Source organism: Macaca mulatta, chromosome 5 (assembly GCF_049350105.2).
Source record: "Macaca mulatta isolate MMU2019108-1 chromosome 5, T2T-MMU8v2.0, whole genome shotgun sequence".
NCBI classification, from domain to species: domain Eukaryota; kingdom Metazoa; phylum Chordata; class Mammalia; order Primates; family Cercopithecidae; genus Macaca; species Macaca mulatta.
This window is the reverse complement of record NC_133410.1, coordinates 1381010-1521322: the sequence shown is the minus strand read 5'-3', so window position 1 is coordinate 1521322 and position 140313 is coordinate 1381010. Positions and strand designations below refer to the sequence as shown.

The 140313-nt window shown below is 57.0% G+C and overlaps 4 protein-coding genes and 3 long non-coding RNA genes across 47 annotated transcripts; 4 read left to right on the top strand and 3 right to left on the bottom strand.

Annotated features, from left to right (window-relative positions):
- Positions 1-12503: 12503 nt before the first annotated feature.
- NKX1-1 (NK1 homeobox 1) lies at positions 12504-16205 on the top strand. Its single transcript, XM_001082431.5, has 2 exons — positions 12504-13135; positions 15129-16205. The coding sequence occupies exons 1-2, from the start codon at positions 12673-12675 to the stop codon at positions 16010-16012; spliced, it is 1347 nt and encodes a 448-aa protein (XP_001082431.5). The 5' UTR covers positions 12504-12672; the 3' UTR covers positions 16013-16205.
- Positions 16206-22711: 6506 nt separating this feature from the next.
- On the top strand, positions 22712-27240 carry LOC144341070 (uncharacterized). Its single transcript, XR_013417655.1, has 2 exons — positions 22712-23106; positions 23235-27240. It is a non-coding gene; the product is annotated as an uncharacterized LOC144341070 (long non-coding RNA).
- A 3497-nt stretch (positions 27241-30737) lies between these two features.
- UVSSA (UV stimulated scaffold protein A) lies at positions 30738-78502 on the bottom strand. 7 transcript variants are annotated; one of them, XR_013417652.1, is made up of 15 exons: positions 78304-78502; positions 77372-77471; positions 75842-76172; positions 74028-74148; positions 72441-72824; positions 71019-71131; positions 70609-70737; positions 59197-59308; positions 42497-42641; positions 41843-41977; positions 38787-39001; positions 38055-38163; positions 33468-35288; positions 32219-33196; positions 30738-31552 (listed from the first exon to the last, which is right to left on the bottom strand). XR_013417652.1 is itself a non-coding variant. In XM_015137813.3 (14 exons), exons 1-14 carry the CDS (start codon positions 78479-78481, stop codon positions 33103-33105), a joined length of 2310 nt encoding a protein of 769 aa, XP_014993299.3. In that variant the 5' UTR covers positions 78482-78502; the 3' UTR covers positions 30738-33102. The 7 variants fall into 7 exon arrangements, 4 of the variants coding, with proteins under 4 accessions (XP_014993299.3, XP_014993298.3, XP_028704046.2 ...); XR_003729499.2 differs by having other exon boundaries at positions 38787-38970; XM_015137813.3 differs by having other exon boundaries at positions 30738-33196; positions 35114-35288; positions 38787-38970.
- Positions 65641-68078, top strand: LOC144341067 (uncharacterized). Its single transcript, XM_078002868.1, has 2 exons — positions 65641-66607; positions 66839-68078. Exons 1-2 carry the CDS (start codon positions 65973-65975, stop codon positions 67047-67049), a joined length of 846 nt encoding a protein of 281 aa, XP_077858994.1. The 5' UTR covers positions 65641-65972; the 3' UTR covers positions 67050-68078.
- Positions 78503-86000: 7498 nt separating the features above from the next.
- On the bottom strand, positions 86001-137781 carry MAEA (macrophage erythroblast attacher, E3 ubiquitin ligase). 35 transcript variants are annotated; one of them, XR_013417174.1, is made up of 10 exons: positions 137690-137781; positions 113172-113354; positions 109098-109301; positions 103210-103332; positions 98505-98581; positions 94663-94771; positions 90643-90855; positions 89021-90573; positions 88111-88966; positions 86001-87067 (listed from the first exon to the last, which is right to left on the bottom strand). XR_013417174.1 is itself a non-coding variant. In XM_015137792.3 (10 exons), exons 3-10 carry the CDS (start codon positions 113277-113279, stop codon positions 86972-86974), a joined length of 1047 nt encoding a protein of 348 aa, XP_014993278.1. In that variant the 5' UTR covers positions 113280-113354; positions 129077-129237; positions 137690-137781; the 3' UTR covers positions 86001-86971.
- Positions 90042-92750, top strand: LOC144341069 (uncharacterized). Its single transcript, XR_013417654.1, has 3 exons — positions 90042-90609; positions 90655-91591; positions 91868-92750. It is a non-coding gene; the product is annotated as an uncharacterized LOC144341069 (long non-coding RNA).
- LOC144341071 (uncharacterized) lies at positions 125217-128754 on the bottom strand. The gene is made up of 3 exons (XR_013417656.1): positions 128506-128754; positions 128304-128411; positions 125217-125542 (listed from the first exon to the last, which is right to left on the bottom strand). It is a non-coding gene; the product is annotated as an uncharacterized LOC144341071 (long non-coding RNA).
- Positions 137782-140313: the final 2532 nt, after the last annotated feature.

The window sequence follows — 140313 nt, the reverse complement described above, 5'->3', positions numbered from 1 at the left end:
CCCGTCTCGGCCTCCCAAAGTGCTGGGATTACAGGCTTGAGCCACCGCGCCCGGCCATTTATGTTTTTAAAAAGCAGAAAACGAGATGAGAGGAATGCAGAAAACGGCAAGGTGTGAGCTGGGGCGTCGCTGCGCCGTGGTTATGGCAGATGCTGCTTTTCCTCTGTGCTTTTCACCAGCATATGTTACTTTGATCACTAGAAAAGACAACGGTTGTCTACGATCACTGTGAGAGCAGGATGTCCCTTGTCCCTGGTGGGGTTGGGCCAGGTCAGCAGGAAGCCCAGGCAGCATCCTCATTACAGCTGGAAAGAGATACGTCCCCACCAGCCCCCGGCTCCGGCTGGGATCACGGGGTGTGGTCCTGGGTGGTGTCTCTGCTCACATTCCCTCATCCATCCCCAGCCCTGAGCTGCCTTCCACATCTGCCATGTTGGGGAGGTTGGGGAGGGGACATGGTGCCTCACTCCACGGCCTCCTCTGTGTGATGACAAATGGGCACTTGGATAGGGGCTGGGAGAATGACGTAATGGGGCATCCTTTGGCAAGGCAGCCACCAGGACCTGTCTCTAGTATTTGACCCCAGGGCACATCAACAAAATTAAGTTCAGTAATTGGCTGGGTGAGGTGGAGGCTTCTGTAGTTCTAGTTACTGGGGAGACTGAAGTGGGAGGATCATTTAAGCCTAGGAGTTCCAGGCTGCAGTGAGCCGTGACTGCGCCACTGCACTCCAGCCTGGGTGACAGGGTGAGACCCCGTTTCAAAAAACAAACAAACAAAAGTTATCATTGGCCCAGCACTTTGGGAGGCTGAGGCAGGAGGATGGCTTGAGCCTGGGAGGTCAATGCTGCAGTGAGCCAAGATCTCTCCACTGCACTCCAGCCTGGGTGATAGAGTGCGCCTGTCTCTAAAAAGAAAAAAAAAGTCATGGCAGAAATTGTCATGAAGTGAAACAAGCAGCAGAAAGTGAATGCCAATGGTGAAAGTTTTACTGAATTTATATATTATTAGTAAAAAAAAAATTAACTACATATTATAACGCAAAATCGGAAAAAGGGAATGGGTCGATGCTTTTCAATTACATCAATGTGATAAATATTTCATTTTTGGAATCATTTTAGATTGACAGCAAAGCTATGAGGACGATGCAGAGAGCACCCACCACACCCCACGGCAGCCCCACATTCACCTCTTAAGTCACCCCTGGAGATTTGTCAAAACTAGGAGAGCAGCATCTTCATGCACTATGAAGCAAACTACACACCCTCTGGGATTTCACCACCTTTTTCCCCCTTGAGTGTCCCTTCTGTCTTCCAGGGTCCAGTCCACGACACCAAACTGTACTGGGCATGAATGTATTTTTAGCAGAAAAAGGCACAGGAAGACACGTGTCCGAGGGAGTGAGCGCCGCGAGGCGTGGGGGCAGCCTGTGCCTGGAAGGACAGGGTGGGAGGCACCAAGGTCCGCAGCTTGGTTTCTGCGGTCACTGTGCCATCTGTTTATTTCAAACCTACTGTTTACACAAAGGAACGTGTAGGACCTGGGGTGGGGTGGGAACAGGAGCTAAGGATGAAATTGAACCACACTCCCAAACCACAGGCCTCCTCTCAAAATGGATGCATGTGGCCACATCAGCGGGCCAGAAGCAACTGTGAACCGGGATTCTACAGACTCGCTTCCATGTAGGGTACACACCGAGCAAAGGACGTTTACATGCTCATATGCTCCCTGTCCACACGCACACACAGTAACCATAACCTGCAGTAACCACAGCCTCTACTTCAAGCTTAGACCCACGAAACGCATTCCTGGGCAGGAGTGTTGGTCACGGACATCGTTTAGAAGCACGTGGCCTGTGGTGGGAAGAAGCAGACAGCACGTTTGTTGCTTTCACTTTTTTTTTTTTTTTTTTTTGAGATGGAGTTTTGCTCTTGTTGCCCAGGCTGGAGTGGAGTGCAGTGGCACGACCTTGGCTCACCACAACCTCCGCCTCCAGGGTTCAAGCGATTATCCTGTCTCAGCCTCCCAAGTAGTTGAGATTACAGGCACCTGCCACCATGCCTGGCTAATTTTGTAATTTTAGTAGAGATGGGGTTTCTCCATGTTGGTCAGGTTGGTTTTGAACTCCCGACCTCAGGTGATCCACCCACTTCGGTCTCCCAAAGTGCTGGGATTACAGGCATGAGCCACTGCACCCGGCCTCACTATTGTTTTAAATTCCCTACAGACAGGGTGACCACCGCCCGGCCACCATGCCCAGAGACAGTGAGGAGGACCTGGGCCATCTGGGCAGGGGATCGACCTGACAGGGAAGGGGTGGTGTGGAGTTTCAAAAGGGTAGCCAGCCCCCTGGGGCCCTGCCAGGAGGCTCAAAAAACCTCAGGCTCCCAGAAGACAGGCACCTCTGAGGCCCACAGCCACTGGGCAGGGCAGACTCACTGGGCCGCGCCTCCAGGCCTCTCCCCCTAGGAAGCCCAGCAAAGGAAGGACTGCATTCACCAGAGCCACCTGCAGGCATCAGGCTCCCTGCAGCGCTGAGGACTAGGGGAAAAGGAGCCGTCAAGCCTCAGTGTCTGTGATGTCATCAGATTTCACCCCAGACCACCATGTGTGCCCTGATTTTGGGCATGGGACAGCGGCACTGGTGAAAAGCACATGACCCAGGGCAGCGGAGCCAGCGTGGGTCCTCTATTCCACCAGCAAGCCAATACATCCTGCATTGGGGGCAGTGCTGGCGGGCGTGGGGTTTGACCAGGGCAGTCAGGATGCAGCCTCTCTGAAGAGCTAATGTCAGAGCAGAGAAATTCACATCAAAGAGAAGATGAAGAGGAGGTGACTTCAGAACAAGGGGACAGCCAGTGCAAAGGCAGCTGGCCCGCTCACCCGGCAGGCAGCAGGGAGGCCACGCGGCGGGGGCGTGGGAGCCAGGAAAAGGAGAGGGAGGGTGGGCAGGGCAGTCCTGGCAGGCCCCGTGGACCCCGGCTAACGGCATGGGTTTCAATCTCCGAGTGTGGGGTGGTGTTGGAGGAGCTCGAGGTGAGGACTGGGCTCCAGGCATGCAGGGAATGGTCCGGCCAGGTCCTCACTTCAGAGAAAGACAGGAAAGCCAGTGGGGCACGGGGCGCTCCAGGCCCCAAAAGAGAACCCGGAATGTGGGCACCTGCCTCCCTGCCAGGCCTGCAGCCCTGGGCCAGCAGCACAGGCAGGCGGGCCTTCCACTCCAGCCTCAGTCCCGTTGGCCAGCTGAGGGCCCCACCTCAAGCAACCCTGCCCAGTGTGCCCACTGGCTGTGTACGAGGGAACTGGGCCATGCTGGGCCTGCTGGTGGGGACGAGGCCAGCGAGGCGGGCGGCAGTATCCCAGGCCTTCTCGGCACCTGTCCCCAGATTAGATTTCCCCTTTCTCATTACCACCGTAATGGGTCCTTCAGACCTCATTCCAGCCCTAGATATTATCTGACCCGTATAATTAATTAATTATAGCCCAAATATTATAGATTATTAAAAATAGCATAACTAATAGTGTAATATCTCAAGCTGTCGACTTTAATAGTCAACATTGTCTTGGCGGAGCTTATCAGCCCGGGACACCCGGTGAGAATATTGATTCCGGGTAATTTTAGCCGTCATCTGCCATCCTGACGGGGAATTGTCAGGTCCTCACCCGAGCCGGCCTCATTTGAAATCGTTAAACCGCCGCGCAGCACACAGTGGATCTTAATGTTTCCTTTTTCTCCCCTTCAATATGTTTCGGCAACAGAGAGGAAAATAAATAGAGAAGTGAAGTCGGGGGGGAGACAGAGAGAGAGGAGGATCCGTTCAAGAAGAGGGGGTGACTGACTTGTCTCTTGCTTTGGGGACCTTGGACTCTGCATCTCCCGTCTTTTCTGGGGGGCTCCTTCCGGCCAAGCCCACGAGGCTGTGAGGAGGAGGGGCCAAAGGACAAGGCCAAGGGACTGGGAGTTACACACAGACACCCCACGTGGCACTGCAGCCCGGCCGGAGACCAGGGGGCCGAGTCCAGGGGCCCCTCAGGGTGCGGTCTGCCTGCTGCACCCAGCAACCCCCCCCACAGGCCCACGACAAAGGCCCCCAACACGCTCAAGCCAGGAGCAGAAACACACGCACCCAGGCGCACAGACCCACGGACGCCCGGACGCTCAGTCGGCACGCACCGCGCGGTCACACGCGGACATGGACACGCGTGGACGCCCCGCAATGCACACGATCGTAGGGACACGTGGATGCGGACACTCGGACACGCCGCGCGGTCACAGGCTCACGCACCCACTCGGAGACCACAGGTTGGACGCGCGGGACGGACACCTGCGCGCCACTCACGGGGGCCTGCGGGTGCCGGGAGGGGCCGAGGTTTAGCAGGGGACGGCGGGGGGCGGGGGGCGGGATCCGCCAAGGTCGCAGAGAATCAGAAAATGCAGGGGCCGCGCGGGGGCGAGGGCGGGGCCGGCTCCCAACCGCCGAGAGGAGGGCGCTGCTGTGGGGGGAGGGCAGCTGCCGGGCTAGTGCGGGGCCCGAACGGAACGGCCCGTGGGGGAGGGGCTTGGCGGTGCGGGGGCGCGAGGAGGGGTGTCGCTGCGGGGTGGGCGGGGCCGTCTGAGACCCCAGCCTTGGGCGCAGCCGGGGGCGCGCCACGTGAGCGCGCAGTAGCCCGTGCTCACACGCCTATCCCCACCCACCTCCCACGGACACGCGCCCACCCTTACCCCCTCCCGCGGACACATGCCCATCCCCACCCACCCCCCATGGACACGCGCCCACCCCCACCCACCTCCCGCGGACATGTTCCCACCCTTAATCCCTCCCGCGGACACGCGCCCACCCCACTCCCTCCCGCGGACACGCGCCTACCTTTACCCCCTCCCGCGAAAACGCGCCCACCCCGACTCCCTCCCCGCGGGAGGCCCCAAGCACTTGGTGGCGCCAGAATCACTCTCCAAGGCTTCCCCAGGAGCGTCCCTCAAACTTCTAATTATGATTCATGGGCGCGATGATGATAATTTAATAATCACGGAGCTGCGGGAGGCACTAACCTCAATTAAGCTCATTGCGCGGCCTGACCCGCCCTCCCCACTCGCCCTCCGAACCCAGAGCGGCCCTGCAGGGCGGGGTGACGGTGCCGAACTCGTTTATTGAGCACCTTCTGTGTACCTGGCCTCTCAACCCCCTACTCCTCCTTCCTCCTCGCACCCACCCAGGTTCCCTGGAAGCTGCTTGCTCCCCTGGCAGGCAAGGGCCGCCTTCTCACGCCCGGAGCCCTCCCAGACCACATCTGCCGCCTTCCTCCTCCCTGAAAGGCTGCGGTGACCGCGGGGTCTCCCTGAGCGCGCTCATCCCTGCCTCTTACAGCCCCCACAGTGCCCACCCTGTCAAAGGAGCCAGGAGGAGCCCCTTGAGTGATAACGAGGGAGTGGGCTCCTCGTGAGGCACGGAGTGCTGGAGGAAACGCTGGCACCTGCATCTGGGTAAGGGTGGGGAGGATAGAGGTGAACACATGGAACCCTGTCACAGAGGGAGAAACTGAGGCAGAGTAGCCAGGTGAGATGGGAGCCAGGTAAGAGGGTGGGCTCTAGGCAGATGCACGGTGGTGCTGCTGAAGCCACATTTTCTCAACCCCAAGACTCAGTGGCCTGCAGTGGCCAGCGGCACGGCTTCTTCCAGGCCGGTGGTCTCTGCTTGCCTCTGGGTAACAACCCCGAAGACAGGGTCGAGGCGGCACGGTCTCCTGCTCTGGGCTGCAGTGGGCTCAGTGTGGATGCCCTTGGTGGGCTCATTAGCATGAAGGCTTTGCATTGGATCCAGTTGGCTCCAAGCCTTCATTCCAAGTCCCAGGCTGAGGGAGTAATCCCTGCCTGCAGCACGTTCTCATGGAGGGGGTCTCCAACTGGCAGGGGGCCCTTATGGACTGAGCTCAGAACCCACACCTCACTCTCTGCCCACTGCGGGTCATGGGCCAAGACCAACTTCAGCGTGGCTGGAAGTGTTCGCTTCCCGAGGAAGGCACGGATCTTGGAGAGGGCAAAGGGAGGAGAACTGTGGGTAAATTCTCCCATGGGTCACATTGCTGATTCAATTAGGGCTTCCCCAGTTGGATGTGGCTGCGATGAGGGAGGACGGGCCCTACCGTGAATGCACACCACACATCCTGGCTCCTGACCTGAGCTGGAGCCAAGCTCCACAGCATGGCATGGATGACCACTCCCCCTGTGCAGGGGACTCCCCAGGTTTCTGTTTCCACCCTCTTCCTGCACGGCCTCTGGGGAGGCCAAAGCAGAGCCAGAGGCAGGGATTCAGATGCATTCAGATGCCCGGGATTTACCAAAGGCAGGGATATCAAGAGGGAGTCCAGGAAAGACAGAACCAGAACTGAACAAAAATACCTCTTTGTAAAGTCCCCCATGGCCTGATCCGAGGGCAGTTCTGGGTTGTAAATCCCACCAGCTGCTCAGCCATGGAGGAGGGAGTAGTGTGCTCCCAGGTGTCTCTGGGGGCCTAGAGAAGTTCCCCCAAGTTAAGCCACGGCACTCACAGCAGCCCAGAGCAGGGGTCCACCAGCCCACACAGAGAAAATGGATCAGTTCCAGGCCACACTGTTCGTGGAGGACAGAGTCAAGGTGGCCAGAGCCATTTCCCTGCCCAGGGGCTAGACAGATAGACCAGGACGTCAGACTACTAGAAGGGTGGAGGTGGGGTGCACAGGCTGAAACACTGCCCCACCTGCCAGCATTGGGCCCTTCACTCTTCCCTGTCCCAGAATGCTTTTGCCTTTTGCATCCTGGCTCTACCTTGATGAAGGACAGAGCTAGGTGAGACACACACCATGTCCCAGAGCCCACAGTCTCGGGGGCAGATGGTGATCCACGAGTGAACAGATAAAGGTCATGTGATGTGTTAAGGCAGAACTGTGGAAGCTTGGGTTGGAGGGCGCACAGGATGGTACCTGCCTCACTTGAGGAAATCAGAGTGGCTTCCAGGTGGTGCTGCCACCAAGAGGAGCAGGGATGATGCGTGTGCACTAGTGAGTGGCTAAGTGCACCACCAGCAGAGAGGACATGGCAGCTCGGCCATCCAGGCACAGGGAGGGGCTTGGAGTAACCACCAGCAGAGAGGACATGGCAGCTCGGCCATCCAGGCACAGGGAGGGGCTTGGAGTAGCCACCAGCAGAGAGGACGTGGCAGCTCGGCCATCCAGGCACAGGGAGGGGCTCGGAGTACCGGGTACAGGCTTAGGGAGCTTACAGGATAGCTGGAAGGATCCAGCCAGGAATGGCCCCTGATACCAGGCTGCAGAGCCCAGACATGGTCCCCGGCGTTTCTGCAAGGGGAGGGTACTATTCAATTTACATTTTAGAATGATGGAAAGCAGACCAGAGGCAGCCAGGCTGGGGCAGGGGCAGGCAGAGACCAGGTAGCCAAGACACCCCCAGACCCCCACTCAGAAGGGGTCTCCTGACCATGTGTCTCCAGGCAACATGACCCTGGTGTTTCCTACAGAGCCCCCCAGATGACTGTGGCAGTCATAGACAGGAGAATGCCAATGCTTCGAGCCCTGAGTACCGGCAGGAGCTTGGGGACAAGGGAGGGAAGGTGGCCATCCCAGGCAGGCTCCAACCTTGGCACCCTGCTGCCCCATGCAGTGTAAGCCAGTGGCAGGCAGAGGCCAGAGAGGGCAGGGGCAGTAAGACAGAGTCTGGAGGGACAGAGCCTGAGGAGCAAGGACCCCTCTGGGCTCAGATGCTCTCTCTCAGAGACCAGTCACATGATTACCTATGACTTTGCACATGAAACATGCTGTGTCAAAGGAAATCAGCTTTCACATGAAAACCCCACCACTTACCGGCTGGGGGACACTGAGCACAGCATGGGTCCTCACTGGCCTCAGGTTATGCATCCGTAAGGTGGTAATCCCCGCCCCGGCCTGACCCTGTGGTCAGTAAAGCCTCAGGAGCCAGGTTGCTCCCCAAGTTCAACCAGCAGTACCCGGGAGAGGGAGCCAGCAGCGGTCTCCTCTGCAGCCCTGATGGGAAGCCAGGCGTCCTGCCCTCCAGATAGCACCCATGTCCCCAGTTGTTCCGATTGTTTGTATCTTTTTATTTTTAAGTGTAAAGTGTTTCAACCTCACCTTTGCATCTCTGGTGGGCTCCTCGCCAGAAGCTAGGCCCTGTGCCACGTGCTTTCCATCCTTAACTCACTCAGCTTGCAGGTAGGAGAATGAAAGCCCACGCGGTGAACGGCCTGGTAAACTTCTGGCCCTTTGGTGGGTGCTGGCTTGGTCGAGGTGAACGGGCTGGCTTCTGATCCGGCTGTGTAATGTACGCCGTGCCAAGACTCCACACACAGCCTGTGGCCCTCTTCCTCCCCTGGGGCATCCCAAAGTTTGAGAAGGAGTCGAGGGCGGGTCAGGGAAGTCAGAGACGGCGGGCTGGAGACCGGGAGACACACGGAGTTGCGGGCTCTGTCCGCGGTGCTGAACACGGCCGGAGCTGGTGGCCTCCGGGGCGTGGCTGGAGCGCGCTGTCCGCGGTGTTGGCGCTGTCCGCAGTGCTGAAGCCGTCCTGTGCGGAGGCGCCCGAGGCTGGGGCCGCTGTTCTCCAGAGCTGACGTGCTCTTAAGGTCCGACCCTGTGTCCCCTCTCGCTTCTGGTGTTCCGAGTGTGGTGCACTCTTTCTTGAGGAGTCACAGGCCCCTAAGTGGACATATCTTAGAGAAGGAACCCAGGCCTGAAAGCAGAGGGCTCCCCTCTGACTTCCCAAACTGCGGTGATCAACAGGGGTCGCGGTGGTGTGGAGTGTGTGTAAGGGCGAGAGGAGGGGACACAGGACCCTTCTTCCTCGTCCTCCGCCCGCTCCCCTGCCCCCATCCGGCAGATGCAAGGAGGTGCACAGCGAGGCTGTGGGGCCACGGGTGGGGTGGTGTGCACTTCGCACGGGGCAAACACTATACAAAGTGGAGGTGAGTATGCCTCTGCCCAACCCTAGAGCCCCCGGGACACTGCTGCCCTTCCAGTCTATCCAGCTAAAGCTTCCAGGCAAAGAGAGAAGGGACTCCCCTCCATGCACCAAGTAAAAGGCTGTGACCTTGTCGTCATCATTCGCACCACGAGTGGAAGGTATCAGGACCTGGAAGCTCGCATGGGACTCAGTCCCTGCAATTGACAGATGAAAAAAATGAGGCAGGGGGTGGTTCATAAACCCACGCTGAGTTCGTGGCAGTGGTGGCTGGCTCCGCCTCTTCCTCTTGTCCCTCAAACTTTAAAAACCTCTAATGCTGGGGAGGAAATCCTTGAAGTCTCAGCTCCCACCCACTCCTTTCCTCATGCTCCCTTCTAAGACCTTTTACCATCCCCCAGACTTCTGCCCCTGTCCCAAGCCTGTTCCTGCACACACCCACACCCAAGCCCATGGTTACCCCACCTGGACCTGCAGCGGGGGAGGGGGGAGCTCTGCAATGGAGGGAATGTTTCCTGTGCACTGGGCAGGCAGAGGCAGCGCACCCCCAGCACTGATTTCACCTGTCAGTGCCCACCTGGGGCCCTGCAAGTGAAACTGGTGTCTTGCAGATAACCCGAGATGGCAGATGGGCAGAGATTGCACAAATGGGGGTCTAATTGACAATCAATTGTGATTAGGAGTGAAAGGACGTCTTTATAGCCCCAGACATGCTAGGTTGAGATCGGGGAGGGGAGGGATGTTCCTGGGGATCTGAGAGAGGACGAGGAGGAGGGGTGCCCTGCATCTCTGTGGCATGTGTTTTCCTCAAAGATGGGGGAAGGGTGGGGCAGGGGAGCATGCAGCAGTGCCCTCTCCGAGCCTTTCCCAGGGGAGGCGATGGGAGGTGCCCTGTGTAGCTCTGGGGGACCCCTCAGGCTCCACCACCTGGCCCCTGCTCCTCTGAGCCTGACTGAGAACTTGAAAGTTCATCACCCTGCCCACTGCGGCTCACATGAGGATGGTGTGGGGCAGAGAGAGGAGGGGAGGGAAGGCTCAAGGAGAACCTTGGGGCCCGCAAACTTCAGATAGCCACGTGCTTTCCTCAAAGTGTCACTCAACCATGACCAGGCCCCGCCCCCATCAGGAAGAACATTCTGCAGTGCTAGGTGTGCACGTGTTTGCTGGGAAACGCATCGTCGTTGTATAACACAATTCCGTTATGCTATTCCCTATCGTATTTAATGTGTTATATTTACCATGTTTTAGTGACAATCATCATACACACTGCATCTATGTTGTATAAAACATCTTTTACATGTGATTGCATTCGTTTTGAAAGTTATACCAAGAGGGCTGAGTGCCCATTACCCATCCCTTCCTCACGCGCAGGTGTTCCAACTCTCTGGGACCTGGCAGGGTTGAGTGTTGTGGCTACTGGTGGGAGATGCTTGGCTGAGGTCAGGCCGTGGCAGGGACGGACGCTTTGAGTGGGTTGTGCTGCAGGGAGACCGGCAGCCAGGTCAGGGGTCTGCCCTTGAGACCTGCCCTGCCTTCCCCCACCCAGGCCTCGCTGGCCACCCAGCAGCTGTGCCTCCTGGGGAGGGGTACAGGGACTGGGAAAGGGTCCTGTGTGCCTCTCCTCCGGAGAGAGTTAAAGACAAAGCCAAGACCAGCGTGGAGCTGGCGCTGGAGCTGGCGCTGGCGGGGGAGAGGGAAATGCAGGGATGCCAGTGCATTTGTGAGGGCTCTGCCGGGCTTGTGTGCCTGGGTGCTCACGAACGGATCTGTGCTTGTATGTGCTACGCACTTGTGAACGAGTGTGTGTGTGAGTGGCGTGTGCACATCTATATCCAAATTTAGCTGGGGGAGAGGGAGAGAGTGAAGACCAAGGTGGGGCGGAAAGGAGATAATTGCCTCCCTGCGATGGGAGATTACCCACCCTCCTTCCCCAGAGGTGATTTATAATTTAAAGATAAAGAATAATCAAGTCCTGGCAAGGAAGGACACAGTGTTGTGGATCTGATTAGAATCTCGGGATGGACCAGCAGCGGGGAGGGCAGGGGAGGGGAAGCGGGAGGAGAAGAGGGACGGGAAGGCCTGCGGCCCCCCCCACCTCACCCTAGTTCCAGCCTCCCCGAGGCTCGGCGTGTCCGAGCTTGGCCCAAATTACAGCCGATCGGTCCACCATTATTTCTCTCAACTTTTAATTTCTGCTTCCAAAGGATCATTGCCCGCGGTAATTGCAAAGGACCGCCCTGCGCGCGGAGCAGGCTCCGGGGACCGCGGCGTAAGGCGGCGCGCACAGCCGCCGGTGCACGCGCCCGCGCGCTCACACCCTGAAGAAGCGTGCGCGCTCCCACTGCTGGCGCCCACCATGGTCCACCTGCATCTGGCTGCTCGCTGCATGGGCAGGAGGAGGAGAGAGACTAGCGACCCGCCGGGGAGCTACCGCGATCCCGCACTGGGACTCCGGACGCCAGGCCCAACCCTCGAGGACCGAGGGCCGCAGGGTCTTGTCCTGCAAACATCGCGGCTGTAGATAAAACGTACCCAAATAAAGACTCAGGCCGTGGGGCTTCTTATTTATCCGGATGTGGCGAAGGGAGCATTTGTCGTATTATTTTTGGAAGAAACACACATTTTTCCCTTACTTGAAGAGGATCGATTTTATGTAGGCCGCCTGCTGTGTGTGCAATTTGTCGGTCCCCCTTTTGGGGGTGGGTTAAGAGGGACAAGCAGCCTTCTCATTTTCGATTCCACTTCTAATGAGCGGCTCGGGCGCAGCCGGCCCCGCCCCTCTGCTGGGACTCCAGATCGGGCCCTAATTTGACGACGTGAAAGGGGCGGGCGTGGGAAGGGATGGAGGGGCACAGACCCTGAGAAAGAGAGACCCCGAGACGCAAGAGGAGACCCCAAGCGGGAGCAAGCGAGAGAGGCGGGACCAAGACCCACGGAACACGCGGGAGGGGGCTGCAGACCCGGCGGAGACTCGGAGAATCGCGCGTGAGAACGGCTCTCCCCATCCCCAACCCAACTGCCGAGGGGCGCCAGAGCTGTGGGAACCTTTGGAGCTCCGGGCCCCGCCCGCCGGGGGCCCGGAGGAAAGGCCGGGCCAGTCACCGCAGCCTGCGCCGAGATGTCCCAGCCAACTCTTGGCGCTCGCTGGCCCGCGCGCCCTGGGGTCTCTGCGGCCCCGCCGCAGATTGATCCCGCAATTATTTAAAAGCCAGGGCTGTCTCCTCCCCCTTCGCCAAGGAGGCTGGTGCGCCGTTTCCGGACGAGCGGAGGCGCAGCGACGCGCCGCTGACCACTACAGCCGCCTGCGGACCGCGCTGGGCTCCGGGCTGCGTGTCTGTTCGTCCGGCCCGGCGGCTCAGTCCGTGTGTCCGGTGCGGGGCCCGCCTCTTCGGCCCTGGACCGTTCGCAGCCAATTAGGCGCGCGCGCTAACGAGGGCGGCGGAGCCCCGCGGCCGCCTGCGGGCGCACGTGTGTTCGGCGTGTGGGCGCGTGGGCGCCGCCGGCGGGGCTGCCATAAATGCGCGGACCGGGCGCCGCGGGCGCCTAAGGCGGCGGCGAAGGCAGCACCGGCCGAGCGCAGGGCGCGGCGCCGAGAGCCAGCCGAGCAGCGGCCGCCTGCGCGGGGTCGTGTGGCGGTGCCAGGGCCGCCAGGTATGGGAGCCCAGTAGGCGGCAGGGCCCGAGTGGCCGGAGCGGCGGAAGGCCGGCATGAGCGCTAGCGGCCCCGCGGCTCCTGGGGACGTTCCCGCGCTGCCGCCACCTCCTCCGCCAGGTTCGGGGCCCGCACCGCCAGCTCCCGCCGCCGCTGCCCGGGACGCTATGGACGGGCGCGCCGAGCTGCCTGCCTTTCCCCGCGCTGGAGCTCCACCGCTCGCGGCCAGCGACACTGTGCCTGCGGCGCCCGAGGGGGCTGGAGCGGCCCGGCCCGCAGCGCCCCCGCGCCCCACCTCCTTCTCGGTATTGGACATCCTGGACCCCAACAAGTTCAACAGCAGGAGGCGTCGCTGCGTGCTGCTGGGCCCAGTGGCGCCCGCCGCGTGCGCCCCGTGCGCTTCGGCCCCATGCGCCCCTGCACCCTCCGCCTCAGGACGCTCGCCGCGCACAGAGGAGCTGGAGCGCCGCGCCCTCGCCGGCGCCGGAGGAGTCGGAGCCGCCGGAGCTGAGCCGCCGAGTGAGTAGGATGCGCCCGGCGCCAGGTCGCGGGGACAGGGGGACCGGCCACTTCTACGCGTTTACAACCCTGGGACACCGTGGCGAGTTGGGTCTGGTCCACGCCGAGGCTCCGTGGAAAGTTCGCAGAGCGCGGGGTCCGCACCAGCCCACCCGTGGCCTCCGTCCGACCCGGACTGCAGGGCCCGCATCGCCAGGCTCCTCTGGAGAAGTTCAGCCGGGTCAGGCCCAGGGGCTGCAGGGCTGTGAGGCAGGTCCAGGGTTCGCCTCCGCGCGTCTCCGGCCTGGAGGGGTAGTTGGTGCAGGAGGCGAGGGGCCGCGCGCGGTGGCTGGCCCGTGACCTCCCCACCCCCACTGTGCCCGCCCGAGGCCTCCTTCCCTCCCTCCTCTCTCTCTCTCTCTCTCTTTTTTTTTTTTTTTTTTTTGGACAAATCAGACTAATTGTGACAAAACGCTGGTTATCTCTGGAAAAACAATTAAATCCCTTCGATTACGGTTAAGGGGAAATGTGCTTAGCGGCGGAAAGCGGCCGGTAATGGGGCGGCCCGCGCCCCCGGTCGGGTCGATATCCCATTACGGCGCGTGCATATCTCTTTCAAGCACCTTGCAAACTCCCCCCGAACATCTAAATTATAGGGTCAAAATTCGGATAATTACTCGATTAAAACCTATTACACTTATTAGGGGCCGCTATTGATCGCGAATTGCATTCGACCCGCTCCTGATTGCTTTTTGTGTCCCCTCCCCCGCCTCCTCCCTCCAACTTCCCGGCCCCGCCGAGGCACAGGGAGGACAGCGCGGGCAAGATGGGGCTTGGCCGCGGCCACCGGCTCAGCGCCTGGAGGCTGCGGGCCGCACCTGCCCGGGGCCTCTTCAGGTCGGCGGAGATGGAGGGCGAACAAATCCGGCTGAGTGAAGGGGACCTTACGGACTCTGCGGCGGCGGCGGCGCTCAGAGCCTCCACCTCCGGGGAGCCTACGGGGCGGAAGGACGGGATCCCGCTGAAGCCGGGAAGGCGCGTGCATAGCACAGCCGGGGAGGGAGCAGGACCAGGCACCCGGGGCAGGGCTGGGACGGCGCTCGCGGTCGTCTAGGGGCGGATCCTGCTCCTGCTGAGGGAAGCGGGGACCCACAGTCGCCCTGGAGGAATCTGACAGGAGCGATTGATCATTTCTTACCGGAGATTTCGGTTCCGACCTGGCCGGAGAGCAGGCCGTGGCCGCCAATGGGCAGCTCTGTGGAGGGCATCTGCCCCAACTGCTCCTGACTTAGGCCCCCAGTGCCAGGGCATAGAAGACCCTGTCTGGGAGAGATGCTTTCTTCCAAATTTCAGAGACTCAAAATGCAGTCACTGCAGGGCCTCTGCTTGGAGGATGCGGGGCTGCTGTTCAGACTCGGGGCCTGAGGTAGGGTCGGGGCCAGGGCATAGGATTTGGGTCCCCCAAGCCCCGTTCTCTCGGTAGGCTCCGGCCCCACCCCTAGACCTGTTATTAAATGCCCGGTAATTGGCTGGTCCTGCGCCGGCGGTAATTGGAGGGTAATATACGCCGAAATAAATTAAATGACCTTAACTAGTTTGTACATTACACAAAATGAGTTTAATTAAGTTTGTATCTGCCCCGCGGATCGATCGGAGCTTCCACTCCGCTGTAATCTCCGCAGCCCGGCCCGGCCCGCAGCACCCGTCCAGCCCCGCTCCGGCAAAAACGTCGGGCGCCGCGAGAACCGGTAGCTCAGGGCGAGGAGGACTCTCTCCATAGAAAGAAACGAACAAGGGACTGGGAGGAGACGCGGGCGGCGGGAAGGAAGGACAGGCCGAGGGGAAGGAAACGACGGAGCGAAGGAGAGAGAGAGGACGCGGGTGAAGAAGCAGGAGGAGCTGAGCAGGAGGCGGGAGGGAACCCTGGGGGAGGAAGCGGGGCGCGCGTAGGGCGGGATCCAGGAACGGGCCTTCCCTAACTGCCCTGTCCTGTCCTTGTTCCTCCCGCCCGCAGATGCCGGCGACCCCTACAAGGCAGGGGAGGCCGAGACCAACGACACCAACGGCTACAGCAGCGGCGGCGGCGGCCACAGCCCGAGCGCGGACAGCGGGGACGAGGTTCCCGACGACGAGGACGACGACGAGAACGAAGCGCCCGAGACGGAGGCGGCGCGAGGCGCGGAGGAGGCGCGGGGAGGTAGCGGCTGCCTCGGGGCCCGCGGGTCGGGCTGCCCGGATGCGGCTGAGGCGGACGCGTCCCCCGGCGCCACCGTCGATGAGGCCTCGGCCCTCGGACCCCGCGGGAACTCGCCCGGAGCCCCGGGCCCGCCGGGAGCTGCAGCGGCGCCGGGGGGCGCGGGGACCACTCCGCAGGGCGCGGCAACCGCGGCGAAGCCCAAACGGAAGCGCACGGGGTCCGACTCCAAATCTGGGAAGCCGCGACGAGCGCGCACCGCCTTCACCTACGAGCAGCTCGTGGCGCTGGAGAACAAGTTCAAGGCCACGCGCTACCTGTCGGTGTGCGAGCGCCTCAACCTGGCGCTGTCGCTCAGCCTCACCGAGACGCAGGTGAAGATCTGGTTCCAGAACCGCCGAACCAAGTGGAAGAAGCAGAACCCGGGCGCCGACACCAGCGCGCCGACCGGCGGCGGCGGAGGACCGGGGCCGGGGGCCGGGCCTGGCACTGGGCTGCCCGGCGGCCTCAGCCCACTCAGCCCCTCGCCGCCCATGGGCGCCCCTCTCGGCATGCACGGCCCGGCTGGGTACCCCGCGCACGGCCCCGGAGGCCTGGTGTGCGCCGCGCAGCTGCCGTTCCTGTCGAGCCCGGCGGTGCTCTCGCCCTTCGTGCTGGGCTCGCAGACCTACGGGGCGCCCGCCTTCTACGCGCCGCACCTCTGAGCCCCGTGCCGCTCCGCCCCCGAGGCCGCCGCCGGGCCCGGCTGTTTTCTAGCATTCTAGTCGTTGACTCTGTGTACATAAGCGGTTGCTACGGAAGAGTTTTAAATTTATAAATGACCATGCGCGTCGGGGCCGGGCAGGCGGCTCCCGCGGGCTCGACCCGCTGCGAAGCACTTTGCAGAACTTCACTCAATCAATAAACCGCAGGCGGCCGCGCCCCAGTCTCCCAGACTCCCGCGCCGCCCTCCGCCCGGCCCGGCCCAGCCCACCCATGAATCCTCTCCCGTGGGGACCAAGGCGTCTAGGGTGTTCGGCCTCGCGCGGGACTCCAGCCGGTTTTCCCACCGGCCTGGCGTCCTCCGGCCAGAATTCAGGCCTCTCTGCTGGTGCCTGCCCGTCGTCCTGGGCTTGGGGCTGGGCGCAGGGGCTCACCCGCCAGGCTGGCTGAGACTCAGGTCTCAGTGTCCCCTCCCTGACCGCCCCCCCAGCCCCAAGAAAGATTACAGGTCCCGGAAAGTGACCATCTGCTTGCTCCCTCTTCGCCTCTCCGCTTAGCCACCGAGCTGGTGGGACCGCGGCTGGGGGTGCAGCATTTTCTGCCTCCTGTTCTCTGCCTCCTGCTCCCCACCCCTGCAGCCTGCTCCGGTCCCACTCCCCTGGCCCACATCCCCGCAAGGGAGCACCGGGCTGGGCGTGTCAGCCTGGGGACGGTGTCAGTTTCGGCTACTGCCTGGAGGAAGGAGCGCCTGCCTGCTTTCCCTGGGGAGGAAAAGGGGCTAACCCGGCGCGAAAAGGGGCTGGCCGGGGGCGCAGCTACCTGCCCAAGAGCGTTCCAGCCCATTCAGAGCTGGGCCCCCAAGAGTCGGGTCGAGTGCTCCCTCTTGGTGCGGCCACCTCTCCTCCAGCGACGCTGGAAACGGCCCCTACATTCCCTGCACAGGCTCTCGGAGCCCCGTGGGTTTGGTGTTCGCCCTGAGCTGGGCTCAGGGAGGCCAGAGGCAGAGGCGCCAGGGCTAGGTGGCAGTGTGGATGCAAAAGCTGGTGCTTACAAGCGGGGAAGGGCGACATGGGGAGGGTTCAGAGCCCCAGAACGGGTGGGGAGGCGGCACGGGACACTGGCGACAGCTGGGCAGGTGCCCACCCCTCTTCTGCTGCTGGCGGGTGTCCTGAGCCCTGCCTCACAGAGGGAGCCTGGCTCTGCCTGGCGGCTGTGCCCTGACTGGGCCCGGTCTCCTGGTGTCCCGTCCATTTTCCGTGAGTGGGCTGAGCTCATCTCTGGGCTGTCAACCTGGCACCAGCCACTGGGGGAGGGCTGGGAGCAGGTGGTGGCAGTGGAGTACCTAGTACCACAGGCAAGATGGGAGACAGAGCTGCCCACTGACCTGGCCAGCACCTGTGGACAGAGAGCAGGCCCAGAGCAGCACCAGCCATCAGGCAGGTTGGTGGGGGTGGGGCAGGGGTGGCTGGGACCACCCTGTGCATTTGCTGCCCCCACATCCCGGGCCCCAGGCAGGCCTTGGCTCCTCCAGCTGAGGGCCAGCCTGACTCCAAGTTGCTCTCTGCTCCCTTTCTGGGTCTGCATAGGTGAAGTCACCTGCCTGCAGCAAGCGTCCTGAGGCTCACCAGTCCAGGGGCAGGGCAGCCTCTCCCTCCTCCCTCTGCTGGCAGAGCTCGGGCTTGCTGGGTGGGGGTCGGTGAGGGAAGGTGAGCCCCACCTGCAGGTGGCCAAGTGTAGCCAGAGGGTTGACTCAGCTGAAGCCAGTGCAGCAGGCTTGGCCTGAGCTGGGCACTGGGGCTGCCGAGCGGGAAAGCAGCTGCCGCATGGCTGGGAGGGACCCAGGTCTGTGCTGCAAGGGCCTGACCCTTTGCTGAGCTTGCTGGAACATTCCAGGAGCTCACAGACCCTACAGGGAGATGACAGAAGGCTGTGACAGTGCAGGCCAGATTCAGACCCACTCAGAGCTGGCCAGACCGCGGCGTGCAGCCCTCCCATGGAGCTTAGATCCTGGCTCCCCATCCCTCCAGCTTCCATATGCCCCCACCCTGGCCTTCTCTGTCTCCTCCCCTCAAGGCTCAGCCAGAAACACAGAGCCACACCGGAGGGCCCTTTAGCAGTGCCCCTGGGCTGCTGGATGGGATGGAGGGTATGGGCTGGGGGCTGTGAGGTCTGGGAAGCAATACCCACTCCATGCACCAGCGTCGCCCACCCCTTCTCTAAGCTCCCTGGACAGCCCAAAGCCTCATGCCGCAGGCGTGGGGGACATTTCCTTGGGTCGCTCCAGTCTCTGGTTCACAGTTGCTGCGCAGCGGACCCTCGTCAGAGGAGGACTGCGTGCAAAGCCACCCGAGCCTCCCACTGCACTTTGCTGAGAGTCAAATGTGGGAAACTGAGGCCCGGAGGTCACAGGGCTTGCTGAGGGCAGTGCCAGCTGTGGTGCCAGTGGGTGCCCTGCTCCCTCCTGGAGGAGCCCCCACTTTTTAGCCCATACTCCTACTGGGTCCCCAGGCCCCCAGTCTCCCTGGGGAGGCTGGGATGCTGTTCCCTTGGCTGCCTCCCAGGGAACACTCGGGCTGCCCCACCACCCCCATTTCCACCAGGTTTGGGCCTCCCCTGCCAGCCATTTCCAGTCTAGGTCGCCTGTGCCTGACTTGGTTTCAGCTCCCTGGGCCTGTGCTGCAGGCAGAGGTGAGCAGGAGCCTTGTTAGGGGCCTTGACATGTCCCCCACTTTGGTGTCAGGGCCGTGAGGTCTTGACCCCAGGATCTGAGGACGCTCTTCCATGGACCCTCCTAGGGCTTAGGACTCATCCTGCCCTGGACCACACCTGCCCTGAGTTCCCAGAACTGCACGCATGTCGTTGATGCAAAGCCAGGCACAGAAGGGGCCTCCTGTCAAGTGAGCATGAGCCCAGACAAGGGCGGCATTTGCTCTCATGCCCTGGGCTCCTGTCTCCTGCCCAGGGACCACTGAGCCCAGATGGTGAGAGGCCTCCCAATGAGGCCACCTCCCCACCCCCACCAGCCCGTGGTGCTGTGGTCCGTTGCTGTGGGGGTCAGGATTGGGTTTGGCTGCGTGTAAGAAAAAACCTGAATGAAGAGAGTTGAAAGGAGACTGTTTATTTTCTCTTTGTGAGGGAATTCTGACCGGTGGCAGCCCTGGGCAGTTGTGAGACCTTCACTGAGTCCTTGGAGACCCAGCTCCTGGCTCTCTGTGCTGCATCAGGCCTGGGCAGGCCTCAGCCTCACAGACCCCAATGGAAGCTGAGGCTCCAGCCACCACATCCTCACCCCCGGCTGCAAACAGGAAAAAAGGGAGCAGCTGGAAACACCCGTCTTTTTTAAGGAGCTTTCCCGGAAGCCCACACAACACAGCTGCTCATGTCCCATTGGCCAGAGCTGGGTCATGGGTGCTCTCCTAGCCAAGGGAGGCTAGGAGATGCAGTCTCCCCCCCACCCCCAGGCATCTCACTCCTAGTGAAAGGGGAGGATGGATTGGGGCCACCGGCTGCCGCTGCCGAGCCTCCCTGTGCTCCCCACTCCCATGCCCACGTGCCCACATCCCCAGCCCCAGGCAGCTGGGCTTGCTGAAGAAAGTCTCCCTCAGCCCGCCTGGTCTTTTCCAAAGTCCAGGGCCTCAACCTTGGTGGGCACCCAGCTCCTACACCCTAAGGTGTCTGGTGTACCCTCTCCATAACCCCACCCTGGGGTGGCCACAGGTCCAAGCCCATCTTTCAGCCACAGGATCTTGTCACCTGCCTGTGTCTGCCAGGGAAGACGGCCCCTGCTGGGCTTTAGATGCGTCCAGTGTCTCCCAGCTTAGGCATAACCCTCCCTGGACCCTGTGTGGCCTCCAGCTCTCCCCCTTTCCTCCCAGCCTCGAGCCAAAGTATCAAAAGAGCCATCTACACCTGCTGTCTACACTTCCTCCTCCTCACTTCTCCACCCCCAAGCAGGCTCTCACCATCACTCGGGCCCTTGGCTGCCCCATCCTGGCATTGCCTCCCCAGCGCCCTGCTCACTTGGTGGCTGGTTCCTCCTGTTCAGAGTCCTGGGGCAGCCTGGGCTTGGGGAGCCCTCATCCCCCACCTGCCTTCCTGACATGGCAATGGTGTGCCTGGCCCTGTGCTTGCCCCATGATGTCCTGGCAATGGTGTGCCTGGCCCTGTCCTTGCCCCGTGATGTCCTTCCTGGGGCCAGGGGCCCTACAGGCACCACAAAGCCAGACCAAGCTCCTCCCAGACCAAGCCAGCCCCACAGCCTCAGAGCAAACCCCTGGCACCAAGCACCCTCCCCACATCCAACCTAATCTATCCACATCCAGATGCCCAAAAATACCCCACATCCTACGTGCCCCCACATTGTCCCCCCCTCCCTAGGGGCCTCCCTGCAGTGCTCAGACCTCCCCACACCCAGTGTCCTGCCTGTGATGGCCGCCACCTGGGTCCCCCGTTTCTTCCCTGGTGACTGAGTGCCCCCTCACTCCTGGTCTCTTCTGGTCGGCTGTGCACAGCGTCAGCTGGGAGGGGAGGCTTCCTATAGAGAAGCCATTTACCATGGGGGGAGGTGAGGCTGGACAAATAGGCCAGCAGCAGAGGGAGGTGAGCTCGGGGAGGAAGGGGCAGGGGTGGGTGGCCAGGCAGGGTTGCAGGACTGCACCTGAGGGAGGAGGCGGGGCTGAGCCCCATCCTTGCCCCCATGACCACTGCGGTCCCCACCTGCCTCTGGCACTGCTGCCCCTCCCCCATCCCAAGATCACCTTCTAGTCCACAGAGGCACATGGGGTGGGGGCATCTCATCCACTATTGGGCGGGGGGGCTTGCTCATGGGTGACAACCTGGGGATGTCCACATCCCACCTCCTCCTGACTGCCCTGCAGGGTAGACAGCTCTGCTGGTGGGGATGCCTTCTCTCTTTTCTTGGGAGGCTGTGGCTGAGCACTCATCTCCCAGGTTGAGGGCCACATGTCCTGCCTCTGGGGCAACAGGCAGCTGGGTGCAGCCGGTGACTAGGTTCTGGCCAAGTTGACATGAGTAGTGTATGGGGGTGGGGGGACTGAGAAGGCTCCTTATAGGAATCAGCTCAGAGGGGAGGCAAAGCCCTTCTCCTCCCTTCTGCAGACCTGGTGATGGCTGGAGCCCCAGCAGCCACCTTGGGCCATGAGGTAGCCTTGGGGCTGGAGGCCACGTGCTCTGATACTGAGCCAGGAACTGGAAAAAAACAAGGTCCTGGTGGAACTGAGCCCCCTCATAAGTGCTTGGGGGCACCTACCCTTGGGCTCTGGATCAACAGGACACAAACCTTTATGTCTATGAGCCACTCTTGGAGTTTCTGGTTCTGTGTAGCTAACCCTGACACCACTTCCCATGGTGGCCCGTCCACCCCAGCACTGGGGCTGTGACCCATGCCCACCAGTGCTCCTTGGTCACTCCTCGCACCCACCCTCTGCTGCTCTCCATGCTGACCTCAGCCAGTCTGCCTTGGATGAGGACAGCAGCACGCTGGACCAGCCGGCATGGGCTCCCTCCCACTGTGAGCCCCACCAGTAGCCCCCGTATCCCTGGGTGGGAACCCTGAACCCTTGGCCTGGCACTGAGGACCTGCTCCTGCCAGCCCTGCCCACCACACCCAGGCTACCTGCTGTGATGGGCACCCTGCCTCCAGAATCTCTCTGCTTGCTGTTTCTGCCCTTCTTAAGAGCCACGCCCAGCAGATCCAATCACCGATGCAGCTGTGCCTGTGTCTGGCGGCCATGCTCTGTCTGCAACACTGTTTCCAGATCCCAGCTCCTCTGTCCCCACCACCCAGGGTCACCGTCTGTTTAGCTGTGCACCCTGGGGCCTCTCCGCAGCCTCCACTGCCTCTGCCCTTCCTTGCAGATGCCAGACCGATGGAGCTCCCTTCCCATCCTCACTGGGACTGACAGTGTGCACCTGCCAAGGCCCCCACAGCTGCAGTGACCCTGCGTGCAATGTGAGGCTGCTATAGTGCCTGCCCTGTCCCCTCTGGGCCTGAAGCCTCTGGGGATGGTCCTGTTTTTAAAGCCCAGTTGCCTGGGCTACCGGCCTGTGTCAGTGCAGAGACACAGGGGAAGGACGGGCAAGCTGCTGACCCCTGGCTTCTGTGCTGCTTCTTGGTTTCCCAGGCTCAGTCAACCCCAGGTGTACAGGGCTGGGGGCAGGGGTGTTGCAGGGAGCTCCTGGGAGGCCCCAGGAACTGCTGGGGGTCGCTCCAGCAGGCAGGGGAGGCGAAAGGAGTCTGCACGTACTTCCTGAGCCGTGGGACCACTCTCAGGGTCCTCAGGAACCCCACCCCTTCCTGGGCTGCCCAGGCCCAGCTTTCTTCCCCGCCTGAATCCTCGCTGGTCCCTTCCCTCCCTAGGGAGGGGGCAACCTGCTCCCACGGTGGTTCCTGCAGGAACTGGACACAGCCCCGTCCTCTGGCTCTAAATGCATCTGCAGGCCAGGCTGCCCCAGGCTCCTCTGCCCTCTCCATCTGCCTGGCTCATGGGTACCCAAACCACTTTGTGGCAAGTATGGGTGGAAGGGGTTTGCTGAGGGGATCTGAGAAAAGGATGGGCCCACCCCCAGCACCCCCTTAGTGCCAAGTCAGCTGCTCCCAGGGGCACAGTCCCCACCCCCTCACCCCACCAACCAGAAGGGCCAGCCCAGCACCCCCACCGCACGGGCCCCGCACTTGGTCGCAGAGTCACAGGCTTGTCTTTCAATCAGCATTCAAGAAAATTCATTAAAAGTCTGATACAAAAAGCACCAGGCTAACAAATCGGTCCTGAATTCAGTTTTACAAAAACACCCTCTCCTCTTCCATCTCATCCCTAATATTCCCACTTTATCTCAAGGTGGAAAGAAATATAAAAGGGGTCTTCGACATAAAAATGTATTAAAAAGCCACCATAAGTACAATGCACGGTAACAGCGTCTGACTCAGCCAGCAGGACAGGAAACCCACAGAGCCACCATGCCAGGGCTTTGTGTGAGCAGGCGGGCACTCCACATCGGCACGCGTGAGCAGGCGGGCGCTCCACATCGGCACGCGCGTGAGCAGGCGGGCGCTCCACATCGGCACGCGCGTGAGCAGGCGGGCGCTCCACATCGGCACGCGCGTGAGCAGGCGGGCGCTCCACATCGGCACGCGTGAGCAGGCGGGCGCTCCACATCGGCACGTGTGAGCAGGCGGGCGCTCCACATCGGCACGCGCGTGAGCAGGCGGGCACTCCAAATCGGCACAAAGCAAGGGCTCATTGATAAGAGGTGCAGGGACACCCGGACAGCTATGTGAAATTTAAAAACTGGGTTTCCTGGCTCACATCTTGTATCAAAAACTAGAAGTAGATCAATTATTTCAATATGAAAATGAAATCCATAAAACTACTAGAAGAAAACATGGAAAACATTTCAAATATAATCTTTGAGAGGGGAAGAGCATTATAACTAGAATACAAAACTTAGAAGCCAAGAAAGACTGATAATTCAACTACATAACTCATGAAAGGAGGGTCTGAGGAACGAGATGCCCACGGTGGCCGCTGAGAAGCTCTGCCACACTCCTGGAGGCGTGGAAGGCCGTGCCCACACAGGCACAGAGCCGTGTGCATGCCCAAAAGGAACCTGAGTCGTTCAGCCCTCACCTCCGGCTGGCTTTGTGGCCGTGTGCAAGCAAGAAGTGAAGGCAAAGGCACGGTTGGCAGCTGCCTGCTGGAGCGCTAAAGGCACACACACCACGCATCAACTGCGTGTCGGCAGAACTGTGAGCGTTATTGGTGCAAAGCACTTAAAGGGGTCCTCAGTCCAGTCACTGGCTGAACATGAAACTGACGAGGTGGACACTTCAAATTAGTCCAGAACCTAAACAAATGGTAACAGCAACAAAACAAAAATAAACTCGTGGAGAGCACATCTGATTTCCAGAGTTGCTCAGCACGTAATTAAAGTGTCCAGTCTTCAAAAACAATAGATATACATGAGACCACAAAGAAAGAGTACATTATTTCCTTGGTTCAGACATAGGAAAAAAGGCCATCAATAGGAACTTCCCCTGAATAGGCCCTGATGTTCACGAACTTACTAGATAAGTCCTATCTATCTAATATCTATCTATCTATCTATCTATCTATCTATCTATCTATCTACCTACCTACCTACCTACCTACCTACCTACCTACCTATCTACCTTAGTTTTGAGACAGAGTCTTGCTCTGTGGTCCAGGCTGGAGTGCAATGGCTTGATCTCAGCTCACTGCAATCTCTGCCTCCCGGGTTCAAGTGATTCTCCTGCCTCTGCCTCCCAAGTAGCTGGGATTACAGGTGCGCAGCACGACGTCTGGCCTAGACAAGTACTTTAAATCAGCTTCTATAAATATGTTCATACAACTAAAGGAAACTGTGTCTACAGAATTAAAGTATGAGCCTATTTCACTAAATAAAGAATATGAGTAAAGATATAGAAATTATAAAAGAGAGCCAAATGGAAGTTTGGAGTAGAAAAGTACAATAACTGAAATGAAAAATTCACTATAGCAGCTTGACATCAGGTTTTGTTTGGCAAAAGCATCTGTGACCTTGAAGATAGGTCAATTGAGATGATTCTTTCCGAGAAGAAGAAAAAATTCCGGAACAAGGGAAAGTCAACGAGGCCTCCGAGGCTGTGCCCAGCTCCACAGAAACACACGTAACTGGAGTCCAACGAGGGGACAGAGAGCAGGGACACAAAATATTTCAAGTAATGACAACCAAAAATTTCCCAAATTTGCTGAAAAATATTAACCTCTTTATCCAAGAAGCTCAAAGAACTTCAGGTAGGACACACTGAAAGATCCACAATTAGATACACCACAGTCAAACAGTCAGAAGCTAAAAAGAGACTGAGACGTGGTGCCGTGCTCCTGCCATGGAAACCACGGGGGCCAGAGGCAGTGGAGCGACATCTATAGAGGGCTGAAAGAAAAAGAGGGCCATATCCAGCACAATGATTCTTCCCAAGAGAAGGAGAAATTACAACATTCCCAGATAAACAAAAACAAAGAGAATTCATTGCTAGAAGATCTGCCCTACAAGAAATACTTGAGGCTGAAGTCCAAGACACCACACTCAAATCCACACAAACAGCACCAAAAAAGACAACCGCAAAGCCAGCAACAGAGGCAGCAGAGACTCATTTCTGTTCGTACATCTTTTCTTCTTCTACATGATTTAAAAGACAACTGCAGAAAGCAATAGTTACAAGACTGCTGATGGACTTACAATCTAAAAGGTAGCATTTATAGGACAAATAGAGCACCAAGAGGCTGAGAGGAAACAAAGCTACTCAAAGCAAAGGGTTTTGTACATTATTAAGTTCATCTGAACACTTGATTGGTTTTACATTGTTACTGTAATACTCAGAGCAGCCACTAAGAAAATTACTTCTAAAAAACCCAGTAAAACAGACAAGGAAATTACAATGTTACAGAGAATTAAATGTCCATTTAACACAAAAAAGTAATGGAGAAATAAAGGAAGAAAGATAAAAAAGACAATATAGAAAACAAATTTAGAAATGGCAGATACAAATCCAACCTTATCAGTAATCACACTGAATGTAAATGGATTAAACATCCCTCTCAAACAGCAGAGACCAGCAGGACAGATAAAAAATACGATCCCACTATATGCTGTCTACAAGAAACACACTTCTGATTCACAGCAGAGACCAGCAGGACAGATGAGAAACACGATCCCACTATAAAATGTCTACAAGAAACACACTTTCAATTCACAGCAGAGACCAGCAGGACAGATGAGAAACACAATCCCACTATATGCTGTCTACAAGAAACACACTTTAGATTTAGAGATACAACGAAAGTAAAAGGATGAAAAAAGATAATATGCAAACAATCAAAAAAGAGCTGAGTGGCTATACTAACATCAGACAAAAGGGACTTAAAGACAACATTTTTTTTTTCACTAGAGACAAAGAAGGACATGTCATAATCATAAAAGGGTCTGTTCATCAGAAAGAAATAGAAACACAGATGCACTTAACAGAGTTTCAAATTTATGAAACAAAAGCTGACAAAACTGAAGGATTCAATACCCCACATTCAATATCAATATAACTAGGCAGAAGATGAATAAGGGAAGAGAAGATGTAAATAATCAGACTACAAACCAAACCAATCAGACCTAACAGGCTTCTCTACAACTCTACAAACCAATCAGATGCAACAGGCTTCCATACAACACTACAAACCAATCAGACCCAATTAGACCTAACAGGCACCTATACAACACTACAAACCAATCAGACCCAACAGGCTTACATACAACACTACAGACCAATCAGACCCAATCAGACCCAACAGGCATCTATACAACACTACAAACCAATCAGACCCAACAGGCACCTATACAACACCACAAACCAATCAGACCCAACAGGCTTCCATACAACTCTACAAACCAATCAGACCCAACAGGCACCTATACAATACCACAAACCAATCACACCCAACAGGCCTCCACACAACTCTACAAACCAATCAGACCCAACAGGCATCTATATAACACTACAAACCAATCACACTCAACAGGCATCCAAACAACTCTACAAACCAATCAGACCCAAAAGGCATCTATACAACACTACAAACCAGTCAGACCCAACAGGCTTTCATACAACACTACAAACCAATGAGACCCAACGGGCATCCATACAACACTACAAACCAATCAGACTCAACAGGCTTCCATACAACTCTACAAACCAATCAGACCCAACAGGCATCTATACAACTCTACAAACCAATCACACCCAACAGGCATCTACACAACTCTACAAACCAATCAGACCCAACAGGCATCTATACAACACTACAAACCAATCAGACCCAACAGGCTTCCATAAAACTCTACAATCAGACCCAACAGGCATCTATACAACACTACAAACCAATCATACCCAACAGTCATCCATACAACACTACAAACCACTCAGACCCAATCAGACCTAACAGGCATCTATGCAACACTACAAACCAATCAGACCCAACAGGCATCTATACAACACTACAAACCAATCACACCCAACGGGCATCCATACAACACTACAAACCACTCAGACACAATCAGACCTAACAGGCATCCATACAACACTACAAACCAATCAGACCCAACAGGCATCCATACAACACTACAAACCAATCATACCCAACAGGCATCTATGCAACTCTAAAAATCAATCAGACCCAACAGGCATCCATACAACACTACAAACCAATCAGACCCAACAGGCATCCATACAACACTACAAACCAATCACACCTAACAGGCATCTATACAACACTACAAACCAATCAGACCCAACAGGCATCTATACAACACTACAAACCAATCAGACCCAACGGGCATCCATACAACACTACAAACCAATCAGACCCAACGGGCATCCATACAACACTACAAACCACTCAGACCCAACAGGCATCCATACAACACTACAAACCAATCACACCCAACAGGCATCCATACAACACTACAAACCAATCACACCTAACAGGCATCCATACAACACTACAAACCACTCAGACCCAATCAGACCTAACAGGCATCTATACAACACTACAAACCAATCAGACCTAACAGGCACCTATACAACACTACAAACCAATCAGACCTAACAGGCATCTATACAACACTACAAACCAATCAGACCCAACAGGCATCTATACAACACTACAAACCAATCAGACCCAACAGGCATCTATACAACACTACAAACCAATCATACCCAACAGGCATCTATACAACACTACAAACCAATCAGACCCAACAGGCATCCACACAACACTACAAACCAATCAGACCCAACGGGCTTCCATACAACACTACAAACCAATCAGACCCAACAGGCATCCATACAACACTACAAACCAATCACACCCAACAGGCATCCATACAACACTACAAACCAATCACACCCAACAGGCATCTATACAACACTACAAACCAATCACACCCAACAGGCATCTATACAACACTCCACCCAACAAGAACAGGATAGAAATTCTTCAACACTCTGGGACAGAAAATATGGTACGCCAATAAAATAACTCTCAATAAAGACAGGAAATCATACAGTTATGTTCTTCAGCCATAATGGAGTGAAATAAGAAATCAGTAACAGGTCAGGCACGGTAGCCCACGTTTGTAATCCCAGCACTTTGGGAGGCTAAAGTGGCAGGATCATTTGAGCCCAGGAGTTCCAACACAGCCTGGGCAACACAGTCAGACCCTGTCTCTACAACAAAATTTTAAAAAATTTAGCTGTGTTTGGTGACTCATGCCTGTAGTCTCAGCTACTTGGGAGGCTGAGGTGGGAGGTTGAGGATGCAGTGAGCTGTGATCACGGCACTGCACTCCAGCCTGGGAGACAAAGTGAGATCCTGTTTCTCTAAAACAAAAAAGGAAAAGAAGTCAATAACAGAAGGAAACTTGAGAAATTCACATATATGTGGAAATTAAACAACAAACTCTTAAATAACCAAGAGGTAAAAGAAGAAATCACCAGAGAAATCAGAATATACTTTGAGATTAAAAAAAGGCAAAACACAATATACCAAAACTTAAGGGATGAAGTAAATCAGTGCTGAGATTAAAAATTTACAGCTACAAACATCTATATTAAAAAGAAAGATTTCAAATCAATAAGCTAATTTTCCATCTCAAGAAACAAGAAAAAGAAAACAAAACCAAAAGCAACCCAAAGGAAATAATAAAGGTTACAGTGGAAATTAACAAAATAAAGAATGGAAAATCATAGGGAATAATAAACAAAACCAGAAGTCGTTTCTTAAATAGATCAACAAAATTGATAAATCTTTAGCTAGACTGACTAAGGGGAGTAAAAGAGAGAAGAATCAAATTACTAAAACCAGAAAATACTATGAATAGGCTGGGAGCAACAGCTAACATCCACAATCCCAGCACTTTGGGAGGTCACGGTGGGAGGGTCGCTTGAGGCCAGGAGTTTGACAAAGATCAGCCTGGGCAACACAGCGAGATCTTGTCTCTACAAAAAAATTTTAAAGAAAATTAGGGCTGGGTGCAGTGGCTCATGCCTGTAATCCCAGCACTCTGCTAGGCTAAGACGGGAAAATTTTTTGAGGCCAGGAGTTTGAGACCAGCCTGGGCAACATAGTGAGACCCAATCTCTACCAAAAATAAGCTTTTAAAAAATTAGCCAGTCATAGTGCCATGCCCCTGAAGTCTTAGCTACTCAGGAAGCTGAGATAGGAAGATTGCTTGAGTCTGGGAGGTCAAAGCTGTAGTGAGCCATGATTGTGCTACTGCACTCCAGCCTGGGTGACAGAGCCAGACTCTGTCCCAAACAAAACCAAACCAAACAAAGTCAGAAAATTAGCTGGATGTGGTGGTACATGCCTGTGGTCCTTCCTACTGGGGAGGCTGAGGTGGGAGGATTACTTGGGCCCATGAGTCTGAGGTTGGAGTGAGCTATGATTGCACCACTGCACTCCAGCCTGGGCAACAGAGTGAGACCTTGTCAGTTAAAAACACTTTTTTTTAATGCTATAAAAACAGATTGCAACAAAGAACCTAGAAAGGGACAAACTCCTGGAAAGATGCAAACTACCGGAACTAAACAGATCTATAATAAGTGAAGATACTGAATTAGGGAAAAAAAAATCCCACAAAGAAAAGTCCAGCCTTCACTGGTAAATTCTACCAAATGTTTAAATAATTAACAACAATCTTTCACAAACTCTTCCAAAAAATAGGAGTGGAGGGAACACTTCCCACCTCAATCTATGAGGTCAGTAGTGACGTGACTGAAGTCAGACAAAGACATCACAAAAAGACTACAGACCAATATCCCTCATGAATACAGATGCAAAATCCTAGCAAACTAAATCCAGCAGCATAAAAAAAGGATTATATACCACGAACAAGTAGAATTTACCCCATGAATGCAAGGTCGGTTCAACATATGAGAAACAATGTAATATGCCGTATCACTAGAGTAAAGGACAAGAATTCTACTGTCATCTCAACACACGGAGAAAAAGCATCTGACAAAATTCAACACTTTATGACAAAAAAACTCAACAAACTAGGAGGAGAAGGTAACTTCTTCAACCTGGTAGACAGCATCTACACAAAACAGCATGGTTAGCATCACGCTCAATGGTGAGAGACTGAAAGCTTCCTGCTAAGGTCAAGAGTCAGACAAGGATGTCTGTTCTCACCACATCTATTCAACATTGTCCTGGAGGTACCAGCCAGAGCAATTAGGTAAGAGAAATAAAAGAAACCCAGATTAGAAAGACAGCTGTTTGCAGATGACATGCAGATGATTTTGTGTATGGAAAATCTTAAGGAACACACAACTAATTAGAATGAATAAACAAGTTCAGCAAGGAATGCAGGATACGAGATCAATACACAAAAGTCAATTGTACTTCCACATATTAGCAATGATCAGCCCTAAAATGAAATTCAGAAAACAATTACATTTATAATTGCTTTTATAAATGCAATTTATAATCTTTTAATAATTTATAATTGCATTTATAATCCTTTGGTTATAAATAAAAAAGAATAAAATATGAGTAAATTTAACAAAATAAGTGAAAGACTTATATACTGAAAACTACAAAATACTGTTGAAATAAATTTAAAAAGACCCAAATAAATGGAAAGATAATCAGAAGCTCATGACTCAGAAGATTTAATATTAAGATGGTAATACATCCCAAAGCAATCTCTAGATTTAATGTAATTCCTATCAAAATCCCAGCTGCTTTTTTTTTTTGAAGAAACTGATGAGCAGATCCTAAAATTCATTTGGAAATGCAAGGAATGCAGAATAGTCAAAACAGCCTTGAAATAGAACAAAGTAAACTTATCACAACAAAGCAACATTGATCAAGGCACTGTGGTACCGGCATAAGGTTAAGGTCAATGGAATAGAGTCAAGTGCCCAGAAATAAACCTGTACATTTTTGGTCAATTGATTATAAATAAGGGTGCCAAGATAATTCAATGGGGAAAAATAATGTTTTCAACAAATGGTGCAGAGACAACTGGATATCCACAGGCAAAAGAATGCGGGCTCTTATACCACACACAAAACTTAACTCACAACAGATCAAAGATCTACACATAAGAGCTGAAATTATAAAATGCTTATCAGAAACCAGGTGTAAATCTCTGTGATCTTGGATGAGGCGATGGCTTCTGAGATGTGACAGCAAAAGCATAAGTAACAAAAGGAAAACCCAGATAAATTGCTGGACTTCATCAAAATTAACTTTTGTGCTTCAGAGGACACTATCCAGAAAGTGAAAGGACAGGATGGAAGAGTTTTTGCAAATCGGCCGGCATGGCGGCTCACACCTGTAATCCCAGCACTTTGGAGGCCGAGGTGGGCGGATCACGAGGTCAGGAGATCAAGACCAGCCTGATCAACGTAGTGAAACCCGTGTCTACTAAAAATCCAAAAATTAGCTGGGCGTGGTGGTGCGCGCCTGTAGTCCCAGCCACTCGGGAGGCTGAGGCAGGAGAATGGCGTGAACCCGGGAGGCGGAGCTTGCAGTGAGTCAAGATTGGGTCACTGCACTCCAGCCTGGCGACAGAGCTAGACTCTGTCTCAAAAAAAATAAAAAGGAAAAAGAGGCCGGGCGCGGCAGCTCAAGCCTGTAATCCCAGCACTTTGGGAGGCCGAGACGGGCGGATCACGAGGTCAGGAGATCGAGACCATCCTGGCTAACACGGTGAAACCCCGTCTCTACTAAAAAATACAAAAAACTAGCCGGGTGAGGTGGCGGGCGCCTGTAGTCCTGGCTACTCGGGAGGCTGAGGCAGGAGAATGGCATAAACCCGGGAGGCGGAGCTTGCAGTGAGCTGAGATCCGGCCACTGTACTCCAGCCTGGGCGACAGAGCAAGACTCTGTCTCAAAAAAAAAAAAAAAGAAAAAAGAAAGTTTTTGCAAATCACATGAGGATCCAGTATTCACAATATACATATAAACTCCTGGCTAGGAGTGGTGGCTCATGCCTGTAATCCCAACACTTTGGGAGACCGAAGCATGAGGATTGCTTGAGGCTAGGAGTTCGAGACCACCATGGGCAACACAGTGAGAGCTCGTCTCTACAAAAAATTTTAAAAATTAGCCAAGCGTTGTGGCGTGTGCCTGTGGTCCCAGCTACCTGGGAGGCTGACGTGGGAGGAGGCTTGAGCCCAGGAGTTTGAGGCTGCAATGAGCTATGATCGTGCCACTGCACTCAGCCTGGGTAAGAGCAAAAGCCCATCTCTAAAAGAGAGAGAAAAAAACGGTTACAACTCAAGACAAATATTCAATTAAAAATAGGCAAGAGATTTGAACAGACTCCTCTCCAAAGAAGGTACACAAACGGCCCGTGAGCACAGGAGATGTTCAGTACCCTCGACGCTGCTGTGGACATGTGTGCACGAGCTTCCACATGGACAGGTTTTCACCTCCTTTGTTTTATACGTCGGAGGGGAACTCCATGGATGGACCCTGAAAACAGAATGCCAAGTGCAAGAAGCCAGGCACAAGAGGCCACATGTCGTATGAAAAGCCAGAAACAGAAAGCAGATGAGTGAACGGTTCACTGGCCTTTGTGTTTGTGTTAAAAACAACATTTGCATAAAAGTGGGTTTCCCAGAGTTCCTCTGAGTGGTCGCCTCCCAGCTGGGGAATGCAAGCTCTGAAAACTGAGCTGCACGCACACGCTGTCAGTGCTGAACCCCACACCACCACATGCACTGGCCTCACGAGGACTCGCAGATGCCCTCTGGAGCAGGGCTGCTGCCTGTGTTCACATCTCCGGGCCCGAGGGCCTCTTCTACGAGGACAGACCCGTCACCAGATGACGACGAACCCTGTCGCAGCAGCACGGCCAGACCTTCAGGGCATTTCAATGTGCCATTTCTTTACATCAAACACAGTAATAGCCAAAGCACGGTTACTGCCCAGACCCACGCCCACTCTGCTGCCCTGAGACACTGGCAGAGGGAGAAGGTGCTAATGGCCAGTGCACTGGGCCCAGCTCTCTAGTTCAGTGCATAGTTAAACTGGTTTGAAAACTTCTCGTGCTTCTTCTGGTCCATCTGGTTCATGGCTGTCACGACCCTCCGCACAGCTGCTCTGTGGGGAAACAAGGCAAGATGTGACCTGGGAGGCTTCCGCCAGGGGCCTGGGCTCCCAGTGGTGGCATCACCAGGGTTACGCACTGGTCCTGGGGCAGCTGCTGCCCTTGGATGCTAACTGCCTGTGGGTGCCACCCTCAGAGAAAGATGGGCGACGGGACCCTTGGCCCTGTTCCAAGACAGAGGCAGGCTTGGAAAGGGCCACCCAGGTCCCAGAGCTGGGGTCTGTGGCGGGTGGTTCTGCATGGTGAAGGTGGCCCCAGCCCCACCTTGGCACTTCTCCTGTGGCCTCCCACACTCCACGATGAGGGCACAGCTTCCCTCTTGGTCTCCTGGGGAGTGGCCTTGCAGGAGATGCAGCCAGGAGGCATCAGGACGGCCCTGCCCACGGCTGCACACACAGCTCTACAGCCAGGGATGGAAATGTGGAGGGCCGTAGCAGGGAGGGCGTGGGCAGGGCAGGCACTCCGGGGAGCGGGATGAGGTGTGCTGTGCTGACCAGTTCAGGTGCCACGACACACGAGGGTGTGGAGCCAGCAGGGCCTGAGGCCACAAGGTGGTGAAACCTCCGCTCAGCTGTGGCCCTGTGGGGCTGCCAGGCACTGCTATGGGGGCCCCTCAAGGCAGGGTTTCGCCTGTGGTCACCCCAGGTCCTTTCTGTGGGGAGGGCTCTGGGCCACACAGCTGCTGTGAAGAGCCAGCTCCTGCCATGGGCTTCACTGTCCCCATGAGACACAGGGAGGAGGCCTGGCACGGGGCCACTGGCCGTGCCTGCTGCTGGGCATCAGCACCCAGGCTGGCCTCTGCCCCTGGCTGGTCCACAGGAAAACAGCCTCATCGTGAGCTACCAGGGGCCGAGGCGCCTTGTGTGGTTGGCTGACGTGATGGGTCCAGCTCTGTGCCAGGGGCCCCAGGCAGCCTCTCCGCAGCCCCCACCAGCACCCCTGCCCCACCCAAGCAAAGCTGTGGATGCACCACCCACAAGCCCAGGGGATGCGTGGTCTGAGCGCTGCGAAGGCGCCTCCCGCCCGAGCACACTCAGGCCGGTGCAAGGTCATGCTGGCCAGGAGGGGCCGCCTCTGCCCGGCGCACTCAGCACCTTCCAGGGGTGTCCAAGGGAGGGTCTCTGGGACAGCGATGGGTGGGGCCACCTCACTGGCGCTACCAGATAAACCTGCACCAGCAGGGACTTGGCACAGATGTGGGAGGGAGTCAGCAGCCTCAGGTGGCTTCTAAGCAAGCATTCTGGATTTTCTTGGGCGAGAAAAAGGCAATGTGAAGACAGAAACACAAGGCCGTGTGGGCGGCTGATGCCCCAGCGGACAGACCGCATGCAGGGATGTCGGGCTGGTGGGCTTTGCACTCTGGCCCTGCCGAGGCCTCACCAGTCACACAGGCCCACGCTGGGCTGCAGAGACACCAGGTCAGCCTCCCAGAGCCAGTGCTCAGAGCAGCCACGCTGGGACTGGGCTCTGCTGGGGCTGATGCGTGGACCTCTGTTGTGGCCACCTTTGCAGTCACCACCCTCCCTGAAGTCACCGCTGCAGAAATACGCAGGCACTGACCTGGGGGCACAGCCAGGCAAGGGAGAGACGAGGGGGCTCACTCTGTACCAGCCGAGGCCTGTGTCATGACACGGCTCCCCCAGGAAGCGAGGATGACGGTGCCTGGCAGTCGAGCCCCTCTTATCCTGGGGAATGCTCAGGGGCGTTCCTGACCAGACCCTGCCTGCTGCCCCTGCTGGCTGGCACTGCCCCTCCCAGGGGAAGGGGTGGGTGGTCCCCCAGGGGAACTCAAAGCAGGGGAGCCCCTGGAGGCCCCAGGTCCCTGGAATATCTTGGAGCTCAGATGGCCCCCCCCGAAAACCCTCACGTTGGGGCCACGCGGTGGGAGGTGGCCCAGCAGCCACTCTTACTTGGCGAAGACTTTTCTCCCGATGCGAGCGCGGGCCGTGTCGGCCTGAGCCTTCAGGTTGGTGAGGCTGGGGTACCTCCTCTTCTTCCCCCTGCCTTTCCCGCTGTACCTGGACGAGCCAAGATCCTGCCCTGTGGCTGCCTCCACATCTCTCATCAACTCAGGGTCCTGCCATTCTGCAAACAAAACTCACGCACTTCAGGAAACAGCTGGCACTGACCACAGCCCGTCTTGCCCGAGGCCCCCAGGAGGGGCTCCTGGTCTCGTCCTGACAGCGGGGCCGGGGGGGCTTGCCTACAGCCGTACCCTGGCACCAGCAAGCCCGAGAGGAAGCTCGGCGGGCAGGGTTCCCTGAGCAACAGGCTGGGGAGGGTGGGCACGCTGGCCCCCGTGGGGCGAAGGCGACACAGAGCTCGTCCCCACCGCCCCACACCCCCACAGGCCCCTGCCGCCCAGAGATGGGGAGCCGGGGCTGGGCCCAGAGGCCACTGCTAGGGCACCCATGGACCTCCCAGGCTGGAAGGTGGCCAAGGCCAGCGGTTGGCGGTTGGTGCCATCCGCAAGCTACTTCCTTGCCTACGGGCTGGACCGTGCCCCACTAGGCCAACTGTGCCCTGCTGGACCCGCCTGCTGGTGGGGAGGTATGTGCGGCAGGGCTGGGCCAAGCATGATGCTCAGCAAAGGGCTTTTCTTTTTCGTTGATCTAAAGATGACCTGGCCTCAGGCCTCAGAAATGCAGGGTGGCGCTCTCCTAGACAGAACTGCCCTTCCCAAGCAAGCCAGGCGTTGTCTGCTTGAGGCCCTGTGGCCGTGAGGGGACACAAACGTCACCAGCCTCACTAAGCAGCCTCCCAGGCTGACAGCACCCACTGTGCAGATGGGCACCGAGGCCCTCAGGCCCAGGCTTCCCGTGGGGTTCCCCACACAAGACTGAGGAAGGCCTCCACCAGGCGTGGTACTGGTCGGGCTCAGAGAGGCCACCCAACGGGACAGTGATGGCCGAGGGATTCACAGACAACCCCGGCTCGCAGAAGGGGGCTGGGCACTGATGCTCCAGAGGCACCTGCTCCTGCAGACAGGACCCCATGAGCTGAGTCAGTGGGACCAGGCCACGGGGGCGACCAGGCCACGGAGGCACATCCCTGAAGGGATGCCTACGCCTTGGACTGATGGCCAGGCCTCCCAAGCGGATTCTTTGAAGTGAAGGAATACGGGGCCCACAATTCAGATACAGAACGATTAATCCAAGATTAAGGAAAACTGTCCAAACAGTTTATCTCCCAGTAATAAGAAGGCGTCACAGTTTAGGAACCCAGTGAATGGAGCAATTGTTTAAACACAACGAAAAGGCGCCGGCACCCAGTAGAGATGGAGCGAGCGTCTCAGTGAAATGAAGGAGCAATTTAAAAGCCTTTGAGGAAAATCAATAGATGCTGGGAAGCGCCTTCCTGGGCGCTGACGGGCCCTGCAGCACACGCACATTGTCACTGAGGTTAGCGCCAGGGAAAGGAAAATTGCGCCGTGCGCGAGGGAGGCGGGGATCAATACTGTAGTTAGTAAAGAGATGCTATTTCACATCTGACTGGCCAGCGCTGGCCGCAGCCCGCGGCCTGATACCTGTTTGTTAACAAGTCACCAAGGGCTGGAAAACCAGATACTCTTCAGGGTTGACACAAAAAATAGGCACTTAATTTGCTCCTGAGTGTGAGCCCCCAGGGAAGGCCTCACCCAGAGACGAGCAGGTCAGGGCCCTCCCACCGCCCAGGGCCGAGCTGCTGCCTCTGGGCTTCAGGCTGCACTCAACATCCGCCTCTCATGACCGGAGTGCAAGATGCCCAGGAGCCACGACAGAGACGGCTTGGAAGGGCCCCCGGGCCCCCAGCACTGCTCTTCAAGACAAGGTATGACCCCCGCTTCAGGCCAGGGCCAAGCTGCAGGCGTGGCCACTCTCCAGAAGGGATTGAGGCTGGGCAGGGCTCACGCCTGTCATCCCAGCGCTGTGGGAGGTGAGGCAGGAGAATCGCTTGAGTCCAGGAGTTCACGACCAGCCTGGGCAATACAGTGCCACTCCACCTCCACCAAAAATAAAAATGCAAAACTTGGTCGGGCACGGTGGCATGGTAATTCCAGCTACTCGGGAGGCTGAGGCAGGAGGACGGCTTGAATCTGGGAGGCCATGATTGCGCCACTGCACTCCAGCCTGGGTGACAGAGAACGACCCTGCTTCAAAAAAAAGCCAAATCAGATTTAAAAAGGAGAGAGAGAGTCTGAGGCTGGCCAGGGCCTCTAAAAACAAAGTCTTCCTTGGAAAACAGAAACGCACCCCCACCCGGGGATGAGCCTTCGGGAGGCATGGGGGGCAGATGAGCCCGGGGGGAGGCAGGGCAGACAGATGGGCCCTGCTGATGTGGCAGTGCTGCCCCACAGTGGCCTTGCCGTCCAGAGCCTCCGGGCACCCGCACTCCTGCTGCCATAGCAGTGGCCACACGCCTCCTGGACAGAGCTTTGACCACTTGCACACTGAGGCAGGTGCGGGGCATGGCTGAGGAGGCCAGAGGGGTTCCTGGAAGTCACTCCGGGCTCAGCCCAATCAATTCTCTCGCCTCAAGGCCTTCACCTGCCTGAAAACACGAGGAAGCAGGACCCAGCCACACAGATGGCACCTGTGGCTTCGGGGCCCTGGGTGCCCACCTCCCGGTCGGGGTCTCATGAACACGTAACTCCCCCTGAAGCCGGAGACTCCTCTGGAGCTCCCAAATCCAAGACCCTCGGGGCAGCATCCCCTCCTGATTCCACCAGTTACGACCGAGGGGCGTGTAGCTCTGTGGACTGAGCTGGCAGAGTGGGTGCTCTATGACTGCAGACGTGCCCCAGGCAGCCAGTGGCAGAGTCCTAGGCTGTGCCTCCCACGGCGCCCGCCCCACCTGCCTGCCCAGACCTACCCGGGCGCTCCTGCTTCTGCAGCTGCCGCTGCTGCTCGCGAGCCCTGTCCTCCGGGTCGAGTGGCCTCCCTTCGTCATCCCTTGGAATGATCTTCCCGTGGAAAGGGCACTGCACAGCGAGGACATGGTGGCTGACAGCGGGGAGGGGTCCACCCGCCTCGACCACCTGCCCCCACCGCGATTCAGGCACAAACAGCGACCAGGGAGGGCAGCATCGCAGAGCCAAAGTGTACACAACCCTGGAATCCTCAGGGGAGGGCGTCCTGAGAGTCGTGTGGGTGGCTCTGTCCTCCCCCTGGAGCCGGGAGCTCTTGGGCAGCTGTGGAGAGTTTAGGCCTCTCTCACGCCAGCACGGCCACAGCAACCCCCCTGCACCATGCCCAGCTGCCAGGCTGGGAGCTGCCCTGGCCCCCCGGCCTCTCCTCACTTTTGAGGAGCCTAGGCCCAGCACAGACCCGGGCTGCAACCATGGAGGACACTGTGTGTCTCGGCCCCTGGACAGTCCCCAGGCCATGTACCCAAGTGTCAGACTTCAGGGCCCTGGGCAGGAGCCCCAGACACCATTCTGATGGCCAACAGCTAAGAAATTTCTGCCCACCATGGACAAGCCCCTTCCATGGGCTTCTCAGTGCTTCCCCACCCAGGGCAGGGGCAGGTGGGGCTCAGCACCCCTCCGGCTGCCCCACCCTGGTCCAGCCCACGCCCACCCCTGCCCTCAGGCCACGGCCTCACCTTCAGCCGATCTTGGCGCTCACAGAGCCGGCCGTCTGGCCTCGGGGCGCGACACCAGTGCTGCACAGGCTCAAACCTCCCTGCAAAAGTGATGTGGCGGCTCCGGAGCATCTCGGAAACGTCGGCATTGACCACTTCCTCCTCCACCTCGCTGGGCTTCCAGAAGCGGTGCTCGGAGTCAGATCTGCAGACAGAGCCAGAGGCCCTCAGAGCATCTGCAGGGATCCCAGAGGAGTGTGGCCAAGGTGGTGCAGGCACAGGAGAAGGCCAAACCACCGCAGCCCAGCCACCCCACCCTGCAGACAGCACTCAAGCAGGAGAACACGGTCACTCCTGCCTGGGTCTGAATTCTGACGCCACATGAACCAGCTGCGAGACCATGGGCACAACTGCCACCTGCAGGATGGGCTCTCCCTACAGGGCAAGGGCGATAGCTGCTGGGTCCCTGAGGCATGACCTTGAAGGTTTACGGGACATGCACACGAAGGTCGTCTTTCCACTGCAGGAGCGTAAGGACAGGGCGGTAGCGCACTCAGGAAAAGGAGTGGAGGCTGTTCAGCCCTCGGCAGCACAGAGGGACCAGGGGCTGGAGACCAGACTCCGCGGCCCTGGGTTTCCCAGGCGTCCCAGGTCTCCCAGGCGGGTCCGGTCCCATGTTCTGCTGCTGTCACCAGCCTGATTAGAGATGCTTTCCTGTGGATGCCACAGGATGGGGGAGATGGGTGTGCTGGCCTCAGAGGAGGCTGGCCTCAGAGAACTATGCCCCCTGCCCACCTGGATGCCCAGGCAGAGGAGAAGTGTCTGAGGGGAACTCACACAGACCCGACTGTCCCTGTGCTGCCACCAGGCCTCCTTCTAGGGCATACAGCCACACTCGGGGCCAGCAGGAACTGGGGAGGACAGATGGACAGTGCCAAGGGCTCCCAGTGATGAGAGACACCACTCACCGCCTGCTGACTGGGGAACGGCTGGCTCTGCCCAAGGCTCCCGGGCTGCCACACCCTGTGCCCGAGGGTGCTGGAGGAGCAGAGCCCAGCAGCTCTGCCCTCGCCCCGGGTCCACAGACAGGAGCACGGCCCCAGGCACGGCCCACACTAGGGAGAAGGACTAGCAGGAGGCCCTGCCCTGGGGCTGCCTGGACCTCATTTCTGCACCCACCTTGGTCTGGGATGAGGCTGGGTTGGGACAAGGCAGTGGGTGGGAACGCAGGCAGAAGGTGCTGCCTGGGGCCTTGGCCCCACTACAGGGAGAGGCATCTGGGGCAAAGCCCTGGTGGGCTGAAGAAGAACACCTGGCCGTGTGCCCTGCGGTCAGGAGGAGTACATGCGGCTCCCCCGAGGGTGCCTGACCGCCTGGCCAAACGCCTCCTGCCACACCAGGAGAGGCCCCGTGTGAGAAGCAGCGACGCCTTCTGCCACCCAGAACTCGGACCAGAGACGCCCCGTGGACCGCACTGACCCGGCGCACAGCAGCCACACCACGGGCTGCACCGCTTCCTCCCCATCCAGGCGCAGGGATACTCCCCTCGGCTGCCCTCGGCCCAGGACCACTGGCTTTCTTTTTTTTTTTTTTTCCAGAGAGTCTTGCTCCGTCGCCCAGGCTGGAGTGCAGTGGCACGATCTCAGCTCACCGCAGCCTCCACCTCCCAGGTTCAAGTGATTCTCCTGCCTCAGCCCCCTGAGTAGCTGGGATTACAGGCACCCACCACACCCGGCTAATTTTTGTATTTTTAGTAGTGACAGGGTTTCACCATGTTGGCCAGGCTGGTCTCGAACTCCTGGCCTCAAGTGATCTACCTGCCTTGGCCTCCACAAAGTGCTGGGATTACAGGCATGAGCCACTGTACCCAGCCGGGGCCCGCCAGCCCTCTGTGTACCAGCATGGCTTCATTCTAGTGGTTGCCTGTGGCCACGAGGCCCTCACAGGCAGGGGTCTTTCCAGAGGCTGTGGAGAACAAGCTGTTTCCAGGGCCCAGGGGCGCCAGCCCCATCAGCCCTGTCTCCCACCACGGCCTGGCCAGGCCCTGGCCTCCTGGACTCTCATCGTCTTGACTTCCTGGCTGAAAGGGGTGAGCCCAGGCTCTCCAGATCCCTAAATGTGGCAGAGAGCCAGAGGGCAGGACCCCTCCACTTGGCAAGGGAATGTGGGGTGAGCAGCCTCTGCCATCCTGGCTAGGGGCCAGACAGCAGGAGTGTGGCCCTCAACTGCCTATGGGGCATACATGGCACCCAGGTGCCATCTCCTGCACCAGCCCACACACCTCCACCCACGTGGCTGACACGGGGCCCTTCCCCAGCCCAGGCCACTGCCATGTTCAGGCTGCAACTCCATCAAGCCGGCCACTGCAGCAGTTTGCAGGCAGTTGGGGGAAACATCAAACCATGAGCTTGAGGCACCAGGTGCGTGGTGCTGACGGGCCAGGCAGGTGGAGCGTGAAGCCAGGCCTGCCCAGCAGGGCCCTGGTGCCATCCAGGACTAACCGGGTCCTCACCAGGAGCTGTTCAGGCCTCTCTCTCAGCCCAACTGCCCAGGGGGTCAGGGCAAAGCCTGTGGTCCTGGGGACAGGCCAGGCAGGCGGGAAGAGAGCCAGGCATCCGCTTCTAGGTGGGAGCTTTGATGGGTGTCACCTGCCAGGCTCCAAAACCAAGCGCTGGCCTTGGGGCACCCCTGGTGGCAATGTGTGGCAGGGATGGCTGTTTCTTCCCAACCTCAGCCAACTGCAGTTTGAAGCAGAACAAACTCAGTGGGCCCCAGGGCCGCCTTTAGGGAAGCGGTTTCTCGTCCAGCTGTTCCCAAAGGATTGATAACACTTACGTTCCACGGACGGCCCCCGACGCAGCAGCAGAAAGGCTCACAAAAGCCCTGCTGGGCTCCACGAGCTGACTCAGCAGGGGAGGCCCATCCCTGTGCCCCTCCAGGTGCCCGGAAGGTGGGGCAGAGCTGGGAGGTGGGGCCAGCTTCCTCAGACCCAGGGAGGCCTGGCAAGCCAGCAGCCCCTCCTCAGGCTGGGACCCTGGCTGTGTGCCCTGGTCGACTTCAGACACATGGGGACTCACTTGAGGATCTTCCCAGCTGTGGGGAGCTCCTGGCCCCAGTAGTGCAGGTCCACGCCGTAGGGCACCACGGGCGCCCGGGCCCGCTCTGCTGCCAGCTTCTGGGCCTCCTGTGGCTCTGGCAACACTCTGGGGGGGCTACAGAAACAGAGCAGGACATCCTGACTGTGTGCTGCTGGTGCTAGCCACAGCCACCCGCCTCTCCCTCTCCACCCTCACAGCACGGCCGGGGCCTCAGGTCGGCTCAGGTGGGCAATGGATTCCGCCACACGACACCCGGGCCTCAGAGCCACCACTGAGGTCCTGTGAGAAGCTCTGGGCCCTGGCTGGCCTCTGGTCTGCAGTTCTTCGCCCTGGCCCAGGGGTGACCTGACACCTGCCTCTCAAACCCTAGCCCTGGGGGCTCCTCTCAGAGGCACGAGCAGTGTCTGGAAGGGTATTTGTTGGCCCAGCCCCACACAGGCTCCAGCTGATGCTGGCACTGACAAGCCCAAACATGGCACCAACAGTGCTCACCCGGCCGGGGGTGCAGATCCCAGGCTTCCGCCAAGATATCCAGAGAAGGCACTGAGCAGCCTGTCGAGGCCAGCCAGTGCTCTGGGCAGAGGTTGTGGCAGTGCCAGGCAGGGGCTCAGCACAAAGGACACTGGGAGTCACCTGGCAGACGACGGTGGGGGCAAGTGTTTCCGGAGCCACCGCAGCTGAGCAGCCGCAGACGTGGGGTCCGACGCCTCCTCGTCTTTCCTCATCCTTGTCCGCAAGCCCCGCACAGCTGTGTCTTTCTCTAGTGTTGCCTCCAGCCCTGAAACAGACACGTGTCCACTCCCTGCCACCACTCCCACAACCCGCCAGGCACATCCGCGAGACTGGGCAGTTAGGATGCGTCTACGCGTTAGCATGTTCCATCTTCCGACAGTCCTGAGGTGGGTGCCTGCTATCTGAACCTCACGGGCGAGGGTGAGGCCCGGAGCAGCAGCTCAGGCCACGCTCTGCCAAACATGGCGTGCGTTGGGGGCTCCGGCCGTCTTGCCTTGTGGCCACACAGTTCACGCACTGTGCTACCTGGCTTTGCAGAAGGGCCAGCCTGAGCAGATGGATTTGCCAGGCTGTAAAGAAGCTGGGCAGCAGCAAGAGCCCAGACTGCCCAGCACTCTGTGCCCGTGAGATGTAGGCAGCCTGCAGCCCTCCCCAGCCCCCAGGCCTGAGGCGGCAGCCACTTGGAAAGGCCACCCACGGGGTGTCCACATGGTCCTCAAGGAGAAGAGAACGCACACTTCCACACAGGGTTTCAACCCACGTGTCACGCCGAGGTAAAACCGCGATGTTAGTGGGGATTCCAGCCCCTGCGTCCCCACAGAAACACCTGGGGCTGTACCACAGCTTCAGCAGGCGCCTCTGAGAGCCACGGCCCTGGCCCTGGCAACTCCCTCTCTCTGTCTGCCAGGCAGAGGCTGAGTTCCAATGAGCAAGATGCCGTCCCGGAGTGCCTGTCGCAGAGGGCCCAGCCCGCCGCCAGCAAGACAAGGCCATGGCGCTGTATCTCACCAACGTCCCACAGAGACAGACAGGGACGAGGCCACCAGCCCCTGGCCTCCGCAGCCCAGCGTGCACCCAGGGTCCCCGGAGCAGGACAAGGAGATTCTCCAACACTGCTGGGCCCTGACCTGCCTCTCCCCTCCTCCTGTACCACGTCCTGGGCTTGGCTCTCAGGCTGCCCTGCGGGGCTCACCCTGACCCTGATGGCGCCTCTTGGTCAGGGCAGGGGCCTATACTCCCTAGTGGCTGTCTGAGCTGGTGTCCTGGGACATCAGGATGGCAGGGGGCACAGGAGGTGCCAGCAGGCTATGGGTTAGGACAAAGGGCACCACCCACCTCCCCAAACCTGCTGTAGGAGCAACTAAGGCCTGCACTTGAGCCTGTCCACCCCTGTGGGCTGCCGGTCAGCAGGGCTCAAGACCCCAGAGGAACCTGGACTGCAGGGAAGCCAGACTTTGGAGAGCTGGCATGGAAGAAAGAAAACGGAGCGAGCAAGGCGTCCTGGCTGGGGCAGAATCCACAGAAAGAAAATGGACCCAGCAAGGCGTCCTGGCTGGGGCAGAATCCACAGAAAGAAAACGGACTGAGTAAGGCGTCCTGGCCACGGCAGAATCCACAGAAAGAAAACGGACCTAGTAAGGCATCCTGGCCGCGGCGGAACCCACAGAAAGAAAACGGACCGGCAGCCCGGGCGAGGAGGTGCACAGCCCATGTCATGCTCCCCAGAAGCTACGAAGACAGAGCAAGAGGCCAGGAAGGGAGGGGGGAGGGGGGATCCTGAAGACGCCTCCACTAAAGACGAAGGGCAAGGAAAACTGTCAGGTGCAGAGGACTTGCTGGATGGCTGAGGGGACCGGCCACAGCAAGAGTGAGACACAGGTGACCGCAGACGGCGAGGGAGGAAGCACGGAGGACCCTCTTAAGAGCTCCAAGGGGTGAGGGGGACGCGCAGGTGTCAGCATCCTCGTCTCTCTTAAAACCCCGGAGGAGACAGAAATAATTGGAGCGCAGAAAATAGTTGAAGAAACAATGAGCCACGTTTTCCCGGAATTGGAAGGCTCACTGAGAGTCAACGGAGACAGAGGAAAAACCATGGCTAGAGTCGCTACAGGAAAACCAAAGAACACCAGGGCCTGAGACAGTTAACACCGAGCACTGAGGTCAACCCGACTGCCTGAAGGATACAAAGAATTGATCCTGGGTGTGTCTGTGAGGGTGTTGCCAAAGGAGATTAACATGAGTCAGTGTGCTGAGGAAGGCAGACCCACCCTTCATCTGGTGGGCACCATCTAATCAGCTGCCAGCGAATATAAAGCGGGCAGAAAACCGTGAAAAGCAGAGACGGGCCTCGCCTCCCCGCCTACATCTTTCTCCCGTGCTGGATGCTCCCTACCCTCCAACATCGGACTCCAGGTTCTTCAGTTTTGAGACTCGGACTGGATCTCCTTGCTCCTCAGCCTGCCGATGGCCTATTGGGGGACCTTGTGGTCATGTAAGTTAGCTGATACTTTCAAAGAAATAAAAATTCTATTGACACAAGATTTTCAACAGCAACTGTGAATGCAAGATCTTAGAAGGTCACTTTGAAAGTGCGGAAGGAGAAGTTCAAGCTCAGAGTTTTAGAGCCAGCTAAACGATCGCTTCTTGTGTAGACAGAGGACGATGACCTCATGGAGACAAGTCCTTTTGAGGTTTGCCATGGTGAGGTCCGCTTTGAAAACACCTTCACAGCCAGTAGTCACAAAGAAAAGCCGGGGGGGTGGAGCAAGACATGGGCAGTGCCCTGAGACATGAGCACTGAGTGTGTAGAGACACGGGAGGTGAGTGCAGAGACGCGGGAGGTGAGTGCAGAGACGCGGGAGGTGAGTGCAGAGACGCGGGAGGTGAGTGCAGAGACGCGGGAGGTGAGTGCCCTGAGACGCGGGAGGTGAGTGCCCTGAGACACGGGAGGTGAGTGCAGAGACGCGGGAGGTGAGTGCAGAGACGGGGGAGGTGAGTGCAGAGACGCGGGAGGTGAGTGCCCTGAGACACGGGAGGTGAGTGCCCTGAGACACGGGAGGTGAGTGCCCTGAGACACGGGAGGTGAGTGCAGAGACGCGGGAGGTGAGTGCCCTGAGACGCGGGAGGTGAGTGCAGAGACGCGGGAGGTGAGTGCAGAGACGCGGGAGGTGAGTGCCCTGAGACACGGGAGGTGAGTGCCCTGAGACACGGGAGGTGAGTGCAGAGACGCGGGAGGTGAGTGCCCTGAGACGCGGGAGGTGAGTGCAGAGACACGGGAGGTGAGTGCAGAGACGCGGGAGGTGAGTGCCCTGAGACGCGGGAGGTGAGTGCAGAGACGCGGGAGGTGAGTGCAGAGACGCGGGAGGTGAGTGCCCTGAGACACGGGAGGTGAGTGCAGAGACACGGGAGGTGAGTGCAGAGACACGGGAGGTGAGTGCAGAGACACGGGAGGTGAGTGCCCTGAGACACGGGAGGTGAGTGCCCTGAGACACGGGAGGTGAGTGCAGAGACGCGGGAGGTGAGTGCCCTGAGACACGGGAGGTGAGTGCAGAGACGCGGGAGGTGAGTGCCCTGAGACACGGGAGGTGAGTGCAGAGACACGGGAGGTGAGTGCAGAGACACGGGAGGTGAGTGCCCTGAGACACGGGAGGTGAGTGCCCTGAGACACGGGAGGTGAGTGCAGAGACGCGGGAGGTGAGTGCCCTGAGACACGGGAGGTGAGTGCAGAGACATGGGAGGTGAGTGCAGAGACGCGGGAGGTGAGTGCCCTGAGACACGGGAGGTGAGTGCCCTGAGACACGGGAGGTGAGTGCAGAGACGCGGGATGTGAGTGCCCTGAGACACGGGAGGTGAGTGCAGAGACGCGGGAGGTGAGTGCCCTGAGACGCGGGAGGTGAGTGCAGAGACGCGGGAGGTGAGTGCAGAGACGCGGGAGGTGAGTGCCCTGAGACACGGGAGGTGAGTGCCCTGAGACACGGGAGGTGAGTGCAGAGACGCGGGAGGTGAGTGCAGAGACGCGGGAGGTGAGTGCCCTGAGACACGGGAGGTGAGTGCAGAGACGCGGGAGGTGAGTGCAGAGACGCGGGAGGTGAGTGCCCTGAGACACGGGAGGTGAGTGCCCTGAGACACGGGAGGTGAGTGCAGAGACGCGGGAGGTGAGTGCAGAGACGCGGGAGGTGAGTGCCCTGAGACACGGGAGGTGAGTGCAGAGACGCGGGAGGTGAGTGCAGAGACGCGGGAGGTGAGTGCAGAGACGCGGGAGGTGAGTGCCCTGAGACACGGGAGGTGAGTGCCCTGAGACACGGGAGGTGAGTGCAGAGACGCGGGAGGTGAGTGCCCTGAGACACGGGAGGTGAGTGCAGAGACACGGGAGGTGAGTGCAGAGACACGGGAGGTGAGTGCCCTGAGACACGGGAGGTGAGTGCCCTGAGACACGGGAGGTGAGTGCAGAGACACGGGAGGTGAGTGCCCTGAGACACGGGAGGTGAGTACCCTGAGACACGGGAGGTGAGTGCAGAGACGCGGGAGGTGAGTGCCCTGAGACACGGGAGGTGAGTGCAGAGACGCGGGAGGTGAGTGCCCTGAGACACGGGAGGTGAGTGCAGAGACGCGGGAGGTGAGTGCAGAGACGCGGGAGGTGAGTGCAGAGACGCGGGAGGTGAGTGCCCTGAGACACGGGAGGTGAGTGCCCTGAGACGCGGGAGGTGAGTGCCCTGAGACGCGGGAGGTGAGTGCAGAGACGCGGGAGGTGAGTGCAGAGACGCGGGAGGTGAGTGCCCTGAGACGCGGGAGGTGAGTGCCCTGAGACACGGGAGGTGAGTGCAGAGACGCGGGAGGTGAGTGCCCTGAGACACGGGAGGTGAGTGCAGAGACACGGGAGGTGAATGCCCTGAGACGCGGGAGGTGAGTGCAGAGACGCGGGAGGTGAGTGCAGAGACGCGGGAGGTGAGTGCAGAGACGCGGGAGGTGAGTGCCCTGAGACACGGGAGGTGAGTGCAGAGACGCGGGAGGTGAGTGCCCTGAGACACGGGAGGTGAGTGCAGAGACACGGGAGGTGAGTGCAGAGACACGGGAGGTGAGTGCCCTGAGACACGGGAGGTGAGTGCAGAGACGCGGGAGGTGAGTGCCCTGAGACACGGGAGGTGAGTGCAGAGACACGGGAGGTGAGTGCAGAGACGCGGGAGGTGAGTGCCCTGAGACACGGGAGGTGAGTGCCCTGAGACACGGGAGGTGAGTGCAGAGACGCGGGATGTGAGTGCCCTGAGACACGGGAGGTGAGTGCCGAGACGCGGGAGGTGAGTGCCCTGAGACACGGGAGGTGAGTGCAGAGACGCGGGAGGTGAGTGCAGAGACACGGGAGGTGAGTGCCCTGAGACACGGGAGGTGAGTGCCCTGAGACACGGGAGGTGAGTGCAGAGACGCGGGAGGTGAGTGCAGAGACGCGGGAGGTGAGTGCCCTGAGACACGGGAGGTGAGTGCAGAGACGCGGGAGGTGAGTGCAGAGACGCGGGAGGTGAGTGCCCTGAGACACGGGAGGTGAGTGCCCTGAGACACGGGAGGTGAGTGCAGAGACGCGGGAGGTGAGTGCAGAGACGCGGGAGGTGAGTGCCCTGAGACACGGGAGGTGAGTGCAGAGACGCGGGAGGTGAGTGCAGAGACACGGGAGGTGAGTGCCCTGAGACGCGGGAGGTGAGTGCAGAGACACGGGAGGTGAGTGCAGAGACGCGGGAGGTGAGTGCCCTGAGACGCGGGAGGTGAGTGCAGAGACGCGGGAGGTGAGTGCAGAGACGCGGGAGGTGAGTGCCCTGAGACACGGGAGGTGAGTGCAGAGACACGGGAGGTGAGTGCAGAGACACGGGAGGTGAGTGCCCTGAGACACGGGAGGTGAGTGCCCTGAGACACGGGAGGTGAGTGCAGAGACGCGGGAGGTGAGTGCCCTGAGACACGGGAGGTGAGTGCAGAGACGCGGGAGGTGAGTGCCCTGAGACACGGGAGGTGAGTGCAGAGACACGGGAGGTGAGTGCCCTGAGACACGGGAGGTGAGTGCCCTGAGACACGGGAGGTGAGTGCAGAGACGCGGGAGGTGAGTGCCCTGAGACACGGGAGGTGAGTGCAGAGACACGGGAGGTGAGTGCAGAGACGCGGGAGGTGAGTGCCCTGAGACACGGGAGGTGAGTGCCCTGAGACACGGGAGGTGAGTGCAGAGACGCGGGATGTGAGTGCCCTGAGACACGGGAGGTGAGTGCAGAGACGCGGGAGGTGAGTGCCCTGAGACACGGGAGGTGAGTGCAGAGACGCGGGAGGTGAGTGCAGAGACACGGGAGGTGAGTGCCCTGAGACACGGGAGGTGAGTGCCCTGAGACACGGGAGGTGAGTGCAGAGACGCGGGAGGTGAGTGCAGAGACGCGGGAGGTGAGTGCCCTGAGACACGGGAGGTGAGTGCAGAGACGCGGGAGGTGAGTGCAGAGACGCGGGAGGTGAGTGCCCTGAGACACAGGAGGTGAGTGCCCTGAGACACGGGAGGTGAGTGCAGAGACGCGGGAGGTGAGTGCAGAGACGCGGGAGGTGAGTGCCCTGAGACACGGGAGGTGAGTGCAGAGACGCGGGAGGTGAGTGCAGAGACGCGGGAGGTGAGTGCAGAGACACGGGAGGTGAGTGCCCTGAGACACGGGAGGTGAGTGCCCTGAGACACGGGAGGTGAGTGCAGAGACGCGGGAGGTGAGTGCCCTGAGACACGGGAGGTGAGTGCAGAGACACGGGAGGTGAGTGCAGAGACACGGGAGGTGAGTGCCCTGAGACACGGGAGGTGAGTGCCCTGAGACACGGGAGGTGAGTGCAGAGACACGGGAGGTGAGTGCCCTGAGACACGGGAGGTGAGTACCCTGAGACACGGGAGGTGAGTGCAGAGACGCGGGAGGTGAGTGCCCTGAGACACGGGAGGTGAGTGCAGAGACGCGGGAGGTGAGTGCCCTGAGACACGGGAGGTGAGTGCAGAGACGCGGGAGGTGAGTGCAGAGACGCGGGAGGTGAGTGCAGAGACGCGGGAGGTGAGTGCCCTGAGACACGGGAGGTGAGTGCCCTGAGACGCGGGAGGTGAGTGCCCTGAGACGCGGGAGGTGAGTGCAGAGACGCGGGAGGTGAGTGCAGAGACGCGGGAGGTGAGTGCCCTGAGACGCGGGAGGTGAGTGCCCTGAGACACGGGAGGTGAGTGCAGAGACGCGGGAGGTGAGTGCCCTGAGACACGGGAGGTGAGTGCAGAGACACGGGAGGTGAATGCCCTGAGACGCGGGAGGTGAGTGCAGAGACGCGGGAGGTGAGTGCAGAGACGCGGGAGGTGAGTGCCCTGAGACACGGGAGGTGAGTGCAGAGACGCGGGAGGTGAGTGCCCTGAGACACGGGAGGTGAGTGCAGAGACACGGGAGGTGAGTGCAGAGACACGGGAGGTGAGTGCCCTGAGACACGGGAGGTGAGTGCCGAGACACGGGAGGTGAGTGCAGAGACGCGGGAGGTGAGTGCCCTGAGACACGGGAGGTGAGTGCAGAGACACGGGAGGTGAGTGCAGAGACGCGGGAGGTGAGTGCCCTGAGACACGGGAGGTGAGTGCCCTGAGACACGGGAGGTGAGTGCAGAGACGCGGGATGTGAGTGCCCTGAGACACGGGAGGTGAGTGCCGAGACGCGGGAGGTGAGTGCCCTGAGACACGGGAGGTGAGTGCAGAGACGCGGGAGGTGAGTGCAGAGACACGGGAGGTGAGTGCCCTGAGACACGGGAGGTGAGTGCCCTGAGACACGGGAGGTGAGTGCAGAGACGCGGGAGGTGAGTGCAGAGACGCGGGAGGTGAGTGCCCTGAGACACGGGAGGTGAGTGCAGAGACGCGGGAGGTGAGTGCAGAGACGCGGGAGGTGAGTGCCCTGAGACACGGGAGGTGAGTGCCCTGAGACACGGGAGGTGAGTGCAGAGACGCGGGAGGTGAGTGCAGAGACGCGGGAGGTGAGTGCCCTGAGACACGGGAGGTGAGTGCAGAGACGCGGGAGGTGAGTGCAGAGACACGGGAGGTGAGTGCCCTGAGACACGGGAGGTGAGTGCAGAGACGCGGGAGGTGAGTGCCCTGAGACACGGGAGGTGAGTGCAGAGACGCGGGAGGTGAGTGCCCTGAGACACGGGAGGTGAGTGCAGAGACACGGGAGGTGAGTGCAGAGACACGGGAGGTGAGTGCCCTGAGACACGGGAGGTGAGTGCCCTGAGACACGGGAGGTGAGTGCCCTGAGACACGGGAGGTGAGTGCAGAGACGCGGGAGGTGAGTGCCCTGAGACACGGGAGGTGAGTGCAGAGACGCGGGAGGTGAGTGCCCTGAGACACGGGAGGTGAGTGCAGAGACGCGGGAGGTGAGTGCAGAGACGCGGGAGGTGAGTGCAGAGACGCGGGAGGTGAGTGCCCTGAGACACGGGAGGTGAATGCCCTGAGACGCGGGAGGTGAGTGCCCTGAGACGCGGGAGGTGAGTGCAGAGACGCGGGAGGTGAGTGCAGAGACGCGGGAGGTGAGTGCAGAGACGCGGGAGGTGAGTGCCCTGAGACACGGGAGGTGAGTGCAGAGACGCGGGAGGTGAGTGCCCTGAGACACGGGAGGTGAGTGCAGAGACGCGGGAGGTGAGTGCAGAGACGCGGGAGGTGAGTGCCCTGAGACGCGGGAGGTGAGTGCCCTGAGACACGGGAGGTGAGTGCAGAGACGCGGGAGGTGAGTGCCCTGAGACACGGGAGGTGAGTGCAGAGACACGGGAGGTGAATGCCCTGAGACGCGGGAGGTGAGTGCAGAGACGCGGGAGGTGAGTGCAGAGACGCGGGAGGTGAGTGCCCTGAGACGCGGGAGGTGAGTGCAGAGACGCGGGAGGTGAGTGCCCTGAGACACGGGAGGTGAGTGCCCTGAGACACGGGAGGTGAGTGCAGAGACACGGGAGGTGAGTGCCCTGAGACACGGGAGGTGAGTGCCCTGAGACACGGGAGGTGAGTGCAAAGACGCGGGAGGTGAGTGCCCTGAGACACGGGAGGTGAGTGCAGAGACGCGGGAGGTGAGTGCCCTGAGACACGGGAGGTGAGTGCAGAGACGCGGGAGGTGAGTGCAGAGACGCGGGAGGTGAGTGCAGAGACGCGGGAGGTGAGTGCCCTGAGACACGGGAGGTGAGTGCAGAGACACGGGAGGTGAGTGCAGAGACACAGGAGGTGAGTGCAGAGACGCGGGAGGTGAGTGCAGAGACGCGGGAGGTGAGTGCAGACATGCGGGAGGTGAGTGCAGAGACGTAGGAGGTGAGTGCAGACATGCGGGAGGTGAGTGCAGAGACGCAGGAGGTGAGTGCAGAGACTCGGAAGGAACACTGAGCACATGACTTTGTAAAGCTGACTCCCGCCTGTCCCTACCGAAACCCAAGTGTTCATATCAACCAGAGTGAAGTTGGTTCTGGACGACTCAATGTGACGGGGTGGAAGGAGGCCACACGTGGGGAAAGGGTGCTGGGTGATTTGTCTTATGCAGGAAATAGTACAGTAATGGAGAAACTCTAGAAACAAACAGTGAATGGTACGTATGTGTGTAAATCCTTTCCACAACAAGGAGTGACCATCCGAAGAATAAAAACCAGCGGAACAACGGGGCACATAAACGGTGGGAGAAAGGAGGAAACGAGGCAAGGACGGTGGCTGAAGTCGGAGAGGAAGTGCGACGGGTGGACGCACGACAGGCCGCCAGATGCGTCTTCTGAAGACTTTGTAACAACCATTAATTAAACAGATTCAGATTAATGAAAAGACAGACTCCGGAGTGGACGTCTTTAGCAATATGCCATCTAAAGAAGACCCACTTAGGGCCGGGCGCGGTGGCTCAAGCCTGTAATCCCAGCACTTTGGGAGGCCGAGACGGGCGGATCACGAGGTCAGGAGATCGAGACCATCCTGGCTAACACCGTGAAACCCCGTCTCTACTAAAAAATACAAAAAACTAGCTGGGTGCGGTGGCGGGCGCCTGTAGTCCCAGCTACTCGGGAGGCTGAGGCAGGAGAATGGCGTGAACCCGGGAGGCGGAGCTTGCAGTGAGCTGAGATCCGGCCACTGCACTCCAGCCTGGGCGACAGAGCGAGACTCCGTCTCAAAAAAAAAAAAAAAAACAAGACCCACTTAATACAATGGTTAGTGAAAAGTTGAAAATAAAGGGATGAAAAAAGATTTACTATGAAAACAGTGACCAAAAGACAGAAGAGGTCCTATGTGAGTACTAGAAAAACTAGATTTTAGGTAAAAACTAAGAGAGTAAAAGAAGGAATGTTTGAAGATGTAATGAACATGAACAGACACGTAACTTACAAATGCAGAGTCTCGAAACGTAAAAAGCAATCCTGAGGGGCTACAGGTGCAGAGACACCCCTGACTGTGGGGGCTTCGGCGAACCCTCTTGGGAAGTGGCCGTTAGGCAGAGAATGAGCCGTACCATGGAGGTCTGTACAGTACAGTCAAAACCACCAAACTAAGAGACACCGTGAGACCTCCTATCTGACACAGTCTGGCTCTGTGTCCCCACCCAAATCTCATCCCGTAGCTCCCATAATTCCCACACGTGGTGGGAGGGAGCTGGTGCCTCCTCCCCGTGGTGTTCTCGTGAGAGTGAATGCGTCTCACGAGATCCGACGGTTTTAAAAGCGGGAGTTCCTGTGCACAAGCCCTCTCCCTGCCTGCCGCCATCCACGTAAGATGTGACTTGCTCCTTCTTGCCTTCCACCATGATTGTGAAGCCTCCCCCATCATGTGGAGCGTTAAGTCCAATAAACCTCTTTCTTTTGTAAATTGCCCAGTCTCGGGTATGTCTTTATCAGCAGCGTGAACATGGACTAATACAATATCCAAGTCCTTCTCCAACACACATGCAGAACCGACGAGAGAAAACCAAGTACTAAGTCAACAGGGGCCTCAGTCACCTCCCAAGAATCAGCACCGCCCAGACTGTGTTCTGAGACCACAGAACAGAGCGTCAAAAACAGAGGCCGCCAGAGAGCTCAGACGCCCAGAAACTCATGTACACGTGATCGATCACACACACACACACACACACACACAGGTCCACGCACAGACACGCTCTCACTGAACATGAGTGAGCTGCAGAGCATGCAGGCTTTCTGTCTGTGCAGGCTGACTGAGTATATACACACACATCCATGTCCACACACGCACGTCCTGACAGGCATGCTGTCACTGAACACACGTGTGCTCACGGCAGGCTTTCCAAGGACACCCACGGTGCCTCCACTTACCTATCTGCATAGCCAGGAATGCTCTGTTTGGAGAAGAGCTGGGAGGGGAATGAGGAGGCGTGAGAAGTGGGGGTACTGCAAGGCTGCCTGTGCAGGGGCTCCCTGGGAGGGAAGTGGGTAAGGACAAAGGGCCTTGCTGAGGCCCTTGACAAGCATCCTGGAAACCAAGGAGGGAAAAACTGCTTCTCTGAAAGGGCTCACAGAACTTGGGCAGTCTGGAGCCACCTCTGACTTGGCTACCAGCTCTCTGGGCAGAGGTCAGTCTGGCACATGCAGAAACGCCACACCCTGTGCTCAGGGCTCGCCAGCCTGTGGCTGTGGGCCAAGTCCAGCCCACTGCCTACTTTCGTGAATAGGGTGTTACTGGCACACAGTCGCACCCATCATCTACATGCAGAGACAAGGCCTCGTGTGGCCCCTGAAGCCGAAGAGACTGAGCTCTGGCCCTTCACAGAAGGTGCCTGTCCCACTCAGGAGCTCTTTTGAGCCGTGCACAGCTGCACAACTGCTCACGGCTGCATGCCTGCTCACGGCTCCACACCTGCTCACGGCTGCATGCCTGCTCACGGCTCCACACCTGCTCACGGCTCCACACCTGCTCACGGCTGCATGCCTGCTCACGGCTCCACACCTGCTCACGGCTGCATGCCTGCTCACGGCTCCACACCTGCTCACGGCTGCATGCCTGCTCACGGCTCCACACCTGCTCACGGCTGCATGCCTGTGGGGCTGCTCCCATTTCCTGGGTTCCCAGGGGCTGAGAGCAGAGGACGTGAGACAGAGGCACCACAGAGCAGGTGACAGGGCCGGACCTCCAGCCCCGAGGCGTGCATCCAGGAGACACTGGGCAGCCCCTGCTCAGCCCTGGCACTCAATGCCGTGTCCTGGGTTTTACTCACAGACCTGCCAAGTGCCCCTCAGTATTCTGGAAATACACATGACACAGATACGGGCTGTCAGCACATGCGTGCACATACAGGCACGCACACGTACACACATGCACGCACACACACACGCGCACGCACACACGCACGCACACACACGCACACGCACACGCACACACACACGTGCATGCTCACAGTGAGGCAGGCAAGACTGATAAGTGAACAATGTGACATTTAGATACAATCACAGCCAAAAGATCAATATGAGAATTCCTAAGAGTTACAAGAATGAAATATATTTTTCATCGATTTGTTGTTTTAAACCATTAAAAAGATGGGTAAGCGTGTTACAGCAGGGTAAATACTTAGGGCACTAAAAACACTCCCACTTGCGCATCGCGTGGAAAATCAATCTCACTGACATACTTTCAAAGCAAAACCCCAAAAAGCAGACAGCATTCCTCAGGCACCGAGAGCACGCATTTTCAGGAAGAATAATGACTCCTGGAAAACAAGAGGCCACACGTCACAGCCGAACCCGGCCTGCCCCGCCCGCACGGCGTCTCACTGAGTCCAGCATCTTGGCTCAAATTCACTCCCACAGTTGTTTTTAGAAAGAATCATAAAAATGTCCAAATCCCCTTTTTTGTTTAAATTGGCCAAGTGGCACCTATTTGCCTGAAGCACCAAAGCAGACAGTGCGGGAGGGAATCGATGGCAGGAAACGGAGAGGCGGGGGCCTCTGCGCCCAGGCGGGCTGCCCAGCGCTGACATTATTGATTTTACCTAGTTCAGCTGGCCTTGTAATTAAAATGTAAATTTGAGAAAGAGATTATGTCCTGACAGAAATGGTAGGATTAAGGGGAAGATAAAGGCCCCTCAGTGAAAATTCAGAGAAAGAAATGAGCAAGCAAAAGAGCACGGGTTTCCTCCATGGTGTGGATTTAGACTAAATCTAACTACTTCAGATTCGCCCACGTTTAATTGAAAAAACAGCGACAGAATATAAACTCGTGTTATGGACTGAGCTGGCCCCGCGTCTGCCCCCATGGTTCCCGTCTGGTTCCTGTCTCCGGCACTCTTAGGGCCCCTGGGGTGTGAAGCTGAGTGGGGCCGGGGGGTCCCCTCTGCACACCCCAGAGGGCAGCTCTGTCACCAGGGCCTGCCCCTCCTTTGGGCCCTCCAGCCCTCGCCTGGGGCTGGTACAGCTGGTGCCGCACACTTGCACCCAGGCGACTCCCAGCAGTGCCGCCGAGGACACCCAGGCCAGGCCTACAGGGGCCGTCGGCACCTTCAAGGCTGAAGGCAGAAGGTGGTCAGCCTTCCCACTTCAAGAAGTCAATCAGTGGCAATAAAACTACCAGGGCCTCTGCCTGCCCCAGGCGAGGCTGTGATGGAGCCCCCAGCTTCTAAGGCACCCTCCCCTCCGCCGGGCATGCGTGGGCCCTGAGAGCAAAGGGGCAGATGCCATGCAGTGGAGGAGGCTCGGAGCCAGCAGAGGAGGGCGCTGTGGGGACCTGCAGCTGCAATGACAAGAACCGGCGGCCAGTGCCCCAGCTGTGCACACTTCCCTGGACCGGGACTGACCCAGCAGGGACAGCTCATCTCTGCTCTGCTGAGCCTGGGGCCTGAGCTGGAGACACACATCTGGAGGTGCCTTCACAACCAGGGTCAGGCTGGGACAGCCCACCGGTGGGGCTTAGTCAGGACTGCCACGCCCAGTGCCTACGTGTGACCCTGTGAGGCTAGGTGTACCTGCAGCAGGGCTGTGTCAGAGCAGGTGTCCCGGCACACCCAGCAGAGGCTGCGAGGCCTGTGCAGCTCGGTCCCTTTGGCTGGACGCTGTTGTGGATGGACTCAGGACCCCTGGGCTCCAGTGGGGAGGGGACGGCCAGGCCTAGTGACGAGTGAGCGCCGCCACCATTGTGTTTGGCCACAGGCCGGAGGGAGCCTCACCTCTTCTGATGAAAGGAGACCGCTCTGTTCTTTGGGGAGAGTCACCTCGTTTGAGTTTCGCTTCTGGCCTTGCTTTGGATAATTTAGAGCCACAAGTCAGGTTTTAGGGGAAGTGGGGATTTCTGCCTTTGAGACGCCACACATCACCCCGTCTGTCTAAGACATGTAACTTCCGCTCAAAGGGCTCAGAAGCCATCGTAACAGGTCCGTGCAGAGACCCAGGGCCAGGAAATGTCAGTGACACTATAGGCCAAGAGTCAGTGCCAGCTCCCAGACTCTGAAGACGCCCAGAAGGGATCCAGGAGATGAGGCAGCCCAGCAGGCCGGGTCAGGGTGGGCCTATGCAGACAAGATGGCTGCCTAGGCCCCGGCTGCAGAATCTCCAGGAGACACCTCTGTGCTTCGACTGGTGCTCATGGGGCTGGACCCACAGCCTGGTCCACCTGAGGGCAGCCAAGAGCCAGGAAAGAGATTGCAGCGGCCAACAGCGTGCTCAGGCACCCCTAGGGCCCTCATGTCAGGCATGGGGACTCCTGCCCAAGGTGGGGAATCAGCAGAAAGGCCATTTCAGGTGGACGCTGGAGTTGGAAGAACAGAGTGTGTGAGGTGGGGACGGGGGAAGCCCAATGAGGGCACAGCTGGGGCTGGGGCCGGCAGGGGACGGGGCCTGACACAGTGAGGTGGGTGCGGGGAGGGCACAGCTGGGGCTGGGGCCCAGCGGGGGACGGGGTCTGACACAGTGAGGTGGGTGCGGGGAGGGCACAGCTGGGGCTGGGGCCCGGCGGGGGACGGGGTCTGACACAGTGAGGTGGGTGCGGGGAGGGCACAGCTGGGGCTGGGGCCCGGCGGGGGACGGGGTCTGACACAGTGAGGTGGGTGCGGGGAGGGCACAGCTGGGGCTGGGGCCCGGCGGGGGACGGGGTCTGACACAGTGAGGTGGGTGCGGGGAGGGCACAGCTGGGGCTGGGGCCCGGCGGGGGACGGGGTCTGACACAGTGAGGTGGGTGCGGGGAGGGCACAGATGGGGCTGGGGCCCGGCGGGGGACGGGGTCTGACACAGTGAGGTGGGTGCGGGGAGGGCACAGATGGGGCTGGGGCCCGGCGGGGGACGGGGTCTGACGCGGTGAGGTGGGTGCGGGGAGGGCACAGCTGGGGCTGGGGCCCGGCGGGGGACGGGGTCTGACACAGTGAGGTGGGTGCGGGGAGGGCACAGATGGGGCTGGGGCCCGGCGGGGGACGGGGTCTGACACAGTGAGGTGGGTGCGGGGAGGGCACAGATGGGGCTGGGGCCCGGTGGGGGACGGGGTCTGACACAGTGAGGTGGGTGCGGGGAGGGCACAGCTGGGGCTGGGGCCCGGTGGGGAACGGGGTCTGACGCGGTGAGGTCGGTAGTGGGGAGAGGCGTGTAGGTCCCTCGGCTTCTGCCTGCCTGGCCAGAACCCCTGGAGAAGCAGCACGGGACCCTGGTCCGGAATGGGCCAGGCCACAATGGTGCCCAGAGAGAGGTCCCAGATGGCCCCAGGCATCTGAGGCTTTCTTCCAGACCCTCAAGCTCACACTGACCCCAGGAGCTCAGCCTTCACAGCCTGGGCCCTCACTGGGTGGCCCCGGGTCAGAACACAGCAGGACCCCAGTAAACAGGACCATACAAATGGAAGATCGTTAGAAGCCTGGTTGTGCTAATCTGGCATGACACCCTTAATGGGTCATAACTTCACACATGAGTTGTCTAATCATCTAAATTCTCTTAACAAATTTACATCTCTTCTTATACTCTGATTCAAACCAACTTGCCCATTTCACACAAAAGCTGAGGGTCTTGTTTTCATTTGCTTCCCCTCCATGCAAACACCACTGTGGGCACTCTGGGGAACTTGAAGAGTAGACCCACCTGGGCCCACGCCCCTCCTTGAGGGCCAAAATCCTGGGTGTGGCATGGGAACGTGGCTTTGGGAGGTATTTTTGAAAAACCTAAGCCCTCGATGGCACAGCACAGGCTGTGGCAGCACTCAGCACCTCCCGAGTGCTCCCTGAGAATGACAGGAGCTCCCTGCTGTGGAGGGCACAGCAGCCCTGGGCCCAGACCCGAGTCTGTGGCATCACCAGTGGTGAGGAGGGATGCCTGTGACTAAGCAGGGAGGGGAGCCTGGAGGGTGTGGGGTGGCGGCCCCTCCCACCTGCCAGCAGCGGCTCCTGTAGCTGCGGGAATCACACACACAACCCTCAAGTTCAAGGAGCCCACCAGAGCCCACCCTCGTGCGTGAGGCCTTTCTGTCCCTGAGCAGGGTTGCTGATGGCAGAGGGAGGTCAGGACCTGCCCCGCTGCATCCTTACAGCAGGCCAGTGTGCTGGGGCCTCCACACACAAGAACCAAGAGTAGGATGGCCCCTGCCCCAGACTTGGGCACCTGAGGGCCTGCCTGGCAGAGGAGGACCAGCAGGACCACCGGAGAAGGAGCACACCTCGGGGCAGGCTGCAGGGAGGACCCTAGGCACGAGACCCCGAGATGGAGCCAGAGCACAGAGGAAAAGCATGCACACGACTTCTCAGCCTCATGGCTACGATCACGGGCAGGAAAAGCAGCATTTTAAACCAAAGCAGCAGTTACCACAAGACGGATCCCAAGGGGCCACATCCTGAGTGGGGGACCCTCCACCCAGGCACCCTCCGACAGGGCCCGCTACTCACCATACTCAGAGCGCAGGTGGTCGGGGATGTGGGGCTCATACCCCTCCTTCTCAGGGACCTCCACAAAGTCCTCATCATCCTCATCTTCCTCCGCATCCCCCAGGGCTTCCGTCTGTGGAAAGACGCCCCAGCACAGATCAACCCCCAGACCCTGTGTATGAACACAGCTCTCAGTGGGCAGAGCCCTGGAAATGCCTTTTTGTTGTGGAACTTTTTCTCCCGCTCAGGGCTCCAGCACCAGCCACAGCTGGACTGCAGTTAGGGTTGTCTCCAAGGCTGCTCTCCTTCCCCAACATCACACCACCTCCGCACTGCCCCTGCGCTGGGGGCTGTTTAGAGTCTACGTCAAAACCACGAACTACAACCCTGGCTGACTCCCCAGGACCCTGTGGGAGGTGAGGTCCTCATGTGCAATGGCGTCGCACTGGTGCGAGGGCGGCCGCGCCCCCGTGGCTTAGGGGAGTCATCTTCCCACCAGGTGGAGCAGGTGCATCTGCTCTTAGGCAACGGCCAGGGCTAGCTCCCCGTACAGGGTTCTCCCGTGGCGCTGGTGTGACAACAACATGTCAGATGACCGAAAGGGACAAGTACTTCTGGAACATTCTGTCCTTGAGAGCTTGCATGAAAACCACCTCAATTTCCTTTTGACAAGGTCACTTCTCTGCCAGGGTAGGTGTAGGGGATCCCTCACTGAGTCTGGAGAGCCCTCAGGCCACCCCCGCCTCCCTCCTCCCATGAGAAAAAGGCTGCCTGCCCTGAAAAAGCCTTTCTCTTCCCAAAAGCTGCTGCTGTAGTACTGGCTTCTGTGTGCACTCGGTAGCAAGCCCACTGCTTAGTAACATGGCCACACGGTGGGCACCGCCTGCTCCATCCATGTGCTCAGATGCGGCCATGGGCAAACTGTTCTCCGCCTCACCTTCCCACTGGCCTGCATCCTTCCAACAGCCCCACCACGGCCCAGGACAGGGTGTGGGAGCTCACACATAGCCCCCAGGGCACACCATCCTTCCCTGAGAGCCCCGCCTCTGCAGCTCACCCACCACAAACCTGGTGTGGGCTCAGCACAGCAGGGTGGTCATTCCTCACCTTCACCTTCAGCTCCCTCAGGCCAGGAGAGGGGCTGGCAGGGCTGCTAGGGCAGCTGAAGGTCATGCCCCCAGGGTGGCCAGGATGGAGGTGCCCTGGGGTGGCTAGGGTAGAGATGCCCCAGGGTGGAGGTGCCCGGGGTGGAGGTGCCCCGGGGTGGAGGTGCCCGGGGTGGAGGCGCCTGCGTGGAGGTGCCCGGGGTGGAGGTGCCCGGGGTGGGGGTGCCCGGGGTGGAGGTGCCCCGGGGTGGAGGTGCCCGGGGTGGGGGTGCCCGGGGTGGAGGCACCTGCGTGGAGGTGCCCGGGGTGGAGGTGCCCAGGGTGGGGGTGCCCGGGGTGGAGGTGCCCGGGGTGGAGGTGCCCGGGGTGGAGGCGCCTGCGTGGAGGTGCCCGGGGTGGGGGTGCCCAGGGTGGAGGTGCCCCGGGGTGGAGGTGCCCGGGGTGGGGGTTCCCGGGGTGGAGGTGCCCCGGGGTGGAGGTGCCCGGGGTGGAGGCGCCTGCATGGAGGTGCCCGGGGTGGGGGTGCCCGGGGTGGAGGTGCCCCGGGGTGGAGGTGCCCGGGGTGGAGGTGCCCGGGGTGGGGGTGCCCCGGGGTGGAGGTGCCCGGGGTGGAGGCGCCTGCGTTCCTGTTCCCACAGCACTACAGCGGAGGGAAACTTCCCGGAAGGGAGATTCCTATCAGAGGAATGCCAAGCAAGGGGACCGTTAACTGGTTTATAAGAGAAAAACCGAAAACCAGAATCACTCCGACACACACCTTCATCTCTAAAAAGCATTCCCAGCATCAACACCTCAAAGGCGCCTGCAATCGCAGCTTTGTTTCCTGAAGGGAGGAAGGACAACTGAAGAGGGGCCTGACCCCTGACCCCCAGGGCAGGAGTCCACATGTTCACCAGAGACGAAGCCTGGGTGAGCAGGAGACCGTGGCTCCACATCCAGCCCCCATAGAGCCAGGCCACACAAGGCCGCGGGGCCCGGGCACCAGCACCCTGCCAGGAGGTGGCTCCCACAGAGCCAGGCGACACAAGGCCGCAGGGCCCGGGCACCAGCACCCTGCCGGGAGGTGGCTCCCACAGAGCCGGGCCACACAAGGCCGCGGGGCCCGGGCACCAGCACCCTGCCGGCAGGTGGCCCCGGCACCCGATCGTCAGACCAAGTGCACTTTGTTTGGGAGCAGCCACTGCCAGGCATCTGGGAAGCAGCAGACATTAATCACTGGAAACTGTAATTTTTGTTATCAGTCTAACACTGATCAAAAGGGAAGCCTGTCTCCACCGCTGACCTGTGAAACGTCCCAATTATACTCTTTGGAAATGACGGGGGCACTTAACTCCCGCGCTGAGCAAATGATGGCGATCCATCACGTCTGAATAACAACAAGCCACGGACCTGAAAATTATTTCTGTACAGAATCTGCCAGGAATTTATGAAAGGTGGAGAGCAGCCCAAGGTTTCAGGGCATTACGGTTCTCAGCCAGTGCAGCGCGGATCACACACTAAACAGAATTTATGTGTTTTAATTTTCTAAAAGGTAGATGTGGACCGGGTGCTACAATGCATAACATATAGTGCCAGATTTTAAATATGGGGGTCATTTTCAAAAAATATTATGCTTATTGCTCGCACCCTTGAATTTCATCGGGGACTTTTATCAAATTTTCATTTCCTAAAAAATATTCAACCGCTAAGCTAACTATTAGGAATTATACCTTCTTTCTCCCCAAATAATGGTTCATTTCTGTGATTAAATTAGAAGCCCTGGGTTCCCCTTTGTTCTTAAATTAGCGCTGATGAGGCCACCCTGGTCCTGGTAAGCGGCTCCCTCTAACACCAGCCAGGCCCGTGGGTGGATTTCCCTTCACCTCCAAGGAAGCCCCAGGGCTTTCTCCCAGGCAAGAGCCCACCACAGCCACCATCTCCATATTTCAGCTTGAAACTATTTAGAGGCTGTGGTAGCCCCTCAAACCACAGCAACTCAGGATTTAGGGACTTTACTGTTAATACTAAACAGAAGGCTGAAAGCTGCTGTTTTCAGGTTTCAATTCACACGGGATAAATTCTCGTGTCTGAAACCCACAGACGCACAGTGCGGTCACCTCGGACACCCGGTGCTGGGCACACTGAAAGTCAGGGACAGGCGGGGGTGCTGACGGTGGGCAAGCTGGGAGCCCAGGACGCTGTGTGGCTGTTCAGGGGCCTGTTCGGAGGACAGGAACAGCGTGGTCACTGGGGACTGAGCTCCCCGAAGCCTCAAAGCGCACGGAGCCCAAAGGGAGGGTGAGACCCCACATGAAGCACCCCTTCCACGTGGTCCCACATGCCTCCAGTTCACCTCTAAGAAGTCAAATCATCAAGTGGTGACAGGCAAGAGCCACCCGCCCTCAAGGTCAGCGACAGACGAGCCGGGGGCCAGCACCATGTGTCTGCAGGCCCTGCCGAGGGGCTGGGCACTGGCGCTGGGGGGCTCTGGACGAGCAAGAATCCTGGAAAGGAGATCACACACCCTATGGCGGCGCTGGGACCGGAAATGTCTACAAAATGAGGTTAGGTTTGGAAAAGGTTCTCAGAGCAATCTGCTTTGACCCTGACCTGGAAGCTGAGCCTCCTGTGATAAAGCAGGGGTGTGGGAGGCACAGGTCACCCACAGGCTGCCCCTCCCAAGGGGACTGTGACCTGTGCCCACACCTTCCCTAACAGGCCAAGTCCCCTGCGAGGCACTGGAAGCCTCCCGAGGCTGGTCCGCAGTGCTGCAGTGCAGCAGCTATGGGAGCTACAGACCCTCGACACGGAGAGCCAAGACCGCCCACGCACAGGCTGCCTCCAAAGGAGCCCCGGCCACCACGGGGAGGCGGGCAGGAGCACTTGGGGCCTCTGCTGGCTTCATACAAATGGATTCTCACCCACACTTAAAAGGATTTAGAAAAATGAGCCTCCACGATCATAATTAAACAAGCAATAAAACGGCTAAAATATACAATGCAATCAGTTCACAGGAGTAGGGTGGCGAGGTTACTAATTATTTGAGAAGGAAAGGAAGAGGAGAGGCCCGGGTGAAGGGGCAGGTCCGTCCACCACACGCAGGCTGGGAGATACAGCTGGGGCCATTAAATAAATTTTGTACGATCTAATTAACTTGGTATGCGGTCTCAATTACTTTTCACCCAAGAAATTACTTTTGTTCAGTTTTATGTGTGTGTGTTTCCCTTTTTAAAAAAAAAAAAAATGATGTAAGGCCTCGTCAGACAAGTGAGTTCCAAACTACATTTGTCTTTCAGCGCCTTGATGGCTATGCGTTTAAAAACCCATTCTATCTTATAAACTAAAAATTAAACGTGCTCAGCTGTGATGGTCCTCATCGCATCTGCTATTTATATGCTAATGCCCTCCCTGGAAGGCCGTGCAAATTGCCCGGCCAGGCCAATATCTCATGTGCATCTCCGGCTGCCAGGGACGCACCTTGAGAGGACGGAGGGCGGCGCGGAGCAGGGCTGACCACAGTGAGCGTGCGGGAAGGACACCTGGCGGGCAGCACTGTCGGGGCCGAGCGGAACCTGCTGGACACAGACACAGCACCATGGGCACGTCCTCACCTCTGAAACGAGAGCCTGGAGGTTCTGCTGAGGCAAATCGTTGCTTTCTAGAACGACTGGCTCTTTACTATAAAATCTACACTCATCAATATGCTCTTACAAGAATATCACAAAACACAGTGCTGTGGGCCTCTTCCCATTCTCGTCTAACCCAGATCATTCCCAGGGATGAGGCTCAGACAGACCTGCCCTTGGGAGCTGCTAACCAGTACGGTGGGCCTCGGGCCGCTTCCTGGAGTCCCAGTTGCAGGGCCAGGGCCACAGCACCACAGGCCTGGGGGCCTTCTTGGGCGTGAGAGGAGGAGGCCTCAGGTTCACAGGATGCCTGGAGGTCGATTCCAGAGCCAGGCTGGGGGCAAAATTTCTGCCAGGTCCCCAGGGTCGCCTGCCAGATGGAGACATACATCTGCCATACAGATGCGGGCCGGGGGTCCTGGGTGTCTGTTGCCCTCCAGATGGATGGAGCTGGGCCAGGGCGGCCTCTTCTCCTGGGGCAGCCAAACTGGCATTTGTCCCTGGGTCCCACACAGGACGCTCTGAGCAGAGGCTGTGGGCCTGGTTCTTGCTGAGCAGGAGCGCTGTGTGCGGTGCTGGGGAAGCAGCTCGAGGCACCAGGGGTCACAAACGCCCCTTCAGTGGAGAGCGGAATGACTTCTTACGTCTGGTACCTCCAGATCTAGTAGCTCCTGCCCCCGAGCTCTGCAGGGAAAGCTTACTCTGGGCTCGGGAAAATGAGGGCTGCCTGCGTCCTCGCTTCTGGATTCCAGTGAGACACACACACACACACACACACACACACACACACACACACACGGGGGCGGGAAAGGACCCCGCTTCAGCCTGACCTTTTCAGGGAAGGAGAGGGCAGCCAAGGCCCACAGGGGCCAGAATGCCAGCCTCCGGGAAGCGGGCGGAAGTTCAGCTGTGCGGCCACAGTGCCAGGTCGTCAGGCAGCCCTCAGGCGCACTCACATTCATCAGGCGGCCAGGCCTGGACAAGGAGGCTGGGCCCACACAGCTTCTCCAGGGCTCAGCCTCCTGGTCTGTAAAATGGGGTGGAAAACCAATCGACCCCACAGGGCTGCTTTCCAAACGAACGGGGTAACAGCCTGGGGAGGTGTTTCAAGCAGCGCTGGGCTTGTCTGGGAAGTGCCCTCTGTTTTGCAGACAGGTACTGAGGGATGGTGAAGGCCCAAGAGACAGGCCTGAGCCACCTGTGTGAGAGGGAGGGCTGGCATGCGCCCCGGCTGGGCCTCAGATGTTCTCCCCGTGTTCCCCGTGCTGACTCCGGAGAGCCCGTGTATCTGCGCCCCCCGGCGGGCGGCCCTCGGACACGGCGGCGGACGTGGCGGCTTGGCCTTCGGCGTGATGGAGGGGCCTCATCACCCAGGAAGGTTCTTTCCCGGCCCTATGGCGGTCCAAGGTTTCCCGACAGCGCTGATTTAGGTCCCTCCTCCCCTGCCTGTGCCTGGTGGGTCCACATTTCATCCCTGGGTTTTCAGTTTCTGTCCTTTTCACCTCTCGGAAGTCAGACACTCCCACGGCTCCAGAGCATCACAGAAAACTTCCCCTCACGCACAGCAGGGAAAGGAGGTGGGGCCTCCATCCCAGGGGCTGACAGGGTCCCCAGGACGCTGTCGGCTGCATCCCGGAGCCCACTGAACATCAGAGGGCAAGAGAATGCTTCTGGCATCTAACTCCAAAGATCAGAGCTCTGGTGGTAAGGCCGGTGGAGAAGGCAGACAGGCAGCCCACAGAGAAAGAAAACCACAGAGTTGGGGGGACGACTCCAGTTCTGTGAGCAATGGAGGACGCACCCACAGCTGAACCCACGTGGCTGCCCCAACAGCCTCAACACCGGTGAGAACAAAAACAAATGCATCTTTCAGCCACGGAAACAAGTAACCCAGTAACTAGCAGAAGGAAAGAGCCACGCTGACAGTACTAAAGAGAACGATGCTTAAGATGGTTTTCTGACTCACTGCCTGATAGGAAATTAATATTTTGTTAATTATACAATACAAAGTAATTGGTGATCTGAGCTATGTAATTTGGCAGCAGGCAATGTGAAAGTTTCCAGAGGATTTTTATCAGCTCAGTGAATGACGCAGCCACGGATGATCACACCTGCCCTGGAGTGCGGCAAGGCTGGACACTCAATCTACCAAATGACGCTGCACATCGATCTAGGAGATTCACCCTCAGCCTGCTCCCAGACGGGAGCCACAGAGGCACTCCAAACGCACGGCACACGGATGGAAGCCACAGAGGCCACTCCAAACGCACAGCACACGACGGAAGCCACAGAGGCACTCCAAACGCACGGCACACGGACGGAAGCCACAGAGGCGCTCCAAACGCACGGCACACGGACGGAAGCCACAGAGGCGCTCCAAACGCACGGCACACGGACGGAAGCCACAGAGGCGCTCCAAACGCACGGCACACGGACGGAAGCCACAGAGGCGCTCCAAACGCACGGCACACGGACGGAAGCCACAGAGGCGCTCCAAACGCACGGCACACGGACGGAAGCCACAGAGGCGCTCCAAACGCACGGCACACGACGGAAGCCACAGAGGCGCTCCAAACGCACGGCACACGGACGGAAGCCACAGAGGCGCTCCAAATGCACGGCACACGGACGGAAGCCACAGAGGCGCTCCAAATGCACGGCACACGGACGGAAGCCACAGAGGCGCTCCAAATGCACGGCACGTGTACGGGAGCCACGGAGGTGCTCCAAACGCACGGCACACGGGCGGGAGCCACAGAGGCACTCCAAACGCACGGCACACGGACGGAAGCCACGGAGGCGCTCCAAACGCACGGCACACGGACGGGAGCCACAGAGGCACTCCAAACGCACGGCACACGGACGGGAGCCACAGAGGCACTCCAAACGCACGGCACATGGACGGGAGCCACAGAGGCACTCCAAATGCACGGCACACGACGGAAGCCACAGAGGCACTCCAAATGCACGGCACACGGACGGAAGCCACAGAGGCGCTCCAAACGCACGGCACACGGACGGGAGCCAGAGAGGCGCTCCAAACGCACGGCACGTGTACGGGAGCCACGGAGGCGCTCCAAACGCACAGCACACGTATTCAAACCAGCGTGAGCATTTTCTGAAGACAGAACATCTGTGTCAAAAGGAAAACAATACTACGTAGAAACCAAGCGGAAATGATAAAAAGGAAAGACACGGTGTCTGCTCCCGGGTGACTGCCTGAGAGCCTCGGCACCAGCACCGGCCGGAGCCGCCACAGGATGGGCTGGGCCTTCCAGCACTGGGCTCCGGGCTCCTGCCTGCTGCTAGCAGCGCTGCGTGTTCCCATCTCCTACACAATTGTTGGAAGTTCTAAAAATATTTAAATCAGGCATGATTGAATTAGCGTGCTCTGTTCTACACACGGAGTTAACGACGCCAATCCCGTGCTAAATGGGGAGACACTGAGGGAAGTGATTTAAACCCTCTGTAAATTTTATTCGAAAATTAACGAGGAGCACCTCATTCATAATTTCTAATTAAAACGGCTCTAATTAACATCCACGTTCGTCAGCCAGCCACCTGCCGCATACGCGCCACTCGGACACGGTGGCCGCGCGGAGCCAGGAGGGAGATGGGCAGATACTGCAGTGGCGCCGCGGCATTTATTCTGGGAAGCACCACTCACCTGAGCCAGGCGAGCCCGCCAATCACTTCATCTCCAGGCAGCTCCTCGCACTCCAGCTGCCGCGAGCAAAATCTCCAAGGACTTCAGAGCAGTGCTTTAAAAAACATCAGTTTGTGGAGAAGAGTCTAGAAAGTGTCCATTCAACTGACAAAGGAGCAGCGTGGCGCCTCCCTTCCTGCCAGAGCTGTGACATCCTCAATCCAGCCTCACAGGCCCTGCTGCCCTTGCACACTCACCAGCTCTGAAGCACAGCTGCGGTGCGTCTGCTGGCCAGACCGTGTGGTCGAAGGGGGCGAGGGGCCCTCCAAGCACCATCAGTCCTGGCCGCAGACACCCCCCACCCAGTGCCACCACTCAGATCTCAAGAGGACGCACACAGATGGGTCAGGAGTGGGCCCTCGGCCAGCAGGAGTGAGGAAGGACAGTGGAAGGGCAGCAGGTCCCAGGTGCTGGGTCAGGGTGGCTGCCTGTGTGCCAAGGGCCAGGGTCATGCGCCACGGAGGGGCGGTGCTGGTAGCTCCACCACGTGGGGTGTGAGACGCTCACGTCAGTCACTCAGAAGCTCAGAGACAGCTAACAGCATTGGCAGGGTCCCCGGGACCTGGTGGGTGGGAGCAGCAGCAGCTGGGGTCCTTCAGGCGGCCATGCCCTGCCCAGCATTCTCCTGCATGGCCTGGCCCACACCCATCTTGCGGGCCCTGGCCCCCACAGACCAGGCCCTGAATATAGCACCCCTGAGCAGCCCTGTGGCAGGAGGGGCTGGCGCTGCAGCCAGGAGGGCACAGCCAGCATGGGCCCGCAGCCGGCAGAGGTCCGGGAGGCCAGCTCTCCTAAGCCCACACGGGGCAGGGGCCAGGCTGAGCTAAACACTCACGGGAGAGCATGCAGGGCCCCTGGCACAAGGGAGTTTGCATCCACTAGGGTGAGGTGGAGCTGTGGGTGCAAGTCAGCCATGGCCGGGAGCCTGCAGGCCTTGCCGGTACCGCGGCTGTGCTGAATTAGAGTCCCGACTCGGGGAGCGGCAGCTCCTCATCCTCACCCAAGTAGGCCAAGCTGCCAGCAGCCCCGGAGGCTGCCCAGACGCACTTCCACCAGCCAGCCCCAGCTGGGGGCCGTCCCAGATGGTGTGGAGCTATGAGATGCAGGCAGGGGGAGCACCCAACATTCCAGAAGGTTCCACTGCCAGAACCTCAGGCCAAGGAGAGCCACCTGGCTGCCCCAGCTCCAGCACTGCTGCTGGTACTAAAAGGACTGTGCCAACTGGAAGGGCCCAGGCCTGATGAGACTAGACCATGCCACCCATCAACCCCCTCTGCTCTGTGGACCCTCACCAATAAGCCAGCTGCCCCAGGGGTTTCCACTGCCAGGCAAAGGCCCACCAGCCACCTTCAGACAAAACTGTCTGCAGACTGCAGGAGCCGCACCAGGTGGGTCCAGGGTGGCAGCTGCACAGGGGCAGCGCCTGGTACAGGGTCTCAGCGTGAGGCTCCAGCAAGCCTCGCCCATGCCGTGGAGACTGGGCAGTGACCTTCAAAGGGCCCCAGTGTGAGCCACAGGGAAGCGCCCTGACACAGCTGGCAGCCCCCACGCGGCCCACTCGGCAGCGGTGACAGGGGCTGCCATCGGGGCCTGATCCTGCAGCTGCCATCCTGTGGGCCTGAGTGCGCTGGGCGTGAGCAGTGGGCTCACCCTGATCCTGACGTGCTGACAGCACTCACCATCTTCCTCCTCAGCCTAGACCAGCATGCTTTCTCATTGCAAAAAGTATATTTTTGTCACAACTCACAAAAGCATTTCCTCGTGGAGCGAGGTGTTGACCAGCACCCACAAACACCGCCACACACGAGCGGCGAGCGGCGCGGCCACCGGGCTCCCACACGACTATAAATTCTCCGGGAATCAGTTTCGGACTTAAAGGAGAAAAGCAAGCTCGCCCTCTGCTGGCCCCGGGGCGTCTGCACACCCCCGCCATGCTGGGGACGCGGGCCACTGACCCGGGGAAAACCACAGGCTCCGCATTTCATCCAGAGGAGCTTCCCGGCCCCCCACTTCCATGGCCCCGTACATCTGCCGCTGTGGAACCCGACCTCTTCCTCAGCCAGGAGCACGATGTCACTTCCACCGCAAAGCTTTCCTTAACGTGGGGAGAGCCAAAAGGCCAGCATCTCCCAGGCCAGGGCTGGGTTTGGGGTCCGAGTTCAGGGGTGTTGGGGTTCAGGGCTTGGGTTCCCTGAGGGAGAGGCGCCTGACAGACAGCACTGCTGTGCGAGCCCAGGGTGGCCGCGGTGTGCCTCCAGTCCCAAGGCCTGACTGCTGGGTGCCGCCGAGGACATCTGCAGAGGACCCCAGCTCTCAGGCCCTTCCAGGCACTGAGGCCCGGATTTCCATTCTGTGCTCAGGCAGTTCAAGGCCCTGGCACAGCAGCGTGCCGGGCACCGCCACCCTTGACCGGCTCCAACACGCCCAATGCGACGGTCTCTGCTCCCAGCTTCACCCCGCCAGAGGCACCCCATACCTCCCTCCAGCCTCCAGCCCCTCATGGTGGCCCTGCCCCTTCTAACCCTACGCTCCTTGCTCAGGGAAGTGCAGTGCCCCCTATGACCCTCCCAAGCCCCTCGCAAAGCCCAGCAGACAGTAACCCAAGTCTCCACCCCTAAGTTCACTGGAGACCGCGGTGACCCTCTTGGCCGTCTGAGGGCTTGCCGGGGGTCTCTCCTCTGGTGGACACAGTGCCCGCCAGGACAGGTGCCGCACTGCGGATGACTCCCTAGAAGGAGTTGTGGGGGCACAGCCTGACTGGAGGCTTCCTGGAGGCACGAGCAGCACTCAGCACCTCTGCTAAGCTACCATACATGGCAGCCGGGCAGCACCCAACAGCTGCACCATCCCCTCTGCCACGGCGATGACCCTGGGCTCACAGGAAGCCCTTGCTGGGGCTGAGTGGGCTTGGGGTGTGGTTGGGTTCTGCCAGGCCCACAGGCCCAGGGTGCAGCCCGCCACAGCTTCTCCTCCCCCACTGAGGCCTTCTGGGACGCCTTCCCGCTTGCCCACTCACCCTGTGCCTCTGCCCTCCCTTGGGCTCGATGTCCAGCTCCTTGTATTTTCTCAGCGCAAGCTCCAATTCCGCCTTCAGGTCAATGGCGCGCTTTAAACATCCACCGTGGGTCCCAACGCGGGTGAAGCGCTGCAAAACGGGGGTGCGAATAGCTCAGGGGCCTGGCCGGCAGGCCCCAGGAAGCCGTCCCGCCGGGAGGCACATGCCAGGTCCACCGGACCAGGGGGTCTCTGGTACACCTGGAGTGCAGAGGACGAAGCTGCAGGTGAGGGACAGAGCCCTTGCGGGTCAGGGACCTTTCAAGTCACCAGACCACGCCCCCGGGCCACAGCGCCCCCAAGAAAGGGACCCCCCATGCCTGGCGCTCTGCACACGGCCCTCCACCCACAGGTCCCAGGTTTGAGGCTCACCTGGATCCACGAGCACACGGCCGGCAGGAACTTGTTCCGGATGAGCTTGAGTGTGTCGCGGGCGGCATGGACGACAGCGAGGTTGTCCTCATTTTCCTGCACCTTCAGGCCCTCTGGGGAGAGGCACACAGAGGTCACCCGAGGGCGCCGGCTGGCATCTCCCACAGGCCCCGGAGAGGCGGACCACGCAGTGAAGGCTGCTCTAGCCTGAGGGGAACCTGCCAGATGCCCATGCCTGCCCCCAGGAATCCCAAACCTGATGCTGTGAGAAGGAAGTGTTTTATGATCTTAGAAAAGAACACTGTGGCTTCACACCGAAGCCTCCCCTCACACACGGCTCCACTGCCTGTGTCTCAATCTCCTGGGCTGCAGCCATCCCATCTGGAGGGGCAAGACCACCCATGGCCTCTTCTACTCACTGCCCCCACCCGCCGGGCACAGAACCTTCCCCTCCACAGACTACCCCACAGGACGGGGCCTGCCCAGTCCAGCCTCACCGGCCCCCACCCACCCCGGCCTCTCCTCCGCCGGACACCCCAGCTCCAGCTCTGCTCTGCCGTGGCTTCCCCCACTGTGGCACGCTCAGCGTCCGGCACAGGGCTGTGCTCTGTGCAGGCAAGGACAGCCCTGGGCTGGCAGCAGCGGTGTGCACCCCGCACAGGCCTGCAGCCTCACTGCTGAGGCACCTCCGGGCAGCTGAGCCCTGAGGATCAGTTCTCCCAGCAGCTTCCCAGCCCGGCTGCCTCCTGGCCCTGGTGAAGGGACACCAGCTGTGCCTGCTTCCAAAGAAGCAGGTTCCTCAAAGAGAGCGATTTGAAGCCATGCACAGACCCAAAGGGCCCCAAGGGGAGCATCAGTGGGGTTGGGAGGAAGCTGGGGCTGGGGGAGCGGAGGGCGGCTGTGTCTCAGCAACCCTCACCCACCCAGGCTGCAGTGCCGAGGCTGCAAGTGGCCATTTCTGGATCACATTTTCCTCCCAGCAAGGGCCGGTGCTACCTGACCCCTCACGGCAACACGGGACCGTGACAGGCCTGTGAGCTGGCGGGACGCCCACACAGCCTGCCCAGGGCTCCTGGTCACTTGGCGGTCAGGCCTGTGCTCCCTCATCCTTCGAGGACCACACCAGCCTCGAGACCCCACCTCACCCCAATTCTGTGGGTCCTTGCTCTGTCCACAGCCTTGCTGAGGTGGGGGCTGCCATGAGCTCTTAGAAGTGTCCCCGTGGCCACAGAGGCCTGGCATGGGTGGGGGGATCCCAGTGCAGAGGCCACACAGAAGGAAAAACCTGGTGGTGACCCCTGATCTAGCCCCCCAGGGGAGGCCCCTGCAGTCCAAAGCTCCGGGACCGGGTGCCAGTGAGGGAGGGGCCTACCTGGGAGCTGGGGCAGGGCGACGCCGCAAAGATCCCGGGAAGGCAGTTACCTGAGCAGAGCTCCACGTCCAGGGTGTACTTGTGTGAGCCAAGCCCGTGGCTCCGCACAAATTCCTCGAGGTCACTGTCCTCATCCTCATCTGAGGGGTCACCTGTGGCTGTTTGGGGTGGTTGTGCCCTGCCACCCGCTCTAGGGTGGCCTGCAGAGGCAGGCAGGTCTCTACTGCAGCAGGGCTGCTCCCCGTCCCAGGGGTCAGGGGTGCCAGACCAGCAAGGGCCCACCTGGCCCGCGCAGGAGGAGTGAAGGGCATCGGACATGCCGGAAGCCACGCCAAGCGATTCTGTCTCCGGGTTCGGGTGAAAGTCAAAAGGCACCAGTAGCCTAAAGCAGCTCTCTACCTCCGTCAGGCAGGATTCAATTTCTCCAGACATTTCTGCCAGAAGATCAAGACACCCGTTTGCATCACCATGTGGAGCAAAAGCACCAGCCCACCCAAAACCACACCCAGAGGCCCACTCCCCCCAGGGCGTCACTTTTCAGGTGGAATGTAGTGGTACAATCACAGCTTACCCCAGCCTCAACCTTCCAGGCTCAGGTAGTCCTCCTGCCTCAGCCTCCTGATTAGCTGGGACTACAGGCACGTGATACCATCAACTAATTTTTTTGTAGAGACAGGGTCTCGCTATGTTGCCCAGGCTGGCTTCGAACTGCTGGACTCAAGTGATCCGCCCGCCCTGGCCTCCCAAAGTGCTGGGATAACAGGTGTGAGTCACTGCGCCCGGCCGTGCAGTGCACTTTTCAACTGCTTCCTAAAGCACCCAGCTCAGCAGCTGGGCTTGCAGGCAACCTCTCTGCACCCCTGGGTAGCAAGCACGAGTGTGCAGGGAGGTCAGCCTGCCTGCACTTCCCAGGACACGGCTGCACCTCCTTCCTGGGGCAACAAAACAGCTTTGTTCATGCCACAACTCTCGGGCTGGAGCAGCTTTCCTCCTGGAGGCCTCCTCATCGTCTGGGCGCCTGGCTGCCTGCCTTGTGGGTTCCCCTGAGGCCTGTGTTTCCCAGAAGTGGCCTGCGGCAGGGCCCGCGTCTGCAACCACAGTCTGTCAGGGGAAGGATCTGGGGCACATGTAGTCTGAAGACACGGCTGTGCCTCCACCCATGCCAGGAGGTATCTCAGGAGGGCCGTGGCACCCCCTCCTCACACCATCGTGATGACACTCACGAGAAAGGCTGACTGCCGGGAAGCAAACGGTGAAGTTTTGGGGAAGGGGCTGGCAAGGCAGTCACAAAATAAACAAGTGGCAGGGCCTTCAGCCAGGCTGGGGCTCAGACCACTGCCCACAGGCCCACCTGTGCCCGGTATCTCTGTCCAGGGGTCTGCGCAGCAAACGGGCGTGGGTGAATGTGACCACCAGAGGGCGTGGGAGAGGCATGGATGGCCCAGGAGGCCCCTGCAGGGTGCTGGGCGGGGTCCTATGGCTGAGAATGCCTTCCAGCCCTATGTGAATCATCTCTACCTAGCCTGTCTCAAAACCTGGGTCCCTTGCGGCCAGGGCCCTGGGACCAGGAGAATGAACTGCCAGACCACGGGCAACCCCCAGAGGTGTGGGCCCCTCCCTCTGTCCTGGGCACTTGCCTTGCATCTCCCTCTCCGCCTGGCTGGCTCTTTCTTGGTAAATTTTATCCAAGTGCTTCTGCTTCTCCTCTTCTCTCTTTCTTTCTGCCAGAGTCCGAGCATTTGTGTCTTGAAAATCCACCTGAGCAATTGAAAATAAAGACTAGGGTCGGCCGGGCGTGGTGGCTCACGCCTGTCATCCCAGCACTTTGGGAGGCCAAGGCGGGCAGATCATGAGGTCACGAGTTCGAGACCAGCCTGACTAATACGGTGAAACCCCATCTCTACTAAAAATACAAAAATTAGGCTGGGCGCGGTGGCTCATGCCTGCAATCCCAGCACTTCGGGAGGCCGAGGCAGGTGGATCACAAGGTCAGCAGATCGAGACTATCCTGGCTAACACGGTGAAACCCCGTCTCTACTAAAAATACAAAAAATTACCCAGGTGTGGTGGTGGGCGCCTGTAATCCCAGCTACTCAGGAGGCTGAGGCAGGAAAATGGCGTGAACAAGGGAGGCGGAGCTTGCAGTTAGCTGAGATCGTGCCACTGCACTCTAGCCTGGGCGACAGAGTGAGACTCCATCTCAAAAAAAAAAAAAAAAAAAAAGCTGGGCGTGGTGGCAGGCGCCTGTAGTCCCAGCTACTTGGGAGGCTGAGGCAGGAGGATCACTCGGACCAGGGAGGTGGAGGTTGCAGTGAGCCGAGGTCGCACCACTGCACTCCAGCCTGAGGGACAGAGCGAGACCCTGTCTCAAAAACAACCACCACCACCATAACAAAAACTAGGGCCATCTATACAGAATGTGAGGAAGATAAAGCTCAAGTAAGCCTAACAAAAGACACAGCATTCACGTGTGGCCGGGAGCCCTGCACATCTGTAAGTTCACAGTGGTTTTTTCTTTTTTTTAAGAGCCAGGGGTCTTGCTGTGTTGCCCAGGCTGGACTCACTCCCAGGACCAGGTGACCCACCAGCCTCGGCTTCCAGAGTCAGCGGGACTACGGGTGTGCAACCTCACACCCAGCTATTCACAGTGCATTACAACAAAACACAATGCACACCTCTCTGCTGTCGGAGCCTGGGAACGCCAGCACATCTGCTAACTCAAAAGAGGCGACGAGACTTCTCACCGCAAGTACCTCACAGGTAGGCAAGCAGTGTGCTTGTTCCATTGGCAGGCAGGGGCTGCTGACTGGACCCAGGGGTCTGAAACAACCCCTGAGCATGAACCCTGGGAGACAGGGCACTCCAAGGGCACACAGGGAAGCCAGCGGGGCCGGGTCATTGCACTGGGGAGGCCTGAGCCTTCATGGCGGGTGGGGTAAGGGGCACGGTAGGGTAAGGGGCACGGGAGGGTCTGGGCAACGAGGCTGGGTTCAGGCCACAGCAGCAGATCCTGGTGGGTTTCATCATGCCAGGAACCAGCCAGAGCCCACAGCAGGATCTGGGTGGAGCCTTAAAGTGCAAGGTTGGGACAGGTCCCAGAGTCCAGGGGCCACTGCCATAGAAAATGCTGCATCTGAGAAGTTGGAATGGCTTTTCCTTTGTCTCCTACACACACATAAAAAATGACACATGCAACCTCAGCTCCATCCACACACACAGCTTATGCTCTTCCTCTCAGAGCTGCGCCGCCCCTATCAGGGAGGCCCTGACCCCAGCTGCTGTCCACTTTCCCACATTCCACGGACGGTCTGGTAGCCGGGGCGCTCAGGCAAGGCCAAGCAGGCCCCTGCCGTGCCAGGTCCGACAGGAAGTGCATCTTCACCCTGGTACAGTCTGCCCTCCTCATGTCAGGTAACCAGAGTCTCTGAGAAAATGGGCCAGGCCCACCTACCTTTTTGTTGTGTCTTAAGAAGTGGTAGCCCAAGGCAAGCTTCTTGTAGGCCTCCCCGAACTTCTCATTCCACTCTTCCACGGCCCGGGTGGCCGCCTGCCTCAGCCTCTGTGCCGCCTCCCTGGGGGGTGGCAGAGGCTGTGCGGGATCCGTGCCCAGCGTGAGCTCCAGGAACTCCTGGAAGTTGGAAACAACCAGCATCCGGAACTGGTGAGACCTGGCAAAGAGTTCGTCCACGATCTGGAAGGCTGAGAGGCGGATCTCGGCGTGTTCCTGGGTCAGCTGTGCTATCAGCAGGCGGTAGGCACGGCTCAGCTGCTCCTCTGAAGACCTGGGGATACGAGCCAGCCTGACCCAACTGCCCGGCATGCAGAGGATGGGTGGGGGGAGACTCTCCGTACAGGGATGCTGCATGCACGTAGTGGCAGGGACCACCACTGCCTTCCCATCTTCGTTCTCCCCTTTTCTAGAGCAGGGTCTGCATACTGCCGCCCAAGGGCCCCATCTAGTTCCCCAGCCCCTGCCTGTTTCTGTGTGGCCCACAAGCCAAGAATGTTGAAACAAACGAAAAATACTTGATGAAATGTGAAAATTATATAGACTTCAAATGTCGGTGGTCATTCACAAAGTTTCATTGGAATGTGGCCCATTTATCCAGCTGCATCATCTACAGCTGCGTTCACAGAGCTGAGGCCTTACGGCAAAGCCTGAAACACAAACCATCCCGCCCTTTAAACACATGCCACCCGGCACAACGCAGACCGCCCGGCACAAACGCACACCGCCCAGCACGCACACTGTTCAGCTGGGTGCCTCCTGATGCGGGAAGGAAGGGAAGGCCTAGAGCTCGGGACATCTCCCAGCCCCTCCTGAATGCTCCTCTTCCCAGCTCCTGGCCCCACATAAACCATTGCGAATCGGATTTCCTGGTGCATGCTGCAAAACCTGACCTGAAATTTTCTATTAAAATGTCAACACTCCATTACGCTATAAACAATCTGTAAGTTCTCGTTTTACAAACGCAGGATACAGGATAATGAGTGTCCTCGACTTATGCTCCACCCTCCGAGGAGAAGTTCTGCTTCCCCCATGAATCTCTGGCTGCCTGAGGGTGACTTGCAGAGATCCTGGGAGGCGTATTCCCCGGAGGGAGAAGTGAACAGGGGTGGACATACCCTAAAGGCGATGGACCAACTCGCCTATCAGCAAGCTCTATTCTCTCCCTTCGCAAAGTCCAACAGCAAAGAAAAAGACACACGTTTCTCTCTAAATCACATATGTGCACTCAGGAAACGGGAATGAAGAGAGAAGCACCAAGCACGGAGCAGTGATGGGTCTGCAACGCCACGCGCCCCAAACCCAGAACATGACCACCCATCAGAGCTGGGTACTGCAGGGCCCTGAGAAAATGTCCTGGGTGTGTCCTCGGGTGGTTCTCTCCCAGGTCGGGGCAGGAAGGCAGGGCCCTGTGTGTGTCCTGGGCTCTGTGGGCCAGTCAGTTACTGTGAGTTACTAAACCCTAAGACATACTTGCAAATTTTCTTCAGTTCCTTCATTTTCTCAGGATTTAGTCTGGGTTCTCCTGAAGTTGTGAGCTCTTCTACCAACTTCGAAAGTTTCTGATCCATATCTAGAAATAGGTAAGGCACAAATGCTAAATCACCATCTGTATTTTATAGCTCTTGCTGTTATTAACGTGTTTACTGGGCTCTACTATAAACCGAAAGTTCCGGGAGGACCCTGAGCCTGGGGTCCATCTGCCGTTACCTCTGGGGGCGCCTCTCTGGGAAATGTGTCCGGCAAGGCCTTTACAGCGGTGATTACGGTCAGTTTTAAAAGTGAACCTTCAACTCGGGACCTCTACAATCCCCTGCGTGTGGGACGCTGCACTGAGGGCCGTGCGTTAAGAAGCAGTGGCACTGTCCAAATCAGCTTTTGCCTAACGTGACTGTTGCTGTTTCCCTTATTCACTGATTCCGCAGGGCAGCCTCCAGCAAGGCTGCAGAGGCCAAAAGGAGCCAAGAAATTCTGAGATCAATGAAAGTCGCGCCCGGAGGCCCAGGGTCGAGCACCGCGGCGTGCAGGGTGGGAAGAGGCGAGAGCCTGCAGCACTGCCAGGAAAAGGCCGAAGGACCCGGAAGGAAGCGCCAGGGGAGGCCGGGGCGGAGGCTGGGGAGCTGCGCCCTACCCGGGGAAAGCAGCGGCCCGGCGGGGCCCGCGCGAGGCTGGGGCCGCGGGGTCGCCCTCGCACAGCGGCTGCACCGGGCGGGCGCGCAGCTTTCGGCGGTGCTCGGGGGCTGCGGCCTGTCACTCGGCCCTGGGCCCGCCCTCCGGCCCCGCCGCCGGCGCTCTCGAAGACACGGGACACGCTCCGCCCGCAGGTCTCTGCCCGGCGCCCGCAGAGCCGCCGGTGCTGAAGCTGCTCGACCCCCGCCCCCCAGCGCAACCACAGCCCCACCTACCGCTGACTCGGCGCTCGCCTCGCCCCGCCCCTTCCGGCGGGCGGACCGCCCCTCCTGTCAGGTGCCCAAGAGCTCTACAGCCATTGGCTGTCCCTGGGCCGGACGCATCAGGAGCTGGGGTCACCACGGCGACGACTGCACCTACCTCTTGACGCGGCCGTTCTCGCTGTTGCCCCATCCTTTCCGGCAAAGGCCCCGCCCCTATCACGTGCTCTGAGCTCGGCAGCCAATGGCTCACCCTGGCCGAGGAGGCGCAGGCGCAAAGACGCGGCCGAGGTCTGCGCGGTGACGTAGGCGCGCTCCCGGCGGGGGCGGGGCAGCCTGGGATGGGAGACGCGCTAGAAAAGAGGCGGGAGGGCGCAGAAAGTCCTTAAAGGGGCTGCGGTGTGCGGGCGCCGGGGGCGGGGCCGGCCCGGAAACTGAGGCCGAAAGGAAGTTCCGGTCTGGGCGTCAACGCCACGCCTGCCCGGACTTTCGCGGCCAGGTCCCTTCCCCTGCGGAGGGCCGGTGAGGACTGCCCAGGCGGGAGGGCGCGGGTCCCTGGACCCTGGCGCCCTGGACCCCGCGGCGCCTGCCCGCTCGGGCCCGAGAAGGGAACCCCTGGGCGGGCTCGGGGTTCTTCGGGGCCCAGCTCGGCGCCAGACACACAGCAGATACCCCTGGGCCCGGGCTGGCCCCGGGCAGAATGAGGAGCAGAGGCGCCGTCCGTCCTGCCGCCGAGGTCCGCAGCCTGGAACGGAGGGGAGTGCGAGGCCGGCTGCGGACGGACCGACCTGGAGGTGGCTCAGGAGGAACGCGGTGTGCACCCCACTCGCGGGGCGCCCGGCACAGGCCACGCAGAGCAGACGCCCAACTGGGCGTCCGGGGCTGGGTGCATGGCGGGGGCCGCCGCCGGCGGGGCGGCGGGCCGGGGTTTCTTTTTCGGGGGGATGGGCATGCCCTTGCATTAGAGTGGTGGTAGCTCACAACCCTGTTAATCGTGTTTTTGTAGGGTGGGTTTCTCAGTAAAGCAGTTCTTTTAAAAAAGAAAAGAAGAGGGACTCCCTGCGCCGCCCCTCTCTGCAGCACCAGCCTCTGTCCCTGGGCGTCAGTGGCTCCCAGCTCCTAGCCTGCAGGCACCCTGAGCCGCTCCCCCGCCTCACCCCTTCCTCACCCAGCCTCTTGCTTCACTGAGCAAGCTGGAGCCAGATCCTCCCTCAGCGCCCCTTGCCCTGTGCACCCAATCGCCGGCCTGTGGCTTCCTCCAAGGCACCCATCCAGCAGTTTCCCTCTGTGTTCTACAGCAGGTTTTTTTGTTGTTATTAGTTCTCATTAGCATAAAAGGGTGCCGTTTCTCCCATACTAACAAAACCCTCTCTTTATCCGACTTCTCTCACCAATTGCTAAGTCCAGTTTCTTTTACACTGCCCCGGGGTGTCCTCTCAGCCCTCAGGCTCTACAGCACAGCCAAGCTGCCCGTCCACTGTCCATTGCCCTCTATCAGCTGATGGCCCTGCAGCCTTTTTTTTTTTTTTGAGACGGAGTCTCGCTTTGTCACCCAGGCTGGAGTGCAGTGGCGCGATCTCGGCTCACTGCAACCTCCGCCTCCTGGGTTCAAGGGTTCAAGCAATTCTCCTGCCTCAGCCTCCCGAGTAGCTGGGATTACAGGTGCCCACCACCACGCCCAGCTCATTTTTGAATTTTTAGTAGAGACGGGGTTTCACCATGTTGGTCAGGCTGGTCTCGAACTCCTGACTTCCGGTGATCCGCCCGGCTCGGCCTTCCAGAGTGCTGGGATTACAGGCGAGAGCCACCGCGCCTGGCCTGCCCTCATCCTGTTCGCTTGGACCAATTACCTGACTCACTTGGGCTTCTCACTTCCTCACTCCATGCCCATTTGGTTTGCAAATCCTGATAGCCCTACCCTCAGAACACATCCAGATCTGAGCAGGTCCCACTGCCTCATTGCCACTGCCAATTCCCGGCCACCCCTGCAGTGGGTCACTGCTGTCACCTCGTCTTTCACTTGTGCCCTGGTACCCCTAGACCATCATGCAGCAACCAGAGGGACCTTTGAAAGTCTAAGGTCGGATCACAGGATTGCTCCACACAGAATCCTCCTACAGCTCCCATCCCAGGGCAAAGCAAAACCTGTCGTGGCCTGTGTTTGCCGCCCACTACGTCCCACCGGTCGACTTCTCCAACCTGCTCTTGCTATCACACTGGGCCTCTGGGGAGCAGATCCTTCTGCCGGGAAGCTTCTGCCAGCATCCAGAGCTCCTTCCCCATCTCCGTCCAGCCACTGCTCATGTCTCACCCCTGAGCAAACACTTCTGCACCTTCCCGCCTCCCCGGCTCAGGACCCCCCCCCCACCCCCCCGGCCGTTTTCTTAACCTGCTCCGCTTGTTCCCAGGGCACTTCTGGCTTTGTATCACACAGACTTACTATCTTACTAGCTGATTCACTTTTTTCTCTTCACCCCTAAAACATACAGTCCATAAAAATAGAGATCTTTGTTTTGTTTCATGAAGCCAGACACAAAGTAGTGCTCAATATTTGTTGAATGCTGGATAAGATTAGAAAGCCAAGACAAATCATGATAAGAATTAGATGATATTTTATTTTTTTGTTTTCATTTGAGGCGGAGTCTTGCTCTGTCGCCCAGGCTGGAGTGCAGTGACGCGATCTCGGCTCACTGCAACCTCTGCCTCCCAGGTTCAAATGATTCTTGTGTCTCAGCCTCCCAAACAGCTGGGATTACAGGCACCCACCACCATGCCCAGCCAATTTTTGTATTTTTAGTAGAGACAGGGTTTCACCATATTGGCCAGGCTGGTCTCGAACTCCTGGCCTCAAGTGATCTGCCCACCTCAGTCTCCCAAAGTGTTGGGATTATAGGGGTGAGTCACTGCACCCAGCCAAGAATTAGAAGATACTTCTAAAAGACATTTTAAAAGAACCAACAGAAACTTTGAGATGATAAAACCCAAGCAGTATAAACAAAACCACCCAAGGCACATCTTAAATTGCAGAAAACTAGTGATAAATCTTAGAAGCAGTCAGAGTAAAAAAGGCATATGACATATAGGCACAAAGAAGCCAAAGATTTCTTGTCCCTTCCACCCCCAACAACAACAACAAAAGCAAGCCAGAAGAAAATGGAACATCTTTAAGATGGTAAAAGAAAAAATACTGTCAATCTAGAACTATATATGCAGCAGTATAGCCTTTTAAAACTGAGGTGATACAAAAGCATTTTCAGACAAAAGCTCCATGAATTATGACCAGCAGATTTGCAGTCCAGAAACTGTTATAGGATGCTCTTCAGATGAAAGGAAAATGATACCAGAGCCAAACTATAAAAGGAATGAAAAATTCTATAAATACTTTTTTTTTTTTTTTGAGACGGAGTTTCACTCGTCACCCAGGTTGGAGTGCAAATGGTGAGATCTTGGCTCACCACAACCTCTGCCCCCTGGGTTCAAGCGATTCTCCTGCCTCAGCCTCCTGAGTAGCTGGGACTACAGGCACGTGCCGCCACGCCCGGCTAATTTGTGTATTTTTAGTAGAGATGGGGTTTCACCATGTTGGTCAGGCTGGTCTCGAACTCCTGACCTCATGATCTGCCTCCTGGAGGTGGCAATACCGTAGATGAGAGAAGGATCGAAATCTACAGGAAGATATGCCATATTCATGGGTTGAGGACTCAATATTGTTACGATTTTTAAGTCCTTGTTATGGACTGAATTGTGGCCCCTGCCTACCAAATTCCTATGTTGAAGCCCTAACCTCCAATGTGACTTTATTTGGAGATGAGGCCTTTAAAGAGGTGAACATTAAATGGGATTCTAGGGATAGAGCCCGCATTTGATAGAACTGATGTCCTCGTAACATGAAGAGACTCCTGAGATGTGTGTGCATAGGAGGAAGTCCACCACTGGAGGACACAGTGAGAAGGGGGCCGTCTGCAAGCCCGGAGGAGAGGCCTCACCGGGAGCCAACCCTGCCAGCATCTCCTCTAGAACCATGAAGAAATAAATGTCCATTGTTTAAACCCCCTAGTCTGTGGTCTTCTGTTATGGTAGCCAAGCAAACGAATACCGTCCCTTTGGGGACGATAGGTTCACTGCAGTTTCAGTGAAAATCCCAGCACACTTTTTTTTTTTTTTTTTTTTTTTTTTTTTTTTTGAGACGGAGTCTCGCTCTGTCGCCCAGGCTGGAGTGCAGTGGCGCTATCTCGGCTCACTGCAAGCTCCGCCTCCCGGGTTTACGCCATTCTCCTGCCTCAGCCTCCCGAGTAGCTGGGACTACAGGCGCCCGCCACCTCGCCCGGCTAATTTTTTTGTATTTTTAGTAGAGACGGGGTTTCATTGTGTTAGCCAGGATGGTCTCGATCTCCTGACCTCGTGATCCGCCCGTCTCGGCCTCCCAAAGTGCTGGGATTACAGGCTTGAGCCACCGCGCCCGGCCCCCAGCACACTTTTTACAGTGTGTAGCAGACACTGATTAGTCGACTCTAAAATGTACGTGGAAATGCAAAGGACCTAGAACCACCGAGACCATCTGAAAAAGCAGAACTGGAGGACTCATGCTCCCTGGTTTCAAGACTTGCCTTAAAACTGCAATAATTAAGATAATGTGGGCCGGGCGCGGCGGCTCATGCCTGTCATCCCAGCACTTTGGGAGGCTGAGACAGGCGGATCACGAGGTCAGGAGATCCAGGCCATCCTGGCTAACACGGTGAAACCCCGTCTCTACTAAAAATAAAAAAATTAGCTGGGCGCGGTTGCGGGCGCCTGTGGTCCCAGCTACTAGGGAGGCTGAGGCAGGAGAATGGCGGGAACCCGGGAGGCGGAGCTTGCAGTGAGCCGAGATCTGGCCACTGCACTCCAGCCTGGGGGACAGAGCGAGACTCCGTCTCAAAAAAAAAAAAAAAAAAAAAAAAGAGACTGTGGTGGTGTTAGTACAAGGATAGACCTAAAGGCCAATTTAACAGAAGACAGTGTCCAGAAATAAACCCCAACTTACACAGCCAGGAATTTTTTTTTTTTTTTAATGGAGCCAGCATTATTCAATGGGATGAGAAAGGTCTTTTTAACAACTGGTGTTAGAACAATAAACATACGGGATGGGGTGGGGAATCATCCTCAAGCTCTTCCTCACGCAACACACACGAGTTAGAGATGTGTCACAGACTTAAACTGAAAAGCTGGAACGGAATCTTCTGGAATAGATAAAAGAATATTATCGCAACCCTGGAATAGGCAGAGTTTTTCTTTTTTTTAGAACAAAGAAAAGCATTAGCCACAAAGGAAAGAATAAATTGAACTGCACTAAAATTTTAAAAATCTGATCAAATGACAGTCAATAAAGCATAAATACACATATCCCACAAAGGATTCGTATGTGAGGAATTCCTACAAATCAGTAAGATAATGCAATCTAAAATGAGCAACAGACAAATATATAAATTACAATCAGCACATCAGGAGATCAAAATCAGACATCAGAGAAAAGGAAAGGAAAATCACACTGAGGCTGCAGTGCACAGCCACCTGAATGGCTAACCTGACAACACCAAGTGTTGACAACAACATGGGGCCACTGGAATCCTCACACTGCTGCTGGAGTGTAAAATGCTACCACCAACTTTGGATAAATCTTTGGCATTTGTGGTACAGTTAAACATATAAACACACCATGACTCAGTTCATTCTGCTTCCAGATAATTACTTCCCAAAGAAATGAAAATAATGTCTGCAAGAAGACTGGCACACAAATGTTTGTAAGAGGTTTACTCATCATAGCCCCAAATAGGGAACAACCCAAATGTCCATCAAGAGAATGGACACGGGCCGGGTGTGGTGGCTCACGCCTGTAATCCCAGCACTTTGAGAGGCCAAGGCGGGCGGATCATGAGATCAGGAGATTGAGACCATCCTGGCCAACATGGTGAAATCCTGTCTCTACTAAAAAATACACAAATTAGCTGGGCTGGGCGTGGTGGTGTGCACTTGTAATCCCAGCTACTCAGGAGGCTGAGGCAGGAGAATTGCTTGAACCCGAGAGGTGGAGATTGCAGTGAGCCAAGATTGCACCACTGCACTCCAGCCTGGTGTACATTGTGGTCTGTGCACACATGGATTACTATCTCTCCTACTCAGCAACACAAAGGACGCAACTGCTGACACGTGCAACAGGCATGAACTTCACAAGCGTCTGCAGAGTGAAACAAGCCAGACCCACCAGTGTCCACACTCCACCATCTGATGCCTATGGAGGCAACCCCCCCCACCACGGTGACAAAAATCAGAGCAATGATTGTGCCCCGGGGTTGTGGGTAACTCAGAAGGCACAAGGGGTCCCTTTCTGGGGCCATGGGGACGTTCCATACCTGGGCTTCAGTGGTAGTCACATGGAGGTACATTTATTAAGACTCACTGAGTAGCTTTTACTTGTATGTGCATTTTGGTGCATGTAATTTGTACCTCAGTTGAGAAAGAGTCCAGCGAGATAACACAACCAACAAAACATCTTACATTCAAGACTCCCAGTGCCTCTCGCTGGTGCGGATGTGGAGCAGGTGGGTGGAAGCGGGTGCAGCCGCTTTAGCAAACCGTGTCTGCTGAGTGGACTCGTGACCCAGCAATGCCACTCCTCGGCATCTTCCCACAAAAGGATGATGTGTCCAGCAAGGGTCACCTCCCAGAGTGCTCATAGCAGCTTTACCTGGACACTGCCCGACGTCCACCAGCGTGAGGGGCTGGGCCACTGTGCTTATTCCACTGGAGAGCACAGGCCTTAACCAGGCAAGACGTTGCTGTGCAGGGCTGCCGAGTAACACTGAGCCACGGACCCACGCCATGTGGCCGGAGTGAGCCACTCTGATGATGACTGACCAGGATATTGACTGGGCAAGGCCAGGGGCTGGGAACAGTCTGTTTGGTGGTTACATGCGTGTTACACAGAAATTCATTATGTGAACTTAGAATGTGTGTGCTTCAGTATGTTCTACTCAAGTTAAAAAGGAAAGAACAGGACACAAAGCAAGAAAAGCCCCTGCACGTGAGGACGGTGGAGCCTGGGCGGCTCAGGAGCCCGGGGAGCGGGGTGTGCGGCAGTGGGGCCACAGGGTCTGCTTCAGCCAAGGGCTGACCCGGGGATGGGCCCTCCAAAGTGGAGCACGTGGGAATGCGGTGGGTTCCAGCCGGGTGCTGTAGAGGGGCCAGGGCAGCCACCATGGGGTAAGAGATGGGCTAAGGGGCACCAGGCTGGCCACAAGAGCTGGGATTGGCTGCTAGAGAGAACAGGTGTGGGCGGTGGGGGGAAGGGCCAGTGGCTATAGCCTGCAGCCTCCTGAGCCCAAGCCTAGACTCAGCCCAAGCTGCAGGCCCAGGCTTGCTGGTGGCTGCAGCCTGAGCCCCCACCCACCACAGACAACGGCCTGTGGGTTCCAGGAACCAGTGTCTGAGTCATACCCAGCTGCAAGCTGGGGCCTCCAGACACTGGGGCCATCACGCCTCAGGGCAGCACCTGAGAGGAGGACTGCGCTCCTGGTGCGGTCCAGGCAGGAGTGGCCTCCAGCCGGCTTCTCAACTCCCCGTGGCCGTGGTGCCAGAAGCGATGCACATGCCCGCCGTGCTGCCCGGGCCCCAGGGAGGAGCAGGACACAACCCTTGGTGTTAGAAACGCACGGCAGCCTCGGCTCACACAGAAATGAGAAATAGAAAACCATTTTATTCGCATGGTTTACATTTACAGTTTATTAGCTAGTCAACATCAACATGCAAAAATAAGCACTAACTACAAACCTCTACAATATGGTTCTCTGTCAACTACGATGGTTCATTTGTTTTGAAAAGTCATCAGTACTTCTCTCAACTGAACGATTAATTTCTGTAATGGATAGTATTTAGACTCTACAGTTATGGAACCATCCGGCAAGGCCTCTGCAGAAACTTGGTCCCGTGGATTTCCACGTTATACATTCTCAAAGCAGGAAGTAAGGCGGCACACGGAGGGTGTGATATCGAAACTACGCACGTAGGAACACAGCCCCGCAATGTAGTATCGAAACTACGCACGTACGAACACAGTCCCGCGGACACGGCCCGCGAGGCAGGCGGGCGTCCTCGAAGCCAGCCCCTGACGGTGGCGGCGCCAGGCATTTTGGCAGCAGCTCTCGAATGAAGCCGTGAGTGTCCCTTGTGGCGCGGCATCGCGGGTCACTGCAGGTCAGTCCAGTGCCACTGCCACCTTCCCCGGCCGGGCCAGGGCCAACGGGAGGTGGTGAAGGACCAGCCCGTTCTCCAAGTCTCATCGTTCACAGAAGGAAAGAAACTGAAAACACAGGGAAATCATGGACTCCTATATTTTAAACGTTCTAAAGTTTCCCTCAGTGTTTAGGTCAGTCTTTAAAGAAAAGTTTCCTTCGAAAGTTGAAAGTACTTTTCAGAAGCATCAAATGGTTGACGTGTTACAAAATCCTACCAATCAAAATGCTGTTTTCAAGTACAAACTTATGAAACCTTATTTTCTCTCTTCCTAAGAGTATTTATCGTTGCTCACTCATCTTTGGTCGCAAGAAACAGAAACGCCGCGGCAGGCTGGAGCGCGAGGCAGGAGGAAGGCGCGGCCTCCCCGCCCGCTGCAGCCCGTCCCCGAGGCGTGCGCTTGGCGACGTGGGGCCTACATGATGTATACCTTCTCGGCTTGTGAGAAGTGGAAGACTTCTTTGGTTCTTGGGCAAACGACTTTATCATCTTGACGGATAGAAAGCAGAGACTGAAAAATAAAACCGGGAATGCGTTAAGGCAAGCGAATACAACGTAAACAGATTTCCATGGAAAATCCCCACAACGAACCACCAGGGAATCACTCATCCTCTCAGGCAAAGCTGCTTCCCAAAGGCACACCTGCCGAAGAAATCCCGGGGCCACCCCGCCTGTCCTTCCTGCCCCTGATCCATTTCGAATGAAGCTAAGGCAGGGTGGGCAAGAGGACAGCCCTGTTCCGATGGCAACGTGTGCCAGCCTGGACCCCCTGCCCTGCCTGCCCCACACAACCCTATTCCGATGGCAGCACGTGCCAGCCTGGACCCCCTGCCCTGCCTGCCCCACACAACCCTATTCCGATGGCAGCACGTGCCAGCCTGGACCCCCTGCCCTGCCTGCCCCACACAACCCTATTCCGATGGCAGCACGTGCCAGCCTGGACCCCCTGCCCTGCCTGCCCCACACAACCCTGTTCCGATGGCAGCACGTGCCAGCCTGGCCCCCCTGCCCTGCCTGCCCCACACAACCCTGTTCCGATGGCAGCACGTGCCAGCCTGGCCCCCCTGCCCTGCCTGCCCCACACAACCCTGTTCCGATGGCAGCACGTGCCAGCCTGGCCCCCCTGCCCTGCCTGCCCCACACAACCCTGTTCCGATGGCAACGTGTGCCAGCCTGGACCCCCTGCCCTGCCTGCCCCACACAACCCTATTCCGATGGCAGCACGTGCCAGCCTGGCCCCCCTGCCCTGCCTGCCCCACACAACCCTGTTCCGATGGCAACGTGTGCCAGCCTGGACCCCCTGCCCTGCCTGCCCCACACAACCCTATTCCGATGGCAGCACGTGCCAGCCTGGACCCCCTGCCCTGCCTGCCCCACACAACCCTATTCCGATGGCAGCACGTGCCAGCCTGGACCCCCTGCCCTGCCTGCCCCACACAACCCTGTTCCGATGGCAACGTGTGCCAGCCTGGACCCCCTGCCCTGCCTGCCCCACACAACCCTATTCCGATGGCAGCACGTGCCAGCCTGGCCCCCCTGCCCTGCCCCCCTCACATTGTAGCCGTAGACGTAGCCGTTGGGCAGCATCATGGGCGGGTTGTTCTCGTTCATCACGTCGCCGGAGATCTTGCAGACCAGGCGGGAGTTGGCACAGTGGGCCATGGGCAGGGGCTGCGCCAGCTTGTTCAGGGAGCGGCTGCACACGGGGCAGTCGGGGCTCTTGGAGCTGCCGTCCTCTTTGTAGCACTGTCTGTGCGTCGGGTCAAGGAAGGGTTGGGGACCACCCAGGGTGAGCCGAGCCCCCTGTGGCCACTCTACCCCGGGCTGCATGCCATTCTGGCTATGTGAGCACCGTGCAGACCACATGGGGTATCCTTCAAGGCAAAGGAAGTGCTGCACTTGACAGCTAAACAGCCCCCCTGAGGCCTGGGGGAGACAAGAAGCCCGCACCTTCCCGCCCCGGCCTCCTGCGCCAGGACCACATGCACACAGCGGCTCCGTCACCCACCACCCTCTCCCCCGCCACGCAACCTCTCCAGGCAGGACAAGAGCCACCCAGCAGGGATGTTCTGCTGGCACCTAGGAACAGGCAGTGGGCAAGCACACCAGCCCTCCCCCTCAGAGTTCCACAAAGGGGACAAGGGAGGGGGCCTGAGTCTCATTCATATCCCAGCACAGCCAGGAATCAGCGCAATCCCGAAACACTCACTACCTTCTGGGCCTGAGTCAGGTCACACGAGAGACATTCACAGGCGGGGACAGAGTCAATCGCAAGTGAGGGCAGAGTCAGTTGTAGGAGGACAGTCACTCACAGGTGGGGGCAGAGTCAGCCACAGGTGGGGATAAAGTCAGTCACAGGTGAGAGCAGAGTCAGGTGCAAGAGAACAGTCAAGGCAGAGTCAGTCACAGGCTGACAGTCACAGGCAGGGGCCGATTCAGTCACAGGCAGGACAGAGTCAGTCACAGGCAGGGACAGAGTCAGTCACAGGCAGGGACAGAGTCACAGGCAGGACAGAGTCAGTCACAGGCAGGGACAGTCAGTCACAGGCAGGACAGAGTCAGTCACACACAGGGGCAGAGTCAGTCACGGGTGGGATGGAGTGAATCACAGGCAGGGACGGAGTGAGTCACAGGCAGGGACAGAGTCAGTTGCTGGCTAGGAGAGTCAGTCACAGGTAGGGGCAGAGTCACAGGCAGGACAGAGTCCATCACAGGCAGGGAAGAGTCAGTCGCTGGCTGGGAGAGTCAGGCACGGGCAGGGACAGTCAGGCAGAGGCAGGGGCAGAGTCACAGGCAGGACAGTCAGTCACAGGCAGGGAAGAGTCAGTCACTGGCTGGGAGAGTCAGTCACAGGCAGGGACAGAGTCAGGCACAGGTAAGGCAGTCACAGGCAAGGACAGAGTCAGTCACAGGCAGGGGCAGCGTCAGTCACAGGCAGGGACAGAGTCAGTCACAGATGAGACAGTCAGAGGCAGGGACAGAGTCAGTCACAGGCAGGAGCAGAGTCAGTCACAGGCGGGGACAGACTCAGTCGCAGGCGTGGGCAGAGTCAGTCACAGGCAGGAGCGGAGTCAGTCACAGGTAGGGACAGACTCAGTTGCAGGCGTGGGCAGAGTCAGTCACAGGCAGGATGGAGTCAGTCACAGGCTGGGAGAGTCAGTCACAGGCCGAGGCACAGTCAGTCACAGGCGGGACAGAGTCAGTCACAGGCGAGGACAGAGTCACAGGCAGCATGGAGTCAGTTGCAGGCAGGGACAGACTCAGTCGCAGGCAGGGGCAGAGTCTGTCACAGGCAGGAAGAAGTCAGTTGCAGGTGGGACAGTCAGTTACAGGAAGGAATCAGTCAAAGGGGGACAGAGTCAGTCACAGGCAGGGCCACAGTGAGTCGCAGGTGGGGACAGAGTCAGTCGCAGGTGGGAAGAAGTCAGTTGCAGGTGGGACACAGTCAGTCACAGGAAGGAATGAGTCACAGGCAGGACAGAGTCAGTCACAGGTGGGGACAGAGTCAGCCGCAGGCAGGAGCAGTGAGTCACAGGCAGGAACTGAGTGAGTCACAGGTGGGACAGAGTCACAGGCAGGACGGAGTCAGTCACAGGCAGGCGCAGAGTCAGTCGCAGGCAGGGGCAGAGTCACAGGCAGGCAGAGTCGGTCACAGGCGGGACAGTCAGTCACAGGTGGGACAGAATCAGTCACAGGCGGGGGCCAAGTCAGTCACAGGCAAGGTTCTTGGTAATCACATGGGGAAACTATTCTGAATGGTAATCTCCCAGCCGCCAGAACACATCAGAGTCAGGCTTTTAGATCAATGCTCGGTGCCCATGGCAGCATCTGAGATGACGAGAGAGAGAGAGGAAGGGCGCCACTTCCCAGAGTGAAGGCTGTGCGACGCATCCAAGGCCCCTCAACACGGCCCCACCTCGACCATCTAGACACTGTGCAGGTGCAGCACGCAGAAGCCTGGGTCTGTCTGTGGTGGGAGGACAAGGGTGGCAAGGTGCAGGGTCAGTGTGTTAAAATGTGCAGGGTCAGTGTGTGAAAACGTGCAGGGTCAGTGTGTGAAAACGTGCAGGGTCAGTGTGTTAAAATGTGCAGGGTCAGTGTGTCAAAATGTGACCGAAGACGCGAACCCCAGGCTAAGCCGCACTGTGCACAGGAGGCAGGATACGGTGTCTTGATGGCTGAGAGGCCAGCCTGCAGGGTGAGGGTGAACACAGAGTTGTTTCCCAGCTGGTGTAGTCGGTAGTTGTCGTACCGGAACTGCTGGATCAGCATCCGCCACCGTGCAGGGTCCAGGAGGTCCTGGAAGACAGAGGGCAGAGGGTGCTGGGGATGCTCTCAGGGAAGCTCCTGGGACAGCTTAAAAATGTGGGCCATGGTGGGGCAGGTGCCATCGGCCCACAGCCATCCCCCAATGACCCACACACTCTGTGCTAAGGGTCAGCACAAAGCATAACTCCCTCAAGTGTTGACTGAAACACACAGTGGGGTGAGTGGACTTAACTCTGATTTCAACACGCTGCAGGATGAGTGCTGACTTAACTCTGGTTTAAACATGCTGTAGGGCCAGTGCTGACTTAACTCTCTGATTCCATCACGCTGCAGGATGAGTGCTGACTTAACTGATTTCAACATGCTATAGGGCCAGTGCTGACTTAACTCTCTGATTGCAACACACTGCAAGGCCGGTGCTGACTTAACTCTGATTTCAACATGCTGACGGATGAGTGCTGACTTAACTTTGATTTCAACACACTGCGGGGTGACTGCTGACTTCTCTGATTTCAACATGCTACAGGGCCAGTGCTGACTTAACTCTGATTTCGACATGCTGCAGGATGAGTACTGACTTAACTCTGATTTTACCACACTGACGAATGAGTGCTGACTTAACTGATATCAACACACTGCAGGTGAGTGCTGACTTAACTCTCTGATTTCAACACGCTGTGAGGCCAGTGCTGACTTAACTCTCTGATTTCAACACGATGCGGGACAAGGGCTGATTTAACTCTGATTTCAACACACTGCGGGATGAGTGATGACTTAACTCTCTGATTTTGACATGCTGCAAGGCCAGTGCTGATCTAACTCTGATTTCAACACGCTGAGGGATGAGTGCTGACTTAGCTCTGATGTCAACACGCTACAGGGCCAGTGCTGACTTAACTCTGATTTCGACATGCTGCAGGATGAGTACTGACTTAACTCTGATTTTACCACACTGACGAATGAGTGCTGACTTAACTGATATCAACACACTGCAGGATGAGTGCTGACTTAACTCTCTGATTTCAACACGCTGTGAGGCCAGTGCTGACTTAACTCTCTGATTTCAACACGATGCGGGACAAGGGCTGACTTAACTCTGATTTCAACACACTGCGGGATGAGTGATGACTTAACTCTCTGATTTTGACATGCTGCAAGGCCAGTGCTGATCTAACTCTGATTTCAACACGCTGAGGGATGAGTGCTGACTTAGCTCTGATGTCAACACGCTGCGGGATGAGTGATGACTTAACTCTCTGATTTTGACATGCTGCAAGGCCAGTGCTGATCTAACTCTGATTTCAACACGCTGAGGGATGAGTGCTGACTTAACTCTGACTTCAACATGCTGCGGGATGAATGCTGACTTAACTCTGATTTCAACACGCTGCAGGGCCAGTGCTGACTTAACGCTGCGATTTCAACACACCGTGGGGCCAGTGCTAACTCTGTGGTTTCAGCACACTGTAGGGCCAGTGCTGACTTAACTGTGATTTCAACAAGCTGCGGGGCCGGTGCTGACTTAACTCTGCTGCACACTGACAAAAATGGACTCACAGAGTTGGAAGCACAGCTCAGTGCAGAGGGCACCTCAGAGCATTAGGTGTAAAAACTTACTTTAGAGAAATCATGTATAAAACGGAAAATAGCCAGTCCATGTTAGGTTAAAGCATCACAGAACAGAAAATTAAACCTCATTAATGTCTGTCCCTAAATAACCTCAGGTTTAGACTTGGAGAGAGAGCATGTGTGAGCACAGGAGAGAAAAACCTTTAAATCAACCCAGAAAGGCCGCTCAGCCTCTAGCGCGGGGGGGAGACGGCCACACCTGGAGGGAGGGGAGGTGGTCATCAGGGGACGTCACCCGTCAGTCTCCATAAGCTTCTCAGTCTCAGTTTAGGGTAAATGCCACACTTAAATCCAACATTTTGAAAGGCTGCTTTTAATCTCATTTTTATATAAAAATCAAAGTCTACAACAGAGGAAGCCCACAGTCCAGAAGGTCCTCACTGAGAAGGAACAGCTCCTGGCACCCTCACTCCCCAGGACCAGTTGCCTCTGGGGCTCTGGCAGCTTCCGCCATTCTCTGAACAAAACGCTTCCTCCTGTTTCTTGCCTGACCCATGGCAACGGGGCCCATGTTCTTGCCACGAGACATGGTTTTGCCCCCTGAATCTGGCAACTGATGAGCCTTGGGGCTAGTACTGCCTGCCTCCCTCTTTACCGCACTGCAGGGCTGCGTCCGGCGAGAGGTGCACGCTCCACCTGGCCTAGGCCCAAAGTCTCAGCCCCCCGTATGTGTCAGCCTTTCTTGCATTTCTAACAAAATCCTCTCCAGAGCAAGCAACAGAAACAAGGTGCCAACTGACAATCTGGGAAGCTTAGACTCCACCCCCGAAGATCCTCTTGACCTAATGATGGTTTATTACGAGATGTCCCAAACGCCTGAGATCCAGGAGAATTCAGGCTGAGAAAGCTTCCAGCAGCTTTCAGAAGGCAGCAGGTCTAGGTCTGCCCAGGGCTTTGCAGTCCCTACAGGGTGGTGGGTGGGGGCTGCTGGGAAACACCCCTGCCTCTGACAGAGACCGGCGCCAGGCTCAAAGAACAAACTGTCAACTCCAGGAGGTTTCATCCGCTTCCCCCTTTTCCAGGAACTGAAACTGTTCCCAGCGTTGATGAGCACAGGGGTGGGCATGGGGGTGAGCACACGGTGGGCATGGGGTGGTTGCAAGGGTGGGTACACAGTGGGCACAGGGGTGGGTGCAGGGGTGGGCACACGGTGGGCATGCGGGTGGGTGCAGGGGTGGGTACACAGTGGGCACGGCGGTGGGTGCAGGGGTGGGCACACGGGCATGGGGGTGGGTGCAGGGGTGGGTACACAGTGGGCATGGGAGTGGGTGCAGGGGTGAGCACACGGGCATGTGAGTGGGTGCAGGGGTGGGTACACAGTGGGCACAGAGGTGGGTGCAGGGGTGGGCACACAGCACGGGGTGGGTGCAGGGGTGGGCACACGGTGGGGGCAGGGTGGGTGCAGGGGTGGGCATGGGTGCAGAGCGGAGCCACTCACCCGGGAGCAGCTGGCTGCTGGGTTGGGTCCAGGTCTGAGCACAGGGTGCTGGTTAGTGATGGCAGAACCCCCACCCCTACCCCAGTGACCACGGAGACTTGGAGGCTCCAATATGTACAGGTAAAATACAAAACGTCGCACGAGGACCATGGAAACCACAGAAGATGGTGCAGCCTAACACCTGACTCGGGCTGCAGACAAAGGAGAACCAGGGAACAGGGCAAGGAAGCTGGGCCCCGGCTGAACACGCCAGGCTTAAAAGCTTCCTGAACCTTTCTCATTCAACTTTTTTTTTGGAGACAGGGTCCCGCTCTGTCACCCAGGCTGGAGTGCAGTGGCACAATCTCGGCTCACTGCAGCCTCAACCTTCTGGGCTCAAGTGATCCTCCCACCTCAGCCTCCTGGGTAGCTGGACTACAGGCAGGTGCTACCATGCCCAGCTAATTTACAAAAAAATTTTTTTTGTAGAGACGGGGTGTCACTATGTTGCCCAGGCTGGTCCCAAACTCCTGGGCTCAAGTGATCCTCCCACCTCAGCCTCCCAAAGTGCTGGGATTCCAGGGGTGAGCCGCCACACACAGCCCTGATTCAAAATTCTTACGAGCAAAATGGGAATTGAACAAGAAAAGCCTGTCTTGGCAGGCTGGACAGGCCGTGTGGCTGGGACAGGGCCCTCACGTCCTGCCCCGTGTATGGCAGCAGTTACAGACCAGAGACACACCTTGCATCCCCACCCCATCACGACACCGACCCGCGGACGCAGGTCCTACCTTGTACGGGGAGATGTGCGTGTCGGGCGGGAAGGCCAGCATGCCCATGGCCTGGCGCACCTCGTCCAGCTGGCTCCCTTCTGCTTGGCTGAAGTGCTTTCTCGCGTGTCTAAAAAACAACATTTTGGCACATGTAAGTTTGCGTTTTTATTTTAATTTTTAGAGACAGGGTCTTACTCTGTCACCCAGGCTGGAGTGCAGTGGCACAGTCACAGCTCACTGTAGTCTCGAACTCCCGGGCTCAGGCGATCCTCCCAGGAAGCTGAGACCGCAGATGTGCGGCACCACGCCCAGCTAATGTAAAAAACGTCTTATTAGAGACAGAGTCTCGCTGTGTTGCCCAGGCTGGTCTCCAGCTCCTGGGCTCAAGCCATCTTCGTGCCCCAGCCTCCCAAAGTGCTGGGATTATAGGCATGACCCACTGTACCCGGCCTGCATTCTTAAGTTGAAAAATCTGAGCTAACAGCGTTTATGTCAGAGTCTAGGTACAAAGTAATCGCCTCACTCCAAGCCGACCTGCTGAGTGGGGCTGGGATGGCAGGAGGTGCAGCTCACCTGAGGCTGGAGAAGCAGCTACCAGACACTCCTTCCCCCAGGGACAGGGCACCCAAGCCACACACACAACCCACGGAAAACACCAGAACTGCAAATGGCACCTGCCCCTCAGGCCTCTCCAAAGCGATTCTGGTTTACAAGGAACCCAAACCTTAAGGACTCCCACTGACCCTGGATGCTTGCCTCCGTGGCCCCTATGGCCCCAGTGGACCCAGCGGACCAAGAATGTGTAGTCTGCTCGACTGCAGTCCTTGCTGTTCGGCAGTGACACCCAGCACAACCTTCCAAAGAACAGCCTCCCTCAGCCCACAGGCTGGACTCCCTGCAGATCCGGCCCAGCCCTCTCAGCCCTGAGCCTGCCACACACCACATGCAGCCACAATGTTTCCTGAGCCAACTCTGCAAGATGCACACAGGCCCGCTCCAGGACAGAACCCCACTCCAGTCTGTGGCTAGACAACTAAGAAACCAAAGCAGAACACGACAGGCCCCTTTCGAGCTGATCAAGAGGGCACCTGCTCACCCCAAGGGCCCCCATTCCATGCCCCCCCCCACACACAGGGTCACCGTCCCTCTGGCTGTCCTGAGGACCTGCACCCCCATGTCCCGACCCTCACATGGGCCCCTGTGCACCCCACGTCCTCAGCCCTCAAGGCCCCTCCCCCAAAGCGACCCCAATGCACAGAACCTCAAGTCCCACGTATGAGTCAGCCCTGTGCTGTCCAGAACAAGGCATGTACCCAGGAACACGGGGCTGAGGAGGTGCCGGGTGCTCATGGTGGCCTCGGAGAAGAGGCAGTGACTGGCAGAGACTGGAGTTAGTGCAGGAGGTGCCCCCGCAGCCCCTTGATGGATGGCACGGTGACCATGTGGTGGAGGCACCACCAGGGGAGCCTGGGGCAGCAGGGAGCGGGGGGTGCCCAGGCTTGGGACCCAGCCTGGAGAGTCCACACGGCCAACCCCGCAGGACATATGCAGGGACTGGGAGTTGGGGGTGAGTCCACACGGTCGACCCCGCAGGGTGCATGTACAGGGGCTGGGGACGGCCATCCGAGATTCCAGTGCCTGTGCATCTCCCTCCTGGAGTGTGTGGGGGGGTGTGTCTGAGTCCACGAAGAGCCCCACCCAACCCCCTCATTCCATCTCTGGAGACAAGTCACCCTTCGTCCTACGCCAAGACGTGCCCAGAACACGGCCCACCAGGGCTGTTTCATTCAACGGGCATCTCACCTCCTCCCAGAGCTGCTGAAGAGGGAATTTAATCTCTGTGGTTGGTATCTATGAGATCTCATTTGCGTGACCTGGTTTACGCATCTTATCTCACTATCAATCAAACCCCAGACGGGTGAGGCCAGACTTCCCTGACCAGGCCCTGGTACCTGGAGACCCACTCCCAAGACGGCCCCAGCAGAGGACGTAGCTCACACCGCGCCTGCCCCCGAGCACTGGGGTGTTGTTTGCCACGCCTGCCCCACTGGGTGCGGAGGCTTCAGCGCAGCACACGTCTGCGTGGGGGAGGAAGGACACGCACTTCCTGGGACCTGCCTGCTCCTCCGTAACAGACGAGGCCGTAGAGGGCACAGCTCTGAGCTCGGCTCCAGACATGATGAGGCGTAGGCCCTGCGAGTCTCCAGGGCAGATTCTACCCAGAGTGGGGTAAACACAGGCAAACAGACCCCACCCAGAGCAGGGGGGACACAGGCAAACAGACCCCACCCAGAGTGGGGCAAACACAGGGAAACAAACCCCACCCAGAGCGGGGGGGACACAGGCAAACAGACCCCACCCAGAGTGGGGAGAACACCAGCAAACAGACCCTTCGCGGAGCCAGCTGCCAGCCAGATGAAGACACCTGTGACAGGAGGGGCTGCAGGGAGGACTCCAGGATGGACACGTTTTGTTCTCAGACTCCTGGGCTGACAGTGGCCGGGGCCCTCAAGGAGACGGAGGCTGACTCGGGATGGAAGCAGGCTGCGGCCGGACAGAGGCCAGAGACACAGGCACCGAGGCTGCACGGAGGAGGCCAGAGCAGAGCAGGAGCCCCTCCTCCTGACAAGGCACCCCGGCCGTGTCCCCGGAACGCTCACACGCCGCTCTCCATTGGGTTGGGTCCTGAGACCCCCGCTTTAGCCCTCTCAGGCACAGAAGGGCAGTGAGCTCCCCTGCCGCAGGGCCTGGCTCACTTGTGCGTGAAAACGAGGCCTGATCTGCCACCATGCATCCAGGTTGGCATCAGGAGCCAGAGCAGGACCCCGGGCCTCCAGGGCCCACGCAAGGACAGGGTCTCGCCGCAGTTCTGCTGTGCGTTGTGGGGACCACCCTCAGCACCTCATCACGGGACGCCCACTTCTCCGAATCAGCCCTCTGTGGAACACTCGGCCACCCAGCCCGCTGCAGGTGGATATGGAGTCGCGGCCGGGTTTCTGTGGGCACGGACAGGCAGCCCCTCCTGGCAAACACACCTGCTGGGCACTCGCCCAGGAGCTTTGGGCCCGCCCCAAACAGCAACTCAAGCGTCACCGCGAGGCTTGGCTGCTCAGGAACCTCCACAGAAGTGAGTGAGATGACCCAGCACTGAAGGAGCAGCCCTGCCCTGAGACAGGGTGAGCACGACTGGCCAACACCGCCCAGGCCAGGCACCCACTGCTGCCTGACGATGCCCACTCTGGAGAGCCAGTGGGAAGCCAGCGGACAGCCTCTCTTGCTTTGCAGATGCCGTGCACCCTAACTGGGCTGAGCCACAGTGACAGCCAGCATCCCCTCCTCAGGCCTGACTGCCAGGGCGCCGCTGGCCTCAGCACACTGCACAGCACCCTTGTGTTGGAGACAGGCCACGGACCCCAGAGTGCCCTCGCCACACGCTGTCAACACTCCCCAATGACCCTGCGGGACATTCCCAAGCTCAGGGCACTTGGAGCCACCTGAGGACCACACGTCAGAGACACGCCCAAACTACAGAGGCTGGCGGCACTTTCCTGCGTGGAAAGGGGCTACCGGGAGTCATGTTTTACGCGGATGGTCGGGACGTCAAACTGGTTCCCCTGGCAGCCATGGGGGTCTGGGTGCCCACCTGGGGCCACACTTTGGTGGGGGCCCTGTCAGGCTCCAGGCCTCACTCCCCAAGTCCCATTCAGGAACAGTGGGAGAAGCAGCCACCTGAGTGGGCAGGTGTCAAACTCAAGACCCAGGGGACATCCCAGGACCCAGAACACGACAGGAAGGGCTGGCAGGGGCCGCAGCCGAACATCCTGCCCTCCCTCGATTTGCCGCACGACCGCGATGCCTACCTCACGGCGTCCAGTCTCTTATTCTGCCGGATGAGTTCAATGAACTCCTGGATTCTGAGGCTGAACTCCAGGCAGCTCTGAAGGCAAAGACAAGACGAGGCTTAGACAGCACATCCCACAGAGCCCGGGTGCCCGGGTGCCGCACCCACACGTCCACCAGCAGACCCCACAACCAAAGCTCTGAAACCCTCTCTCACAGGAACCAGGAAGGCAGGGCTGAGGCTGAAGCTGCCACTACAACCTGCGGCTGACTTTCCGGGGACCACAGGACCTGAACGTGAGTCCCGCCCCTGCTCCTGCAGCTGCGGCTGACTTTCCGGGGGCCACAGGTCCTGAACGTGAGTCCCGCCCCTGCTCCTGCAGCTGCGCTGACTTTCCGGGGACCACAGGACCTGAACGTGAGTCCCGCCCCTGCTCCTGCAGCTGCGCTGACTTTCCGGGGACCACAGGACCTGAACGTGAGTCCCGCCCCTGCTCCTGCAGCTGCGGCTGACTTTCCGGGGACCACGGGACCTGAACGTGAGTCCCGCCCCTGCTCCTGCAGCTGCGGCTGACTTTCCGGGGACCACGGGACCTGAACGTGAGTCCCGCCCCTGCTCCTGCAGCTGCGCTGACTTTCCGGGGACCACAGGTCCTGAACGTGAGTCCCGCCCCTGCTCCTGCAGCTGCGCTGACTTTCCGGGGACCACGGGTCCTGAACGTGAGTCCCGCCCCTGCTCCTGCAGCTGTGGCTGACTTTCCGGGGACCACGGGTCCTGAACGTGAGTCCCGCCCCTGCTCCTGCAGCTGCGGTGGGGCGTGCAGCCGCCCAGCATTTCAACTCGAAGGCCGGGGCACTCAGGGTGCTCCCGGGAGCGCAGGCCTGGGAGACGCTGGGAGGGCAGAGCAGCAGGTGCGGCCGCTGGACCAAAGGCACCAACCCCTCTGCAAGGACAAAGCAGCTTCCTGGCTCCTGCCCTGAGGCCCCTGCTTCCTCCTTTACACCCCCACCGGGCCTCTGGACCCATCTGTCCCGAGTGTAGACTGGGTGCTGGCTTGAGCCTGGGGCTGTTCTGGGAGAACATGGGCAAGTCCTGTCCTGAGGCACTGAGGCCCAGGGTGGGGAGGAGACAGTGACCACACATGGGGGTGCTGGGTGGTGCCTCACAGGAGCATGAGGCAGAGAAGCAAGCTTGGAGCAGGCAGGACCCAGGGCAGCAGGGCAGGGAGCGCCTGTGCCGAGGTTATGGACGGGGGACCGCACAGACACCGGGTGAGAACACGGCCGGCAGAAGCCAGGGCCAGCGCCGAGGCCCCAGGCAGGTGGCACATGGAACGGAGGCCTGGCCCAGGGGACACTGAGGTCCTGGGTGGCTGCGAGGCCAAGGGGCGGCTCCCGTGAAGGGAGGGTGCTTCCAGGATGTGTGGGAGATGGAAAGAGGCCAGGTCGGGGCTGCTGGCTGACAGCAGCATGCCTGAGGCGGGGGCTGGGGCGGAAGCTCCTGCAGGACCAAGTCCCACATGCGTCTGCCTCTGAGTCGCTCACGTGCAGCTAAGGGAAACCCACGGAAGCCCAACCCTCACTCTGAAATCTCAGCAACCTCAGTCCAATGTGGGCCGAGACTTGTGGCTGGGGTGGGAGCAGCGGCAACATCGACCAAAGTCATCCAAGACGAGACGCGGATGCTACAGAAGGGCCATGTCCGTCTAAACCGTAAGATCTTCTGTGTGATTTCAGGACATTCTCGGGGCTTCACCCCGCAAACAGGATATAGGCGGGGGCACCACGGAGCAAGTCTTGGGCTGGGGCCACATTGGTCACTCTGAGTTCACGTGGTCTGGATCTCAGGATGGCACGAACAGAAACTCTACGTGGCAAATGAATCCACCCCAGATCACTGTATTTAAGTCGAAGCTCATCACTTCCATTTCCCAGAGCTTTTCCCACTGAGCTTTCTGAGGGGCCACCTGTGCTCCAGCCCACCCTGCCTGCCTGCCTTGCTGCCCCGACACACAGAGCACCCACAGCAGTGGCTCCGTGTGGGCGTGGGGAGGGGCTGCCCAGACCCGGGGGCCAGCCAAGGCGCCGAGAGCCACCTGCCTTCCAGGGTGGGGTTCAGAGGGGCTCAGGTCCCTGCCCTGCTGCCCCTGTCCTGTGCCCTCAGCCCCTCACCGCCCTGTGTCCCTAGACAGACAGGTCAACAGGCTGTACGCAGAACTCACAGGCTTGCTCCAAACTGGGGCAGGAGGACTGTCTCTGACCCCAGCAGTGGCATAGGCTCTGGGCGGGGGGTGCCAGGCTTGGTACAAACCAGCCCAGAGGCACGAGGTCACTGCAGGGTCCCCAGTCCCCACCCCACTAATCAGTAGACAGACTTTGGTCAGCACTCCACTCCCTTCAGAGCCAGCCCGGCCGGAGAGCAAGGGAAGGGCCAGTGGGAAAAGACAGAGGCTCCCCACCAGGGCCCCACCTGCCTCCCAGGGGCCGCCTGATGGCTGCCGTGTCCAGAGCAGGCGAGTGCTGGGGCTCCGTCTAAAGGCAGGAAGCAGCTGCCGAGGGGGTGCTCTAGAAGACCAGGACTCTGCGCCCACTCTAGGTTACCGCTTCACACAGTGGACACCTCAAACCTGCTTTTCAATGACACCTTTTGCTCTAGTAGGTTACTTTCAATTGGTCCACTAACACATAAGTGTGTCTATGTCGTGAAACTTAGGTATTCAGACCCAAATCTAAAACACCGAGTCTACGCTGTCCCACACAGCATGGAGCGCCAAGGCTGTGCCCACCCTGAGACAGGCGCCCACACTGGTGGCTCTGTGTGGCTTTCGCACAGACGTGAGGCACACAAATCACTGGGTCTTCAGGGCCACTTGCCCACCCAGGCCTGTGAAATCCATTTCCCAGCCAGGTCAAACTTGGGCCTCAAGTTTCTTTTCCCATCGAGGCTCTCGTGGCTGGTCCGAGGGACCCATGAGGGCACCGTCTGGCTCCTCCCTGTCTCCCCACATGCTCCCTGGCGTGTGTGCACATGTGAGCAGACTGCACAGACAGCCATGTACCCCGCCTGGCTCAGTTGCATCTCATACCGGGCATGTTTTCGTGTCATTTGGAGTCTTCAGGGTTCATTTCTGGACAGCATCCAAACATGGATTCAGGCCCCATCCAGTCTCAACTTCATCCAACACCAGGCACGCTCATCCAATCTCAACTCATCCAACACCAGGCACGCTCATCCGCCAGGCATCCAATCTCAATTTCATCCAACACCAGACACACTCATCCGCCAGGCATCCAATCTCAAATCATTCAACACATATCTCAAATTTATCCAATACCACGCACACTCGTCCCCCAGGCACGCATTCAGGGCCCCAACTCCTGGCCCTGCCTGTCCCCACAGCAGCTTCAGACAAGTCGTGTGCCTGCAGCAAGCCCCCAACACCCTCCAGCAACACTGTCTGGTAGGTAACCAGGGCTTGCAGAAATATCCTGGCAGCACCAAGAACCTATCTTCCCTCTGAGGTCCACATGAAACAGCCCCGGCAGAGTTCCCACCGTGAGGCGTGTGCCGGCTCTCTGGGAGGGAGTGTGGGGCTGGCACTGTGTGGTGGGGCCGTGGGTTACATACCAATTCTGGCTTTCCTTTCAGGGTTTCCACACCAACATCCTTACTCTCTTAAGGGGAGCCACTGGCCGCTCCGCTTTTTCACCCCGTCTTTGCTTCGTGCTTGTTTTGGTGGCCCTGAGTGGCAGTGTGTCACTCCTGGCTGGTAACTGTGTGCACCCTGCCAAACTCAGCCAGGGTGGGGTTAAAGCAGTGCTCAGTTTAGAAAACAGAAGAGTTTTGCTGATGGAGGCAGAGGTGTTAATATAAAACATTTCTGCAAGCCCCTAGGGTGACAATGCCTTTTAATAAGCAGGTTTAAATTCTGTCATTTAACAGTCCATTTTTTAAGCCTCTTTTGGTCTCTAGAAAAGTGGGTACTTGGCCGGGCACAGTGGCTCACGCCTGTAATCCCAGTACTTTGGGAGGTTGAGGCAGGCAGATCACAAGGTCAGGAGATTGAGACCATCCTGGCCAATGTGGGGAAATCCCATGTCTACTAAAAATACAAGAATTAGCTGGGCATGGCGGCACGTGCCTGTAATCCCAGCTACTCAGGAGGCCGAGGCAAGAGAATCGCTTAAAGACGGAGGCAGACATTGCAGTGAGCCAAGATTGCGCCACTGCACTCCAGCCTGGCGACAAAGCAAGATTCCGTCTCAAAAAAAAAAAAAGAAAGAAAAGTGGGTATTCGTGAACAATATCACAGCCCAGAGCTCTGCAGCGTCGCAGATGGAGAATGGCTTTCCGACCAGCTTTTCTGTGTCTGTAACTGACTGCAGGGAGCCACGGAGCAGCCCCCATGGAGCAGGACTGATGTGTCTCTGGGCTCCGAGCCCAGAGCCCCAAACATGCTATGTACACGTGGTCAGCCTCCCGTAACCGATCCCTCTGAGCCTCATGCCAGGTGTATGCAAACTGCAATGCCAAATGAGGTGCACTTTTCCGGATTTTAGCCTAAAAGTGTAACACAACCACCAAAAAAACTCCCAAACCCAACCCCCACCTTACAAACCAAAACCAAACTACTGAGAACCACCAGGCGAGGGGGTGCTGGCTGCAGGGCGGGTGGCGCGGCCTCGGCCCCGACCCACCCCATCCCAACCCGGGAGTCTGTGCACCTTCATCTTCCGCAGCCGGGACTTGTTGTCATGGCACCAGGCCAGGCAGGTGGCCGTCTCACGCCTCTCCAGGGACTCCTCCACCTCTTTGGCCGTCAGGAACATCTCAATATTCACTAGGTCCTTAGAGGAAGGAAGCAGCTCCTGGTCAGAATGTGCTGGCTCAAGGCCCCCACGCCACCCTCCCGCACCCCGGCCTCCATGAGGCAGGGCCCAGCACCAGCCACCACTCGAGATGCATCTCCAGTCCACACAGTGAGTCTGCACTCATGGACTCCCCAGGGCTGCTCTGAGATCTGAGGAACAGAATAGCCCCCAAGGACCAAAAGGTCAGACGCTCACGTGGACAGCAGCCATGGCCAAGCAAGGGAGCCAGGCTGGCCTCGCCTGTCCCATGGAGAGGAGTTGCAGAGACACACACGCAGGCGGGGCCAGGCCACGTACCAGGTGGGGCCAGGACATGTGCCAGGCGGCCTCATCTCCACTCCCCACAGCCCCCCAGCACATCTACAGCCCCTCCCTGGGCAGCCCCCTCATTTCAAAATCAACAGTAAGTGAATAATAACATGGTAAATAATACATAAACACACTATGGCTAGTATCACGGTAGTTAGAACTGATGATTTATATATATAAAAAAAGAAACCCAAAGTAACCCAGGCTTAGCATCGAGGCTCTGCGAGTGGCCGGGCACAGGGGGTGGGTGCTCAGTGCCCAGCAGTGGAACCCATGGTCACCGGCTGAGGCAGGACAGCAGCCAGCCCTGGACTCCACCAGGCACTGCGAGGCTGGGGGTGAGGGCGCACGTGGTCCTCAGCAGCGATGGCTCCCGACCTTCCCCAGTGGGACCAAGGGCAGCACCTCTGCCCGCACATGGCCCAAGACCCAGTGGCCTAGCGCGAGGCCACAGATCACCCCTTGGGTCCCACAGCCCCATGTCTGGACACCGGCCTCACAGACGCGCAGTTTTCTTTGATGATTTCCCTTTTCTGAAACCCCTCATGGCATTGTTTTCTTGCATCTTTTCTTTGATGATTTTTCTGAAACCCCTTCATAGTGTTTTCTTGCACGTTTGCTTTGATGATTTCTCTTTGCTGCAGCCCCTTCACGGCAGGCGGATGTTGGGTCTCCCACAAAGTCTTGCTTTGTTTTGCAACTTAAAAACAAAAATTTTTTTTTTTTTGGTGACGGGGTCTCGCTCTCTTGTCCAGACTGGATGGAATGGCAGTGAGATCATGGCCCACTGTTGCCTCCAGTTCCTGGGCTCAAGTGACCATGCCACCTCAGCCTCCTGCGTAGCTGCGACTATAGGCACACACTATCACGCCCAGTTAATTTTTTATTTTTATAGAAATGGGGTCTTGCCACATTGCCCAGGCTGGTCTTGAACTCCTGGGCTCAAGTGATCCTCCCACCCTGGTCTCCCAAAGGCCTTGTTTTGTAGTTTTGCTCTAAATTTCAGGAGGTGGCTCCTGGTCTGTCTCCTGCCTCATGTCCCATCCGCACAGCCTCGGGGTCTGAATGCAGCTGGATCTCTCTCACTGAGGGTTTCTCCAGTGTCTGGGTCTCTGGTTGTGAGAGTCACAGGAAAGATGTGAGGCCAGCTGGCAGCAGGCTTGTACGTCAACTGAAACTGGAAACCGTCTAAGTGAACCGGTTTTCTGTCTCACACAAAATGCTCATGCTAACTTTTGTTTGTTTTGAAACAGGGTGTCATCCTGTTGCCCAGGCTGGAGTGCAGTGGTGAGATCTTGGCTCACTGCAGCCTCCACCTCCTGGGCTCAAGTGATCCTCGCACTGCAGCCTCCAGAGTAGCTGGGACCCCAGGTGCCCGCCACCACTCCCAGCTGATTTGAAAAAAATTTTGTAGAGAAGGCTTCTCACTTTGTTGCCCTGGCTGGTCTCAAACTCCTGGGCTCAAGGCAGCCTGGTGCTCTCTTGGGCGGCCTTCCCTGGGCAGCAGCCTTCCTGTCCTGTTCCTGGGCGGCCTTCCCTGGGCGGCAGGCATCCCGTCCTCTTCCTGGGTGGCCTTCCCTGGGCGGCAGGCGTCCCGTCCTGTTCCTGGGCGGCCTTCCCTCGGCGGCAGTTTCCTGTCCTGTCTCATCTGGGACCTTCCTCCAATCCAGAGCATGTGGGTATTTTCCTAAGTTTGTTATGTCTCCAATTTTGGTGCACAGGAATTTTGGTGCACAGGAATTTTGGTGCACAGGTATGAAACCAGAGGTCCCGTGTGGGAATTCCATGGCGCCCCCTACAGGAAGTCCAGGTCTGACCAGTGCAGCAGGGGTTTACGTTTCCACAGCCTGGCAGTTCTCCCTCGGCCACAGCAGCACCTTCCCCGGGGCCTCCTGGTGCTGTGGTCGCCTGTGGTCAAAAGCGATTCCTCAACGCCCTCGGGAGCATCTCAGCAGGAATAACTCCTCCCCCGCAACCCAGTCCTCGTGGGCTCCACACATGCCCGCCTTCTTCCATACAGCAGCTCCAGGCCCTCTTTGGGACAGACACGCTCAGGGCGCCCCAACACCTCGAGTCTAGCCTGTCTCATCCTGCTGAGACCTACTCCAGCCGGCCTTAGAATCATCAGCCCTTCCATATCCACCCTGCTCTACACACCCCTGTGGAACATGTGGCCCGTGCCCACCACAGGACCCCCTTCTTTCACCTCACGCCTCTCTCCCCCAACACAGCACACGTTCCCTGGGGCCAGGGGCACCCACAGCTTATGCTTCAGCAGGCACCGCCAGATGTGCTTGGCCACACCCCCGCAGGTTCCAAGGACAGTGTGCTGGACGTTTAGTAGAGGAGAGCCAGGTTATCTGTGAACACGCCGAGGGGCTGCCCCAGGCAGCCAGGACATGTGGGCAGCACAGAGAGAGGGCCTGTGCACTGGGGGACGCCGGGCACACGGGGCCAGGGAGGCAGGTGGGTGGGACAGGCATGACGGACAGGGGCACCGGAGTGACATGTGCTCGCCCCACTGTCAGTCACGTGAGCCTTGGCAGGTGCAGGTGAGAATGCCCTTCCCTGACACCCAGGTGGAGGAAACATGGCACCAGATGGGGGCCACAGGAGCCTAGCAGGCAGCGTGGCAGAGGCAACACAGACGACCTTGTCCAGAGACAAGAATGCTGGGTGCACACTGGAGCAGCTGCGAGTCATGATCTGGAGACCTCAGACACTTGACAAGACCGCAGGGCCGCCGGGGGCACCAGCCCTGGCCACCGCAGAGGACCAGTGCACTTTGCCATCTGGCAGATCCACTCACGGAACAGCTGTGACACGTCACATTCACATCTGTGAACCGAGACGCCACACCCCAGGGGTGCCAAGAGCAACAGTGTTGCGCGGGTGTGGGCAGGTGAGCACCTCTAGGACACGAGGACTCACTCGCTCACCCTGCCCACTGGGCAGCTGCTCGCCACTCCCCTCCTGAAGAACAGGATGGACACTGCACACACACGAGCAGGGAGGCCGTGCAGCAGCGGGGAGAAGGCACGGGTGGGAGGGTGCCGCTCTACCCAGGGCAGCATCTGAGAGAAGCTGAACCAGGCTCGGGACAAATGCCGAGGACGGGAGCCAGTGGCGGGGGGCCAGGTGGGTCTCTGGGTGAGTCCGGAATGTGGGGCCTGCGGGTGAGTCCAGAGTGTGGGGCTAGGTGGGTCTGCAGGTGAGTCTGGAGTGTGGGGGCCAGGTGGGTCTGCAGGTGAGTCTGGAGTGTGGGGCCGGGGTGGACGTGCAGGTGAGTCTGGAGTGTGGGGCCGGGTGGGTCTGCAGGTGAGTCTGGAGTGTGGGGGCCGGGGTGGACGTGCAGGTGAGTCTGGAGTGTGAGGCCGGGGTGGGTCTGCAGGTGAGTCTGGAGTGTGGGGGCCGGGGTGGACGTGCAGGTGAGTCTGGAGTGTGGGGGCCGGGGTGGGTCTGCAGGTGAGTCTGGAGTGTGGGGCCGGGTGGGTCTGCTGGTGAGTCTGGAGTGTGGGGGCCGGGGTGGACGTGCAGGTGAGTCTGGAGTGTGGGGCCGGGTGGGTCTGCAGGTGAGTCTGGAGTGTGGGGCCGGGTGGGTCTGCTGGTGAGTCTGGAGTGTGGGGGCCGGGGTGGACGTGCAGGTGAGTCTGGAGTGTGGGGCCGGGTGGGTCTGCAGGTGAGTCTGGAGTGTGGGGCCGGGTGGGTCTGCAGGTGAGTCTGGAGTGTGGGGCCGGGGTGGACGTGCAGGTGAGTCTGGAGTGTGGGGCCGGGTGGGTCTGCAGGTGAGTCTGGAGTGTGGGGCCGGGTGGACGTGCAGGTGAGTCTGGAGTGTGGGGGCCGGGTGGGTCTGCAGGTGAGTCTGGAGTGTGGGGCCAGGTGGGTCTGCAGGTGAGTCTGGAGTGTGGGGCCGGGTGGACGTGCAGGTGAGTCTGGAGTGTGGGGCCGGGTGGACGTGCAGGTGAGTCTGGAGTGTGGGGCCGGGTGGACGTGCAGGTGAGTCTGGAGTGTGGGGCCGGGTGGACGTGCAGGTGAGTCTGGAGTACCGCAGGGCAGGGGAGCTGGGCAGGAGTGGGATGGGAGTGTGGGGGAGGCTGTGAGCCAGCAGGGCCTGCAGATGGCTGCATGGGGGCGTGAGTGTGGCCCCACGGGCACCTGAGGCCTTGGACTGCAAAATGTGAGGCCGCCTCCAAGGCCGGGAAGGGAGCCTTGTGCTGGGGTTGAATGTGGCCAGGGCTGACGTCCATCACGCCCCAGGTGGGAGCCACACACATGTGGGTGGGATTTAAGCCATGGAAAGAGAAGACCCCTGGTTAGGCAGAAGCAGGGAGGATGTGGGCTAAGGAGCCATGGCAGGGAGTGGCATGGGAGGGAGGCCTGTGGGGCCAGGTGCATGGCCGGGCATGGGCTCGGGGCAAGCCATGGGGCACGCTCCTCTTGCACAAATGCTGCCTGAGAGGTTCTCAAGCGTTGTCATCTTAGTCAAATGGAACACGGATGCCACCTTAACCTGAGTCAGGTGAGGCCGTGCACCCACAGCGGGATCTGGACAGGGGCAAGTGCAATGGGCCCAAGTGCTGGTCTAGGAGGTTCCAACTGCCATGGGCCCCCACGGCGGTGGACAAAGCCCGATGGCGGAGGGGCTGCCCCAGTTAACCTGGCCCAAAGGTGCAGAAGAGTCTATCAAGGCAGCCGAGGGCAGAGGGCAGCACCGCCCGGTATCTGCTCAGCTGTACCCATGGAGGGCAAGGGTCCCACATGTTTCTACAGCCAAACAGGGTGCCGCAGAAAATACAGAAAACGTACTCCGCCTGAGATAAAGGCAAAGCTCTCACAAGGCAGCAAGGGAGCACGTGCCAGTGTGAAACCCAGGGTGCAGGTATCGGGCGGGAAAATCCTAAGCAGGATGTGTGGAGACGCCACAGGGAAATGAGAAGAACCCGGAGAGCCGCTTAGACACTGACTTTCTGCCTTCAGAAGGCGAAGCCCCAGCTGCGTTTCCACAAAGGGTCAGGGCCTCTCAGCTAGGGAGGAGGCCCTCACCACAGCACAGACACACACGGGGCTGGGGAGACACATGCACATGGAGGGGGGACACGCACATGGGGGGAGGGGGGAAGGGGACACGCACACGGGGGTTGGGACACGCACACGGCGGGAGGGGAACACATGCACATGGGGGAGGGGGACACGCACACTGGAGGGGGGGGACATGCACACGGGGGGAGGGGGACACACACACGAGGGGAGGAGAACACACGTACACGGGAGAAGGGGGACACACACACTGGAGGGAGGGGGACGCACACACTGGAGGGAGGGGGACGCACACACTGGAGGGAGGGGAATACACACACACGGGGGTGGGGACACGCACATGGGGGTAAGGGGGACACACACGGGGAGGGGAACACACGCACATGGGCACCCACCTCGATGCCGCTCTGGCGTGCCAGCTTGACGGCCGTGTTGTAGTAGCCGCAGCGCAGCAGGTGCTCCACCATCATGCGGTCCATGCGCTTCCTCTTCCACACGCTGGCCGCCGCGGGCTGGTCGCTGCTGTGCTCTTTGAGGTGCTCGATCCGGCGCTTGCACAGCTTGGCGCTCTCGTCCTCGGCCTGGATGGACTCCACCGCCTGAGCCACACACAACAGAGACCGGGTCAGGACAGGGACGCCCTGCAGCCCTGCGCCAAGGGAGGCCAGGCTGCCCCAACCCACAACACTCACACGGAGAAAAGCGGGGATCGCGGGACAGGGAAAACCATGCTCTACCGAGTCCGCCAGGCAGCTGTGCCTGGCCCAAGAGCTGCAGACGGAGGCAGTGAAAAACCCACCATCCGGATCTGCAGCTTCTCTGTTAGTTCCGCCTTTATATTGATGTACCCTGAAGCCATGTCGCCAGATGCATGCACCTTTAAATTTGCTGTGCCTTTCTGGTTAAACTGTTTATGGTTATAAGGTAACTTTAACAAATCTTTCGCAATACTTTTTTCTTTTTTTTTTTTTTTTTTTTTTTTTTGAGACGGAGTCTCGCTTTGTCACCCAGGCTGGAGTGCAGTGGCCGGATCTCAGCTCACTGCAAGCTCCGCCTCCCGGGTTCACGCCATTCTCCTGCCTCAGCCTCACAAGTAGCTGGGACTACAGGCGCCCGCCACCTCGCCCGGCTAGTTTTTTGTATTTTTTAGTAGAGACGGGGTTTCACCGTGTTAGCCAGGATGGTCTCGATCTCCTGACCTCGTGATCCGCCCGTCTCGGCCTCCCAAAGTGCTGGGATTACAGGCGTGAGCCACCGCGCCCAGCCAATACTTTTTTCTTAAAGTCAATTTTGTTAAAAATGAATCGAGCCAGATAGAAACGTTCCAGGCCTGCGCTGCCCAACACAGCTGCCACCGGCCCACGTGGCTGCCACACACTGAAGGGCAGTGGTGCAACTGAGGAACTGAATTCTTCATTACAGTTTAACAGCACGCACGGCGACTGACTACTGGACAGATCCAGGACTCAGGCTGGCTTCCTTCAGCACATTCTACGAATCTTGGCTTCCAACTGCTGTGCAGAAATCAGCTGTCCTGCTGTCTGTTGCCCCTTTGGAAGTGATCTTTTGCCCTTAGTTGATTTTCAAATATTTCTTTGTCTGTTTTCTTCGATTCCACCATGTCGGTTTATTTTCACTTACCCTGTGTAGGATTCTGACCTGGTGGTACTCATCAGTTCTGAAACCTTGGTCACTCTCCCGGCACCATCTCTGTCCCCACCCACTCGTGGGCTCTGGTGAAACACACCACAGGTTTCTGTTCTATTCTGTGCTTTACTCTCGCAGCCACTTTGATTTTTCGATCTCTGTGTTCCATTCTAGATCATTACTTCAGACCCACCCTCCAGTTCACTAATTCCATCTTTAGCTTTGTCTAACTGTTAACTGTTCAACTGTTATAGGCAAACGTTGAGTTTTTCACTTTTGTTATTATATTTCCCATTTATTGAAGTTTTAATTCATTTTAAACTCTAAATCTCTCTCTTTTTTTTTTTTTTAGAGACAGAGTCTCTGTGCAGGCTGAAGTGTAGTGGTGCGATCTCAGCTCACTGCAACCTCCAGCTCCTGGGTTCAAGCGATTCTCCTGCCTCAGCCTCCCGAGTAGCTGGGACCACAGACGCACACCATGCCTAGCTAATTTTTCTGTATTTTAATAGAGACGGGGTTTCGCCATGCTGGCCAGGCTGGTCTTGAACTCCTGACCTCAGGAGATCCACCTGCCTCGGCCTCCCAAAGTGCTGGGATTACAGGTACCAGCCACTGTACCTGACCAATCACTTTTTTTTTTTTTTTTAAGACAGTGTCTCGCTCTGCTGCCCAGGCTGGAGTACAGTGACACAATCTCTGCTCGCTGCAGCCTCAACCTCCTGGGCTCAAGTGATTCTCCTGCCTCAGCCTCCCAAGTAGCTGAGACTACAGGTGTGTGCCACCACGCCTGGCTAATATTTTTTGTACAGATGGGGTTTCGCCATGTTGCCCGGGCTGGTGTCAAACTCCTAGGCTCAAGCAATCTACCTGCCTCGCCCTTCCAAAGTGAGCCACGGTGTCCAGCCTTAAATCACTTTTTATACTTTCTGTTCCCTGCAGAGATTTTCAAACTCTTTGGAGATAGGGTCTCACTGTTGCCCAGCTAGAGAGTGCAGTGGCACAATCATGGCTTGCTGCAGCCTCAACCTCCTGGGCTCAAGTGATTCTCCTGCCTCAGCCTCCCAAGTAGCTGAGACTACAGGTGTGTGCCACCACGCCTGGCTAATATTTTTTGTACAGATGGGGTTTCGCCATGTTGCCCGGGTTGGTGTCAAACTCCTGGGCTCAAGCAATCTACCTGCCTCGCCCTTCCAAAGTGAGCCACGGTGTCCAGCCTTAAATCACTTTTTATACTTTCTGTTCCCTGCAGAGATTTTCAAACTCTTTTGAGATAGGGTCTCACTGTCGCCCAGCTAGAGAGTGCAGTGGCACAATCATGGCTCACTGCAGCCTTGACCTCCTGGGCTCAAGCAATCCTTCAGCCTCAGCCTCCTGAGTAACTGCTGGGGCTACAGGAGGACACCAGTACCCTTGGCCGTTTTCTCATGTTTTGTGGAGATGGGGTCTTCCTATGTTGCCCAGGCTGGTCTCAAACTCCTGGGCTCAAGTGATTCTGCTGCCTCAGCTTTCCAGTGCTTTCCAGGTGTGAGCTACCACGCCCAGCCTATTTCTGTTCTTTAAGCACAGTGAGGTGTGGCACCTGGCAGCCCCCACCCCTGCAGTCCGTGCAGCCCTCTGTCTACTGTCTGCTGGGTCTCCAACCCACCGTGGTGTCGAGACAGGGTCTCACTGTCGCCCAGGCTGTCTCTGTGCTGCACGTTGGACTTGAAAACTAAGAACCTAAGAATCATCTTATGCCCATATTGAAGGTATTCTCCCCATGAAAGACTCTGAATTGACTCTACCCAGAGCTGGAAGGCACCACCAGACTCCAGCCGGGACCACCTCACTGGAGTAAAGGCTAAGGGTCTCCGATCACCCCAGTCCTCTGAACCTAGGCTGCAACACTGTGTCAATGCCAGTCCACTTCCGGTACACCCCACCCTGAGTGTAATACTGTGGGGTCCCAGCTTCTCTCCACTGGGCCCCACTTTCCTCGGCCTGAGTCATCGGTCCTTACCTCCATCTGGCCTGGCCAACACTATGGGGGCAACAACAGTCTCTTGCCGCTCACCTCTGACTCCCTGCCCTCCGGTTCTGGCCTTTCTATTTCATATTCTATTGGGTATTTTTAGTGCGATGTTTCAAGATATCTTATCCCACTTTCTGGGTGTCTTCAGTGGGCCAGATTAGTCCCAATGCCCCTGTCCACCAATCCCAGTGACACGGAACTCCACACTCTCCTTGGAGGTGAAATTCCATCTAAAAATAATCAATTAGGTTGGGTGCAGTGGCTCATGCCTGTAATCCCAGCTTTGGGAGGCCAAGGCAGGTGAATCACCTGAGACCAGGAGTTCAAGACCAGCCTGGCTAACATGGTGAAACCCCATGTCTACTAAAAATACAAAAATTAGCCAGGCATGGTGGCACGCACCTGTAATCCCAGCTACCTCAGTGAGGCTGAGGCAGGAGAATCGCATGAACCCACGACGTGGAGGCTGTAGTGAGCTGAGATCATACCACTGAACTCCAGCCTGAGTGACACAGTGAGACTCTATCTCAAAAAAAAAAAAAAAAAAAAACAATCAACCTGCTGTACATCCTGGCCTCCCTGTGGCCTGGGCTCTGGACACTCCTAGAACGAGACAACACGGTCCCTACAGGAACAGGAAGCTGGCCTGCTCAGCCGACAGTGGCCCCAGAAGGCAAGCAGCAGGGAAGAGGGCCCCCAACCACACCTCCCGCGTTCCCACCACAGCAGCTTGCCTGTCTTAGGCCTCAGTTTCAAGACAAAATGGGTGTCCGTGCCCCCGGCCAAAGAGGGACTGCCGGGCGGGACCAACCTTCCTCTTGAGGACACTGAGCTTCTCCACCACGCCGTCCAGCAGGCTGACCACGGAGTCCACGGCGGGGCAGCCGCTTAGTGTCTTCTCCAGCTCGGCCACCACCATGGTGACGTGGCTCGTCTCCCGGTCAATGTTTTTCTGAGCGGCGCGAAAGCGTTTGTTCAGTGTCTCGTAGGGCACCTAGAGAGGAAGGAGGATGGTGAGGAACCGCTCCCCTGGTGTGAGCCCCACCAGCCCCACACCCAGGACACACCACGTCTCCTCATGGCACTTATAGAGGCAGAAGTCTCAGGAGGTTCTTGGTCTCAAAGGATCTACTCTAAACCTCAACCAAGACCCACAAAAGCCCTGGTGAGCAGAGAGCCACTCCACATCCCTGGATGAGAAGCAACCCCAATTTTTGCCAAAAACATTGTAAGTGTATGTAGACAAATCAATCCCAAAGTTCATCTAGAATAATGAACAGTCAAAGAAATTTCCAAACAGGAGAGCAGTGACTGGGGCGTGAGGCCATCAGATGGTAAAACACAGGATTGGCCGGTGATCAGCTAGGCTGGTGCAGCTGCAGGCGCCACCACACGAGGCCGGGCCGGGCAGGGACAAAGGTGCACGGGGCGTGGGTTCCACACGGGTTGGGCACAGCAAGCCTCAAACACGCAGGTGAAGCCACAGCGCACAACTCACACCCTCCTGCACAAGAGCATTTGCCTTCCCCACTCATAAAAATCATCCATTCCCTATGGAAAATAATCTTAACGTCACCATTAGTCTTCTGTCCCTCTGGAGAGAAGCGCTGCCGAGTTCTTCTCTGCCCGTTCCCTGTGCTCTATGGTTTGAAAGCAGCATGAATGACAGAATCACGCCCCAGCGCTCCCCAGCCGCCGTGGCCGGGCTCTGGCAGGAAACACTGCCCGTGGTCGTGGTCCTAGCTGCGCTGGCAGCCAGCAGCTCACCGCACAGCGCGTCAGCAACATGGCCATGCTGCTGCCTGGGAGCAGTGGGCCCAACTCTGCCATCGCAGCTGTGCTGGAACAAGCGCTCCACCTCTGCCTCATCTCCAGCCGTGCCCAACCATGGGGGACAGACTCTCAGGCACTGCCTGCTCCCCCGGCCCTGGGCGGGCCTTGACCTCGTGTCAGCCACTGTGCTTAGCCGTGAGGTCACGTGAGGAAGGCAGGGCTGCAGTGAGGGAGACCTGGACGCAGCTCAGCACGTGGGCTTCCCAGGACTGGGACAGTCAGGGCAACAGAGACTGGACTGGCCTCAGCCAAGGAAGGAGTCACACAGCAAGGCTCTTCCCCAGACTTTCCCCCTGAAAGCAGGGGCAGGAGGTGGGTGGCAAGGCCAGCTCTGAGCCATTTCCCCCGGCTGCCACTCCCCACTCAGCCTGGCCCCCGCTGCCCTCCACTCAGACATCCCCCAGGGCCGACGTGGATCCACCACAGGTGACAGTGTGCACACACTCTCATTCACACCAGACAGCCACACAGGAGGGCATGTAAATGGCAGCCAGCATCACCGTCTGCTACCAAGCAGGACTCACACTTACTGGTGAGCAAATGAGTCTTAGGATGTTGAGAAGGAAGGCAGGGAAGCTGTCAAGCTACCACACGTTTAACCAACTCACAAAGCAGTGACAACACGAGATGGACTCGAAGCCAGGCACCATGTGTGGCATTCGGAACCAAGCTTGCTGGTGCCACGCGGCCTGGGGGTCCCATCACCCACACTGCCCACCTTCAAGATTTCTCCCAAGGATTTAGCACCGCTTAGGAAAGATGGGAGAAATTATTTTTCTCTGCTCCACATCCAGGGATGGGAAGTCACAGCAGACAGCACTTCAGCTCTCCATAAATACCTGACCAGTGCAAGCAAGCTCAACGAGACCCACTGGGGAAGGCCCCAAAGGCCCCCGAGGCCCTGACATCACAGCCGGACAGCGGCCCGCGCCGCGCGACTCTCCCACTGGAAACCCCATCTGAGCGTGTCCTGCCACGAGGTGGAATTTCTAAAGGACGCAAAGCACACTCAGTCTTTGCTCTGCTATGCGGGGTCTCACACGAGCAGGACAGAAAGTCTTAGCCATTAGACGGACAGACAAAGAGGCACAACCACCCTCGCTCACACGGAGGAACCCACACAGCATCCACACACCAGCACATTCCAGACCGCCACCAGGAAAGCAAGGCCTCTCTGGACGTTCCTCAGCTGCATTCAAGTTCTACGCGGGAACGGGGCCTTTCCGGACAGTCCAATTCCTGGAGGGCCACCCGCCTCACCGCGGTGCTTACGCTGCTCAGGCACAGGGCAGAGCTCCGGGCAGCTGATGTGCTGCAGACAGGAACTCCCAGCGCAAGGCAAAGAGGCCCTGCCCAAAACTCGCCACGGTTACGCAGGACGCGAGCATGAAGGAGGCGCAGGAGGGGCTCACCGGGGCCACGGTGTCTTCCCAACTGGGAAGACCCCCACCTCCCTGCCAGTGGCTCTCAGGGTCCACGTCCGGCCGCTTACTGCTCAGGCCTCCCACGCCTCTGCGCACGCTCCTCCCACCTCCCTGCCTCCGCTCCTCCTCCTGCTCCTCCTCCAGCGCTGGCCTGGGGCTACCCAATCTGCGTTCAGGGGATGTGCGCCGCAGACCCTCTCCCTCCTGCGGGGCAGCTGCTGACCACGCCCCCCAGAGACGCCAAGCCAGCCCCGGAAAGCAGCGCCTCCTTTTCCGGGGGACCCAGCACGTGACTCCCGGCCCTAAAAGCTCCCCTACACTGGCCTGAGCCGGCTGGTTAGCAACACCCCCTTCACAGGCTCCTTAAAGGGCATTTGGTGACCGAGTGAGTGGAATTTCAGAAATGCTGAAGACTCGAACTCGAGCCAAATTATCACTCAAGAATGAGGACAAACTGAAGTTACTTTCAGATATGCAAGGGCTGAAAGCTGAACACACACAAACCTTTCTGGGAGAAAAACTTCTCAGAAATATTGCTTAGTGACCAAACACAACAAATCCATGGAGAAAGACACAAGAAACAGCACTGCGGAGAGGGGCCAGCAGATTGTAAGACACAAGAAACAGCACTGCGGAGAGGAGCCAGCAGAAAATACAGCTCGCCCAAATGAGGACAGGCAACCTAACAGACTGTATCACAAGAAGAACTGTGAAAAGGGGCAAAGCACTAAAAATAGATTCCTAATAGCACAGGCAACAGAGACAAATGGGACTACATCAAACTTAAAAATTTCAGAGCAGGAAAAACCAATAGAGTAAAAAATGGGAAAAAATAGCTGCAATCCAGGATCTGCATATGAAGCTACTATCCCGAATGCACTTTTAAAAACTCCTACAACTCCACAACCAAAGGAAATCTTCAATTTTAAAACGGGTGAAGGACTTAAGACACTTCTACAGAGAAGATAAACCAATGGCCATCTTGCCATACATGACAAGATGCTCCACACGACCAACCACCCAGCAGACCCAAGTGCAAACGTGAGACATCCCCTCGTGCCTGCTAGGACGGTGATCGCTAAACACCAAAAGCTACGCCATGGCAGGAAGCGGAGCAGCGGGACCCGCATGCAGGGCCAGGGAATGTGCCCGGCGCAGTGTGGAGAGCAGCGAGGCAATTCCTCAGAACGTTAGGCACTAGGCTCCTGAGTCCCCAGCAGGCCACGAGAACTGAAGGCAGGGTCCCAGGAGGTATCTGCACAGCTGTGTTCATGGCAGCCACGAGGCAGAAGCAACCCAAATGTCCATCACCAGGGGAATGAAAGAAGAAAACGTGGCAGTCACACGCCACATAATGACATTTTGGTCAACAACAGACCGTACAGGTGATGGTGGTCGCATTAAGATTAGGACACTGCATTCTCACTGCATCTTTTCTATGTCTCAACATGTACGATGCAAACCACCACCATGGAACAGCCGCCTGTGGTATTCAGCAGTGACAGGCTGTACAGGTTTGCAGCCCAGGAGGGTTGTACCACGTGTACACACAGGCTGTACCACGGTGCGAGCATGCAGCAGCCACACCGTCTGGGCTCCTGTGAGTTAGTTCGTTCTACGATGTTCGCACGGTGAAGTCGCCTAACGATGCATTTCTCAGAGCTTTTCCATGTAAGTGACACATGACTGTATCTGCACATGTAACGGTTCATTTCAGGCATCAACTTGATTGGATTAGGGATACCTAGAGAACCCGTGAAGCATTACTTCTGGGTGTGCCGGTGCGGGTTTTCCAGAGGAGAGTGGTGGATGAGTGGGAAGATGCCCTCCAGGTGAGTGGCACCATCCAGCCCGCTGGGGCCCAGATAGAACAAGAAAGGTGGATAAGCAATTTCCTCTCCCTCCTGGGGCTGGGACCCTGCCCTTTGGCATCGGAACTCCAGGGTCTCTGGCCTTCGGACATTGGGACTTGCACCAGCATCCCCCGGGGTTCTCAGGCCTTTGGCTCTGGACTGAGCCATGCACCAGCTTCCCAGGGTCTCCGGGGTGCAAGTCTGCTGGGGGACTCAGCCTCTGTAATCACATGAGCCGATTCCCCAACAAATCCCCTCAACTACCGATATCCAGTATGAGTTCTGTCTCCCTGGGGAAAACTAACACAACACACAGTGGAATAGTATTCAGCCTTTTAAAAGAAGGCAGTCCTCTCACACGCTGTAACATGGATGAATCTTGAGGACCTTCTGCTAAGTGAAAAAAGTCAATCATGAAAAGACAAATCTGCATGACTCTGCTTCTGTGAGGTATCTCACACAGTCCGACTCTTAGACACAGAAAGCAGAATGGTGGATGCCAGGGGCTGGGGTGGGGAGGAGGCAGTTTTGTTCAATGGCTATGGATTTTCCTGTTTGCAAGATGAGAGGGTCCTAGTGATACAGATGGTATGACGGTACTGTGTGCTTATGGTACAGTGTCTATGCTATAAATGGATAAAGTGGTTGCTGTATAAAATGGTTGATGGCAAATTTTATATATATGTAACATTAATAATGTCTTAAATTTAAAAATGTTAAAAATATTCTAATGAATTTTGATAAATGGCACCTGATTGCAAGACTTCTTATAAAGCTAGAGTGATCAAGCCAGTACAGCATGGGTCTGGGAGTGGATACAGGGGTCAGTGCAGGTGGGGAACCCAGAAAAGGGCCCACAGGCAGGGCCCATTTACATCCAGCCAAGGGGCCAAGGCTGCTGAGGGGAAGGACAGTCTCTGCAACAGCCAGGACATGGCCCTCAACCCAAACCTCACATCCCCATGACAAGTGCGTCCGTGTAGATCACGGCCCTAAACATAAAAGCTCAAACTGTGAAACTCCTTAGAAGGAAACATGGGAGAAAATCTTCGCATCCTTGAGACAAGCAACGGTTTCTTAGGAGGATATAAAATGCACCAACTGTAAAAGAAAAATCCATCCTCTGAACCTTATCAAAACTAAAACTTCTCTTCAGAAAACAATGTAGAAAATAAGCACATGAGCCACAGACTGGGAGAAGGCCTTCATAGCACACCTGACAAAGGGCTTCCATCTGGAATACAGCCAACTCCTGCAGCCTCAGTATTAGGACAAGCAAACCCCCCCGACCCGTTTGTTTTTTTTTTTTTTGAGACAGAGTCTCACTCCATCACCCAGGCTGGGGTGCAATGACGCAATCTCGGCTCACTGCAACCTCCACCTCCCGGGTTCAAGCGATTGTCCTGCCTCAGCCTCCCGAGTAGCTAGGACTACAGGCACCCGCCACCTCACCCAGTTAGCAATCCCATTTTTTTAATGGGGAAAAGGTTTGAACAGGAACATCACAAAAAAGTTCTATGAAGGGCAGGTAATCTCTAGAAGGACATGCAACATCATGAGTCGTCCGGGAAATGCAAATTAGACCACGGCGGAAGGCATGATGATGAATTTTACGGGTCCATTTGACACTGCCAGGTTCCCCAACAAACATTTGGCCAAGTATTATTCTGGGTGTGTCTGTGAGAGCATTCTGGGATGGGATTAATATGTGAATGGGTAGACTGAGGAAAGCCCACAGCCTTCCCATTGGGGAGGGGCCTGCCCAATCTGCTGAGGACCTGAAGGGAAGGGCAAGGCTGGGTAAGAAGGAACTCCTCCTGTGGGCGGGGCATGGTCTTTTCTGGCCTTTGCACTTGGACTAAAACCCTGGCTCTTCCTGAATCTTCCGCCCGCCTGACAGCTTCCGGGTTAAAACTGTTACCGTCGGCCTTCTTGGTCCTCAGGCCTTGAGACTCAGACTGGAACTACATTTCAGCTCTCCGGGGTCTCCAGCTTGGGACTTAGCCTCGATAACTGCACCAGCCAATTCTTTGTGATACATCTCCTTACGTGCACGCATGTGCACACACACGCACCCACCCACACATGTGCGCACACACCCACATGCACCCATGCACGCGCACACACCACACAACGCACGCACCCACACACGTGCGCACGCACCCACACGCACACACCACACGCACACACCACACGCGCGCGCACACACCCATGCACGCATGCGCACACACCCACGCACACGGGCGCCACTGGCTCTGTTTCTCTGGAGAACTCTGGCACCCAGAAGAACAGTTCCAAGTCAAGAGAGCGCCACCACATGCTGTGGAGCCGGGATACCTGGACTCTTGCTGGCCGCCGTTCTAATGATCCTTCTGGAAAAAGCGCTTAGTTCTTTAAAAGGTAAAGACATCTACCAGATGACTCAGCCATTCCACTCCCAAAAAAAAATGGACATAGAATATCCACATACAGATGCAGGAATGCTTGTTCACCACAGTTCCAAATGTCCATTGACCAGGATGGGTAAACAAACCGTGGTGTGCCCACACAGAAGAGTCCTCCAGCAATCAGAGGGAGGGCCGTGCTGCCTGGAAGCAGCTGGGCACAGCAGCACACGTGAGCTCACTCACAAGGCACCCTAACCAGGGCCGGGCTCACCTAGTGCAGCGGCTCTCCACAGGGACAACGTGCTCCCCAGAGGACATCTGGCAATGTGTGGAGACCTTTTTGATTTGCCACAATTGGAGTATGGCTGTGAACTGGACAAACTACAAGAGGAAATTAACTGGAACAAAGAAAACCTTATCGATCCACCAAAAGAAATAAAAAACCAAAGACAAAAGTATAGGAAACAGAAAGCAAAATCAGACAGTGAAGAGAAGTCCACAGTATTAGTAATCATCATAAATCTGGACGGCTACGGAAAGACAGAAACATCAGTACAAGTTTTTTGTTTTTAAAACATCTCTCAGAAACCGAAGCAGATTAAAAAAAGGATAAAGCCACAAAGCAGTACCATTCAATAGAGTACAACGTGAGCCACATTTGTATAGTTTCATATTTTCTAGTAGCCATAGTACAAAGAAACACATGAAATGTATTTTAATATATTTTATTTAACCCAATTCATCCCAAATACGTTCATTTAAACAACATAAATAATTATCAGGGGCCAGGAGTGGTGGCTCACACCTGTAATCCCAGCACTTTGGGAGGCCGACGCAGGCGGATCACGAGGTCAGGAGAACGAGACCATCCTGGCCAACATGATGAACCCCCGTCTCTACTAAAAACACACAAAAAATTAGCTGGGCGTGGTGGCGGGCGCCTGTAGTCCCAGCTACTCGGGAGGCTGAGGCAGGAGAATGGCATGAACCCGGGAGGCGGAGCTTACAGCAAGCGGAGACCACGCCACTGCACTCCAGCCTGGGCCACAGTGCGAGACTCTGTCTCAAATAAGTAAGTAAGTAAACAATTTCAGGGCCAAGCACGGTGACTCGTATCTGGAATCCCTGTGCTTTGGGAGGCCAAGGTGGGAGGACTGCTTGAGGCCAGGAGTTGGAGACCAGCCTGGGAAACATAGACACCCCTGTCTCTACAAAAAATACACAAAATAAAACAATAATAAATAATCATTAGACATTTCACATTTGTTACCCTCTTGGTACTAAATCTTGGAAAGCCAGGGTGTGTTTTACATTGAGAGCACACGACGATTTGGACCAACAACATCTCAAGTACTCGACAGCCACATGGGGCTCCCAGAAGACACGCCAGTGAGGTTAAGGAAACTGGAGCCACACTACCAACAGAGGAGGAGGGTGTGTGAGGTTTGACGGGAGCGACAGAACCTGGGCCTCACCCTTTGACCCAGGTACTCTACTTCTGTGGACCCAGACTAAAAACTCCCCACTCCTGTGTGCAGAGCTACACACCATGGACCCTGCTGCCCTGCCGGAACCCGCCCCGGCCGCCCCGTCGGACCCCCCTGCCCTGCCAGCATGGTGCAAGCATGCTCTTCAGTTGTCTATTAAGCTGAATCATACAAAAAATCCCAATGTCATTTTTAATTTTACCAATTTTTACTGATAGAATTCACAGGCCATATAATTCACCCTTTTAATGTGTACAATTTAGTAGCTTTTAGAATAAGCACAAGGTTGTACAAATCACTCTTTACTTCCAGAAGATTTTCATCACTCCAAAAAGGAACCCACTAAAATCCCCTCAGACCCAGGCAATCAACCACCAACCGATTCCATATAAATGGAATCTCGTGGGATGTGGACTTCCGTATCTGGCTTTTCTCACTTAGCACGTTTACCAAGTTCACCTGTGATGTGGCGTGCAGCAACACCATTCCTCTTCATGGCGGTCTTCCAGGGTATTCATACACCTATTTGTTTAGGAATTCACAAGTGATGGACTTTTGGCTGCTATCGAGAAGGAGATGGTATTCTTTGTTTTTTTGGTTTTTTTTTTGAGACGGAGTCTCACTGTTGCCCAGGCTGGAGTGCAGTAGCGCGATCTCAGCTCACTACAACCTCCGCCTCCCAGGTTTAAGCGATCCTCCTGCCTCAGCCTCCCGAGTAGCTGGGACTACAGGCACACGCCACCAAGCCCGGCTAATTTTTTTCTTTTTTTTTTTTTTGTATTTTTAGTAGAGATGGTGTTTCACCATGTTGGCCAGGATGGTCTCATCTCCTGACCTCATGATCCACCTGCCCTGGCCTCCCAAAGTGCTGGGATTACAGACATGAGGCACCACACCCGGCCCAAGGATGACATTCTTAAGAGTTTCTACTGCTCTTGGGGATAAGCTGAGGAGAGGAACTGCCAGGTCCTATGGTAACTCCGTGTGTCACCTGAGGAACGGGCAGGTTGTTTTCCGAGGTGGCTACATATGAGGATTTCAATTCCCCACATTCACACCCAACAACTCGCCATTGATTTTCCTACAGCCCTTCTGGTGGGGTATGAAGCAATACCTCACTGTGGTTTTAGTTTGTATTTCCCTAAGGATTAATGATGTGCTTAGTGGCCATTTGTGTATCTTTGCAGAAGTTTGCTAAAATTGTGTGCTCATTTAAAAAATGTTTTCTTGGCCAGGCACAGTGGCTCACGCCTGTGATCCCAGCACTTTGGGAGGCCGGGGCGGGGGGATCACGAGGTCAGGAGATCAAGACCATCCTGGCTAACATCGTGAAACCCCGTCTCTACTAAAAATACAAAAAAAACTAGCCGGGCGCGGTGGCGAGCGCCTGTAGTCCCAGCTACTTGGGAGGCTGAGGCAGGAGAATGGGGTGAACCCGGGAGGCGGAGCTTGCAGTGAGCCGAGATGGCACCACCGCACTCCAGCCTGGGCGACAGAGCGAGACTCTGCCTCAAAAAAAAAAAAAAAAAAAGTTTTCTTTTGCCTTTGTATTAATGAACTAGAAGAGTTCCTAACCTATTCTGAATACTAAACCCTTAACAGATACATGACTGGCAAAGATTTTCTCCCCATTCTGAGCAGCTGTCTTAGTCAGCTCGGGCTGCTGTAACAAATATCACAGACTGGGCGACCGAAACAGCAAACACTGATTTCTCACAGTTGTGAGGGCTGCATGTCTGACCTCAAGGTGCCAGCATGGTGGGGTTCCTGGCGAGGACCCTCTTCCTGGTGATGTCCTCACGTGGTCCTTCCCAGGTATGTGCATGCTGAGCGCGCCCTGTTCTCTCTGTCTTCCTATGAGGACACTAATCTCAGCACTGGGTCTCTATCCTCGTGACCACCTTCAAACTCAATTACCTCCCAAAGGCCGTACCTCCAAATACCACCCCATGGCAGGTTAGGGTCTAAGCACATGGAGCTGGAGGGACTCAGACACTCAGCACACAGCGGTAGTCTGCAAAACTTCCTCAACGGTGTCCTTTGAAACACAACCTTCCCATTTTAATCGTCCAATTTACCTATTTTATGCATGTGCATGTGTGTGTGTGTTTTAGGCAGTGTAGCTAATAAACCACTGCCTAATTCACATCAGGAAAATTTACATCTTTAAGAGCTTTATAATTTTAGGTCTTACATGTAAGTCTGACCCATTTTAATTTTTTCATACGGTGTGTGAGGTTGAAGTCCAACTTCATTTTTTGCTTGTGGAGATCTAGTTATCTCAGCATCACTTGTTAAAAACACTATTCTTTCCTATCTTGGCAGCCTCGCTAAAAATCAGTTCCCACGAATACACGGGTTCACATGTGGACTGATTCCACCCCGCTGATGTGCATCGACCCCTCCGCCAGCACCGTGCAGTCTTCATCACCACGGCTCCGTGGAAAGCGCTGAGGTCAGGAAGCGCAGGCCTCACAACTGCTTTCTCAAAGATGGCTCCTCGCATTGCCACATGAATTTTCAAAACAGCTGTCAATGTCCACAAAAAGGCCAGCTGAGATTTTGACACAAAAATCTATTGAATCTGTAGGTCAACTAGGGGAGTATTGCTGTCTTAATAACAGTAAGTGCTATTTCTAAGCATCTTATTATTTTGGTACTGTTGTAAATAACATTTTAATTTCCTTTTTGATCATTTCCAAGGTAAAGAAATATAACATATTTTTACTTATCTTGTATTGTGCAATCTTGACGAACTAGTTTATTAATACTACCAGTTCCCAAGCGTATTCCTTAGGAATTCTATATAGAAGATCATGTCATCTGCAACTACAACTTTACATTTTCTTTTCCAGTCTGAATGTCTTTTATTTATTTTCCTTGCCTAACTGTCCTAGAGCCCCCAGGATGATGCCAAATGTAAAGGGAACTGACATCTTTCATCTTGTTGCTGTTCTTAGGAGGAAAGTGTTACTGTTTGGCATGAAGCAAGATGTTAGCTGTGGGTTTTCCACAGATGCCCTTCATCAGATTGAGGAAGTTCCTTTCTATTCCCAGTTTTTTCAGGATAGGAGTGTTTGTATGATGAAAAGGTGTTGGATTTTGTAAAGTGCTTTTGTTGCATCTATTGAGATGATTAGGTGGTGGTTGTCCTTCATTCTATTAATATGAGACATGACATTGATTTTCATGCATTGAACCAACCTTGCATTTCTGGGGGAAATCCTACTTAGTCCTGACACATAATCCTTTCTATATGTTACCAGATTCAGTTTGCTAAGATTTTGTTAAAGATGATGGCATCTATTTCTTTCAACTGGAACGATGGTCTGTGGCTTTGTGATGTATTTGTCTGGTTCAAGGTTATATCAAGGTGACACTGGCCTCACAGAAGGAGTTGGGATGTACTCCCTCCTTAACTGCTTTTAGCAAGAGTTAGTGTAAATTCTTCTTTAGTGTTTAACAGAATTCATCAGTGAAACCATCTGGTCCTGGGCTTTTCTTTGTGAGGTTTTTTGTAGTAACCACCTGTTATAGGTCTATTCAGTCATCACTTTTAACTTACAAAAATAACAACTATATATGGTTCAACCTAACATATTTTTCCTTCTACACATTTTGTCTGTGTCCCTTGTCCAATGCTTATTTGTTTTTATTTACTTATTCACTTACTTATTCCTTCATTCACACAGGGTCTCACGCCGCTGTTCGGGCTGGAGCCCAGTGACACAATCATAGCTCACTGCAGCCTTGAGCTCCTAGCTCAAGTGATCCTCCTGCCTCAGCCTCCCAAAGTGCTGGGATTACAGGCATAAGCCACTGTGCCTGGCTTGGTATTTGCTTTTAAATTCTGGTTCTATCTTATCTGGTTATACCAAATAATTAAACTTTTATTTATCACATCTCCCCAATTTTTCCTAAGTAATTTGTTGCATTACAGCTTTTTACAATCACAGGATTTCTCAACTTAGCGAATGTTAAATTACGTTTTCTCCAATACATCTTCCCCTTCGGTGACTCAAAGAAGTAATCCTCCCTGATTTCGTCACTGAAACAGAATGTGGCAAGCAGCGTGAGTGGAGACATGCGTGAAACGTCTGCACCTGCTTGCCCGCTGCCCCCACACTGTGCCATCAGCTTCAGGATGTGCTTCCTCAAACGTTCTCCAGCCTTTGCCGTGCTTCTCTGACAGAATTTGCTGACAAAAAGAAACGCATTTTAGTGTGTCATCATCATGTTTTCACCAACACAGGAAGGAAGAATTTCCCCAATGGCATAAGGCTCTTTGTCTTTTGCAATTAACCATAAGAGGTTTCTAAATAGTGATTACGAAGCTCATCACAGGGCCAGAAGTGCTGGATTAAGCCCTGGGTGGCAGTTTGCATCACCCTCCATCCTGGAGGGCCCAGTCTCATGTTCTGGTGCAGGGCATGTAATCATGGTGGCTTCCTGCCATCCTGAGCTAATCTCCCCAAGCACAGCACATACCCTGAGGGAGGCTCACAAAGGACAAAAATGCTTCAAATCCCCCAAGAGGCTTCTTGAAAAAAACGACACTTCCAGTCAACTTCTGAGGGGATGTGACCAGATTGACGTTGCGCCCTACAAAGTTCATGGTGGGAAGCCCACTGTTGGCCCTGAGCTCCGCACTCCCAGTTAGGCTCAGCCTTAGCCAGCTGCTTCCTTGCAGGAACCTTTTTAAGCCACTGATCCATTTTGGAAAGGGTATGCGACCTGTGACAGCGGCACACACACACACAACGCAGCACCAGACTTGGAAGCCAGCAGCGTGGAAGAGCCAGGGCCGTGCCCCACGCAGTCCAGTGCCCTCATTCCTGGGTCACTCTCTAACCAAACGACACACAGACCACAAGTGGGTAGGAATGTCAGTTAATATACACGACATTAGCAGAGCTTCCTTCCTCACCTTTCCGTAAAATATTTCAAAGGAAGCCAGCTGTTCTGCCACAAAGTCACGACTTTGGCAGTTACACACCTGGCTGTTGTGTCTGGCAGGGCCCAGCCCTTCTTGGTGTCCCTTTCATTATAAATAAGAAATGTTTTATCAAACACAAAAGGAGCAACATGATATCATTACGGTTTCATGCAGAAACACGGCATCCTCTGCTAGTGCCAATCTTCCTTCAGGCCTTTACTGAAATAGCACCGTGGCAGTCAGGCTGCCTGCTAAGGACACTGTTGGATTGTCTGTTTCTGCTACTTTGGGTTATGGTGAATGGGATGTGTTCTAACTGGCTGGCGGTGGTATAGAGAACAGCGATTGGGTTTCATGCACTTACTGTGTGCCCTGTTATTGTGCTGACTTTCTCAATGATAACATTTACTTCTATTTCAATTCTTACTGCTTTAGACAGAATTGCCAAAATAATATTTAATATTATTTTGCTCATTTGTTAATTGGAAAATTGATTTCTTCTCTATCCTCCAAAAGAGCTTATAATCCCAGTGGTCAGAAACAGGCAAATACCATATGTGAGACAGCAGTCATGACTCAGGAGGGAAAAGGGCGGAAGTGGGAGATGCCGGGGCTGCGGTTTCAACAGTGGGGTCAGAGAAGCTTCACAAGGTGACAGCTCAACAAAGACTGAAGGAGGTGAGGACATGGGCCCACGGACACTGGCAAAGATTGAAGGAGGTGAGGACATGGGACTACGGACATCAGCAAAGATTGAAAGAGATGAGGACATGGGCCCACGGACATCGGCAAAGACTGAAGGAGGTGAGGACATGGGACTACGGACATCAGCAAAGATTGAAGGAGGTGAGGACATGGGCCCACGGACATCGGCAAAGACTGAAGGAGGTGAGGACATGGGCCCATGGACACTGGCAAAGATTGAAGGAGGTGAGGACATGGGACTACGGACACTGGCAAAGATTGAAGGAGGTGAGGACATGGGACTACGGACATCGGCAAAGATTGAAAGAGGTGAGGACATGGGCCCCCACATCGGCAAAGACTGAAGGAGGTGAGGACATGGGCCCCCACATCGGCAAAGACTGAAGGAGATGAGGACATGGGACCACGGACATCAGCAAAGATTGAAGGAGGTGAGGACATGGGCCCCACATCGGCAAAGATTGAAGGAGGTGAGGACATGGGCCCACAGACATCAGCAAAGACTGAAGGAGGTGAGGACATGGGACCATGGACATCGGCAAAGATTGAAGGAGGTGAGGACATGGGCCCCCACATCAGCAAAGACTGAAGGAGGTGAGGACATGGGACCATGGACATCGGCAAAGATTGAAGGTGAGGACATGGGCCCACAGACATCTGTGGGAGGAGTGCTCCAGACAGAGGAGGGTGGCACTAAAACCCTGGGCTCAGCATGCTGGCCTGGCTGAGTGGCGGCAGAAAGGCCACTGGCCCAGCGCCCTACAGGGCAAAGGGCCTGGGAGCCACTGTAACAACCCTGGCCTTCATCCCCAAGACAGGAAACTCCTAGAACAAAAGGATGACAGGATCTGGCGCTGGGGCAGCTGGGGTGGGCATGGGCAGAGCAGGACCAGCCAGAAGGCTATTCAGTATTCCAGAGAGAGATGCGACTTGAGCCGCAGGGGCAGAGAAGGGAAGAGCAGCAGCAGCTGGGCCTGGGCATGTCCTGACGCCAAGGTGGAGGGGACAACGGGCTGGGCATGAGCTGCGACAACAGAGGCGTCAAGGCCAACCTGAAGGTTCTGGCCTGACCAAGGTAAGGGAGACTGGTAGAATTGGTTTGGGCAACAGGTGTTAAGATGAAAAGCTCAGATCTAAATATGCCAAGGAGCTGGGCGTGGCGGCTCACACCTGTTATTCCAACACTTTGGGAGGCCCAGGAGGGAGGACTGCTTGAGACCAGGAGATGGAGACCAGCCTAGATAACGGAGCGAGAACCTATCTCTACAAATAAAAAAATTAGCCAGGCATGGAGGTAGGCGTCTGTGGTGCCAGTTACCCGGGAGGCTGAGGCAGGAAGATCGTCTGAGCCCAGGAGGTCGAGGCTGCGGTGAGCTGTGATGATGTCACTGCACTCCAGTCTGGGTGCCAGAGTGAGACCCCATCTCTAAAAATAATAATAATTTTAATGCCAAGGTGCCTTGCCAAGTGGGTATGTTTTATGGGCTACTGGACACAGGGCTCTGGGGCTGCGAAGATACCTGCCTGGGAGTCATCAGTATACACAGAGGGTCCTAAGAGTCCACTAGACCCTGTGAGAGCACCAAGGCAGCAGCACTCACAGCAACACCCAAGGCCAAGGACTGAGCCTGGGGAAACGCGAGGATGGTGCTCTAGGAGCCCGAGGGGGTGAGCTGTCTTCTAGCCCCATGAGAGGTCAAGATGGGCAGCAAGAATCCAGCATGGGTCTCAGCAGTGTCTTGAGGTTACCTGGTGCCCCAGCTATAGCACTGCGATGGGGCAAAACCAGATGAGAAGCAATTCCAGAGACCCCAAGGCAGGGCCGGCTCAGAGAGAGGGGACCCATGGGTTCCGCCAACAGTTAACCAGAAGACGGTGTGTGCCTCTTCAGGTCACAGGGACGGGGCAGGGGGTCTGGTGCATGAACAAAGGCTGGCCTTGGGTGGAGCATAGATGACATATTCCCAGTAATGGGAAGGAGACAGTGAGCGCAAGTGGGCAGGGAAAAGACAGGGCCAAGCCACAAGCACAGCACAAGATGGGGGCAGGCGCAGGGGGCTCATGGAGAACAGGTGGCATATGGAACAGTACCTGGTGTACAGGGTGCTAAAATGCCTCTAGAAGCATGGCCATGCTGCCAGGCAGTACTCGGCACCCACTCCAGGCCAGCAATCAGGTTCCTCAGCAGTTAGGTGCGGCTTCTGTGGCCAGTGCAGGGGCCTTTCACAGCGGGGTTTCCATGCTGGAATGTTCTAGAACAATGGGAAGGAGAGAAGGGCAGGGGCTGGGGCTACATTGCAAAGGGTGGAGGGGAGGCAGAAAGGAAATGCAAGAGGCTGACCACACCCAGATGAGGGCACAGGCTGTGAGACCAAGACTACTCTGGAACGCGGCAAGTGGACGAAAAGTGAGAGGCAAAGTTTAGGAATTTCCCAGACAGACGGGGTAGAAATTGGTTGGGCCAACAGCCATTGACTGTGACTCCTGTGCCAGGCACTCATGCGTGTGAAGTGAACGACGACAAAGGCCAGCCCCTGCCCTCACAGAGCAGACGCTCTAAAGGAGACGCCCAACCAAAGCACAGACAGATGCAGGCGACCACGTCAGACTGTGACGAGTGCTGCAAAGGAAACCAGGCAGGCAAGGGACAAAGGGCAAAAGGAACCACATCCCAATTTTATTTAGGGCAGCAATGAGCCCACACTCAGGCGCAGACTCTCTCTCCATACACACACACACACGCGCACACATACACGCATATATACACGCACATGCGTGCACACGCACACACGCACATACACGCACACGCACACATACACGCACACACACGCACACATACACGCACACCCACACACGTGCGCACACATACACGCACACACGCACGCACGCGCGCACACACACATACACGCACACGCGCACACACATACACGTGCGCACACACACGTATGTATTTTTTCAGGCTCCTTCTAAGCTAGAAATGGCCAGCCCCACGCTCTGGGTAATGAGCTGAAGGTAAACACTCGAGAAGATCTCTGCTAAGGGCCCATGCAGGGAGCTGGCCACGCAGGGCGGCACTGTTCCCCCTGACCCTCCTCCTGGTTGCGAAGGCCGTAGCCCCAGCAGCCATCATGGACTCAAGGATAAACGTGAGAAACAGAAATGGAGAAAACCTCCAAGTTCTGGGCTGTCACTGAACAAGTGCCAGGGGAACATCACTGTCAACTGACTTGGGAAGGCTGGCTTAGTAAGGCAGGTCTGGGGCTTGTCTGGGGCTCCAAGGCCAAGATGCAGCATTTCGTTTTGCGCCTGGAATCGTATCTTTGTGAACTGCCTCCCAGACATGCGGAGAGAGCTCCGGGAGGTGACTACCCGAGATGGCCTCAGGGAGAGGCCTGGGGAGGGCAGCAGTGTGGGGACAGGAGCATGGAGACCATCTGTGAAGCCACACGACCTCTGGAGGGCTGGCTGGTGACATAAAAGAACAAAAAGCCCCCAAGACTAGAGAAGACAGTGCAGGCATGTGAGGACATGCAGTGAGGGGTGGGGAGAGCCCAGAGGATGGTGTCACAGGAAACAAGTGAAGGGAGTGTCTCAAGGCAGTGGGGGTTCGCTGTGGACTGACCACTTTCAGGAGCATCATCCTGTCCTCAAGAGGAGCATTTGGGTGGAATGTTGGGGGGCAAAAACCTGATTGAGGTAAAACAGGAAGAGAGACATGAGGAAGGGGCAGAGAAAGGGAGTCATAGCTGGAGAAGGACATGGGGCAAGGAAGGGGTTTGGTTCACGAGAAGAAGACTCAAGAGCCATCTGCACACCAGGGAGCCGCACAGCCAATGGGAAAACCAACCAACAGGAGAGGGAGAGCCAAGTGCAGGAGCAGCCTCGAGGCAAGGGCACAGCGCAGATGGGGGGGAGGGGACGCAGCACAGGTGAGGGGAGCACAGGCATGGGTGAGGAACAGCACAGGCATGGGTGACGGGGGTGCAGGTGAGGAACGGCGCAGGTGTGAGGGCAAAGGCGCGGGTGAGGGCGGCACAGACGCGGGTGGGGGGGCACAGGCGTGGGTGAGGGGGCACAGATGAGGGTGGTGCAGACGCAGGTGAGGGAGGAGTGGGTGAGGGGGCACAGGCATGGGTGAGGGGCACAGGTGAGAGCAGCACAGGTGAGGGCAGTGTAGACGTGGGTGAGGGGGCGCAGGTGAGAGGGGCACAGGTGCTGGTGAGGGGGACACAGACGCGAGTGAGGGGAGCGCAGGTGCAGGTGAGGGTGGCACAGGCGCTGGTGAGGGGATGCAGGTGAAAGCAGTGCAGGTGAGGGCGGTGCAGATGCAGGTCAGGGGGGCAAAGGTGCAGATGAAGGCAGCGCAGGTGAGGGCAGTGCAGACACAAGTGATCGGGCAAAGGCGTGTGTGAGGCGGGCACACAAGCGGGTGAGAGGGGCACAGGTGCGGGTGAGGGGGGCACAGGAGCGGGTGAGGGGGGCACAGGAGTGGGTGAGGGGGGCACAGGAGTGGGTGAGAGGGGCACAGGAGCGGGTGAGGGGGGCACAGGAGCGGGTGAGGGGGGCACAGGAGTGGGTGAGGGGGCACAGGCGCGGGTGGGGGGTACACAGGCGCGGGTGGGGGCGGTACAGGCGCAGGTGGGGGGGCACAGGCGCGGGTGAGGGGTACACGCGCGGGTGAGAGGGGTACAGGTGCGGGTGATGGGGGTACCGGCGCGGGTACCAGGGTACACACGTGGGTGAAGGCAGTACAGGAGCAGGTGAGGAGGGTACAGGTGCGGATGAAGGGGGTATAGGAGCGGGTGGGGGGGTACAGGCGCAGGTGAGGGGGGTACAGGCGCAGGTGAGGGGGGTACAGGCGCAGGTGAGGGGGGTACAGGCGCAGGTGAGGGGGGGTACAGGCGCGGGTGAGGGGGGTACAGGCGCGGGTGAGGGGGGTACAGGCGCGGGTGAGGGGGGTACAGGCGCGGGTGAGGGGGGTACAGGCGCGGGTGAGGGGGGTACAGGTGCAGGTGAGGGGGGTACAGGCGCGGGTGAGGGGGGTACAGGTGCAGGTGAGGGGGTACAGGCGCGGTTGAGGGGGCTCATCCACCACGGGTGTGAAAGCAGGTACAGGTCAGGCAGGGTCTGCATGACAGGCATCGGTGAGCATAAAGTAGGAGGCAAGTCTGAGGGTCGGGTATGAAAGGCTGGCCTGGGAGGAGGGAAGGAGACTGCTCTGGGACCCTCCCTCGAGTGGGGCAGCACTCAGGGTCCCGGACCCAGGTCCACAGCCATCAGCACAGCAGGCACTTCCTTCAGCCACATTCAGCTCCACAGTCACTACATGTGGTATTAACACAGTGAATAATTCTTCTGTTCAGGTTTTCAAAATAATGGCCCCTAGCTATAACGATTCTGAAATAACAGACCTAAAAATCATCAGCAGTTACCCCGGCAGGAAGTGTGCTTTGCGATGCCTAGGTCAGCACCCAGACATCCCCACTCTGCCTGAAGCCCCCGGAGGGTGGGGCTCGCCGCACAGCCTCTCTGCAGACGGGGCAGTCACATGCTACAGGCGCCGGCCGGCCCTCTCTTCATTCTGGTGCCAGTGTGTCTCCTTGGGCTTGCCTCCCATTCTGCCGACCCCTGCACCCACAGACCGAGTCACTGCCCAGCACTCAGTCTCGCTGTGAGACCCTCTCTGCACGGCTCTGGGACACCCCCAGCCACAACACCCCAATGGTGCTGTGTGCTTACTGGGGTGAGAGTCAGGACTTCAACACGGTCCACAGAGCCTCACCCCAAAACTTAGCTCTGCCAACCAGTTCACAATATCGTATTCACCGGAGGAGGCTCACCCTCGCACCCCTGCCCCCACCTCCTGCCACTGTCCAACATTCACCTCAATCTCATCAGTGTCTTGAAAGGATCTGAAATGTCTGTGTGTACTTGTGCTGACGCCTCCCTCCCACCAGTGTAGACAGGGAACTTACTTGTCTCCCCGTCATGGTAGCCCAGGGCCTGACCGTGCAGGGCCTGACCATACCGGGCCTGACCGTCCCTGGCCGATGGAGGCTCTCAGATCGATGCTGCGGAGGAGGGCATGCGAGAAGCTAGTGCACCGGCAGCCCTGCTCTGCAGCCCGGCGGCGGTGCCTTGCTCAGGTCCCAGGGTTGCTCCAGGCCTCACATCAGTACTGCCTCCAACCTAGCCCAGCCATTACGGTGAATCAGGCATTAAAAAGCCCTTTCTTGACTTGAAACGTGTTTAAAAAATAATATTTAAAAAAACAAAACCAAAACCACCCCCCAGCTAGCAGTGAATTCAAGTCTACATCCTCATCTCAGCCTTGCCCATCTAGCTGGAAAGGCCCAGGCCCGGGAGGCAAGACCTGTGCCAGCGCGGAGGCCGCGGAAGCCGGCCCAGGGCCAAACCACCAGTGAACGGTGGGAGAGGCGAGGGGAGTGTAGCCGGGAGCCACAAAGGACAGGTCACGGCTCTTCTGGGCAGAAGGAATTTCCACTGTGCTATAGAGACTGGGAGAATTCTGGAGGGTTATGTGACTTTGCTACAGATAAAGTACATAAAAAAGCCGGCCACAGAAGAGGTGGAGACCTGGCCTAAGACTCCTCAGACACAGCATCACCAGGGTCTAACCCAATGTGTATGTCTCTTGAGTCAAACACTTCGTGCTTGCCTGTGTTTCTCACACTTGAGAACACATGATCCTTCCAAATCCAGCCAAGATGGAGTTAAGAAAACTGCAAAAGGTGCAGGAGAAGTTACAACTTCAGGCACACAGCTGGCACCTAAACTCCCTACCACAGGCACAAACCCTGACTGTGAGGCATCAGGGCAGTGCCTGGGCAACCAGACTGTCATCAAACCAAAGACAGAACATGCGAACCTTCCTGTAGAGAATTCAGACACCTGAGAATACACCCACAGGCCCGGTGTTTCTCAGCCTGTCCTCTGGGGAGAGGACAGCATCACCACCTGGGGTGTGAGAGGACTCACTGGAGCTGTGAACCCCTGCTGGGGCTCCAGGAGAGGAACGGCGGGCCCTGGTGGGGCTCGCAGAGAGGAGCCAGGTCCAGACCAGTGTCTCCAGGTAACGAACGCCGCTTCCTGCCCTGGGCCGTGCAGACACCCATGTGAAATTCTCTAAATTATTATTTTTCTTCAGCTATCTGAAGGAAAACAGTAGGAGTAAATACACCAAAATGTTAATGAAGTTATCTCTGTGCAGCAGGGTAACTTGAAGAAAAAACAAATTACTTTTATTTATTATTTGAGACAGGGTCTCACTCTGTCGCCCAGGCTGGAGGGCAGAGGTGCAATCTCAGGTCACCACAGCCTGGATCTCCTGGCTCAAGCGGTCCTCTCGCCTCAGCCTCCCAATTAGCTGGGACTACAGGCGCACACCACCGTACCCAACTCATCAAATTACTTTTATAATCAGGGGGAAAAAAAAAATCTTTTACAAAAGAATGAAAACAAGGGCTTCCAATTCAAAATGGTGACCTATGCATGTTGAATTGAAAGATGGTGAATTCCTGAGGTCAGGAGTTCAAGACCAGCTGGACAACATGGCGAAACCGCGTCTCTACTAAAAAGTACAAAAAAATTACAGGTGGCAGGTGCCTGTAATCCCAGCTACTCGGGAGGCTGAGGAAGGAGAACTGCTTGAATCTGGGAGGCAGAGGTTGCGGTGAGCCGAGATTGCGGTGAGCCGAGATTGCACCACTGCGCTCCAGCCTGGGCGACAGAGCGAGACTCCATCTCAAAAAAGAAAAAAAAAAAAAAAGATGGTGAGTTATGCATCTTTCCCCTCCCCTACAAGGCATTACCCACCACCCTACACCAGACGGCGTCCACAGCATTTGACAGCAAAAAAGACACAGCCACAGCCAGGATGCAAGGGTGAGTCCTCCTCAGCCACAACTCCGTTTGGTAAGAGGAAGAAATAAGTCCCTTAAAGCAAGATCCAGCCCAGCAATTCTCGTGGGTGTAAGTATGCCCCCAGGGCACATCTAGAAATGTCTGGAGACATTTTGGGGGCATGCTCTTGGCATCTGGCAGGCAGACACTAGGGATGCTGCTAAACATTCTATACTGCACAGTCTCCAGTGCCGCGCCCCCCCACCAACAAAGGCTCATCCAGCCCAAATGTTCACAGGCCGGTCCACCCCTTTGGTGGAAACAGAAGCTGGTGACGAAAGAGATTCCCAAGGTCAGTGCGTGTTGACTGCAGCAATTCACATCTGTTCCATTCTCTTCCCACTTCACCAGGAAAACAGAAAAATAAGTACCTGCCAGGCACCCAGGAGCCCCACCAGCCCCAGCTGCCCTGACGCTGTGAGGAAGCAGACATCCCAGGTGATACTGCTGAAACCCACCTAGGGCTACCAAGCCCTCTGAAGAGGAAGGAATCCTCTGTGAGTCTGTGGAGGGCTCACTTGGCAGGAAAGCAGTTTAATTCTTACCAGGTGAAGATCCAGTCCAGAGCATGCCAGCTCCTACCACCCTGCAGGAGGATGCGCTCTCAAACTGGAGAAGCACGACATCCACCCCACACCTTCCACAACCCCAGTCCCGCAGCCCTCAGTCCCTTCTCTGACATCCGCACTGGCCCCTCCTGGAGACTGAAGAGTGCAGCCCTTGAGCTGTGAGCTCAGCATGTTCTGTTTAATTCTATACTAATAAATGCTTCTAAATCAAGGATCCCTAGTTCCCCAGCAAAACACCTCCATTATCCACTAGGAATCACTCCTGAAAACTTCTACGAGAAAAAGTTTTAACTCAGTAGTGACACAGGTGTCAACAGAGGAATTACGACACTAGATTTCTTCACCTGTATGACTATCTGCATGACTATTTTAATCAGAAGCTATGCAATCACTCTGGAATGCAAATTACATTCAGGATTACAAAACAGCAGAAGACCTGAAGAAGAATCCTTTCTGGAGACCTTCCATCTCCCTTCCTAGTTCCTTCAATACACAATGAAAGGGTTTCTGGAAACCTTTCCTATCTGGTGTTTCCCATATTCACCAGCCAGTACCAAAAGTGACAAACCACTGCGGTTCTGATCTTCAAGCCTTCTTGTGTGTTAGCTGAATTGATGGGCCTTGAGGTGCACTGCGTGAGACAAAGTGGTCAGTGGTTAAGGCTCCCTACTAACAGCAGCACAATGTCCTGGTATATACCTCTCTCAGCTGCAGGGTCTCCATCTCTAAACCAACAGAGATCCACCAATGTCGCTGAGTGTTAAAAACCAACCACCTACGCCTTGGAGAGATCTAGCAAGAGGCTAGACCTTTGGTAATGTCAACAACATTGCCCTCCCCTCCTGGATCAAATGAAGTGCTGGACACGCATCGCAAGCACCGAAACCACTAGTGGGACACTGCGAAACCACTAGTGGGTCGGGCGCGTGGCTCACACCTGTCAGCCCAAGGCAGGAGGATCGATTGAGCCCTGGAATTCAAAACCACCCTAGGCAACAGTGAAACCCCGTTTCTTTTTTAAAATATGAAATAAACCGCTAGATAATGAAGAGGAGGAGAAGCTTGCCTCTGCTTTCCTATGAAGACCAGCTACACCAGGGTACAGCCTGGCTTCAGCAGCGTTAACTGTAGCAGGGACCTTTTAATGAATGCCAAGCACTGCTTGGAACAATAAGTGGTCACTCATTTCACCCTGAGGTGACACAGGCGCTACCACTGCTTAAATCTGACAAGAATAAACAATCACTAAGTGGGCCCTGATGTCTCCCAGTAAAGATGAACACAGAGGAGCCCGATTCACACCCCAGCAGGATGGCTCACAGCCTGTGTTCTTCAGCCCTTTGCTGAATGGCCCTGGGGCTGGGGGAACGCACAGCAACCTGGCCATATTGCATCCTCCACACCTGTCGCCACACCGTCTGTCCTGAGACGGACGGGAACACCAGGGCGCCCTGGGAGGAGAGAAAAGCTACGCAGCTCCCCAGGAAGGCAACACAGAACCACAAAGCTCAGCCGCAGCTCTGAGAAAGCTATGACCTTGATCTTTTAAGGAATTCCTTCCCAGGTGCTTCATATGAAATCCTCTACTAACTAGGTAAAGAGCAAGTATCGGCTCCTTCTACTAGGAGCACAAATTTCATTCTAAGAAGTGCGACGTGGCTAGGTGACCACCCAAGGTCACGCAACCGGCAGCCGGACGGCAAGAGCTGTATTTCAGGTTTGGTGACGCCCATCAAAAAGGTCGCTGGGTGCCATCAGGCCGTGAGGTTTCTCCCTACAGCTCCTACCTAGCGACCGGCGCACCCGGCATCTCCCAGCCCTGGGCTCCCGGGAGGGCGGCCGGGCACCGGCCGGGCACGCCGCGCATTCCGTCTGCCTGGGCGCCAGAGATCCCACGCCCCGCAAACTCCGGCTTCCACCCCAGCCCCAAATTCCCCAGCCTTCGCGCTGCCAGAGTCGTCGCTGGCTCGGCTCACGCAGCTCTTCAAGCAAAGGGGCCACAGTCGGGCGCTGGGCAGGGCCAAAGCCGCCGCCCCCGTCACACCTGCCCGGCGCGGACCGGGCGCCCCCGAGGAGCCCGCACGGCCCCGTCAGGCCGCGCCCAGCTCCCGCCGCCCTCGCCGCTGGCCCTCCCGGGGCGGCCCCTCGCGGCCCACGGGCACTGGCTGGAGGCGCCATCGCTGCCCTCGGCCTGCGCGGCGCAGGCGCCCACCTTGAGGGTCGGGTACTCCTGGACCTTCAGGGTCATGGACAACTGAGCCGCCGACTCCTGCACCGCCATCTTGAAGCGGCCAAAACATTACCGGGCGGGGGACGCGCGAGCGCGCTGCACGCCGGGAAATGACGCCGCGCGCGCCGGCCGGAGAGGGGCGGGGGCGGGCCGATGCGCCTGCACCAATCGTATCCGCACAGTCGGCCGGAGGCGGAAGAAGGCGCGAACCAATCACTGCCGGGTTTCCTCCCGCTCAGCCAATCAACGATAGCCCCGGCTGGCGGTTTCCTCCTTGAATTCGCTGCCAGGTTCAGGCCGCAGATCCCGGGGCTGGGGGTGCTCCTGGGCTTGGGGCGGGCCGGTGGGGTGCGGAGAGCGGCCCGGGCGGGTGGAGCTGCGGCTGAGCGGGCTGGGGGACTTAGCGTCCGTCCAGTTACTCGGAGCTATCGCGGGGTGGTCCCCTGTGGGTCCCTCGTGCCTGCGGTACCAGGGCCAACGCCGACAAAACGCTTGGCCACATACGCCTGTAGCCAACTATATTTCTTTGGCCCTATTTTCACCGATTTACAGCTGCTGGAATCCTGATGTGGAACCTCCGACTTCCCATTGGAAGAGGAAAGGCCCAATACCTAAAACTGACTTATGGACAGAAACTCCTGAAGCATGAGAAGCTTGTGGTCTCTCCGCCCTCTCCTTGCAGGGTGGGCAGCGCTGGCATCCGGGTCGTGCCCTGCCTTCATTTCAGCCATTTCACATTCTCAGCGTTTCAAACACCACCCGCCTCCCTCCTTTCCAAAATAAAACTGAAATTAGGTTTTATTACTTAGGAAATGACGTCCCAATTAAGCCACCTTGTGTTTCACGTAACTCATTTCTAAACAATTTTTAAAATACTTGGTGTTTAAACAAAGGAAAAACATCTAAGGTGACAGCGATGAAGCGAGAACCTCCACTTGGAGGCTGCTACGTGTTACAGCCGGAATGCAAGACATCCGACCGGCACTGTGGAGTCTTCCTCTGTCTTACTTAAACAGGAGTTGGGACTAAGGAAAGTGTTATTCCTTAAGTGTGTGGCTGCAGACTCCAGTCTTTTAGATATTTGAAGTAAGTTTTACAGTGAAGTGCACAAATCTTGACTATACAACTTTAATGAATTTTCACCCTTATTTGCACTTTTATCTAACCATGTCCTGGTTGAGATTTAGGACATTTCCCATGGCACAGAAAGCTCCCCTGTCCCTTCTCAGGCTATATCCCCATCATTCTAACCCTGCTCCCCATAACAGCATTCCTGACCTTCTTGTAGATGGAAGCATGCAGTCTGTACTCTTTGCATCTCTTCACAGTTCACATGGTGTCTGCCACTCTCTGGGATGGTCCCAGTAACACACGGGAGCACTGCAGCAGTTGGATGGACTGCCGTCCTCTTTAGAGACTTTTCGTTCACTTCACCAGGGATTCAAGATTAACCCAAAGTAAAGGACACAGGTTTCATTTCCATGGTAAAACAATCCCATCCTAGTACCATCTACAATCAGAAATACTTAGGAATGATAAGGCAGAGGTTTGCACATTGGAGAGGTTGTTTGACCCTCTACAACCTTTGGGTCATTCATTCTAGGTTTTCTTATATAGGAAGATAAAACTGTATTTGAATTAGTGGGTCCTTTTGTAAACCAAAACGTGTCTGAGACAGATCTCAATCAGTTTAGAAGTTTATTTTGCCAAGGTTAAGGATCATGACCGGAGACACAGCCTCAAGAGGTCCTCAGAACACATGTCCAAGGCGGTTGAGTTACAGCTTGATTGTATATGTTTTAGGGAGATATAGGCATCAATCAATACATGTGACATTTACGTTGGTTTGGTCTGAAAAGGCAGGACAACTCAAAACAGGGCAGGGTCTTCCATGTCACAGGTGGATTCAAAGATTTTCTGATTGGCCATTGGTTGAAAGAGTTCTTATCTAAAGATCTGGAATCAAGAGAAAGGAGCATCTGGATTAAAAGGGGTTGTGAAGACCAAGGTTCTTATTACGTAGATGAAGTCTCATAGGTGGCCACCATTAGAGGCGATAGATGGCAAATGTTTCCTGTCTAGATCTTTAAAAGCTGCTAGACTTGGCTGGGCACTGTGGTTCACACCTGTAATCCCAGCACTTTGGGAGGCTGAGGCAGGTGGATCATGAGGTCAGGAGATCAAGACTGTCCTGGCTAACACGGTGAAACCCCGTCTCTACTAAAAATACAAAAAGTTAGCCAGGCATGGTGGTGGGCACCTGTAGTCCCAGCTACTCAGGAGGCTGAGGCAGGAGAATGGCGTGAACCCAGGAGGCAGAGCTTGCAGTGAGCCGAGATTGCACCACTGCACTCCAACCTGGGCGAAAGTGCGAGACTCTGTCTCACAAAAAAAAAAAAAAAAAGATCTCTGTTTTAATGTTGATGCTGGTAAGTTTTGTGCCTGAACTCCAAAGGGAGGAGGGGATACTGAGGCACGTCCGACCCTCCCTTCCCATTAATAGTAGCAGAAGGCAGAGCAGTTACCCAGTGAAATGCAACCTTCAAGCTGAAGACAGTTTAAAGCCTACCTACAAGTCCCAGGTAAATCCATGGACTGGATTGGGA

Bases quoted from the DNA above. Each gene is read 5' to 3' on its own strand.
- UVSSA (XM_015137813.3), bottom strand. From the start codon at position 78,481: ATGGGGCAACAGCGAGAACGGCCGCGTCAAGAGGTAGGTGCAGTCGTC. The intron at 77,472-78,303 runs GTAGGTGGGGCT...ACCTATTTCTAG, and splicing joins AGGCGAGCGCCGAGTCAGCG to ATATGGATCAGAAACTTTCG. The intron at 38,164-38,786 runs GTGAGGCCGTGG...CTCGCTGTGCAG, and splicing joins AGCGCCAAGATCGGCTGAAG to TGCCCTTTCCACGGGAAGAT.
- NKX1-1 (XM_001082431.5), top strand. From the start codon at position 12,673: ATGAGCGCTAGCGGCCCCGCGGCTCCTGGGGACGTTCCCGCGCTGCCG. The intron at 13,136-15,128 runs GTGAGTAGGATG...TCCCGCCCGCAG, and splicing joins CGCCGGAGCTGAGCCGCCGA to ATGCCGGCGACCCCTACAAG.
- LOC144341067 (XM_078002868.1), top strand. From the start codon at position 65,973: ATGACGCAGCCACGGATGATCACACCTGCCCTGGAGTGCGGCAAGGCT. The intron at 66,608-66,838 runs GTGCTCCAAACG...CGGAAGCCACAG, and splicing joins CGTGTACGGGAGCCACGGAG to AGGCACTCCAAATGCACGGC.
- MAEA (XM_078001716.1), bottom strand. From the start codon at position 137,758: ATGGCGGTGCAGGAGTCGGCGGCTCAGTTGTCCATGACCCTGAAGGTC. The intron at 113,355-137,689 runs GTGGGCGCCTGC...CTTCCTCTCTAG, and splicing joins AGGAGTACCCGACCCTCAAG to GTGCCCTACGAGACACTGAA. The intron at 94,772-98,504 runs GTAGGCATCGCG...GTTGTTTTTTAG, and splicing joins AAGAGACTGGACGCCGTGAG to ACACGCGAGAAAGCACTTCA.